Source organism: Pristiophorus japonicus, unplaced genomic scaffold, assembly GCF_044704955.1.
Source record: "Pristiophorus japonicus isolate sPriJap1 unplaced genomic scaffold, sPriJap1.hap1 HAP1_SCAFFOLD_30, whole genome shotgun sequence".
Lineage (NCBI taxonomy): Eukaryota > Metazoa > Chordata > Chondrichthyes > Pristiophoridae > Pristiophorus > Pristiophorus japonicus.
The window spans coordinates 8,461,431-8,605,609 of NW_027252779.1; positions in this window are offsets into that span (position 1 = coordinate 8,461,431).

Here is a 144,179-nt window from a genome sequence, read left to right on the forward strand (position 1 = left end):
TACGCATCATTCCACATCTCATTCCACACATCATTCCACACATCATTCCACACCTCATTCCACACATCATTCCGCACGTCATTCCATACATCATACCACACATCATTCCACACAGCATTCCACACATCATTCCACACAGCATTCCACACATCATTGCACACAACATGCCACACATGATTCCACACCTCATTCCACATATCATTCCACATCTCTTCCCACATATCATTCCACACATCTTTCCACACATCATTCAACACATCATTCCACTCATCATACAACACATCATTCCACACCTCATTCCACACTTCATTCTACACATCATTCCACACCTCATTCCACAAATCATTCCACACATCATTCCACACATCATTCCACACATCATTGACACATCATTCCACATCTCATTCCACACATCATTCCATAACTTTCCACACATCAGTGCACACATCATTACACACATCAATCCACACATCATAGAAACATAGAAACATAGAAGATAGGTGCAGGAGTAGGTCATTCGGCCGTTCTAGCCTGCACCGCCTTTCAATGAGTTCATGGCTGAACATTCCACACATCATTCCACACATCATTCCACACATCATTCCAGTTTTCATTCGACACATCATTCCACACATCATGCAATACATCATTCCACACATCATTCCACACATCATTCCACACATCATTCCACACATCAATCGACACATCATGCCACACATCAATCCACACATCATTCCAAACATCATTCCACACCTCATTCTACACCTCGTTCCTTACTTCATTCCACACATCATTCAATACATCATTCCACACATCATTCCACACATCCATCCACGCATCATTCCACATCTCATTCCACACATCATTCCACACATCATTCCACACCTAATTCCACACCTCGTTCCACACATCATTCCACACATCTTTCCACACAACATTCCATACACCATTCCACATTTCAATCCGCTCGTCATTCCATACATCATTCCACACATCATTCCACACATCATTCCACACATCATTCCACACATCATTCCACACATCATTCCACACATCTTTCCACACATCATTCCACACACCATTCCACACTTCATTAAACACATCATTCCTCATCATTCCACACATCATCCCACACTTCATTCCACTCCTCATTCCACATCTCATTCCACACATCATTCCAAACATCATTCCTCACATCATTCCACAGAGCATTCAGCACATCATTCCACACCTCATTCCACTCCTCATTCCACATCTCATTCCACACATCATTCCAAACATCATTCCACACCTCATTCCACAGAACATTCCACGCATCATGCCACACATCATTCCACACATCATTCCACACATCATTCCACACATCATACCACACATCATACAAACTTCATTCCAAACATCATTCCACACATCATTCCACACAGCATTCCACACATCATTCCACACAGCATTCCACACATCATTGCACACAACATTCCACACATCATTTCACACACCATTCCACACATCATTCCATACATCATTACACACATCAATCCACACATCATTGCACACATCATTCCACTCATCATTCCAGATTTCATTCCACACATCATCCAATACATCCTTTCCACAAATCATTCCACACATCATTCCACACATCATTCCACACTTCAATCCACACATCATGCCACACATCAATCCACACATCATTCCAAACATCATTCCACACCTCATTCTACACCTCGTTCCATACTTCATTCCACACATCATTCAATACATCATTCCACACATCAATCCACACGTCATTCCACGCATCATTCCAAATCTCATTCCACACATCATTCCACACATCATTCCAGACCTAATTCCACACCTCGTTCCACACATCATTCCACACATCTTTCCACACAACATTCCACACATCATTTCACACACCATTCCACACATCATTCCACACATCATTACACACATCAATCCACACATCATTGCACACATCATTCCACTCATCATTCCAGATTTCATTCGAAACATCATTCCACACATCATCCAATACATCATTCCACACATCATTCCACACATCATTCCACACATCATTCCACACATCAATCCAAACATCATGCCACACATCAATCCACACATCATTCCAAACATCATTCCACACCTCATTCTACACCTCGTTCCATACTTCATTCCACACATCATTCAATGCATCATTCCACACATCAATCCACACATCATTCCACGCATCATTCCACATCTCATTCCACACATCATTCCACACATCATTCCAGACCTAATTCCACACCTCGTTCCACACATCATTCCACACATCTTTCCACACAACATTCCACACATCATTCCACACATCATTCCACACATCTTTCCAAACTTCATTCCACACATCATTCCACACAGCATTCCATACACCATTCCACATTTCAATCCGCTCGTCATTCCATACATCATTCCACACATCATTTCACACATCATTCCACACATCATTCCACACATCATTCCACACATCATTCCACACATCATTCCACACATCTTTCCACACATCATTCCACACTTCATTAAACACACCATTCCTCATCATTCCACACATCATCCCACACTTCATTCCACTCCTCATTCACATCTCATTCCACACATCATTCCAAACATCATTCCACACATCATTCCACAGAGCATTCAGCACATCATTCCACACCGCATTCCAAAAATCAAACAACAACATTCCACACATCATTCCACATATCATTCCACATATCATTTCACACATCATTCCACACATCATTCCAAACATCATTCCACACCTCATTCCACAGAACATTCCACGCATCATTCCACACATCATTCCACACATCATTCCACACATCATTCCACACATCATACCACACATCATTCCAAACATCATTCCACACATCATTCCACACATCATTCCATACAGCATTCCACACATCATTGCACACAACATTCCACACATCATTTCACACCTCATTCCACATATCATTCCACACATTTTTTCAAAAATCAAACCACAACATTTCACACATCATTCCACACGTCATTCCAAACATCATTCCACACCTCATTCCACACATCTTTCCACACATCATTCAACACATCACTCCACTCATCATACAACACATCATTCCACATCACATTCCACACATCATTCCACACATCATCCAATACATCATTCCACACATCATTCCACACATCATTCCACACATCATTCCACACATCAATCCACACATCATGCCACACATCAATCCACACATCATTCCAAACATCATTCCACACCTCATTCTACACCTCGTTCCATACTTCATTCCACACATCATTCAATACATCATTCCACACATCATTCCACACATCATTCCACACGGCATTCCACACATCATTCCACACATCATTCCACACCGCATTCCACACATCATTTCACACATCATTGCACACATCATTCCAAACAGCATTCCAAATATCATTCCACACCTCATTCCACATATCATTCCACGCATCATTCCACATCTCATTCCACACATCATTCCACACATTATTCCACACATCATTCCACACCTCATTCCACACATCATTCCGCACGTCATTCCACACATCATTCCACACAGCATTCCACACATCTTTCCACACAGCATTCCACACAACATTGCACACAACATTCGACACATCATTCCACACCTCATTCCACATATCATTCCACATCTCTTCCCACATATCATTCCACACATCTTTCCACACATCATCCGACACATCATTCCGCTCATCATACAACACATCATTCCACACCTCATTCCACACTTCATTCTACACATCATTCTACACCTCATTCCACATATCATTCCACATCTCTTCCCACATATCATTCCACACATCTTTCCACACATCATCCAACACATCATTCCGCTCATCATACAACACATCATTCCACACCTCATTCCACAAATCATTCCACACATCATTCCACACATCATTCCACACATCATTGACACATCATTCCACACCTCATTCCACACATCATTCCATAACATTCCACACATCAGTGCACACATCATTGCACACATCACTCCACACATCATAGAAACATAGAAACATAGAAAATAGATGCAGGAGTAGGCCATTCGGCCGTTCTAGCCTGCACCGCCGTTCAATGAGTTCATGGCTGAACATTCCACACATCATTCCACACATCATTCCACGCATCATTCCACATCTCATTCCACACATCATTCCACACATCATTCCACACCTAATTCCACACCTCGTTCCACACATCATTCCACACATCTTTCCACACAACATTCCACACATCATTCCACACATCATTCCACACATCTTTCCAAACTTCATTCCACACATCATTCCACACAGCATTCCATAATCCATTCCACATTTCAATCCGCTCGTCATTCCATACATCATTCCACACATCTTTCCAAACTTCATTCCATACACCATTCCACACATCATTCCACTCATCATTCCACACATCATTCCACACATCATTCCACACAACTTTCCACACATCATTCCACACATCATTCCACACTTCATTAAACACATCATTCCTCATCATTCCACACATCATCCCACACATCATTCCACAGAACATTCCACGCATCATTCCACACACCATTCCACACAGCATTCCACACATCATTCCACACATCATACCACACATCATTCCACACATCATTCCACACATCATTCCACACCGCATTCCACACATCATTCCACACATCATTGCACACATCATTCCAAACAGCATTCCAAATATCATTCCAAACCTCATTCCACATATCATTCCACACATCATTCCACACATCATTCCACACCTCATTCCACACATCATTCCGCACGTCATTCCATACATCATTCCACACATCATTCCACACAGCATTCCACACATCATTCCACACAGCATTCCACACATCATTGCACACAACATTCCACACATCATTCCACACCTCATTCCACATATCATTCCACATCTCTTCCCACATATCATTCCACACATCTTTCCACACATCATTCAACACATCATTCCACTCATCATACAACACATCATTCCACACCTCATTCCACACTTCATTCTACACATCATTCCACACCTCATTCCACAAATCATTCCACACATCATTCCACACATCATTCCACACATCATTGACACATCATTCCACACCTCATTCCACACATCATTCCATAACATTCCACACATTAGTGCACACATCATTACGCACATCAATACACACATCATAGAAACATAGAAACATAGAAAATAGGTGCAGGAGTAGGAAATTCGGCCGTTCTAGCCTGCACCGCCTTTCAATGAATTCATGAATGAACATTCCACACATCATTCCACACATCATTCCACACATCATTCCACACATCATTCCACACATTATTCCACACATCATTCCACAAATCATTCCACACATCATTACACATATCAATCCACACATCATTCCACACATCATTCCACTCATCATTCCAGATTTCATTCGACACATCATTCCACACATTATCCAATACATCATTCCACACATCATTCCACACATCATTCCACACATCATTCCACACATCAATCCACACGTCATGCCACACATCAATCCACACATCATTCCAAACATCATTCCACACCTCATTCTAAACCTCGTTCCATACTTCATTCCACACATCATTCAATACATCATTCCACACATCATTCCACACATCATTCCACGCATCATTCCACATCTCATTCCACACATCATTCCACACATCATTCCACACCTAATTCCACACCTCGTTCCACACATCATTCCACACATCTTTCCACACAACATTCCATACACCATTCCACATTTCAATCCGCTCGTCATTCCATACATCATTCCACACATCATTCCACACATCATTCCACACATCATTCCACACATCATGCCACACATCTTTCCACACATCATTCCACACATCATTCCACACTTCATTAAACACATCATTCCTCATCATTCCACACATCATCCCACACTTCATTCCACTCCTCATTCCACATCTCATTCCACACATCATTCCAAACATCATTCCACACATCATTCCACAGAGCATTCAGCACATCATTCCACACCTCATTCCAAAAATCAAACCACAACATTCCACACATCATTCCAAACATCATTCCAAACATCATTCCACACCTCATTCCACAGAACATTCCACGCATCATTCCACATATCATTCCACACATCATTCTACACATCATTCAACACATCATACCACACATCATTCCAAACATCATTCCACACATCATTCCACACAGCATTCCACACATCATTCCACACAGCATTCCACACATCATTGCACACAACATTCCACACATCATTTCACACCTCATTCCACACATCATTCCACATCTCTTTCCACATATCATTCCACACATCTTTCCAAAAATCAAACCACCACATTTCACACATCATTCCACACATCATTCCAAACATCATTCCACACCTCATTCCACACATCATTCCACATCTCTTTCCACATATCATTCCACACATCTTTCCACACATCATCCAACACATCACTCCACTCATCATACAACACATCATTCCACATCACATTCCACACATCATTCCACACATCATCCAATACATCATTCCACACATCATTCCACACATCATTCCACACATCATTCCACACATCAATGCACACATCATGCCAAACATCAATCCACACATCATTCCAAACATCATTCCACACCTCATTCTACACCTCGTTCCATACTTCATTCCACACATCATTCAATACATCATTCCACACATCATTCCATACATCATTCCACGCATCATTCCACATCTCATTCCACACACCATTCCACACATCATTCCACACGGCATTCCACACATCATTACACACATCATTCCACACCGCATTCCACACATCATTCCACACATCATTGCACACATCATTCCAAACAGCAATCCAAATATCATTCCACACCTCATTCCACATATCATTCCACGCAACATTTCAATTCTCATTCCACACATCATTCCACACATCATTCCACACCTCATTCCACACATCATTCCGCACGTCATTCCATACATCATTCCACACATCATTCCACACAGCATTCCACACATCATTCCACACAGCATTCCACTCATCATTGCACACAACATTCCACACATCATTCCACACCTCATTCCACATATCATTCCACATCTCTTCCCACATATCATTCCACACATCTTTCCACACATCATTCAACACAACATTCCACTCATCATACAACACATCATTCCACACCTCATTCCACACTTCATTCTACATATCATTCCACACCTCATTCCACAAATCATTCCACACATCATTCCACACATCATTCCACACATCATTGACACATCATTCCACACCTCATTCCACACATCATTCCATAATATTCCACACATCAGTGCACACATCATTACGCACATCAATCCACACATCATAAAAACATAGAAACACAGAAAATAGGTGCAGGATTAGGCCATTCGGCCGTTCTAGCCTGCACCGCCATTCAATGAGTTCATGGCTGAACATTCCACACATCATTCCACACATCATTCCAAACATCATTTTACACATCATTCCACACATTATTCCACACATCATTCCACACATTATTCCACACATCATTCCACAAATCATTCCACACATCATTACACATATCAATCCAAACATCATTCCACACATCATTCTACTCATCATTCCAGATTTCATTCGACACATCATTCCACACATCATCCAATACATCATTCCACACATCATTCCACACATCATTCCACACATCATTCCACACATCAATCCACACATCATGCCACACATCAATCCACACATCATTCCAAACATCATTCCACACCTCATTCTATACCTCGTTCCATACTTCATTCCACACATCATTCAATACATCATTCCACACATCATTCCATACATCATTCCACACATCATTCCACACATCATTCCACGCATCATTCCACATCTCATGTCACACATCATTCCACACATCATTCCACACCTAATTCCACACCTCGTTCCACACATCATTCCACACATCTTTCCACACAACATTCCACACATCATTCCACACATCATTCCACACATCTTACCAAACTTCATTCCACACATCATTCCACACAGCATTCCATACACCATTCCACATTTCAATCCGCTCGTCATTCCATCCATCATTCCACACATCATTCCACACATCATTCCACACATCATTCCACACATCATTCCACACATTATTCCACACATCATTCCACACATCTTTCCACACATCATTCCACACATCATTCCACACTTCATTAAACACATAATTCCTCATGATTCCACATATCATCCCACACTTCATTCCACTCCTCATTCCACATCTCATTCCACACATCATTCCACACATCATTTCACACATCATTCCACAGAGCATTCAGCACATCATTCCATACCTCATTCCAAAAATCAAACCACATCAGTCCACACATCATTCCACAAATCATTCCACACATCATTTCACACATCATTCCACAGATCATTCCAAACATCATTCCACACCTCATTCCACAGAACATTCCACGCATCATTCCACACATCATTCCACACATCATTCCACACATCATACCACACATTATTCCAAACATCATTCCACACATCATTCCACACAGCATTCCACACATCATTGCACACAACATTCCACACATCATTTTACACCTCATTCCACACATCATTCCACAAATCATTCCACGCATCATTCCACATCTCATTCCACACATCATTCCACACATCATTCCACACCTAATTCCACACCTCGTTCCACACATCATTCCACACATCTTTCCACACAACATTCCATACACCATTCCACATTTCAATCCGCTCGTCATTCCATACATCATTCCACACATCATTCCACACATCATTCCACACATCATTCCACACATCATGCCACACATCTTTCCACACATCATTCCACACATCATTCCACACTTCATTAAACACATCATTCCTCATCATTCCACACATCATCCCACACTTCATTCCACTCCTCATTCCACATCTCATTCCACACATCATTCCAAACATCATTCCACACATCATTCCACAGAGCATTCAGCACATCATTCCACACCTCATTCCAAAAATCAAACCACAACATTCTACACATCATTCCAAACATCATTCCAAACATCATTCCACACCTCATTCCACAGAACATTCCACGCATCATTCCACATATCATTCCACACATCATTCTACACATCATTCAACACATCATACCACACATCATTCCAAACATCATTCCACACATCATTCCACACAGCATTCCACACATCATTCCACACAGCATTCCACACATCATTGCACACAACATTCCACACATCATTTCACACCTCATTCCACACATCATTCCACATCTCTTTCCACATATCATTCCACACATCTTTCCAAAAATCAAACCACCACATTTCACACATCATTCCACACATCATTCCAAACATCATTCCACACCTCATTCCACACATCATTCCACATCTCTTTCCACATATCATTCCACACATCTTTCCACACATCATCCAACACATCACTCCACTCATCATACAACACATCATTCCACATCACATTCCACACATCATTCCACACATCATCCAATACATCATTCCACACATCATTCCACACATCATTCCACACATCATTCCACACATCAATGCACACATCATGCCAAACATCAATCCACACATCATTCCAAACATCATTCCACACCTCATTCTACACCTCGTTCCATACTTCATTCCACACATCATTCAATACATCATTCCACACATCATTCCATACATCATTCCACGCATCATTCCACATCTCATTCCACACACCATTCCACACATCATTCCACACGGCATTCCACACATCATTACACACATCATTCCACACCGCATTCCACACATCATTCCACACATCATTGCACACATCATTCCAAACAGCAATCCAAATATCATTCCACACCTCATTCCACATATCATTCCACGCAACATTTCAATTCTCATTCCACACATCATTCCACACATCATTCCACACCTCATTCCACACATCATTCCGCACGTCATTTCATACATCATTCCACACATCATTCCACACAGCATTCCACACATCATTCCACACAGCATTCCACTCATCATTGCACACAACATTCCACACATCATTCCACACCTCATTCCACATATCATTCCACATCTCTTCCCACATATCATTCCACACATCTTTCCACACATCATTCAACACAACATTCCACTCATCATACAACACATCATTCCACACCTCATTCCACACTTCATTCTACACATCATTCCACACCTCATTCCACAAATCATTCCACACATCATTCCACACATCATTCCACACATCATTGACACATCATTCCACACCTCATTCCACACATCATTCCATAATATTCCACACATCAGTGCACACATCATTACGCACATCAATCCACACATCATAAAAACATAGAAACACAGAAAATAGGTGCAGGATTAGGCCATTCGGCCGTTCTAGCCTGCACCGCCATTCAATGAGTTCATGGCTGAACATTCCACACATCATTCCACACATCATTCCAAACATCATTTTACACATCATTCCACACATTATTCCACACATCATTCCACACATTATTCCACACATCATTCCACAAATCATTCCACACATCATTACACATATCAATCCACACATCATTCCACACATCATTCTACTCATCATTCCAGATTTCATTCGACACATCATTCCACACATCATCCAATACATCATTCCACACATCATTCCACACATCATTCCACACATCATTCCACACATCAATCCACACATCATGCCACACATCAATCCACACATCATTCCAAACATCATTCCACACCTCATTCTATACCTCGTTCCATACTTCATTCCACACATCATTCAATACATCATTCCACACATCATTCCACACATCATTCCACGCATCATTCCACATCTCATGTCACACATCATTCCACACATCATTCCACACCTAATTCCACACCTCGTTCCACACATCATTCCACACATCTTTCCACACAACATTCCACACATCATTCCACACATCATTCCACACATCTTACCAAACTTCATTCCACACATCATTCCACACAGCATTCCATACACCATTCCACATTTCAATCCGATCGTCATTCCATCCATCATTCCACACATCATTCCACACATCATTCCACACATCATTCCACACATTATTCCACACATCATTCCACACATCTTTCCACACATCATTCCACACATCATTCCACACTTCATTAAACACATAATTCCTCATGATTCCACATATCATCCCACACTTCATTCCACTCCTCATTCCACATCTCATTCCACACATCATTCCACACATCATTTCACACATCATTCCACAGAGCATTCAGCACATCATTCCACACCTCATTCCAAAAATCAAACCACATCAGTCCACACATCATTCCACAAATCATTCCACACATCATTTCACACATCATTCCACACATCATTCCAAACATCATTCCACACCTCATTCCACAGAACATTCCACGCATCATTCCACACATCATTCCACACATCATACCACACATTATTCCAAACATCATTCCACACATCATTCCACACAGCATTCCACACATCATTGCACACAACATTCCACACATCATTTTACACCTCATTCCACACATCATTCCGCATATCTTTCCACATATCATTCCACACATCTTTCCAAAATCAAACCACAACATTTCACACATCATTCCACACATCATTCCAAACATCATTCCACACCTCATTCCACACATCATTCCACATCTCTTTCCACGTATCATTCCACACATCTTTCCACACATCATTCAACACATCACTCCACTCATCATACAACACATCATTCCACATCACATTCCACACATCATTCCACACATCATCCAATACATCATTCCACACATCATTCCACACATCATTCCACACATCATTCCACACATCAATCCACACATCATGCCACACATCAATCCACACATCATTCCAAACATCATTCCACACCTCATTCTACACCTCGTTCCATACTTCATTCCACACATCATTCGATACATCATTGCACACATCATCCCATACATCATTCCACGCATCATTCCACATCTCATTCCACACATCATTCCACACATCTTTCCACACATCTTTCCACACATCATTCCACACATCATTCCACACATCATTCCACACATCATTCCACACATCATTCCACACATCTTTCCACACAACATTCCATACACCATTCCATATTTCAATCCGCTCGTCATTCCATACATCATTCCACACATCATTCCACACATCATTCCACACTTCATTAAACACATCATTCCTCATCATTCCACACATCATCCCACACTTCATTCCACTCCTCATTCCACATCTCATTCCACACATCATTCCAAACATCATTCCACACATCATTCCACAGATCATTCAGCACATCATACCAAACATCATTCCAAACATCTTTCCACACATCATTCCACACAGCATTCCACACATCATTCCACACAGCATTCCACACATCATTGCACACAACATACCACACATCATTTCACACCTCATTCCAGACTACATTCCACATCTCTTTCCACATATCATTCCACACATCATTCCAAACATCATTCCACACCTCATTCCACACATCATTCCACCTCTCTTTCCACATATCATTCCACACATCTTTCCACACATCATCCAACACATCACTCCACTCATCATACAACACATCATTCCACATCACATTCCACACATCATTCCACACATCATCCAATACATCATTCCACACATCATTCCACACATCATTCCACACATTATTCCACACATCAATGCACACATCATGCCACACATCAATCCACACATCATTCCAGACATCATTCCACACATCATTCCACACATCATTCAATACATCATTCCACACATCATTCCACACATCATTCCACACATCATTCCACACATCATTCCACACATCAATGCACACATCATGCCAAACATCAATCCACACCTCATTCTACACCTCGTACCATACTTCATTCCACACATCATTGAATACATCATTCCACACATCGTTCCATACATCATTCCACGCATCATTCCACATCTCATTCCACACATCATTCCACACATCATTCCACACGGCATTCCACACATCATTCCACACATCATTCCACACCGCATTCCACACATCATTCCACACATTATTGCACACATCATTCCAAACAGCAATCCAAATATCATTCCACACCTCATTCCACATATCATTCCACGCATCATTTCAATTCTCATTCCACACATCATTCCACACCTCATTCCACACATCATTCCGCACGTCATTCCATACATCATTCCACACATCATTCCACACAGCATTCCACACTTCATTCCACACAGCATTCCACACATCATTGCACACAACATTCCACACATCATTCCACACCTCATTCCACATATCATTCCACATCTCTTCCCACATATCATTCCACACATCTTTCCACACATCATTCAACACATCATTCCACTCATCATACAACACATCATTCCACACCTCATTCCACACTTCATTCTACACATCATTCCACACCACATTCCAAAATCATTCCACACATCATTCCACACATCATTCCACACATCATTGACACATCATTCCACGCCTCTTCCACACATCATTCCATAACATTCCACACATCACTGCACACATCATTACACACATCAATCCACACATCATAGAAATATAGAAACACAGAAAATAGGTGCAGGAGTAGGCCCTTCGGCCGTTCTAGCCTGCACCGCCATCAATGAGTTCATGGCTGAACATTCCACACATCAGTCCACACATCATTCCACACATCATTATACACATCATTCCACACTTCATTCCACACATCATTCCACACATTATTCCACACATCATTCCACAAATCATTCCACACATCATTACACACATCAATCCACACATCATTCCACACATCAATCCACACATCATTCCACACATCATTCCACTCATCATTCCAGATTTCATTCGACACATCTTTCCACACATCATCCAATACATCATTCCACAAAATTCCACACATCATTCCACACAGCATTCCACACATCAATCCACACATCATGCCACACATCAATCCACACATCATTCCAAACATCATTCCACACCTCATTCTACACCTCGTTCCATACTTCATTCCACACATCATTCCACAACTCATTCTACACCTCGTTCCATACTTCATTCCACACATCATTCAATACATCATTCCACACATCATTCCACACATCATTCCACACATCATTCCACGCATCATTCCACATCTCATTCCACACATCATTCCAAATATCATTCCACACCTAATTCCACACCTCGTTCCACACATCTTTCCATACAACATTCCACACATCATTCCACACATCATTCCACACATCTTTCCAAACTTCATTCCACACCTCATTCCATACAGCATTCCATAGACCATTCCACATTTCAATCCGCTCGTCATTCCATACATCATTCCACACATCATTCCACACATCATTCCACACATCATTCCACACATTATTCCACACATCATTCCACACATCTTTCCACACATCATTCCACACATCATTCCACACTTCATTAAACACATCATTCCTCATCATTCCACACATCATCCCACACTTCATTCCACTCCTCATTCCACATCTCATTCCACACATCATTCCACACATCATTCCACACATCATTCCACAGAGCATTCAGCACATCATTCCACAACTCATTACAAAAATCAAACCACATCATTCCACACATCATTCCACAAATCATTCCACACATCATTTCACACATCATTCCACACATTATTCCAAACATCATTCCACACCTCATTCCACAGAACATTCCACGCATCATTCCACACATCATTCCACACATCATTCCACACATCATTCCACACATCATACCACACATCATTCCACACATCATTCCACACAGCATTCCACACATCATTCCACACAGCATTCCACACATCATTGCACACAACATTCCACACATCATTTCACACCTCATTCCACACATCATTCCACATCTCTTTCCACATATCATTCCACACATCTTTCCAAAAATCAAACCACAACATTTCACACATCATTCCACACATCATTCCAAACATCATTCCACACCTCATTCCACACATCATTCCACATCTCTTTCCACGTATCATTCCACACATCTTTCCACACAAATGATTCAACACATCACTCCACTCATCATACAACACATCATTCCACATCACATTCCACACATCATTCCACACATCATCCAATACATCATTCCAAACATCATTCCACACATCATTCCACACATCATTCCAAACATCATTCCAAACCTCATTCTACACCTCGTTCCATACTTCATTCCACACATCATTCAATACATCATTCCACACATCATTCCATACATCATTCCACGCATCATTCCACAACTCATTCCACACATCATTCCACACCTAATTCCACACCTCGTTCCACACATCATTCCACACATCTTTCCACACAACATTCCACACATCATTCCACACATCATTCCACACATCTTTCCAAACTTCATTCTACACATCATTCCACACAGCATTCCATACACCATTCCACATTTCAATCCACTCTTCATTCCATACATCATTCCACACATCATTCCACACATCATTCCACACATCATTCCACACATCATTCCACACATCATTCCACACATCTTTCCACACATCATTCCACACATCATTCCACACTTCATTAAACACATCATTCCTCATCATTCCACACATCACCCCACACCTCATTCCACTCCTCATTCCACATCTCATTCCACACAGCATTCCACACATCATTCCACACATCATTCCACACAGCATTCTGCACATCATTCCACACCTCATTCCAAATATCATACCACAACATTCCACACATCATTCCACACATCATTCCACACATTATTTCACACCTCATTCCACAGAACATTCCAAGCATCATTCCACACATCATTCCACACATCATTCCACACATCATTCCACACATCATACCACACATCATTCCAAACATCATTCCACACATCATTCCACACAGCATTCCACACATCATTCCACACAGCATTCCACACAACATTGCACACATCATTCCACACATCATTTCACACCTCATTCCACACATCATTCGACATCTCTTTCCACAATTCATTCCACACATCTTTCCACACTTCATTCAACACATCATTTGACTCATCATACAACACATCATTCCACACCACATTCCACACATCATTCCACACATCATTCCACACCGCATTCCACACATCATTCCACACATCATTGCACACATTATTCCAAACAGCATTCCAAATATCATTCCACACCTCATTCCACATATCATTCCACGCATCATTCCACATCTTATTCCACACATCATTCCACACATCATTCCACACCTCATTTCAAACATCATTCCGCACGTCATTCCACACATCATTCCACACATCATTCCACACGTTATTCCACACATCATTCCACAAATCATTCCACACATCATTACGCACATCAATGCACACATCATTCCACACATCATTCCATTCATCATTCCAGATTTCATTCGACACATCATTCCACACATCATCCAATACATCATTCCACACATCATTCCACACATCATTCCACACCACATTCCACACATCATTCCACACATCATTCCACACCTCATTCCACAAATCATTCCAAACATCATTCCACGCATCAATCCACACATCATTCGACACATCATTCCACACATCATTCCACAGATCATTACACAACTCATTACACAGATCTTTCCACACTTCATTAAACACATCATTCCACATCATTCCACACAACATTCCACACATCATTCCAAACATCATTCCACACATCTTTCCACACAGCATTCCACACATCATTCCACACAGCATTCCACACATCATTGCACACAACATTCCACACGTCATTCCACACATCATTCCACAAATCATTCCACATATTATTCCACACATCATTCCATGAATCATTCCACACAACATTACACACATCAATCCACACATCATTCCACTCATCATTCCAGATTTCATTCGACACATCATTCCACACATCTTCCAAGACATCATTCCACACATCATTCCACACATAATTCCACACATCATTCCACACATCAATCCACACATCATGCCACACATCAATCCACACATCATTCCAAACTTCATTCCAAACCTCATTCTACACCTCGTTCCATACATCAATCCCCACATCATTCCAAACATCATCCCACATCTCATTCCACACCTCATTCCACACCTCATTCCACACCTCATTCCACACCTCATTCCACCCATCAGTCCACAAATCATTCCACACATCATTCCACAACATTCCAAAACATTCCACATATCATTCCACACATCGGTCCATACCTCATTCCTCACCTCATTCCACACATCTTTCCACACATCATTCCACACATCATTCCACATCACATTCCACATCATTCCACACCATATTCCACTCATCATTCCACACATCATTCCAAACATTATTACATCCATCATTCCTCACCTCATTCCACACCTTATTCAACACCTCAATCCACACATCATTCCACACGGCATTCCACACATCATTCCACACATCATTCCACACCGCATTCCACACATCATTCCACACATCATTGCACACATTATTCCAAACAGCATTCCAAATATCGTTCCACACCTCATTCCACATATCATTCCACGCTTCATTCCACATCTTATTCCACACATCATTCCACACATCATTCCACACCTCATTCCACACATCATTCCGCACGTCATTCCACACATCATTCCACACATCATTCCACACGTTATTCCACACATCATTCCACAAATCATTCCACACATCATTACGCACATCAATGCACACATCATTCCACACATCATTCCACTCATCATTCCAGATTTCATTCGACACATCATTCCACACATCAACCAATACATCATTCCACACATCATTCCACACATCATTCCACACATCATTCCACACATCAATCCACACATCATGCCACACATCAATCCACACATCATTCCATACATCATTCCACACCTCATGCTACACCTCGTTCCATATATCATTCCACACATCATTCAATACATCATTCCACACACATTCCACACACCATTCCACACATCATTACACACATCAATCCACACATCATTCCACTCATCATTCCAGATTTCATTCGACACATCATTCCACATATCATCCAATACATCATTCCACACATCATTCCACACATCATTCCACACGTCATTCCACACATCAATACACACATCATGCCACACATCAATCCACACATCATTCCAAACATCATTCCAAACCTCATTCTACACCTCGTTCCATACATCAATCCACACATGATTTCAGACATAATCCCACACCTCATTCCACACCTCATTCCACACCTCATTCCACACCTCATTCCACCCATCATTCCACACATCATTCCACACATCATTCCACAACATTCCACAACATTCCACACATCATTCCACACATCAGTCCATACCTCATTCCTCACCTCATTCCACACATCTTTCCACACATCATTCCACACATCGTTCCACATCACATTCCACATCATTCCACACCATATTCCACTCATCATTCCACCCATCATTCCACACATCATTCCACACATCATTCCACAACATTCCACAACATTCCACACATCATTCCACACATCAGTCCATACCTCATTCCTTACCTCATTCCACACATCTTTCCACACATCATTCCACACATAATTCCACATCACATTCCACATCATTCCACACCATATTCCACTCATCATTCCACCCATCATTCCACACATCATTCCACACATCATTCCACAACATTCCACAATATTCCACACATCATTCCGCACGTCATTCCATACATCATTCCACACATCATTCCACACAGCATTCCACACATCATTCCACACAGCATTCCACACATGATTGCACAAAACATTCCACACATCAATACACATCACATTCCACATCATTCCACACCATATTCCACGCAGCATTCCACACATCATTCCAAACATCATTACATCCATCATTCCAAACCTCATTCCGTTTGTAGGGGTTGTGTTGGTGTAGTGGGTTTGTGGTGGGAATGGTGGGGTTTGTTGGGTTGGTTTGGTGGTGGGGGGTTTTGGGGAGAATATTGCACACATCATTCCAAACAGCATTCCAAATATCATTCCACATCGCATTCCACATATAATTCCACGCATCATTCCACATCTCATTCCACACATCATTCCACACATCATTCTACACCTCATTCCATACTTCATTCCACACATCATTCAATACATCATTCCACACATCATTCCACACATCATTCCACGCATCATTCCACATCTCATTCCACACATCATTCCACACATCATTCCACACCTAATTCCACACCTCGTTCCACACATCATTCCACACATCTTTCCACACAACATTCCACACATCATTCCACATATCATTCCACACATCTTTCCAAACTTCATTCCACATCATTCCACACAACATTCCACACATCATTCCACACATCATTCCACACATCATTCCACACATCATTCCACGCAACTTTCCACGCATCAATCCACACATCATTCCACACTTCATTAAACACATAATTCCTCGTCATTCCACACATCATCCCACACCTCATTCCACTCCTCATTCCACATCTAATTCCACACATCATTCCACACATCATTCCACACATCATTCCACACATCATTCCACAGATCATTACACAACTCATTACACAGATCATTCCACACATCATTAAACACATCATTCCACATCATTCCACACATCATTCCACACATCATTCCAAACTTCATTCCACACATCATTGCACACAACATTCCACACATCATTCCACACATCATTCCACACATCATTCCACATATTATTCCACACATCATTCCACAAATCATTCCACACATCATTCCACACATCTTTCCAAACTTCATTCCACATCATTCCACACAACACATAATTCCTCGTCATTCCACACATCATCCCACACCTCATTACACTCCTTTCCACATCTCATTCCACACATCATTCCACACATCATTCCACACATCATTCCATACAGCATTCTGCACATCATTCCACACCTCATTCCAAAAATCAAACCAAAACATTCCACAAATCATTCCACACATCATTCCACACATCATTTCACACATCATTCCACACATCATTCCAAACATCATTCCACACCTCATTCCACACATCATTCCACATCTCTTTCCACATATCATTCCACACATCTTTCCACACATCATTCAACACATCATTCCACTCATCATACAACACATCATTCCACACCACATTCCACACATCATTCCACACATCATTCCACACCTCTATCCACACATCTTTTCACACATCATTCCACACATCATTCCACATCACATTCCACATCATTCCACACCATATTCCACTCATCATTCCACACATCATTCCAAACATCATTACATCCATCATTCCACAGCTCATTCCACACCTTATTCCACACCTCAATCCACATATCATTCCATACATCATTCCACACATCATTCCACACGGCATTCCACACATCATTCCACACATCATTCGACACCACATTCCACACATCATTCCACACATCATTGCACACATCATTCCAAACAGCATTCCAAATATCATTCCACACCTCATTCCACATATCATTGCACACAACATTCCACACATCATTCCACACATCATTCCACACGTCATTACACACATCAATCCACACATCATTCCACTCATCATTCCACACACCATTCCAAACATCATTACATCCATCATTCCACACCTCATTCCACACCTTATTCCACACCTCAATCCACATATTATTCCACACGGCATTCCACACATCATTCCACACATCATTCCACACCGCATTCCACACATCATTCCACACATCATTGCACACATCATTTCAAACAGCATTCCAAATATCATTCCACACCTCATTCCACACATCATTCCAAATCTCTTTCCTCATATCATTCCACACATCTTTCCACACATCATTCCACACATCATTGACACATCATTGACACATCATTCCACACCTCATTCCACATATCATTCCATAACATTCCACACATCAGTGCACACATCATTACCCACATCAATCCACACGTCATTCCACACATCATTCCACACATCATTCCACACGTCATTCCACACATAATTCCACACAACATTCCACACATTATTCCACACATCATTCCACAAATCATTCCACACATCATTACACACATCAATCCACACATTATTCCACACATCATTCCACTCATCATTCCAGATTTCATTCGACACATCATTCCACACATCATCCAATACATCATTCCACACATCTTTCCACACATCATTCCACACATCAATCCAAACATCATGCCACACATCAATCCACACATCATTCCACACATCTTTCCAAACTTCATTCCACATCATTCCACACAACACATAATTCCTCGTCATTCCACACATCATCCCACACCTCATTACACTCCTTTCCACATCTCATTCCACACATCATTCCACACATCATTCCACACATCATTCCATACAGCATTCTGCACATCATTCCACACCTCATTCCAAAAATCAAACCAAAACATTCCACAAATCATTCCACACATCATTCCACACATCATTTCACACATCATTCCACACATCATTCCAAACATCATTCCACACCTCATTCCACACATCATTCCACATCTCTTTCCACATATCATTCCACACATCTTTCCACACATCATTCAACACATCATTCCACTCATCATACAACACATCATTCCACACCACATTCCACACATCATTCCACACATCATTCCACACCTCTATCCACACATCTTTTCACACATCATTCCACACATCATTCCACATCACATTCCACATCATTCCACACCATATTCCACTCATCATTCCACACATCATTCCAAACATCATTACATCCATCATTCCACAGCTCATTCCACACCTTATTCCACACCTCAATCCACATATCATTCCATACATCATTCCACACATCATTCCACACGGCATTCCACACATCATTCCACACATCATTCGACACCACATTCCACACATCATTCCACACATCATTGCTCACATCATTCCAAACAGCATTCCAAATATCATTCCACACCTCATTCCACATATCATTGCACACAACATTCCACACATCATTCCACACATCATTCCACACGTCATTCCACACATTATTCCACACATCATTCCACAAATCCTTCCACACGTCATTACACACATCAATCCACACATCATTCCACTCATCATTCCACACACCATTCCAAACATCATTACATCCATCATTCCACACCTCATTCCACACCTTATTCCACACCTCAATCCACATATTATTCCACACGGCATTCCACACATCATTCCACACATCATTCCACACCGCATTCCACACATCATTCCACACATCATTGCACACATCATTTCAAACAGCATTCCAAATATCATTCCACACCTCATTCCACACATCATTCCAAATCTCTTACCTCATATCATTCCACACATCTTTCCACACATCATTCCACACATCATTGACACATCATTGACACATCATTCCACACCTCATTCCACATATCATTCCATAACATTCCACACATCAGTGCACACATCATTACCCACATCAATCCACACGTCATTCCACACATCATTCCACACATCATTCCACACATCATTCCACACATAATTCCACACAACATTCCACACATTATTCCACACATCATTCCACAAATCATTCCACACATCATTACACACATCAATCCACACATTATTCCACACATCATTCCACTCATCATTCCAGATTTCATTCGACACATCATTCCACACATCATCCAATACATCATTCCACACATCTTTCCACACATCATTCCACACATCATTCCACACATCAATCCACACATCATGCCACACATCAATCCACACATCATTCCAAACATCATTCCGCACATCATTCCACACATCATTCCAAACATCAATCCATACATCATTCCACACAGCATTCCACACATCATTCCACACATCATTGCACACAACATTCCACACATCATTTCACACCTCATTGCACACATCATTCCACATCTCTTTCCACATATCATTCCACACATCTTTCCACGCATCATTCAACACATCATTCCACTCATCATACAACACATCATTCCACACCCTTTCCACACATCATTCCACACATCATTACAAACCTCATTCCACAAATCATTCCATACATCATTCCACACATCATTCCACACATCATTCCACACATCATTCCACACATCATTCTACAGATCATTACACAACTCATTACACAGATCATTCCACACATCATTAAACACATCATTCTACATCATTCCACACATCATTCCATACATCATTCCAAACATCATTCCACACATCATTCCACACAGCATTCCACACATCATTCCACACAGCATTCCACACATCATTGCATACAACATACCACACATCATTCCACACGTCATTCCACACATCATTCCACACATTATTCCACACATCATTCCACAAATCATTCCACACATCATTACACACATCAATCCACACATCATTCCACTCATCATTCCAGATTTCATTCGACAGATCATTCCACACATCATCCAATACATCATTCCACACATCATTCCACACATCATTCCTCACATCATTCCACACATCAATCCACACATCATGCCACACATCAATCCACACATCATTCCAAACATCATTCCAAACCTCATTTTACACCTCGTTCCATACATCAATCCACACATCATTCCAAATATCATCCCACACCTCATTCCACACCTCATTCCACACCTCATTCCACACCTCATTCCATACCACATTCCACCCATCATTCCACACATCATTCCACACATCATTCCACAACATTCCACAACATTCCACACATCATTCCGCACATCTGTCCATACCTCATTCCTCACCTCATTCCACACATCATTCCACACATCATTCCAAACATCATTACATCCATCATTCCACACCTCATTCCACACCTTATTCCACACCTCAATCCACATATCATTCCACACATCATTCCACACATCATTCCACACGGCATTCCACACATCATTCTCATATCATTCCACTCCGCATTCCACACATCATTCCACACATCATTGCACACATCATTCCAAACAGCATTCCAAATATCATTCCACACCACATTCCACATATCATTCCTCGCATCATTCCACATCTCGTTCCACACATCATTCCGCACGTCATTCCATACATCATTCCACACATCATTCCACACAGCATTCCACACATCATTCCACACAGCATTCCACACATCATTGCACACAACATTCCACGCATCATTCCACACCTCATTCCACACATTATTCAACACATCATTCCACTCATCATACAACACATCATTCCACATCTCCTAACCTGAGGAAGGACATTCTTGCTATTGAGGGAGTGCAGCGAAGGTTCACCAGACTGATTCCCGGGATGGCGGGACGGACCTCTCAAGAAAGACTGGATCAACTGGGCTTGTATTCACTGGAGTTCAGAAGAATGAGAGGGGACCTCATAGAAACGTTTAAAATTCCGACGGGGTTAGACAGGTTAGATGCAGGAAGAATGTTCCCAATGTTGGGGAAGTCCAGAACCAGAGGTCACAGTCTAAGGATAAGGGGTAAGCCATTTATGACCGAGATGCGGAGGAACTTCTTCACCCAGAGAGTGGTGAACCTGTGGAATTCTCTACCACAGAAAGCTGTTGAGGCCAATTCACTAAATATATTCAAAAAGGAGTTAGATGAGGTCCTTACTACAAAGGGGATCATGGGGTATGGCGAGAAAGCAGGAATGGGGTACTGAAGTTGAATATTCAGCCATTGAATGGCGGTGCAGGCTAGAAGGGCCGAATGGCCTACTCCTGCACCTATTTTCTATGTTTCTATGTTTCTATTCCGCACATCATTCCATACCTCATTCCACAAATCATTCCACACATCATTCCACACATCATTGACACATCATTGACACATCATTCCACACCTAATTCCACACATCATTCCATAACATTCCACACATCAGTGCACACATCTTTACACACATCAATCCACACGTCATTCCACACATCATTCCACACATCATTCCACACATCATTCCACAAATTTATCCACACATCATTCCACAAATCATTCCACACATCATTGCACACATCAATCCACACATCATTCCACACATCATTCCACTCATCATTCCAGATTTCATTCGACACATCATTCCACACATCATCCAATACATCATTCCGCAACTCATTCCACACACGATTCCAAACATCATTCCACACATCAATCCACACATCATGCCACACATCAATCCACACATCATTCCAAACATCATTCCACACCTCATTCTACACCTCGTTCCATACATCATTCCACACATCATTCAATACATCATTCCACACACATTCCTCACATCATTCCACGCATCATTCCGCATCTCATTCCACACATCATTCCACACATCATTCCACACCTAATTCCACACCTCGTTCCACACATCATTCCACACATCTTTCCACACAACATTCCACACAACATTCCACACATCATTCCACACATCATTCCACACATCATTTCACACATCATTCCACACATCATTCCAAACATCATTCCACACCTCATTCCACATAACATTCCACGCATCATTCCACACATCATTCCACACATCATTCCACACATCATTCCACACATCATTCCAAACATCATTCCACACATCATTCCACACAGAATTCCACACTTCATTCCACACAGCATTCCACACATCATTGCACACAACATTCGACACATCATTTCACACCTCATTCCACACATAATTCCACATCTCTTTCCACATATCATTCCACACATCTTTCCACACATCATTCAACACATCATTCCACTCATCATACAACACATCTTTCCACACCACATTCCAAACATCATTCCACACATCATTCCACACCTCATCCCAGAAATCATTCCACACATCATTCCACACATCAATCCACACATCATTCCACACATCATTCCACACATCATTCCACAGATCATTACACAACTCATTACACAAATCATTCCACACATCATTAAACACATCATTCCACATCATTCCACACATCATTCCACACATCATTCCAAACATCATTCAACACATCATTCCACATAGCATTCCACACATCATTCCACACAGCATTCCACATATCATTGCACACAACATTCCACACATCATTCCACACATCATTCCACACATTATTCCACACATCATTCCACAAATCATTCCACACATCATTACACACATCAATCCACACATCATGCCACTCATCATTTCAGATTTCATTCGACACATCATTCCACACATCTTCCAATACATCATTCCACACATCATTCCACACGTCATTACACACATCATTCCACACATCATTCCAAACATCATTCCAAACCTCATTCTACACCTCGTTCCATACATCAATCCGCACATTATTCCAAACACCATCCCACACCTCATTCCACACCTCATTCCACACCTCATTCCACACCTCATTCCACCCATCATTCCACACATCATTCCACACATCATTCCACAACATTCCAAAACATTCCACACATCATTCCACACATCAGTCCATACCTCATTCCTTACCTCATACCACACATCATTCCACACATCATTCCACACATCATTCCACAGCACATTCCACATCATTCCACACCATACACCACTCATCATTCCACACATCATTCCAAACATCATTACATCCATCATTCCACACCTCATTCCACACCTTATTCCACACCTCAATCCACATATCATTCCACACATCATTCCACACATCATTCCACACGGCATTCCACACATCATTCCACCCATCATTCCACACCGCATTCCACACATCATTCCACACATCATTGCACACCTCATTCCAAACAGCATTCCAAATATCATTCCACACCTCATTCCACATATCATTCCATGCATCATTCCACATCTCATTCCACACATCATTGCACACATCATTCCACACCTCATTCCACACATCATTCCGCACGTCATTCCATACATTCCACACATCATTCCACACAGCATTCCACACAACATTCCACACAGCATTCCACACATCATTCCACACATCATTCCACACAGCATTCCACACATCATTGCACACAACATTCCACACATCATTTCACACCTCATTCCACACATCATTCCACATCTCTTTCCACATATCATTCCACACATCTTTCCACACATCATTCAACACACCATTCCACTCATCATACAAAACATCATTCCACACCACATTCCACACATCATTCCACACATCATTCCACACCTCATTCCACAAATCATTCCACACATCATTCCACACATCAATCCACACATCATTCCACACATCATTCCACACATCATTCCACAGATCATTACACAACTCATTACACAGATCATTCCACACATCATTAAACACATCATTCCACATCATTCCACACATCATTCCACACATCATTCCAAATATCATTCCACACATCATTCCACACAGCATTCCACACATCATTCCACACAGCATTCCACACATCATTGCACACAACATTCCACACATCATTCCACACATCATTCCACACATCATTCCACTCATCATTCCACACATCATTCCAAACATCATTACATCCATCATTCCACACCTCATTCCACACCTTATTCCACACCTCAATCCACGTAATATTCCACACGGCATTCCACACATCATTCCACACATCATTCCACATCGCATTCCACACATCATTCCACACATCATTCCACACATCATTCCACACATCATTCCACACATCATTCCACACATCATTCCACTCATCATTCCAGATTTCATTCGACACATCATTCCACACATCATCCAATACATCATTCCACACATCATTCCACACATCATTCCACACATCAATCCACACATCATGCCACACATCAATCCACACATCATTCCAAACATCATTCCGCACATCATTCCACACATCATTCCAAACATCAATCCACACATCATTCCACACAGCATTCCACACATCATTCCACACATCATTGCACACAACATTCCACACATCATTTCACACCTCATTACACACATCATTCCACATCTCTTTCCACATATCATTCCACACATCTTTCCACACATCATTCAACACATCATTCCACTCATCATACAACACATCATTCCACACCCTTTCCACACAGCATTCCACACATCATTCCAAACCTCATTCCACAAATCATTCCACACATCATTCCACACATTAATCAACACATCATTCCACACATCATTCCACACATCATTCCACAGATCATTACACAACTCATTACACAGATCATTCCACGCATCATTAAACACATCATTCCACATCATTCCACACATCATTCTATACATCATTCCAAACATCATTCCACACATCATTCCACACAGCATTCCACACATCATTCCACACAGCATTCCACACATCATTGCATACAACATACCACACATCATTCCACACGTCATTCCACACATCATTCCACACATTATTCCACACATCATTCCACAAATCATTCCACACATCATTACACACATCAATCCACACATCATTCCACTCATCATTCCAGATTTCATTCGACACATCATTCCACACATCATCCAATACATCATTCCACACATCATTCCACACATCATTCCTCACATCATTCCACACATCAATCCACACATCATGCCACACATCAATCCACACATCATTCCAAACATCATTCCAAACCTCATTCTACACCTCGTTCCATACATCAATCCACACATCATTCCAAACATCATCCCACACCTCATTCCACACCTCATTCCACACCTCATTCCACACCTCAGTCCATACCACATTCCACCCATCATTCCACACATCATTCCACACATCATTCCACAACATTCCACAACATTCCACACCATTCCACACATCAGTCCATACCTCAATCCTCACCTCATTCCACACATCATTCCACACATCATTCCAAACATCATTACATCCATCATTCCACACCTCATTTCACACCTTATTCCACACCTCAATCCACATATCATTCCACAAATCATTCCACACATCATTCCACACGGCAATCCACACATCATTCACATATCATTCCACTCCGCATTCAACACATCATTCCACACATCATTGCACACATCATTCCAAACAGCATTCCAAATATCATTCCACACCTCATTCCACATATCATTCCTCGCATCATTCCACATCTCATTCCACACATCATTCCACGCATCATTCCACACCTCGTTCCACACATCATTCCGCACGTCATTCCATACATCATTCCACACATCATTCCACACAGCATTCCACACATCATTCCACACAGCATTCCACACATCATTGCACACAACATTCCACGCATCATTCCACACCTTATTCCACACATTATTCCACATCTCTTTCCTCATATCATTCCACACATCTTTCCACACATCATTCAACACATCATTCCACTCATCATACAACTCATCATTCCACATCTCCTAACCTGAGGAAGGACATTCTTGCTATTGAGGGAATGCAGCGAAGGTTCACCAGACTGATTCCCGGGATGGCGGGATGGACCTCTCAAGAAAGACTGGATCAACTGGGCTTGTATTCACTGGAGTTCAGAAGAATGAGAAGGGACCTCATGGAAACGTTTAAAATTCCGACGGGGTTAGACAGGTTAGATGCAGGAGGAATGTTCCCAATGTTGGGGAAGTCCAGAACCAGAGGTCACAGTCCAAGGATAAGGGGTAAGCCATTTAGGACCGAGATGCGGAGGAACTTCTTCACCCAGAGAGTGGTGAAACTGTGGAATTCTCTACCACAGAAAGTTGTTGAGGCCAATTCACTAAATATATTCAAAAAGGAGTTAGATGAGGTCCTTACTGCTAAGGGGATCATGGGGTATGGCGAGAAAGCAGGAATGGGGTACTGAAGTTGAATATTCAGCCATTGAATGGCGGTGCAGGCTTGAAGGGCCGAATGGCCTACTCCTGCACCTATTTTCTATGTTTCTATGTTTCTATTCCGCACATCATTCCATACCTCATTCCACAAATCATTCCACACATCATTCCACACATCATTCCACACATCATTGACACATCATTCCACACCTAATTCCACACATCATTCCAAAACATTCCACACATCAGTGCACACATCTTTACACACATCAATCCACACGTCATTCCACACATCATTCCACACATCATTCCACACATCATTCCACACATTTATCCACACATCATTTCACAAATCATTCCACACATCATTACTCACATCAATCCACACATCATTCCACACATCATTCCACTCATCATTCCAGATTTCATTCGACACATCATTCCACACATCATCCAATACATCATTCCACACCTCATTCCACACATCATTCCAAACATCATTCCACACATCAATCCACACATTATGCCACACATCAATCCACACATCATTCCAAACATCATTCCACAACTCATTCTACACCTCGTTCCATACATCATTCCACACATCATTCAATATATCATTACACACACATTCCTCACATCATTCCACGCATCATTCCGCATCTCATTCCACACATCATTCACCACATCATTCAACACCTAATTCCACACCTCGTTCCACACATCATTCCACACATCTTTCCACACAACATTCCACACAACATTCCACACATCATTCCACACATCATTCCACACATCATTTCACACATCATTCCACACATCATTCCAAACATCATTCCACACCTCATTCCACATAACATTCCACGCATCATTCCACACAACATTCCACACATCATTCCACACATCATTCCACACATCATTTCAAACATCATTCCACACATCATTCCACACAGAATTCCACACTTCATTCCACACAGCATTCCACACATCATTGCACACAACATTCCACACATCATTTCACACCTCATTCCACACATCATTCCACATCTCTTTCCACATATCATTCCACACATCTTTCCACACATCATTCAACACATCATTCCACTCATCATACAACACATCTTTCCACACCACATTCCACACATCATTCCACACATCATTCCACACCTCATCCCAGAAATAATTCCACACATCATTCCACACATCAATCCACACATCATTCCACACATCATTCCACACATCATTCCACAGATCATTACACAACTCATTACACAAATCATTCCACACATCATTAAACACATCATTCCACATCATTCCACACATCATTCCACACATCATTCCAAACATCATTGAACACATCATTCCACATAGCATTCCACACATCATTCCACACAGCATTCCACACATCATTGCACACAACATTCCACACATCATTCCACACATCATTCCACACATTATTCCACACATCATTGCACAAATCATTCCACACATCATTGCACACATCAATCCACACATCATTCCACTCATCATTCCAGATTTCATTCGACACATCATTACACACATCTTCCAATACATCATTCCACACATCATTCCACACGTCATTACACACATCATTCCACACATCAATCCACACATCATGCCACACATCAATCCACACATCATTCCAAACATCATTCCAAACCTCATTCTACACCTCGTTCCATACATCAATCCACACATTATTCCAAACATCATCCCACACCTCATTCCACACCTCATTCCACACCTCATTCCACACCTCATTCCACCCATCATTCCACACATCATTCCACACATCATTCCACAACATTCCAAAACATTCCACACATCATTCCACACATCAGTCCATACCTCATTCCTCACCTCATTCCACACATCTTTCCACACATCATTCCACACATCATTCCACAGCACATTCCACATCATTCCACACCATACACCACTCATCATTCCACACATCATTCCAAACATCATTACATCCATTATTCCAAACCTCATTCCACACATTGTTCCACACCTCAATCCACATATCATTCCACACATCATTCCACACATCATTCCACACGGCATTCCACACATCATTCCACACATCATTCCACACCGCATTCCACACATCATTCCACACATCATTGCACACATCATTCCAAACAGCATTCCAAATATCATTCCACACCTCATTCCACATATCATTCCACGCATCATTCCACATCTCATTCCACACATCATTGCACACATCATTCCACACCTCATTCCACACATCATTCCGCACGTCATTCCATACATCATTCCACACAACATTCCACACAGCATTCCACACATCATTCCACACAGCATTCCACACATCATTGCACACAGCATTCCACGCATCATTCCACACCTCATTCCACACATCATTCCACATCTCTTTCCACATATCAATCCACACATCTTTCCACACATCATTCAACACATCATTCCACTCTTCATACAACACATCATTCCACACCTCATTCCACACTTCATTCCACACATCATTCCACACCTCATTCCACAAATCATTCCACACATCATTCCACACATCATTCCACACATCATTGACACATCATTCCACACCTCATTCCACACATCATTCCATAACATTCCACACATCAGTGCACACATCATTATACACATCAATCCACACGTCATTCCACACATCATTCCACACATCATTCCACACATCATTCCACACATCATGCCACACATCATTACACAGATTATTCCACACATCATTCCACAAATCATTCCACACATCATTACATACATCAGTCCACACATCATTCCACACATCATTCCACTCATCATTCCAGATTTCATTCGACACATCATTCCACACATCATCCATTACATCATTCCACACATCATTCCACACATCATTCCACACATCATTGACACATCATTCCACACCTCATTCCACACATCATTCCACACATCATTCCACACATCAGTGACACATCATTCCACACCTCATTCCACACATCATTCCATAACATTCCACACATCAGTGCACACATCATTACACACATCAATCCACACGTCATTCCACACATCATTCCACACATCATTCCACATCTCTTTCCACATATCAATCCACACATCTTTCCACACATCATTCAACACATCATTCCACTCATCATACAACACATCATTCCACACCTCATTCCAAACTTCATTCCACACATCATTCCACACCTCATTCCACAAATCATTCCACACATCATTCCACACATCATTCCACACATCATTGACACATCATTCCACACCTCATTCCACTCATCATTCCATAACATTCCACACATCAGTGCCCACATCATGACACACATCAATCCACACTTCATTCCACACATCATTCCACACATCATTCCACACAACATTCCACACATCATGCCACACATCATTCCACACATTATTCCACACATCATTCCGCAAATCACTTCACACATCATTACACACATCAGTCCACACATCATTCCACACATCATTCCTCTCATCATTCCAGATTTCATTCGACACATCATTCCACACATCATCCAATACATCATTCCACACATCATTCCACACATCATTCCACACATCATTCCACACATCAATCCACACATCATGCCACACATCAATCCACACATCATTCCAAACATCATTCCACACCTCATTCTACACCTCGTTCCATACATCATTCCACACACCATTCCACACGTCATTCCACGCATCATTCCGCATCTCATTCCACACATCATTCCACACATCATTCCACACCTAATTGCACACCTCGTTCCAAACATCATTTCAAACATCTTTCCAAACTTAATTCCACACATCATTCCACACATCATTCCATACACCATTCCACATTTCAATCCACTCGTCATTCCATACATCATTCCACACATCATTCCACACATCATTTCACACATCATTCCACACATCATTATACAGCTCATTCCACACATCATTCCACACATCATTGCACACATCATTCCACATCATTCCACACATCATTCGATACCTCAATCCTCTCCTCATTCCACAACTCATTCCACGCATCATTCCACACATCATTCCACACATCATTCCACACAGCATTCTGCACATCATTCCACACCTCATTCCCAAAATCAAAACACAACATTCGACACATCATTCCACACATCATTCCACATATCATTGCACACAACATTCCAAGAATCATTCCACACCACATTCCACACATCATTCCACACATCATTCTACACCTCATTCGCAAATCATTCCACACATCATTCCACACACCAATCCACACATCATTCCACACATCATTCCGCACCTAATTCCACACCTCGTTCCACACATCATTCCACACATCTTTCCACACAACATCCCACACATCATTCCACACATCATTCCACACATCTTTCCAAACTTCATTCCACACATTATTCCACACACCATTCCATACAGCATTCCACATTTCAATCCACTCGTCATCCATACAACATTCCACACATCATTCCACACATCATTCCACACATCATTACACACAGCATTCCACACATCATTCCACACATCATTACACAACTCATTCCACATATCATTCCACACATCATTCCACACATCAATCCACACAGCATTCTGCACATCATTACACACCTCATTCCACACATCATTCCACACATCATTCCACACCACATTCCACACATCATTCCACACATCATTCTACACCTCATTCGCAAATCATTCCACACATCATTCCACACACCAATCCACACATCGTTCCACACATCATTCCACACATCATTCCACACATCATCACACAACTCATTCCACAGATCATTCCACACATCGTTAAACACATCATTCCACATCATTCCACACATCATTCCACACATCATTCCAAATACGATTCCACACATCATTCCACACAGCATTCCACACATCATTCCACACAGCATTCCACACATCATTGCACACAACATTCCACACATCATTCTACACACCATTCCACACATCATTCCACACATTATTCCAAACATCATTCTACAAATCATTTCACACATCATTACACACATCAATCTACACATCATTCCACTCATCATTCCAGATTTCATTCGACACATCATTCCACACATCATCCAATACATCATTCCACACATCAATCCACACATCATGCCACACATCAATCCACACATCATTCCAAACATCATTCCACGCCTCATTCTAAACCTCGTTCCATACATCATTCCACAAATCATTCAATACATCATTCCACACAACATTACACAACTCATTCCACATATCATTCCACACATCATTCCACACATCATTCCACACAGCATTCTGCACATCATTACACAACTCATTCCACATATCATTCCACACATCATTACACACCTCATTCCACACATCATTCCACACATCATTACACAACTCATTCCACATATCATTCCACAACTCATTACAAAAATCAAACCTCAACATTCCACACATCAATCCACACATCATTCCACACATCATTTCACACATTATTTCACACATCATTCCAAACATCATTCCACACATTCCAAATAACATTCCACGCATCATTCCACACCTCATTCCACACATCATTCCACACATTATTCCACACATCATTCCAAACAGCATTCCAAATATCATTCCACACTTCATTCCACATAACATTTCAAGCATCATTCCACATCTCGTTCCACACATCTTTCCACACATGATTCCATACCTCATTCCACACATCATTCCGCACGTCATTCCATACATCATTCCATACATCATTCCACACAGCATTCCACATATCATTCCACACAGCATTCCACACATCATTGCACACAACATTCCACACATCATTACACACCTCATTCCACACATCATTCCACATCTCGTTACACATATCATTCGACACATCTTTCCACACATCATTAAACACATCATTCCACTCATCATACAACACATCATTCCACACCTCATTCCACTCATCATTCCACACCTCATTCCACAAATCATTCCATACATCATTCCACACATCATTCCACACATCATTGACACATCATTCCACACCTCATTCCACACATCATTCCATAACATTCCACACATCATTACACACATCATTACACACATCAATCCACACATCATTCCATACATCATTCCACACATCATTCCACACACCATTCCACACATCATTCCACACATTATTCCACACATCATTCCACAAATCATTCCACACATCATTACACACATCAATCCTCAAATCATTCCACACATCATTACACACATCAATCCACACATCATTCCACACATCATTCCACTCATCATTTCAGATTTCATTCGACACATCAATCCACACATCATTCCACACATCATTCCACACAGCAATGCACACATAATGCCACCCATCAATCCACACATCATTCCAAACATCATTCCACACCTCATTCTACACTTCGTTCCTTACATCATTCCACAAATCATTCAATACATCATTCCACACATCATTCCACACATCATTCCACGCATCATTCCACATCTCATTCCACACATCATTCCGCACATCATTCGACACCTAATTTCACACCTCGTTCCACACATCATTCCACACATCTTTCCACACAACATTCCACACTTCATTCCACACATCATTCCACACATCTTTCCAAACTTCATTCCACACATCATTCCACACATCAATCCAAACATCATTCCACACATCATTCCACACAGCATTCCACTCATCATTCCACACAGCATTCCACACATCATTGCACACAACATTCCACACATCATTCCACACATCAATCCAAACATCATTCCACACATCATTCCACACAGCATTCCACTCATCATTCCACACAACATTCCACACATCATTCCACAGATCATTACACAACTCATTACACAAATCATTCCACACATCATTAAACACATCATTCCACATCATTCCACACATCATTCCACACATCATTCCAAACATCATTCAACACATCATTCCACATAGCATTCCACACATCATTCCACACAGCATTCCACACATCATTGCACACAACATTCCACACAACATTCCACACATAATTCCACACATTATTCCAAACATCATTCCACAAATCATTCCACACATCATTACACACATCAATCCACACATCATTCCACTTATCATTCCAGATTTCATTCGACACATCATTCCACACATCTTCCAATACATCATTCCACACATCATGCCACACATCAATCCACACATCATTCCAAACATCATGCCAAACCTCATTCTACAACTCGTTCCATACATCAATCCACACATCATTCCAAACCACATCCCACACCTCATTCCACATCTCATTCCACACCTCATTCCACACCTCATTCCACCCATCATTCCACACATCATTCCACACATCATTCCACAACATTCCACAACATTCCACACATCATTCCACACATCAGTCCATACCTCATTCCTCTCCTCATTCCACACATCTTTCCATACATCATTCCACACATCATTCCACATCATATTCCACATCATTCCACACCATACACCACTCATCATTCCACACATCATTCCAAACATCACTACATCCATCATTCCACACCTCATTCCACATCTTATTTCACACCTCAATCCACATATCATTCCACACATCATTCCACACATCATTCCACACGGCATTCCACACATCATTCCACACATCATTCCACACCGCATTCCACACATCATTCCACACATCATTGCACACATCATTCCAAAAAGCATTCCAAATATCATTCCACACCTCATTCCACATATCATTCCACACATCATTCCACACATCATTCCACACATCATTCCAAATACGATTCCACACATCATTCCACACAGCATTCCACACATCATTCCACACAGCATTCCACACATCATTGCACACAACATTCCACACATCATTCTACACACCATTCCACACATCATTCCACACATTATTCCAAACATCATTCTACAAATCATTTCACACATCATTACACACATCAATCTACACATCATTCCACTCATCATTCCAGATTTCATTCGACACATCATTCCACACATCATCCAATACATCATTCCACACATCAATCCACACATCATGCCACACATCAATCCACACATCATTCCAAACATCATTCCACACCACATTCTAAACCTCGTTCCATGCATCATTCCACAAATCATTCAATACATCATTCCACACAACATTACACAACTCATTCCACATATCATTCCACACATCATTCCACACATCATTCCACACAGCATTCTGCACATCATTACACAACTCATTCCACATATCATTCCACACATCATTACACACCTCATTCCACACATCATTCCACACATCATTACACAACTCATTCCACATATCATTCCACAACTCATTACAAAAATCAAACCTCAACATTCCACACATCAATCCACACATCATTCCACACATCATTTCACACATTATTTCACACATCATTCCAAACATCATTCCACACATTCCAAATAACATTCCACGCATCATTCCACACCTCATTCCACACATCATTCCACACATTATTCCACACATCATTCCAAACAGCATTCCAAATATCATTCCACACTTCATTCCACATAACATTTCAAGCATCATTCCACATCTCGTTCCACACATCTTTCCACACATGATTCCATACCTCATTCCACACATCATTCCGCACGTCATTCCATACATCATTCCATACATCATTCCACACAGCATTCCACATATCATTCCACACAGCATTCCACACATCATTGCACACAACATTCCACACATCATTACACACCTCATTCCACACATCATTCCACATCTCGTTACACATATCATTCGACACATCTTTCCACACATCATTAAACACATCATTCCACTCATCATACAACACATCATTCCACACCTCATTCCACTCATCATTCCACACCTCATTCCACAAATCATTCCATACATCATTCCACACATCATTCCACACATCATTGACACATCATTCCACACCTCATTCCACACATCATTCCATAACATTCCACACATCATTACACACATCATTACACACATCAATCCACACATCATTCCATACATCATTCCACACATCATTCCACACACCATTCCACACATCATTCCACACATTATTCCACACATCATTCCACAAATCATTCCACACATCATTACACACATCAATCCTCAAATCATTCCACACATCATTACACACATCAATCCACACATCATTCCACACATCATTCCACTCATCATTTCAGATTTCATTCGACACATCAATCCACACATCATTCCACACATCATTCCACACAGCAATGCACACATAATGCCACCCATCAATCCACACATCATTCCAAACATCATTCCACACCTCATTCTACACTTCGTTCCTTACATCATTCCACAAATCATTCAATACATCATTCCACACATCATTCCACACATCATTCCACGCATCATTCCACATCTCATTCCACACATCATTCCGCACATCATTCGACACCTAATTTCACACCTCGTTCCACACATCATTCCACACATCTTTCCACACAACATTCCACACTTCATTCCACACATCATTCCACACATCTTTCCAAACTTCATTCCACACATCATTCCACACATCAATCCAAACATCATTCCACACATCATTCCACACAGCATTCCACTCATCATTCCACACAGCATTCCACACATCATTGCACACAACATTCCACACATCATTCCACACATCAATCCAAACATCATTCCACACATCATTCCACACAGCATTCCACTCATCATTCCTCACAACATTCCACACATCATTCCACAGATCATTACACAACTCATTACACAAATCATTCCACACATCATTAAACACATCATTCCACATCATTCCACACATCATTCCACACATCATTCCAAACATCATTCAACACATCATTCCACATAGCATTCCACACATCATTCCACACAGCATTCCACACATCATTGCACACAACATTCCACACAACATTCCACACATAATTCCACACATTATTCCAAACATCATTCCACAAATCATTCCACACATCATTACACACATCAATCCACACATCATTCCACTCATCATTCCAGATTTCATTCGACACATCATTCCACACATCTTCCAATACATCATTCCACACATCATGCCACACATCAATCCACACATCATTCCAAACATCATGCCAAACCTCATTCTACAACTCGTTCCATACATCAATCCACACATCATTCCAAACCACATCCCACACCTCATTCCACATCTCATTCCACACCTCATTCCACACCTCATTCCACCCATCATTCCACACGGCATTCCACACATCATTCCACACATCATTCCACACCGCATTCCACACATCATTCCACACATCATTGCACACATCATTCCAAAAAGCATTCCAAATATCATTCCACACCTCATTCCACATATCATTCCACACATCATTCCACACATCATTCCACACATCTTTCCAAACTTCATTCCACATCATTCCACACAACATTCCACACATCATTCCGCACATTATTCCACACATCATTCCACACATCATTCCACACAACTTTCCACACATCATTCCACACATCATTCCACACTTCATTAAACACATAATTCCTCGTCATTCCACACATCATCCCACACCTCATTCCACTCCTCATTCCACATCTCATTCCACACATCATTCCACACATCATTCCACACATCATTCCATACAGTATTCTGCACATCATTCCACACCTCATTCCAAAAACCAAACCAAAACATTCCACAAATCATTCCACACATCATTCCACACATCATTTCACAAATCATTCCACACATCATTCCAAACATCATTCCACACCTCATTCCACACATCATTCCACATCTCTTTCCACATATCATTCCACACATCTTTCCACACATCATTCAACACATCATTCCACTCATCATACAACACATCATTCCACACCACATTCCACACATCATTCCACACATCATTCGACACCTCATTCCACAAATCAATCCACACATCATGCCACACATCATTCCACACATCATTCCATACATCATTCCACACATCATTCCACAGATCATTACACAACTCATTACACAGATCATTCCACACATCATTTCACACATCATTACACAACTCATTCCACATATCATTCCACGACTCATAACAAAAATCAAACCTCAACATTCCACACAACATTCCACACTTCATTCCACACATCATTCCACACATCTTTCCAAACTTCATTCCACACATCATTCCACACATCAATCCAAACATCATTCCACACATCATTCCACACAGCATTCCACTCATCATTCCACACAGCATTCCACACATCATTGCACACAACATTCCACACATCATTCCACACATCAATCCAAACATCATTCCACACATCATTCCACACAGCATTCCACTCATCATTCCACACAACATTCCACACATCATTCCACAGATCATTACACAACTCATTACACAAATCATTCCACACATCATTAAACACATCATTCCACATCATTCCACACATCATTCCACACATCATTCCAAACATCATTCAACACATCATTCCACATAGCATTCCACACATCATTCCACACAGCATTCCACACATCATTGCACACAACATTCCACACAACATTCCACACATAATTCCACACATTATTCCAAACATCATTCCACAAATCATTCCACACATCATTACACACATCAATCCACACATCATTCCACTCATCATTCCAGATTTCATTCGACACATCATTCCACACATCTTCCAATACATCATTCCACACATCATGCCACACATCAATCCACACATCATTCCAAACATCATGCCAAACCTCATTCTACAACTCGTTCCATACATCAATCCACACATCATTCCAAACCACATCCCACACCTCATTCCACATCTCATTCCACACCTCATTCCACACCTCATTCCACCCATCATTCCACACATCATTCCACACATCATTCCACAACATTCCACAACATTCCACACATCATTCCACACATCAGTCCATACCTCATTCCTCACCTCATTCCACACATCTTTCCATACATCATTCCACACATCATTCCACATCATATTCCACATCATTCCACACCATACACCACTCATCATTCCACACATCATTCCAAACATCACTACATCCATCATTCCACACCTCATTCCACATCTTATTCCACACCTCAATCCACATATCATTCCACACATCATTCCACACATCATTCCACACGGCATTCCACACATCATTCCACACATCATTCCACACCGCATTCCACACATCATTCCACACATCATTGCACACATCATTCCAAAAAGCATTCCAAATATCATTCCACACCTCATTCCACATATCATTCCACACATCATTCCACACATCATTCCACACATCTTCCAAACTTCATTCCACATCATTCCACACAACATTCCACACATCATTCCGCACATTATTCCACACATCATTCCACACATCATTCCACACAACTTTCCACACATCATTCCACACATCATTCCACACTTCATTAAACACATAATTCCTCGTCATTCCACACATCATCCCACACCTCATTCCACTCCTCATTCCACATCTCATTCCACACATCATTCCACACATCAATCCACACATCATTCCATACAGTATTCTGCACATCATTCCACACCTCATTCCAAAAACCAAACCAAAACATTCCACAAATCATTCCACACATCATTCCACACATCATTTCACAAATCATTCCACACATCATTCCAAACATCATTCCACACCTCATTCCACACATCATTCCACATCTCTTTCCACATATCATTCCACACATCTTTCCACACATCATTCAACACATCATTCCACTCATCATACAACACATCATTCCACACCACATTCCACACATCATTCCACACATCATTCGACACCTCATTCCACAAATCAGTCCACACATCATGCCACACATCATTCCACACATCATTCCACACATCATTCCACACATCATTCCACAGATCATTACACAACTCATTACACAGATCATTCCACACATCATTTCACACATCATTACACAACTCATTCCACATATCATTCCACGACTCATAACAAAAATCAAACCTCAACATTCCACACATCATTCCACACATCATTCCACACATCATTTCACACCTCATTCCAAATAACATTCCACGCATCATTCCACACATCATTCCACACATCATTCCACACATTATTCCACACATCATTCCAAACAGCATTCCAAATATCATTCCACACCTCATTCCACATAACATTTCAACCATCATTCCACATCTCGTTCCACACATCTTTCCACACATGATTCCATACCTCATTCCACACATCATTCCGCACGTCATTCCATACATCATTCCACACATCATTCCACACAGCATTCCACATATCATTCCACACAGCATTCCGCACATCATTGCACACAACATTCCACACATCATTACACACCTCATTCCACACATCATTCCACATCTCTTTACACATATCATTCCACACATCTTTCCACACATCATTAAACACATCATTCCACTCATCATACAACACATCATTCCACACCTCATTCCACTCATCATTCCACACCTCATTCCACAAATCATTCCACACATCATTCCACACATCATTCCACACATCATTGACACATCATTCCACACCTCATTCCACACATCATTGACACATCATTCCACACCTCATTCCACACATCATTCCATAACATTCCACACATCATTGCACACATCATTACACACATCAATCCTCAAATCATTACACACATCATTACACACATCAATCCACACATCATTCCACACATCATTCCACTCATCATTCCAGATTTCATTCGACACATCATTCCACACATCATTCCACACATCATTCCACACATCAATCCACACATAATGCCACACATCAATCCACACATCATTCCAAACATCATTCCACACCTCATTCTACACTTCGTTCCTTACATCATTCCACAAATCATTCAATACATCATTCCACACATCATTCCACACATCATTCCACGCATCATTCCACATCTCATTCCACACATCATTCCGCACATCATTCCACACCTAATTCCACACCTCGTTCCACACATCATTCCACACATCTTTCCACACAACATTCCACACTTCATTCCACACATCATTCCACACATAATTCCAAACTTCATTCCACACATCATTCCACACATCTTTCCAAACTTTATTCCACACCTCATTCCACTCATCATTCCACACCTCATTCCACAAATTATTACACACATCATTCCACACATCAATCCACACATCATTCCACACATCATTCCACACATCAATCCACACATCATTCCACACATCATTCCACACATCATTCCACAGATCATTACACAACTCATTACACAAATCATTCCACACATCATTAAACACATCATTCCACATCATTCCACACATCATTCCACACATCATTCCAAACATCATTCAACACATCATTCCACATAGCATTCCACACATCATTCGACACAGCATTCCACAAATCATTGCACACAACATTCCACACATCATTCCACACATCATTCCACACATTATTCCAAACATCATTCCACAAATCATTCCACAAATCATTACACACATCAATCCACACATCATTCCACTCATCATTCCAGATTTCATTCGACACATCATTCCACACATCTTCCAATACATCATTCCACACATCATGCCACACATCAATTCACACATCATTCCAAACAAGATTCCAAACCTCATTCTACACCTCGTTTCATACATCAATCCATACATCATTCCAAACATCATCCCACACCTCAGTCCACACCTCATTCCACACCTCATTCCACACCTCATTCCACACATCATTCCACACATCATTCCACACATCATTCCACAACATTCCAAAACATTCCACACATCATTCCACACATCAGTCCATACCTCATTCCTCACCTCATTCCACACATCTTTCCATACATCATTCCACACATCATTCCACACATCATTCCACACAGCATTCCACACATCATTGCACACAACATTCCACACATCATTTCACACCTCATTCCAGACATCATTCCACATCTCTTTCCACATATCATTCCACACATCTTTCCACACATCATTCAACACACCATTCCACTCATCATACAACACATCATTCCACACCACATTCCACACATCATTCCACACATCATTCCACACCTCATTCCACAAATCATTCCACACATCATTCCACACATCAATCCACACATCATTCCACACATCATTCCACACATCATTCCACACATCATTCCACACATCAATCCACACATCATGCCACACATCAATCCACACATCATTCCAAACATCATTCCGCACATCATTCCACACATCATTGCACACAACATTCCACACATCATTTCACACCTCATTACACACATCATTCCACATCTCTTTCCACATATCATTCCACACATCTTTCCACACATCATTCAACACATCATTCCACTCATCATACAACACATCATTCCACACCCTTTCCACACATCATTCCACACATCATTCCACACCTCATTCCACAAATCATTCCACACATCATTCCACTCATCAATCCACACATCATTCCACACATCATTCCACACATCATTCCACAGATCATTACACAACTCATTGCACAGATCATTCCACACATCATTAAACACATCATTCCACATCATTCCACACATCATTCCATACATCATTCCAAACATCATTCCACACATCATTCCACACAGCATTCCACACATCATTCCACACAGCATTCCACACATCATTGCATACAACATACCACACATCATTCCACACGTCATTCCTCACATCATTCCACACATTATTCCACACATCATTCCACAAATCATTCCACACATCATTACACACATCAATCCACACATCATTCCACTCATCATTCCAGATTTCATTCGACACTTCATTCCACACATCATCCAATACATCATTCCACACATCATTCCACACATCATTCCTCACATCATTCCACACATCAATCCACACATCATGCCACACATCAATCCACACATCATTCCAAACATCTTTCCAAACCTCATTCTACACCTCGTTCCATACATCAATCCACACATCATTCCAACATCATCCCACACCTCATTCCTCACCTCATTCCACACCTCATTCCACACCTCATTCCATACCACATTCCACCCATCATTCCACACATCATTCCACACATCATTCCACAACATTCCACAACATTCCACACATCATTCCACACATCAGTCCAAACAGCATTCCAAATATCATTCCACACCTCATTCCACATATCATTCCTCGCATCATTCCACATCTCATTCCACACATCATTCCACGCATCATTCCACACCTCGTTCCACACATCATTCCGCACGTCATTCCATACATCATTCCACACATCATTCCACACAGCATTCCACACATCATTCCACACAGCATTCCACACATCATTCCACACATCATTGCACGCATCATTCCACACCTCATTCCACACATTATTCCACATCTCTTTCCTCATATCATTCCACACAACTTTCCACACATCATTCAACACATCATTCCACTCATCATACAACACATCATTCCACATCTCCTAACCTGAGGAAGGACATTCTTGCTATTGAGGGAGTGCAGCGAAGGTTCACCAGACTGATTCCCGGGATGGCGGGACGGACCTCTCAAGAAAGACTGGATCAACTGGGCTTGTATTCACTGGAGTTCAGAAGAATGAGAGGGGACCTCATAGAAACGTTTAAAATTCCGACGGGGTTAGACAGGTTAGATGCAGGAAGAATATTCCCAATGTTGGAGAAGTCCAGAACCAGAGGTCACAGTCTAAGGATAAGGGGTAAGCCATTTAGGACCGAGATGCGGAGGAACTTCTTCACCCAGAGAGTGGTGAACCTGTGGAATTCTCTACCACAGAAAGTTGTTGAGGCCAATTCACTAAATATATTCAAAAAGGAGTTAGATGAGGTCCTTACTACTAAGGGGATCATGGGGTATGGCGAGAAAGCAGGAATGGGGTACTGAAGTTGAATATTCAGCCATTGAATGGCGGTGCAGGCTAGAATGGCCGAATGGGCTACTCCTGCACCTATTTTCTATGTTTCTATGTTTCTATTCCGCACATCATTCCATACCACATTCCACAAATCATTCCACACATCATTCCACACATCATTGACACATCATTCCACACCTAATTCCACACATCATTCCATAACATTCCACACATCAGTGCACACATCTTTACATACATCAATCCACACGTCATTCCACACATCATTCCACACATCATTCCACACATCATTCCACACATTTATCCACACATCATTCCACAAATCATTCCACACATCATTACACACATCAATCCACACATCATTCCACACATCATTCCACTCATCATTCCAGATTTCATTCGACACATCATTCCACACATCATCCAATACATCATTCCACACCTCATTCCACACATCATTCCAAACATCATTCCACACATCAATCCACACATCAATCCACAAATCAATCCACACATCATTCCAAACATCATTCCACACCTAATTCCACACCTCGTTCCACACATCATTCCACACATCTTTCCACACAACATTCCACACAATATTCCACACATCATTCCACACATCATTCCAAACATCATTCCACACCTCATTCCACATAACATTCCACGCATCATTCCACACATCATTCCACACATCATTCCAAACATCATTCCACACATCATTCCAAACATCATTCCACACATCATTCCACACAGAATTCCACACTTCATTCCACACAGCATTCCACACATCATTGCACACAACTTTCCACACATCATTTCACACCTCATTCCACACATCATTCCAAATCTCTTTCCACATATCATTCCACACATCTTTCCACACATCATTCAACACATCATTCCACTCATCATACAAAACATCATTCCACACCACATTCCACACATCATTCCACACATCCTTCCACACCTCATCCCAGAAATGATTCCACACATCATTCCACACATCAATCCACACATCATTCCACACATCATTCCACACATCTTCCAATACATCATTCCACACATCATGCCACACATCAATCCACACATCATTCCAAACCTCATTCTACACCTCGTTCCATACATCAATCCACACATCATTCCAAACATCATCCCACACCTCATTCCACACCTCATTCCACACCTCATTCCACACATCATTCCACACATCATTCCACACATCATTCCACAACATTCCAAAACATTCCACACATCATTCCGCACATCAGTCCATACCTCATTCCTCACCTCATTCCACACATCTTTCCATACATCATTCCACACATCATTCCACATCACATTCCACATCATTCCACACCATACACCACTCATCATTCCACACATCATTCCAAACATCATTACATCCATCATTCCACACCTCATTCCACACCTTATTCCACACCTCAATCCACATATCATTCCACACATCATTCTACACATCATTCCACACGCATTCCACACATCATTCCACACATCATTCCACACCGCATTCCACACAAGATTCCACACATCATTGCACACATCATTCCAAAAAGCATTCCAAATATCATTCCACACCTCATTCCACATATCATTCCACACATCATTCCACACATCATTCCACACATCTTTCCAAACTTCATTCCACATCATTCCACACAACATTCCACACATCATTCCACACATCATTCCACACATCATTCCACACATCATTCCACACAACTTTCCACACATCATTCCACACATCATTCCACACTTCATTAAACACATAATTCCTCGTCATTCCACACATCATCCCACACCTCATTCCACTCCTCATTCCACATCTCATTCCACACATCATTCCACACATCATTCCACACATCATTCCATACAGCATTCTGCACATCATTCCACACCTCATTCCAAAAATCAAACCAAAACATTCCACAAATCATTCCACACATCACTCCACACATCATTTCACATATCATTCCACACATCATTCCAAACATCATTCCACACCTCATTCCACACATCATTCCACAACTCTTTCCACATACCATTCCACACATCTTTCCACACATCATTCAACACATCATTCCACTCATCAGACAACACATCATTCCACACCACATTACACACATCATTCCACGCATCATTCCACACCTCATTCCACAAATCATTCCACACATCATGCCACACATCATTCCACACATCATTCCACACATCATTCCACACATCATTCCACAGATCATTACACAACTCATTACACAGATCATTCCACACATCATTAAACACATCATTCCACATCATTCCACACATCATTCCACACATCATTCCAAACTTCATTCCACACATCATTCCACACAGCATTCAACACATCATTCCACACAGCATTCCACACATCATTGCACACAACATTCCACACATCACTCCACACATCATTCCACACATCATTCCACATATTATTCCACACATCATTCCACAAATCATTCCACACATCTTAAAACACATCAATCCACACATCATTCCACTCATCATTCCAGATTTCATTCGACACATCATTCCACACATCATCCAATACATCATTCCACACATCATTTCACACATCATTCCACACATCATTTTACACATCAATCCACACATCATGCCACACATCAATCCAAACATCATTCCAAACATCATTCCAAACCTCATTCTACACCTCGTTCCATACATCAATCCACACATAATTCCAAACATCATCCCACACCTTATTCCACACCTCATTCCACACCTCATTCCACACCTCATTCCACCCATCATTCCACACATCATTCCACACAACATTCCACAACATTCCACAATATTCCACACATCATTCCACACATCAGTCCATAACTCATCCTCACCTCATTCCACACATCTTTTCACACATCATTCCACACATCATTCCACATCACATTCCACATCATTCCACACCATATTCCACTCATCATTCCACACATCATTCCAAACATCATTACATCCATCATTCCACACCTTATTCCACACCTTATTCCACACCTCAATCCACATATCATTCCATACATCATTCCACACATCAATCCACACATCATTCCAAACATCATTCCACACATCATTCCACACCGCATTCCACACATCATTCCACACATCATTGCACACATCATTCCAAACAGCATTCCAAATAACATTCCACACCTCATTCCACATATCATTCCACGCATCATTCCACATCTCATTCCACACATCATTCCACACATCATTTCACACCTCATTCCACACATCATTCCACACATCATTCCACATATCATTCCACACATCATTTCAAAAATCATTCCACACATCATTCCACACATCATTCCACACAGCATTCCACACATCATTGCACACAACATTCCACACATCATTTCACACCTCATTCCAGACATCATTCCACATCTCACTCCACATATCATTCCACACATCTTTCCACACATCATTCAACACATCATTCCACACCACATTCCAAACATCATTCCACACATCATTCCACACCTCATTCCACAAATCATTCCACACATCATTCCACACATCAATCCACACATCATTCCACACATCATTCCACACATCATTCCACAGATCATTACACAACTCATTGCACTGATCATTCCACACATCATTAAACACATCATTCCACATCATTCCACACATCATTCCACACATCATTCCAAACATCATTCCACACATCATTCCACACAGCATTCCACACATCCTTCCACACATCATTCCACACATCATTCCACACATCAATCCACACATCATGCCACACATCAATCCACGCATCATTCCAAACATCATTCCAAACCTCATTCTTCACCTCGTTCCATACATCAATCCACACATCATTCCAAACATCATCCCACACCACATTCCACACCTCATTCCACACCTCATTCCACACCTCATTCCACCGATCATTCCACACATTATTCCACACATCATTCCACAACATTCCACAACATTCCACACATCTTTCCACACATCACTCCACACATCATTCCACATCACATTCCACATCATTCCACACCATATTCCACTCATCATTCCACATATCATTCCAAACATCATTACATCCATCATTCCACACCTCATTCCACACCTTATTCGACACCTCAATCCACATATTATTTCACACGGTATTCCACACATCATTCCACACATCATTCCACACCGCATTCCACACATCATTCCACACATCATTGCACACATCATTCCAAACAGCATTCCAAACATCATTCCACACCTCATTCCACACATCATTCCACATCTCTTTCCTCATATCATTCCACACATCTTTCCACACATCATTCAACACATCATTACATTCATCATACAACACATCATTCCACACCTCATCCCACACTTCATTCCACACATCATTCCACACCTCATTCCACAAATCATTCCACACATCATTCCACACATCATTCCACACATCATTGACACATCATTCCACACCTCATTCCACACATCATTCCATAACATTCCACACATCAGTGCACACATCATTACCCACATGAATCCACACGTCATTCCACACATCTTTCCACACATCATTCCACACATCATTCCACACATCATTCCACACATCATTCCACACATCATTCCACACATTATTCCACACATCATTCCACAAATCATTCCACACATCATTACACACATCAATCCACACATCATTCCGCACATCATTCCACTCATCATTCCAGATTTCATTCGACACATCATTCCACACATCATCCAATACATCATTCCACACATATTTCCACACATCATTCCACACATCATTCCACACATCAATCCACACATCATGCCACACATCAATCCACACATCTTTCCACACATCATTCAACACATCATTCCACTCATCATACAAAACATCATTCCACACCACATTCCACACATCATTCCACACATCATTCCACACCTCATCCCAGAAATGATTCCACACATCATTCCACACATCAATCCACACATCATTCCACACATCATTCCACACATCTTCCAATACATCATTCCACACATCATGCCACACATCAATCCACACATCATTCCAAACCTCATTCTACACCTCGTTCCATACATCAATCCACACATCATTCCAAACATCATCCCACACCTCATTCCACACCTCATTCCACACCTCATTCCACACATCATTCCACACATCATTCCACACATCATTCCACAACATTCCAAAACATTCCACACATCATTCCGCACATCAGTCCATACCTCATTCCTCACCTCATTCCACACATCTTTCCATACATCATTCCACACATCATTCCACATCATATTCCACATCATTCCACACCATACACCACTCATCATTCCACACATCATTCCAAACATCACTACATCCATCATTCCACACCTCATTCCACATCTTATTCCACACCTCAATCCACATATCATTCCACACATCATTCCACACATCATTCCACACGGCATTCCACACATCATTCCACACATCATTCCACACCGCATTCCACACATCATTCCACACATCATTGCACACATCATTCCAAAAAGCATTCCAAATATCATTCCACACCTCATTCCACATATCATTCCACACATCATTCCACACATCATTCCACACATCTTTCCAAACTTCATTCCACATCATTCCACACAACATTCCACACATCATTCCGCACATTATTCCACACATCATTCCACACATCATTCCACACAACTTTCCACACATCATTCCACACATCATTCCACACTTCATTAAACACATAATTCCTCGTCATTCCACACATCATCCCACACCTCATTCCACTCCTCATTCCACATCTCATTCCACACATCATTCCACACATCATTCCACACATCATTCCATACAGTATTCTGCACATCATTCCACACCTCATTCCAAAAACCAAACCAAAACATTCCACAAATCATTCCACACATCATTCCACACATCATTTCACACATCATTCCACACATCATTCCAAACATCATTCCACACCTCATTCCACACATCATTCCACATCTCTTTCCACATATCATTCCACACATCTTTCCACACATCATTCAACACATCATTCCACTCATCATACAACACATCATTCCACACCACATTCCACACATCATTCCACACATCATTCGACACCTCATTCCACAAATCAATCCACACATCATGCCACACATCATTCCACACATCATTCCACACATCATTCCACACATCATTCCACAGATCATTACACAACTCATTACACAGATCATTCCACACATCATTTCACACATCATTACACAACTCATTCCACATATCATTCCACGACTCATAACAAAAATCAAACCTCAACATTCCACACATCATTCCACACATCATTCCACACATCATTTCACACCTCATTCCAAATAACATTCCACGCATCATTCCACACATCATTCCACACATCATTCCACACATTATTCCACACATCATTCCAAACAGCATTCCAAATATCATTCCACACCTCATTCCACATAACATTTCAACCATCATTCCACATCTCGTTCCACACATCTTTCCACACATGATTCCATACCTCATTCCACACATCATTCCGCACGTCATTCCATACATCATTCCACACATCATTCCACACATCATTCCACATATCATTCCACACAGCATTCCGCACATCATTGCACACAACATTCCACACATCATTACACACCTCATTCCACACATCATTCCACATCTCTTTACACATATCATTCCACACATCTTTCCACACATCATTAAACACATCATTCCACTCATCTTACAACACATCATTCCACACCTCATTCCACTCATCATTCCACACCTCATTCCACAAATCATTCCACACATCATTCCACACATCATTCCACACATCATTGACACATCATTCCACACCTCATTCCACACATCATTGACACATCATTCCACACCTCATTCCACACATCATTCCATAACATTCCACACATCATTGCACACATCATTACACACATCAATCCTCAAATCATTACACACATCATTACACACATCAATCCACACATCATTCCACACATCATTCCACTCATCATTCCAGATTTCATTCGACACATCATTCCACACATCATTCCACACATCATTCCACACATCAATCCACACATAATGCCACACATCAATCCACACATCATTCCAAACATCATTCCACACCTCATTCTACACTTCGTTCCTTACATCATTCCACAAATCATTCAATACATCATTCCACACATCATTCCACACATCATTCCACGCATCATTCCACATCTCATTCCACACATCATTCCGCACATCATTCCACACCTAATTCCACACCTCGTTCCACACATCATTCCACACATCTTTCCACACAACATTCCACACTTCATTCCACACATCATTCCACACATAATTCCAAACTTCATTCCACACATCATTCCACACATCTTTCCAAACTTTATTCCACACCTCATTCCACTCATCATTCCACACCTCATTCCACAAATTATTACACACATCATTCCACACATCAATCCACACATCATTCCACACATCATTCCACACATCAATCCACACATCATTCCACACATCATTCCACACATCATTCCACAGATTATTACACAACTCATTACACAAATCATTCCACACATCATTAAACACATCATTCCACATCATTCCACACATCATTCCACACATCATTCCAAACATCATTCAACACATCATTCCACATAGCATTCCACACATCATTCGACACAGCATTCCACAAATCATTGCACACAACATTCCACACATCATTCCACACATCATTCCACACATTATTCCAAACATCATTCCACAAATCATTCCACAAATCATTACACACATCAATCCACACATCATTCCACTCATCATTCCAGATTTCATTCGACACATCATTCCACACATCTTCCAATACATCATTCCACACATCATGCCACACATCAATTCACACATCATTCCAAACAAGATTCCAAACCTCATTCTACACCTCGTTCCATACATCAATCCATACATCATTCCAAACATCATCCCACACCTCATTCCACACCTCATTCCACACCTCATTCCACACCTCATTCCACACATCATTCCACACATCATTCCACACATCATTCCACAACATTCCAAAACATTCCACACATCATTCCACACATCAGTCCATACCTCATTCCTCACCTCATTCCACACATCTTTCCATACATCATTCCACACATCATTCCACACATCATTCCACACAGCATTCCACACATCATTGCACACAACATTCCACACATCATTTCACACCTCATTCCAGACATCATTCCACACATCAATCCACACATCATTCCACACATCATTCCACACATCATTCCACACATCATTCCACACATCAATCCACACATCATGCCACACATCAATCCACACATCATTCCAAACATCATTCCGCACATCATTCCACACATCATTGCACACAACATTCCACACATCATTTCACACCTCATTACACACATCATTCCACATCTCTTTCCACATATCATTCCACACATCTTTCCACACATCATTCAACACATCATTCCACTCATCATACAACACATCATTCCACACCCTTTCCACACATCATTCCACACATCATTCCACACCTCATTCCACAAATCATTCCACACATCATTCCACTCATCAATCCACACATCATTCCACACATCATTCCACACATCATTCCACAGATCATTACACAACTCATTGCACAGATCATTCCACACATCATTAAACACATCATTCCACATCATTCCACACATCATTCCATACATCATTCCAAACATCATTCCACACATCATTCCACACAGCATTCCACACATCATTCCACACAGCATTCCACACATCATTGCATACAACATACCACACATCATTCCACACGTCATTCCTCACATCATTCCACACATCATTCCACAAATCATTCCACACATCATTACACACATCAATCCACACATCATTCCACTCATCATTCCAGATTTCATTCGACACTTCATTCCACACATCATCCAATACATCATTCCACACATCATTCCACACATCATTCCTCACATCATTCCACACATCAATCCACACATCATGCCACACATCAATCCACACATCATTCCAAACATCTTTCCAAACCTCATTCTACACCTCGTTCCATACATCAATCCACACATCATTCCAACATCATCCCACACCTCATTCCTCACCTCATTCCACACCTCATTCCACACCTCATTCCATACCACATTCCACCCATCATTCCACACATCATTCCACACATCATTCCACAACATTCCACAACATTCCACACATCATTCCACACATCAGTCCAAACAGCATTCCAAATATCATTCCACACCTCATTCCACATATCATTCCTCGCATCATTCCACATCTCATTCCACACATCATTCCACGCATCATTCCACACCTCGTTCCACACATCATTCCGCACGTCATTCCATACATCATTCCACACATCATTCCACACAGCATTCCACACATCATTCCACACAGCATTCCACACATCATTCCACACATCATTGCACGCATCATTCCACACCTCATTCCACACATTATTCCACATCTCTTTCCTCATATCATTCCACACAACTTTCCACACATCATTCAACACATCATTCCACTCATCATACAACACATCATTCCACATCTCCTAACCTGAGGAAGGACATTCTTGCTATTGAGGGAGTGCAGCGAAGGTTCACCAGACTGATTCCCGGGATGGCGGGACGGACCTCTCAAGAAAGACTGGATCAACTGGGCTTGTATTCACTGGAGTTCAGAAGAATGAGAGGGGACCTCATAGAAACGTTTAAAATTCCGACGGGGTTAGACAGGTTAGATGCAGGAAGAATATTCCCAATGTTGGAGAAGTCCAGAACCAGAGGTCACAGTCTAAGGATAAGGGGTAAGCCATTTAGGACCGAGATGCGGAGGAACTTCTTCACCCAGAGAGTGGTGAACCTGTGGAATTCTCTACCACAGAAAGTTGTTGAGGCCAATTCACTAAATATATTCAAAAAGGAGTTAGATGAGGTCCTTACTACTAAGGGGATCATGGGGTATGGCGAGAAAGCAGGAATGGGGTACTGAAGTTGAATATTCAGCCATTGAATGGCGGTGCAGGCTAGAATGGCCGAATGGGCTACTCCTGCACCTATTTTCTATGTTTCTATGTTTCTATTCCGCACATCATTCCATACCACATTCCACAAATCATTCCACACATCATTCCACACATCATTCCACACATCATTGACACATCATTCCACACCTAATTCCACACATCATTCCATAACATTCCACACATCAGTGCACACATCTTTACATACATCAATCCACACGTCATTCCACACATCATTCCACACATCATTCCACACATCATTCCACACATTTATCCACACATCATTCCACAAATCATTCCACACATCATTACACACATCAATCCACACATCATTCCACACATCATTCCACTCATCATTCCAGATTTCATTCGACACATCATTCCACACATCATCCAATACATCATTCCACACCTCATTCCACACATCATTCCAAACATCATTCCACACATCAATCCACACATCAATCCACAAATCAATCCACACATCATTCCAAACATCATTCCACACCTAATTCCACACCTCGTTCCACACATCATTCCACACATCTTTCCACACAACATTCCACACAATATTCCACACATCATTCCACACATCATTCCAAACATCATTCCACACCTCATTCCACATAACATTCCACGCATCATTCCACACATCATTCCACACATCATTCCAAACATCATTCCACACATCATTCCAAACATCATTCCACACATCATTCCACACAGAATTCCACACTTCATTCCACACAGCATTCCACACATCATTGCACACAACTTTCCACACATCATTTCACACCTCATTCCACACATCATTCCACATCTCTTTCCACATATCATTCCACACATCTTTCCACACATCATTCAACAGATCATTCCACTCATCATACAAAACATCATTCCACACCACATTCCACACATCATTCCACACATCATTCCACACCTCATCCCAGAAATGATTCCACACATCATTCCACACAACAATCCACACATCATTCCACACATCATTCCACACATCTTCCAATACATCATTCCACACATCATGCCACACATCAATCCACACATCATTCCAAACATCATCCCACACCTCATTCCACACCTCATTCCACACCTCATTCCACACATCATTCCACACATCATTCCACACATCATTCCACAACATTCCAAAACATTCCACACATCATTCCGCACATCAGTCCATACCTCATTCCTCACCTCATTCCACACATCTTTCCGTACATCATTCCACACATCATTCCACATCACATTCCACATCATTCCACACCATACACCACTCATCATTCCACACATCATTCCAAACATCATTACATCCATCATTCCACACCTCATTCCACACCTTATTCCACACCTCAATCCACATATCATTCCACACATCATTCTACACATCATTCCACACGCATTCCACACATCATTCCACACATCATTCCACACCGCATTCCACACAAGATTCCACACATCATTGCACACATCATTCCAAAAAGCATTCCAAATATCATTCCACACCTCATTCCACATATCATTCCACACATCATTCCACACATCATTCCACACATCTTTCCAAACTTCATTCCACATCATTCCACACAACATTCCACACATCATTCCACACATCATTCCACACATCATTCCACACATCATTCCACACAACTTTCCACACATCATTCCACACATCATTCCACACTTCATTAAACACATAATTCCTCGTCATTCCACACATCATCCCACACCTCATTCCACTCCTCATTCCACATCTCATTCCACACATCATTCCACACATCATTCCACACATCATTCCATACAGCATTCTGCACATCATTCCACACCTCATTCCAAAAATCAAACCAAAACATTCCACAAATCATTCCACACATCATTCCACACATCATTTCACATATCATTCCACACATCATTCCAAACATCATTCCACACCTCATTCCACACATCATTCCACAACTCTTTCCACATACCATTCCACACATCTTTCCACACATCATTCAACACATCATTCCACTCATCAGACAACACATCATTCCACACCACATTCCACACATCATTCCACGCATCATTCCACACCTCATTCCACAAATCATTCCACACATCATGCCACACATCATTCCACACATCATTCCACACATCATTCCACACATCATTCCACAGATCATTACACAACTCATTACACAGATCATTCCACACATCATTAAACACATCATTCCACATCATTCCACACATCATTCCACACATCATTCCAAACTTCATTCCACACATCATTCCACACAGCATTCAACACATCATTCCACACAGCATTCCACACATCATTGCACACAACATTCCACACATCACTCCACACATCATTCCACACATCATTCCACATATTATTCCACACATCATTCCACAAATCATTCCACACATCTTAAAACACATCAATCCACACATCATTCCACTCATCATTCCAGATTTCATTCGACACATCATTCCACACATCATCCAATACATCATTCCACACATCATTTCACACATCATTCCACACATCATTTTACACATCAATCCACACATCATGCCACACATCAATCCAAACATCATTCCAAACATCATTCCAAACCTCATTCTACACCTCGTTCCATACATCAATCCACACATAATTCCAAACATCATCCCACACCTTATTCCACACCTCATTCCACACCTCATTCCACACCTCATTCCACCCATCATTCCACACATCATTCCACACAACATTCCACAACATTCCACAATATTCCACACATCATTCCACACATCAGTCCATAACTCATCCTCACCTCATTCCACACATCTTTTCACACATCATTCCACACATCATTCCACATCACATTCCACATCATTCCACACCATATTCCACTCATCATTCCACACATCATTCCAAACATCATTACATCCATCATTCCACACCTTATTCCACACCTTATTCCACACCTCAATCCACATATCATTCCATACATCATTCCACACATCAATCCACACATCATTCCAAACATCATTCCACACATCATTCCACACCGCATTCCACACATCATTCCACACATCATTGCACACATCATTCCAAACAGCATTCCAAATAACATTCCACACCTCATTCCACATATCATTCCACGCATCATTCCACATCTCATTCCACACATCATTCCACACATCATTTCACACCTCATTCCACACATCATTCCACACATCATTCCACATATCATTCCACACATCATTTCAAAAATCATTCCACACATCATTCCACACATCATTCCACACAGCATTCCACACATCATTGCACACAACATTCCACACATCATTTCACACCTCATTCCAGACATCATTCCACATCTCACTCCACATATCATTCCACACATCTTTCCACACATCATTCAACACATCATTCCACACCACATTCCAAACATCATTCCACACATCATTCCACACCTCATTCCACAAATCATTCCACACATCATTCCACACATCAATCCACACATCATTCCACACATCATTCCACACATCATTCCACAGATCATTACACAACTCATTGCACTGATCATTCCACACATCATTAAACACATCATTCCACATCATTCCACACATCATTCCACACATCATTCCAAACATCATTCCACACATCATTCCACACAGCATTCCACACATCCTTCCACACATCATTCCACACATCATTCCACACAACAATCCACACATCATGCCACACATCAATCCACGCATCATTCCAAACATCATTCCAAACCTCATTCTTCACCTCGTTCCATACATCAATCCACACATCATTCCAAACATCATCCCACACCACATTCCACACCTCATTCCACACCTCATTCCACACCTCATTCCACCCATCATTCCACACATTATTCCACACATCATTCCACAACATTCCACAACATTCCACACATCTTTCCACACATCATTCCACACATCATTCCACATCACATTCCACATCATTCCACACCATATTCCACTCATCATTCCACATATCATTCCAAACATCATTACATCCATCATTCCACACCTCATTCCACACCTTATTCGACACCTCAATCCACATATTATTTCACACGGTATTCCACACATCATTCCACACATCATTCCACACCGCATTCCACACATCATTCCACACATCATTGCACACATCATTCCAAACAGCATTCCAAACATCATTCCACACCTCATTCCACACATCATTCCACATCTCTTTCCTCATATCATTCCACACATCTTTCCACACATCATTCAACACATCATTACATTCATCATACAACACATCATTCCACACCTCATCCCACACTTCATTCCACACATCATTCCACACCTCATTCCACAAATCATTCCACACATCATTCCACACATCATTCCACACATCATTGACACATCATTCCACACCTCATTCCACACATCATTCCATAACATTCCACACATCAGTGCACACATCATTACCCACATGAATCCACACGTCATTCCACACATCTTTCCACACATCATTCCACACATCATTCCACACATCATTCCACACATCATTCCACACATCATTCCACACATTATTCCACACATCATTCCACAAATCATTCCACACATCATTACACACATCAATCCACACATCATTCCGCACATCATTCCACTCATCATTCCAGATTTCATTCGACACATCATTCCACACATCATCCAATACATCATTCCACACATATTTCCACACATCATTCCACACATCATTCCACACATCAATCCACACATCATGCCACACATCAATCCACACATCATTCCAAACATCATTCCGCACATCATTCCACACATCATTCCAAACATCATTCCACTCATCATTACACACAGCATTCCACACATCATTCCACACATCATTGCACACAACATTCCACACATCATTTCACACCTCATTACACACATCATTCCACATCTCTTTCCACATATCATTCCACACATCTTTGCACACATCATTCAACACATCGTTCCACTCATCATACAACACATCATTCCACACCCTTTCCACACATCATTCCACACATCATTCCACACCTCATTCCACAAATCATTCCACACATCATTCCACTCATCAATCCACACATCATTCCACACATCATTTCACACATCATTCCACAGATCATTACACAACTCATTGCACAGATCATTCCACACATCATTAAACACATCATTCCACATCATTCCACACATCATTCCATACATCATTCCAAACATTATTCCACACATCATTCCACACAGCATTCCACACATCATTCCACGCAGCATTCCACACATCATTGCATACAACATACCACACATCATTCCACACGTTATTCCACACATCATTCCACACATTATTCCACACATCATTCCACAAATCATTCCACACATCATTACACACATCAATCCACACATCATTCCACTCATCATTCCAGATTTCATTCGACACTTCATTCCACACATCATCCAATACATCATTCCACACATCATTCCACACATCATTCCTCATATCATTCCACACATCAATCCACACATCATGCCACACATCAATCCACACATCATTCCAAACATCTTTCCAAACCTCATTCTACACCTCGTTCCATACATCAATCCACACATCATTCCAACATCATCCCACACCTCATTCCTCACCTCATTCCACACCTCATTCCACACCTCATTCCATACCACATTCCACCCATCATTCCACACATCATTCCACACATCATTCCACAACATTCCACAACATTCCACACATCATTCCACACATCAGTCCATACTTCATTCCTCACCTCATTCCACACATCATTCCACACATCATTCCAAACATCATTACATCCATCATTCCACACCTCATTCCACACCTTATTCCACACCTCAATCCACATATCATTCCACACATCATTCCACACATCATTCCACACGGCATTCCACACATCATTCTCATATCATTCCACTCCGCATTCCACACATCATTCCACACATCATTGCATATATCATTCCAAACAGCATTCCAAATATCATCCCACACCTCATTCCACATATCATTCCTCGCATCATTCCACTTCTCATTCCACACATCATTCCACGCATCATTCCACACCTCGTTCCACACATCATTCCGCACGTCATTCCATACATCATTCCACACATCATTCCACACAGCATTCCACACATCATTCCACACAGCATTCCACACATCATTGCACACAACATTCCACGCATCATTCCACACCTCATTCCACACATTATTCCACATCTCTTTCCTCATATCATTCCACACATCTTTCCACACATCATTCAACACATCATTCCACTCATCATACAACACATCATTCCACATCTCCTAACCTGAGGAAGGACATTCTTGCTATTGAGGGAGTGCAGCGAAGGTTCACCAGACTGATTCCCGGGATGGCGGGACGGACCTCTCAAGAAAGACTGGATCAACTGGGCTTGTATTCACTGGAGTTCAGTAGAATGAGAGGGGACCTCATAGAAACGTTTAAAATTCCGACGGGGTTAGACAGGTTAGATGCAGGAAGAATATTCCCAATGTTGGAGAAGTCCAGAACCAGAGGTCACAGTCTAAGGATAAGGGGTAAGCCATTTAGGACCGAGATGCGGAGGAACTTCTTCACCCAGAGAGTGGTGAACCTGTGGAATTCTCTACCACAGAAAGTTGTTGAGGCCAATTCACTAAATATATTCAAAAAGGAGTTAGATGAGGTCCTTACTACTAAGGGGATCATGGGGTATGGCGAGAAAGCAGGAATGGGGTACTGAAGTTGAATATTCATCCATTGAATGGCGGTGCAGGCTAGAAGGGCCGAATGGGCTACTCCTGCACCTATTTTCTATGTTTCTATGTTTCTATTCCGCACATCATTTCATACCACATTCCACAAATCATTCCACACATCATTCCACACATCATTCCACACATCATTGACACATCATTCCACACCTAATTCCACACACCATTCCATAACATTCCACACATCAGTGCACACATCTTTACACACATCAATCCACACGTCATTCCACACATCATTCCATACATCATTCCACACATCATTCCACACATTTATCCACACATCATTCCACAAATCATTCCACACATCATTACACACATCAATCCACACATCATTCCACACATCATTCCACTCATCATTCCAGATTTCATTCGACACATCATTCCACACATCATCCAAAACATCATTCCACACCTCATTCCACACATCATTCCAAACATCATTCCACACATCAATCCACACATCAATCCACACATCAATCCACACATCATTCCAAACATCATTCCACACCTAATTCCACACCTCGTTCCACACATCATTCCACACATCTTTCCACACAACATTCCACACAATATTCCACACATCATTCCACACATCATTCCAAACATCATTCCACACCTCATTCCACATAACATTCCACGCATCATTCCACACATCATTCCACACATCATTCCAAACATCATTCCACACATCATTCCAAACATCATTCCACACATCATTCCACACATCATTCCACACAGAATTCCACACTTCATTCCACACAGCATTCCACACATCATTGCACACAACATTCCACACATCATTTCACACCTCATTCCACACATCATTCCACATCTCTTTCCACATATCATTCCACACATCTTTCCACACATCATTCAACACATCATTCCACTCATCATACAACACATCATTCCACACCACATTCCACACATCATTCCACACATCATTCCACACCTCATCCCAGAAATGATTCCACACATCATTCCATACATCAATCCACACATCATTCCACACATCATTCCACACATCATTCCACAGATCATTACACAACTCATTACACAAATCATTCCACACATCATTAAACACATCATTCCACATCATTCCACACATCATTCCACACATCATTCCAAACATCATTCAACACATCAATCCACATAGCATTCCACACATCATTCCACACAGCATTCCACACATCATTGCACACAACATTCCACACATCATTCCACACATCATTCCACACATTATTCCACACATCATTCCAAAAATCATTCCACACATCATTACACACATCAATCCACACATCATTCCACTCATCATTCCAGATTTCATTCGACACATCATTCCACACATCTTCCAATACATCATTCCACACATCATTCCACACATCATTACACACATCATTCCACACATCAATCCACACATCATGCCACACATCAATCCACACATCATTCCAAACATCATTTCACACATCATTCCACACATCATTACACAACTCATTCCACACATCATTCCACACATCATTGCACACATCATTCCACATCATTCCACACATCATTCCATACCTCATTCCTCTCCTCATTCCACATCTCATTCCACGCATCATTCCACACTTCATTCCACACATCATTCCACACAGCATTCTGCACATCATTCCACACCTCATTCCAAAAATCAAACCACAACATTCGACACATCATTCCACACATCATTCCACACATCATTGCACACAACATTCCACACATCATTCCACACCACATTCCACACATCATTCCACACATCATTCCACACCTCATTCCGCAACTCATTCCACACATCATTCCACACATCAATCCACACATCGTTCCACACATCATTCCACACATCATTCCACACATCATTACACAACTCATTCCACAGATCATTCCACACATCATTAAACACATCATTCCACATCATTCCACACATCATTCCACACAGCATTCCACACATCATTCCACACAGCATTCCACACATCATTGCACACAACATTCCACACATCATGCTACACACCATTCCACACATCATTCCACACATTATTCCACACATCATTCCACAAATCATTTCACACATCATTACACACATCAATCTACACATCATTCCGCTCATCATTCCAGATTTCATTCGACACATCATTCCACACATCATCCAATACATCATACCACACATCAATCCAAACATCATGCCACACATCAATCCACACCTCATTCCAAACATCATTCCACACCTCATTCTACACCTCGTTCCATACATCATTCCACACATCATTCAATACATCATTCCACACACCATTCCACACATCATTCCACGCATCATTCCACATCTCATTCCACACTTCATTCCACACATCATTCCGCACCTAATTCCACACCTCGTTCCACACATCATTGCACACATCTTTCCACACAACATCCCACACATCATTCCACACATCATTCCACACATCTTTCCAAACTTCATTCCAAACATCATTCCACACACCATTCCATACAGCATTCCACATTTCAATCCACTCGTCATTCCATACAACATTCCACACATCATTCCACACATCATTCCACACATCATTACACACAGCATTCCACACATCATTCCACACATCATTACACAACTCATTCCACATATCATTCCACACATCATTCCACACATCATTCCACACAGCATTCTGCACATCATTACACAACTCATTCCACATATCATTCCACACATCATTACACACCTCATTCCACACATCATTCCACACATCATTACACAACTCATTCCACATATCATTCCACACCTCATTACAAAAATCAAACCTCAACATTCCACACATCATTCCACACATCATTCCACACATCATTTCACACATCATTCCACACATCATTCCAAACATCATTCCACACCTCATTCCAAATAACATTCCACGCATCATTCCACACATCATTCCACACATCATTCCACACCTCATTCCACACATCATTCCATAACATTCCACACATCATTACACACATCATTACACACATCAATCCACATATAAATCCACACATCATTCCACACATCATTCCACACACCATTCCACACATCATTCCACACATCATTACACACATCAATCCTCAAATCATTCCACACATGATTACACACATCAATCCACACATCATTCCACACATCATTCCACTCATCATTCCAGATTTCATTCGAAGCTTAATTCCACACATCATTCCACACATCAATCCACACATAATGCCACACATTAATCCACACATCATTCCAAACATCTTTCCACACCTCATTCTACACTTCGTTCCTTACATCATTCCACAAATCATTCAATACATCATTCCACACATCATTCCACACATCATTCCACGCATCATTCCACATCTCATTCCACACATCATTCCGCACATCATTCCACACCTAATTCCACACCTCGTCCCACACATCATTCCACACATCTTTCCACACAACATTCCACACTTCATTCCACACATCATTCCACACATCTTTCCAAACTTCATTCCACACATCATTCCACACAGCATTCCACACATCATTCCACACAGCATTCCACACATCATTGCACACAACATTCCACACATCATTCCACACATTATTCCACACATCATTCCACAAATCATTCCACACATCATTACACACATCAGTCCACACATCATTCCACACATCATTCAGTCATCATTCCAGATTTCATTCGACACATCATTCCACACATCATCCAATACATCATTCCACACATCATTCCACAAATCATTAAACACATCATTCCACACATCATTCCACACATCATTGACACATCATTCCACACCTCATTCCACACATCATTCCACATCTCTTTCCACATATCATTCCACACATCTTTCCACACATCATTCAACACATCATTCCACTCATCATACAACACATCATTCCAAACCACATTCCACACATCATTCCACACATCATTCCACACCTCATTCCACTCATCATACAACACATCATTCCACACCTCATTCCAAACTTCATTCCACACATCATTCCACACATCATTCCACACATCATTCCACACATCATTGACACATCATTCCACACCTCATTCCACACATCATTCCATAACATTCCACACATCAGTGCACACATCATTACACACATCAATCCACACGTCATTCCACACATCATTCGACACATCATTCCACACATCATTCCACACATCATGCCACACATCATTCCACACATTATTCCACACATCATTCCACAAATCATTCCACAAATCATTACACACATCAGTCCACACATCATTCCACACATCATTCCAATCATCATTCCAGATTTCATTCGACACATCATTCCACACATCATCCAATACATCATTCCACACATCATTCCACACATCATTCCAAACATCAATCCACACATCATGCCACACATCAATTCACACATCATTCCAAACAACATTCCACACCTCATTCTACACCTCGTTCCATACATCATTCCACACATCATTCAATATATCATTCCACACACATTCCACACATCATTCCACGCATCATTCCGCATCTCATTCCACACATCATTCCACGCATCATTCCACACCTAATTGCACACCTCGTTCCACACATCATTCCATACATCTTTCCACACAACATTCCACACATCATTCCAAACATCATTTCACACATCTTTCCAAACTTCATTCCACACATCATTCCACACATCATTCCATACACCATTCCACATTTCAATCCACTCGTCATTCCATACATCATTCCACACATCAGTCCACACATCATTTCACACATCATTCTGCACATCATTCCACACCTCATTCCAAAAATCAAACCACAACATTCGACACATCATCCCACACATCATTCCACACATCATTTCGCACATCATTCCACACATCATTCCAATCATCATTCCACACCGCATTCCACATAACATTCCACGCATCATTCCACACATCATTCCACACATCATTCCACACATCATTCCACACATCAATCCAAACATCATTCCACACATCATTCCACACAGCATTCCACACATCATTCCACACAGCATTCCACACATCATTGCACACAACATTCCACACATCATTCCACACCACATTCCACACATCATTCCACACATCATTCCAACCTCATTCCACAAATCATTCCACACATCATTCCACACATCAATCCACACATCGTTCCACACATCATTCCACACATCATTCCACACATCATTACACAACTCATTCCACAGACCATTCCACACATCATTAAACACATCATTCCACATCATTCCACACATCATTCCACACATCATTCCAAACACCATTCCACACATCATTCCACACAGCATTCCACACATCATTCCACACAGCATTCCACACATCATTGCACACAACATGCCACACATCATTCCACACATCATTCCACACATCATTCCACACATTATTCCACACATCATTCCACAAATCATTTCACACATCATTACACACATCAATCTACACATCATTCCACTCATCATTCCAGATTTCATTCGACACATCATTCCACAATTCATCCAATACATCAATCCACACATCAATCCACACATCATGCCACTCATCAATCCACACATCATTCCAAACATCATTCCACACCTCATTCTACACCTCGTCCCATACATCATTCCACACATCATTCAATACATCATTCCACACACCATTCCACACATCATTCCACGCATCATTCCACATCTCATTCCACACTTCATTCCACATATCATTCCGCACCTAATTCCACACCTCGTTCCACACATCATTCCACACATCTTTCCACACAACATTCCACACATCATTCCACACATCATTCCACACATCTTTCCAAAATTCATTCCACACATCATTCCACACAGCATTCCATACACCATTCCACATTTCAATCCACTCGTCATTCCATACAACATTCCACACATCATTCCACACATCATTACACACATCATTACACACATCATTCCACACATCATTCCACACATCATTCCACACATCATTCCACATCTCATTCCAAAAATCAAACCTCAACATTCCATACATCATTCCACACATCATTCCACACATCATTTCACACATCATTCCACACATCATTCCAAACATCATTCCACACCTCATTCCAAATAACATTCCACGCATCATTACACACATCATTCCATACATCATTCCACACATCATTCCACACATCATTCAAAACAGCATTCCAAATATCATTCCACACCTCATTCCACATATCATTTCAAGCATCATTCCACATCTCATTCCACATATCTTTCCACACATCATTCCATACCTCATTCCACACATCATTCCGCACGTCATTCCATACATCATTCCACACATCATTCCACACAGCATTCCACATATCATTCCGCACAGCATTCCACACATCATTGCACACAACATTCCACACATCATTACACACCTCATTCCACACATCATTCCACATCTCTTTACACATATCATTCCACACATCTTTCCACACATCATTCAACATATCATTCCACTCATCATACAACACATCATTCCACACCTCATTCCACTCATTATTCCACACCTCATTCCACAAATCATTCCACACATCATTCGACACATCATTCCACACATCATTGACACATCATTCCACACCTCATTCCACACATCATTCCATAACATTCCACACATCATTCTACACATCATTCCACACACCATTCCACACATCATTCCACACATTATTCCACACATCATTCCACAAATCATTCCACACATCATTACACACATCAATCCTCAAATCATTCCACACATAATTACACACATCAATCCACACATCATTCCACACATCATTCCACTCATCATTCCAGATTTCATTCGGCACATCATTCCACACATCATTCCACACATCATTCCACACATCAATCCACACATAATGCCACACATCAATCCAGACATCATTCCAAACATCATTCCACACCTCATTCTACACTTCGTTCCTTACATCATTCCACAAATCATTCAATACATCATTCCACACATCATTCCACACATCATTCCACGCATCATTCCACATCTCATTCCGCACATCATTCCGCACATCATTCCACACCTAATTCCACACCTCGTTCCACACATCATTCCACACATCTTTCCACACAACATTCCACACTTCATTCCACACATCATTCCACACATCTTTCCAAACTTCATTCCACACATCATTCCACACATCAATCCAAACATCATTCCACACATCATTCCACACAGCATTCCACACATCATTCCACGCATCATTCAACATCTCATTCCACACTTCATTCCACACATCATTCCACACCTAATTCCACACGTCGTTCCACACATCATTCCACACATCATTCCACACAACATTCCACACATCATTCCACACATCATTCCACACATCTTTCCAAACTTCATTCCACACATCATTCCACACAGCATTCCATTCACCATTCCACATTTCAATCCACTCGTCATTCCATACAACATTCCACACATCATTCCACACATCATTCCACACATCATTGCACACATCATTCCACACATCATTACACACATCATTACACAACTCATTCCACACATCATTCCACACATCATTCCACACATCATTCCACACAGCATTCTGCACATCATTCAACACCTCATTCCAACAATCAAACCACAACATTCCACACATCATTCCACACATTATTCCACACATCATTTCACACATCATTCCACACATCATTCCAAACATCATTCCACACCTCATTCCACATAACATTCCACGCATCATTCCACACGTCATTCCACACATCATTCCACACATCAATCCACACATCATTCCAAACAGCATTCCAAATATCATTCCACACCTCATTCCACATATCATTCCAAGCATCATTCCACATCTCAATCCGCACATCTTTCCACACATCATTCCACACCTCATTCCACACATCATTCCGCACGTCATTCCATACATCATTCCACACATCATTCCACACAGCATTCCACATATCATTCCACACAGCATTCCACACATCATTGCACACAACATTCCACACATCATTCCACACCTCATTCCATACATCATTTCACATCTCTTTACACATATCATTCCACACATCTTTCCACACATCATTCAACACATCATTCCACTCATCATACAACACATCATTCCACACCTCATTCCACTCATCATTCCACACCTCATTCCACAAATCATTCCACACATCATTCCACACATCATTCCACACAACATTGACACATCATTCCACACCTCATTCCACACATCATTCCATAACATTCCACACATCATTACACACATCATTACACACATCAATCCACATATCATTCCACACATCATTCCACACATCATTCCACACATCATTCCACACAACATTGACACATCATTCCACACCTCATTCCACACATCATTCCATAACATTCCACACATCATTACACACATCATTACACACATCAATCCACATATCATTCCACACATCATTCCACACATCATTCCATACAGCATTCCACACGTCATTCCACACATTATTCCAAACATCATTCCACAAATCATTCCACACATCATTACACACATCAACCACAAATCATTCCACACATCATTACACACATCAATCCACACATTATTTCAAACATCATTCCACTCATCATTCCAGATTTCATTCGACACATCATTCCACACATCATTCCACACATCATTCCACACATCAATCCACACATAATGCCACACAGCAATCCAGACATCATTCCAAACATCATTCCACACCTCATTCTACACTTCGTTCCTTACATCATTCCACACGTCATTCAATACATCATTCCACACATCATTCCACACATCATTCCACGCATCATTCCACATCTCATTCCACACATCATTCCGCACATCATTCCGTACTTAATTCCACACCTCGTTCCACACATCATTCCACAAATCTTTCCACACAAAATTCCACACTTCATTCCACACATCATTCCACACATCTTTCCAAATTTCATTCCACACATCATTCCACACAGCATTCCATACACCATTCCACATTTCAATCCACACATCATTTCAATCATCATTCCGCACATCATTCCACATATCATTCCACACATCATTTCACACATCATTACACAACTCATTCCACACATCATTCCACAAATTATTAAACACATCATTCCACATCATTCCACACATCATCCCACACCTCATTCCACTCCGCATTCCACATAGCATTCTGCACATCATTCCACACCTCATTCCAAAAATCAAACCACAACATTCCACACATCATTCCACACATAATTTCACACATCATTCCACACATCATTCCAAACATCATTCCACACCTCATTCCACGTAACATTCCACACATCATTCCACTCATCATTCCACACATCATTCCATACATCATTCCACACATCATTCCACACATCATTGCAAACATCATTCCACACGTCATTCCACACAGCATTCCACACATCATTCCACACAGCATTCCACACATCATTGCACACAACATTCAACACATCATTCCACTCATCATACACCACATCATTCCAAACCTCATTCCACCCATCATTCCACACATCATTCCACACCTCATTCCAGAAATCATTCCACAAATCATTCCACACATCATTCCACACATCATTGACACATCATTCCACACCTCATTCCAAACATCATTCCATAACATTCCACACATCATTATATACATCATTACATACATCAATCCACACATCATTCCACACATCATTCCACACATCATTCCACACATCATTTCACACATAATTCCACACATCATTCCACACATCATTCCACACATTATTCCACACATCATTCCACAAATCATTCACACATCATTACACACATCAATCCACACATCATTCCACAAATCATTCCACTCATCATTCCAGATTTCATTCGACACATCATTCCACTCATCATCCAATACATCATTCCACACATCATTCCATACATCATTCTACACATCATTCCACACATCAATCCAAACATCATGCCACACATCAATCCACACATCATTCCAAACACCATTCCACACCTCATTCTACACCTATTTCCATACATCATTCCATACATCATTCAATACATCATTCCACACAACATTCCACCAATCATTCTACGCATCATTCCACATCTCATTCCACACATCATTCCACACATCATTCCACACCTAATTCCACACCTCGTTCCACACATCATTCCACACATCTTTCCACACAACATTCCGCACGTCATTCCACACATCATTCCACACATCATTGCAAACTTCATTCCACACATCATTCCACACAGCATTCCATACACCATTCCACATTTCAATCCACTCGACATTCCATACATCATTCCACACATCATTCCACACATCACTCCACACATCATTCCACACATCATTCCACATATTATTACACAACTCATTCCACACATCATTCCACACATCATTAAACACATCATTCCACATCACTCCACACATCACCCCACACCTCATTCCACTCCTCATTCCACATCTCATTCCACACATCATTCCAGACATCATTCCACACATCATTCCACACAGCATTCTGCACATCATTCCACACCTCATTCCAAAAATCAAACAACAACATTCCACACATCATTCCACATATCATTCCACACACCATTTCTCACATCATTCCGCACATTATTCCAAACATCATTCCATACCTCATTCCACATAACATTCCACGCATCATTCCACACATCATTACACACATCATTCCACACATCATCCCATACATCATTCCAAACAGCATTCCAAATATCATTCCACACCTCATTCCACATATCATTCCACGCATCATTGTAAATCTCATTCCACACATCATTCCACACATCATTCCACACATCATTCCACACCTCATTCCACACATCATTCCGCACGTCATTCCATACATCATTCCACACGTCATTCCACACAGCATTCCACACATCATTCCACACAGCATTCCACACATCATTGCACGCAGCATTCCACACATCGTTCCACACCTCATTCCACACATCATTCCACTCATCATACAACACATCATTCCACAGCTCATTCCACACATCATTCCACACATCATTCCACACCTCATTCCACAATCATTCCACACATCACTCAACACATCATTCCATACATCATTGACACATCATTCCACACCTCATTCCACACATCATTCCATAACATTCCACACATCATTACACACATCATTACACACATCATTCCACACATCATTCCACACATCATTCCACACATCATTCCACACATCATTCCAAACATCATTACACACATCATGCCACACATCATTCCACACATCATTCCACACATCATTCCACACATCATTCCACACATCATTACACACATCAATGCACACATCATTCCCCACATCATTCCACTCATCATTCCAGATTTCATTCGACACATCAGTCCACACATCATCCAATACATCATTCCACACATCATTCCACACATCATTCCACACATCAATCCACACATCATGCCACACATCAATCCACACTTCATTCCAAACATCATTCCACACATCTTTCCAAACTTCAATCCACACTTTATTCCACACACCATTTCTCACATAATTCCGCACATCATTCCAAACATCATTCCATACCTCATTCCACATAACATTTCACGCATCATTCCACACATCATTCCACACATCATTCCACACATCATTCCACACATCATTCCATACATCATTCCAAACAGCATTCCAAATATCATTCCACACCTCATTCCACATATCATTCCACGCATCATTATAAATCTCATTCCACACATCATTCCACACATCATTCCACACCTCATTCCACACATCATTCCGCAAGTCATTCCATACATCATTCCGCACATCATTCCACACAGCATTCCACACATCATTCCACACAGCATTACACACATCATTGCACACAGCATTCCACACATCATTCCACACCTCATTCCACACATCATTCCACATCTCTTTCCAAATATCATTCCACACATCTTTACTCATCATTCAACACATCATTCCACTCATCATACAACACATCATTCCACACCTCATTCCACACATCATTCCACACATCATTCCACACCTTATTCTACAAATCATTCCACACATCACTTAACACATCATTCCACACATCATTGACACATCATTCCACACCTCATTCCACACATCATTCCATAACATTCCACACATCATTACACACATCATTACACACATCATTCCACACATCATTCCACACATCATTCCACACATCATTCCACACATCATTCCACACATCATTACACACATCAATCCACACATCATTCCAAACATCATTCCACACCTCATTCTACACTTCGTTCCTTACATCATTCCACACGTCATTCAATACATCATTCCACACATCATTCCACACATCATTCCACGCATCATTCCACATCTCATTCCACACATCATTCCGCACATCATTCCGTACTTAATTCCACACCTCGTTCCACACATCATTCCACAAATCTTTCCACACAAAATTCCACACTTCATTCCACACATCATTCCACACATCTTTCCAAATTTCATTCCACACATCATTCCACACAGCATTCCATACACCATTCCACATTTCAATCCACACATCATTTCAATCATCATTCCGCACATCATTCCACATATCATTCCACACATCATTTCACACATCATTACACAACTCATTCCACACATCATTCCACAAATTATTAAACACATCATTCCACATCATTCCACACATCATCCCACACCTCATTCCACTCCGCATTCCACATAGCATTCTGCACATCATTCCACACCTCATTCCAAAAATCAAACCACAACATTCCACACATCATTCCACACATAATTTCACACATCATTCCACACATCATTCCAAACATCATTCCACACCTCATTCCACGTAACATTCCACACATCATTCCACTCATCATTCCACACATCATTCCATACATCATTCCACACATCATTCCACACATCATTGCAAACATCATTCCACACGTCATTCCACACAGCATTCCACACATCATTCCACACAGCATTCCACACATCATTGCACACAACATTCAACACATCATTCCACTCATCATACACCACATCATTCCAAACCTCATTCCACCCATCATTCCACACATCATTCCACACCTCATTCCAGAAATCATTCCACAAATCATTCCACACATCATTCCACACATCATTGACACATCATTCCACACCTCATTCCAAACATCATTCCATAACATTCCACACATCATTATATACATCATTACATACATCAATCCACACATCATTCCACACATCATTCCACACATCATTCCACACATCATTTCACACATAATTCCACACATCATTCCACACATCATTCCACACATTATTCCACACATCATTCCACAAATCATTCACACATCATTACACACATCAATCCACACATCATTCCACAAATCATTCCACTCATCATTCCAGATTTCATTCGACACATCATTCCACTCATCATCCAATACATCATTCCACACATCATTCCATACATCATTCTACACATCATTCCACACATCAATCCAAACATCATGCCACACATCAATCCACACATCATTCCAAACACCATTCCACACCTCATTCTACACCTATTTCCATACATCATTCCATACATCATTCAATACATCATTCCACACAACATTCCACCAATCATTCTACGCATCATTCCACATCTCATTCCACACATCATTCCACACATCATTCCACACCTAATTCCACACCTCGTTCCACACATCATTCCACACATCTTTCCACACAACATTCCGCACGTCATTCCACACATCATTCCACACATCATTGCAAACTTCATTCCACACATCATTCCACACAGCATTCCATACACCATTCCACATTTCAATCCACTCGACATTCCATACATCATTCCACACATCATTCCACACATCACTCCACACATCATTCCACACATCATTCCACATATTATTACACAACTCATTCCACACATCATTCCACACATCATTAAACACATCATTCCACATCACTCCACACATCACCCCACACCTCATTCCACTCCTCATTCCACATCTCATTCCACACATCATTCCAGACATCATTCCACACATCATTCCACACAGCATTCTGCACATCATTCCACACCTCATTCCAAAAATCAAACAACAACATTCCACACATCATTCCACATATCATTCCACACACCATTTCTCACATCATTCCGCACATTATTCCAAACATCATTCCATACCTCATTCCACATAACATTCCACGCATCATTCCACACATCATTACACACATCATTCCACACATCATCCCATACATCATTCCAAACAGCATTCCAAATATCATTCCACACCTCATTCCACATATCATTCCACGCATCATTGTAAATCTCATTCCACACATCATTCCACACATCATTCCACACATCATTCCACACCTCATTCCACACATCATTCCGCACGTCATTCCATACATCATTCCACACGTCATTCCACACAGCATTCCACACATCATTCCACACAGCATTCCACACATCATTGCACGCAGCATTCCACACATCGTTCCACACCTCATTCCACACATCATTCCACTCATCATACAACACATCATTCCACAGCTCATTCCACACATCATTCCACACATCATTCCACACCTCATTCCACAATCATTCCACACATCACTCAACACATCATTCCATACATCATTGACACATCATTCCACACCTCATTCCACACATCATTCCATAACATTCCACACATCATTACACACATCATTACACACATCATTCCACACATCATTCCACACATCATTCCACACATCATTCCACACATCATTCCAAACATCATTACACACATCATGCCACACATCATTCCACACATCATTCCACACATCATTCCACACATCATTCCACACATCATTACACACATCAATGCACACATCATTCCCCACATCATTCCACTCATCATTCCAGATTTCATTCGACACATCAGTCCACACATCATCCAATACATCATTCCACACATCATTCCACACATCATTCCACACATCAATCCACACATCATGCCACACATCAATCCACACTTCATTCCAAACATCATTCCACACATCTTTCCAAACTTCAATCCACACTTTATTCCACACACCATTTCTCACATAATTCCGCACATCATTCCAAACATCATTCCATACCTCATTCCACATAACATTTCACGCATCATTCCACACATCATTCCACACATCATTCCACACATCATTCCACACATCATTCCATACATCATTCCAAACAGCATTCCAAATATCATTCCACACCTCATTCCACATATCATTCCACGCATCATTATAAATCTCATTCCACACATCATTCCACACATCATTCCACACCTCATTCCACACATCATTCCGCAAGTCATTCCATACATCATTCCGCACATCATTCCACACAGCATTCCACACATCATTCCACACAGCATTACACACATCATTGCACACAGCATTCCACACATCATTCCACACCTCATTCCACACATCATTCCACATCTCTTTCCAAATATCATTCCACACATCTTTACTCATCATTCAACACATCATTCCACTCATCATACAACACATCATTCCACACCTCATTCCACACATCATTCCACACATCATTCCACACCTTATTCTACAAATCATTCCACACATCACTTAACACATCATTCCACACATCATTGACACATCATTCCACACCTCATTCCACACATCATTCCATAACATTCCACACATCATTACACACATCATTACACACATCATTCCACACATCATTCCACACATCATTCCACACATCATTCCACACATCATTCCACACATCATTACACACATCAATCCACACATCATTCCACACCTCATTCTACAAATCATTCCACACATCACTCAACACATCATTCCACTCATCATTGACACATCATTCCACACCTCATTCCACACATCATTCCATAACATTCCACACATCATTACACCCATCATTACACACATCATTCCACACATCATTCCACACATCATTCCACACATCATTCCACACATCATTCCACACATCATTACACACATCAATCCACACATAATTCCACACATCATTCCAGTCATCATTCCAGATTTCATTCGACACATCATTCCACACATCATCCAATACATCATTCCACACATCATTCCACACATCATTCCACACATCAATCCACACATCATGCCACACATCAATCCACACATCATTCCAAACATCATTCCACACATCTTTCCAAACTTCATTCCACACATCATTCCACACAGCATTCCATAAACCATTCCACATTTCAATCCACTCGACATTCCATACATCATTCCACACATTATTCCACACATCATTCCACACATCATTCCACACATCATTACCCAACTCTTCCCACACATCATTCCACTCATCATTAAACACATCATTCCACACATCATTCCACACATCATTCCACACGGCATTCTGCACATCGTTCCACACCTCATTCCAAAAATCAAACCACAACATTCCACACATCATTCCACACATCATTCCACAACTCATTCCACACATCATTCCACACATCATTAAACACATCATTCCACAACATTCCACACATCATTCCACACCTCATTCCACTCCTCATTCCACATCTCATTCCACACATCATTCCACACATCATTCCACACATCATTCCACACAGCATTCTGCACATCATTCCACACCTCATTCCAAAAATCAAACCACAACATTCAACACATCATTCCACACATCATTCCACACGTCATTACACAACTCATTCCACATATCATTCCACACATCATTAAACACATCATTCCACATCATTCCACACATCATTCCACACCTCATTGCACTCCTCATTCCACATCTCATTCCACACATAATTCCACACATCATTCCACACATCATTCCACACGGCATTCTGCACATCATTCCACACCTCATTCCAAAAATCAAACCACAACATTCCACACATCATTCCACACATCATTCCACACGTCATTTCACACATCATTCCACACATCATTCCAAATATCATTCCACACCTCATTCCACATAACATTCCACGCATCATTCCACACATCAATCCACACATCATTCCACACATCATTCCACACATCATTCCACACATCATTCCACACATCATTAATCACCTTATTCGACATCATTCCACACATCATCCCACACCTCATTACACTCCTCATTCCACATCTCATTCCACACATCATTCCACACATCATTCCACACATCATTCCACACAGCAGTATGCACATCATTCCACACCTCAATCCAAAAATCAAACCACAACATTCCACACATCATTCCACACATCATTCCACACATCATTTCACATATCATTCCACACATCATTCCAAACATCATTCCATACCGCATTCCACATAACATTCCACGCATCATTCCACACATCATTCCACACATCATTCCACACATCATTCCATACATCATTCCAAACAGCATTCCAAATATCATTCCACACCTCATTCCACATATCAATCCACGCATCATTCCAAATCTCATTCCACACATCATTCCACACATCATTCCACACCTCATTCCACACATCATTCCGCACGTCATTCCATACATCATTCCACACATCATTCAACACAGCATTCCACACATCATACCACACAGCATTCCACACATCATTGCAAACAGCATTCCACACATCATTCCACACCCCATTCCACACATCATTCCACCTCTCTTTCCACATATCATTCCACACATCTTTCCACACATCATTCAACACATCATTCCACTCATCATACAACACATCATTCCACACCTCATTGCACACATCATTCCACACATCATTCCACACCTCATTCCACAAATCATTCCACACATCATTCCACACATCATTCCACACATCATTGACACATCATTCCACACCTCATTCCACACATCATTCCATAACATTTCACACATCATTACACACATCATTACACACATCAATCCACACATCATTCCACACATCATTCCACACATCATTCCACACATCATTCCACACATCATTCCACACATCATTCCACACTTCATTCCACAAATCATTCCACACATCATTACACACATCAATCCACACATCATTCCACACATCATTCCACTCATCATTCCAGATTTCATTCGACACATCATTCCACACATCATTCCACACATCATTCCACACATCAATCCACATATAATGCCACACATCAATCCACACATCATTCCAAACATCATTCCACACCTCATTCTACACTTCGTTCCTTACATCATTCCACACATCATTCAATACATCATTCCACACATCATTCCACACATCATTCCACGCATCATTCTACGCATCATTCCACATCTCATTCCACACATCATTCTGCACATCATTCCATACTTAATTCCACACCTCGTTCCACACATCATTCCACACATCTTTCCAAACAAAATTCCACACTTCATTCCACACATCATTCCACACATCTTTCCAAATTTCATTCCACACATCATTCCACACAGCATTCCATACACCATTCCACATTACAATCCACTCGTCATTCCATACATCATTCCACACATCATTCCACACATCATTCCACACATCATTTCAATCATCATTCCGCACATCATTCCACATATCCTTCCACACATCATTTCACACATCATTACACAACTCATTCCACACATCATTCCACAAATTATTAAACACATCATTCCACATCATTCCACACATCATCCCACACCTCATTCCACTCCGCATTCCACATAGCATTCTGCACGTCATTCCACACCTCATTCCAAAAATCAAACCACAACATTCCACACATCATTCCACACATAATTTCACACATCATTCCACACATCATTCCAAACATCATTCCACACCTCATTCCACGTAACATTCCACGCATCATTCCACTCATCATTCCACACATCATTCCATACATCATTCCACACATCATTCCACACGTCATTGCAAACATCATTCCACACATCATTCCACACAGCATTCCGCACATCATTCCACACAGCATTCCACACATCATTGCACACAACATTCAACACATCATTCCACTCATCATACAACACATCATTCCACACCTCATTCCACCCATCATTCCACACATCATTCCACAAATCATTCCACAAATCATTCCACACATCATTCCACACATCATTGACACATCATTCCACACCTCATTCCAAACATCATTCCATAACATTCCACACATCATTATATACATCATTACACACATCAATCCACACATCATTCCACACATCATTCCACACATCATTCCACACATCATTTCACACATAATTCCACACATCATTCCACACATCTTTCCACACATTATTCCACACATCATTCCACAAATCATTCCACACATCATTACACACATCAATCCACACATCATTCCACAAATCATTCCACTCATCATTCCAGATTTCATTCGACACATCATTCCACTCATCATCCAATACATCATTCCACACATCATTCCACACATCATTCCACACATCATTCCACACATCAATCCAAACATCATGCCACACATCAATCCACACATCATTCAAAACACCATTCCACACCTCATTCTACACCTATTTCCGTATATCATTCCATACAACATTCAATACATCATTCCACACAACATTCCACCAATCATTCTACGCGTCATTCCACATCTCATTCCACACATCATTCCACACATCATTCCACACCTAATTCCACACCTCGTTCCACACATCATTCCACACATCTTTCCACACAACATTCCATACATCATTCCACACATCATTCCGCACATCACTCCACACATCATTAAACACATCATTCCACATCACTCCACACATCACCCCACACCTCCTTCCACTCCTCATTCCACATCTCATTCCACACATCATTCCACACATCATTCCACACATCATTCCACACAGCATTCTGCACATCATTCCACACCTCATTCCAAAAATCAAACCACAACATTCCACACATCATTCCACATATCATTCCACACACCATTTCTCACATCATTCCGCACATCATTCCAAACATCATTCCATACCTCATTCCACATAACATTCCACGCATCATTCCACACATCATTCCACACATCATTCCACACATCATTCCATACATCATTCCAAACAGCATTCCAAATATCATTCCACACCTCATTCCACATATAATTCCACGCATCATTATAAATCTCATTCCACACATCATTCCACACATCATTCCACACCTCATTCCACACATCATTCCGCACGTCATTCCATACATCATTCCACACATCATTCCACACAGCATTCCACACATCATTCCACACAGCATTCCACACATCATTGCACACAGCATTCCACACATCATTCCACACCTCATTCCACACATCATTCCACATCTCTTTCCACATATCATTCCTCACAGCTTTACACATCATTCAACACATCATTCCACTCATCATACAACACATCATTCCACACCTCATACCACAATCATTCCACACATCACTCAACACATCATTCCACACATCATTGACACATCATTCCACACCTCATTCTACACATCATTCCATAACATTCCACACATCATTACACACATCATTCCACACATCATTCCCACATCATTCCACACATCATTCCACACATCATTCCACAAATCATTACACACATCAATCCACACATCATTCCACACATCATTCCACTCATCATTCCAGATTACATTCGACACATCAGTCCACACATCATCCAATACATCATTCCACGCATCATTCCACACATCATTCCAAACTTCATTCCACACATCATTCCACACAACATTTCTCACATCATTCCAAACATCATTCCAAACATCATTCCATACCTCATTCCACATAACATTCCACGCATCATTCCACACATCATTCCACACACACATCATTCCACCCATCATTCCACACATCATTCCACAAATCATTCCACAAATCATTCCACACATCATTCCACACATCATTGACACATCATTCCACACCTCATTCCAAACATCATTCCATAACATTCCACACATCATTATATACATCATTACACACATCAATCCACACATCATTCCACACATCATTCCACACATCATTCCACACATCATTTCACACATAATTCCACACATCATTCCACACATCTTTCCACACATTATTCCACACATCATTCCACAAATCATTCCACACATCATTACACACATCAATCCACACATCATTCCACAAATCATTCCACTCATCATTCCAGATTTCATTCGACACATCATTCCACTCATCATCCAATACATCATTCCACACATCATTCCACACATCATTCCACACATCATTCCACACATCAATCCAAACATCATGCCACACATCAATCCACACATCATTCCAAACACCATTCCACACCTCATTCTACACCTATTTCCGTACATCATTCCATACATCATTCAATACATCATTCCACACAACATTCCACCAATCATTCTACGCGTCATTCCACATCTCATTCCACACATCATTCCACACATCATTCCACACCTAATTCCACACCTCGTTCCACACATCATTCCACACATCTTTCCACACAACATTCCATACATCATTCCACACATCATTCCGCACATCACTCCACACATCATTAAACACATCATTCCACATCACTCCACACATCACCCCACACCTCATTCCACTCCTCATTCCACATCTCATTCCACACATCATTCCACACATCATTCCACACATCATTCCACACAGCATTCTGCACATCATTCCACACCTCATTCCAAAAATCAAACCACAACATTCCACACATCATTCCACATATCATTCCACACACCATTTCTCACATCATTCCGCACATCATTCCAAACATCATTCCATACCTCATTCCACATAACATTCCACGCATCATTCCACACATCATTCCACACATCATTCCACACATCATTCCATACATCATTCCAAACAGCATTCCAAATATCATTCCACACCTCATTCCACATATAATTCCACGCATCATTATAAATCTCATTCCACACATCATTCCACACATCATTCCACACCTCATTCCACACATCATTCCGCACGTCATTCCATACATCATTCCACACATCATTCCACACAGCATTCCACACATCATTCCACACAGCATTCCACACATCATTGCACACAGCATTCCACACATCATTCCACACCTCATTCCACACATCATTCCACATCTCTTTCCACATATCATTCCTCACATCTTTACACATCATTCAACACATCATTCCACTCATCATACAACACATCATTCCACACCTCATACCACAATCATTCCACACATCACTCAACACATCATTCCACACATCATTGACACATCATTCCACACCTCATTCTACACATCATTCCATAACATTCCACACATCATTACACACATCATTACACACATCATTCCACACATCATTCCCACATCATTCCACACATCATTCCACACATCATTCCACAAATCATTACACACATCAATCCACACATCATTCCACACATCATTCCACTCATCATTCCAGATTTCATTCGACACATCAGTCCACACATCATCCAATACATCATTCCACACATCATTCCACACATCATTCCAAACTTCATTCCACACATCATTCCACACAACATTTCTCACATCATTCCAAACATCATTCCAAACATCATTCCATACCTCATTCCACATAACATTCCACGCATCATTCCACACATCATTCCACACACACATCATTCCACACATCATTCCACACATCATTCCATACATCATTCCAAACAGCATTCCAAATATCATTCCACACATCATTCCACACATCATTCCACACCTCATTCCACACATCATTCCGCACGTCATTCCATACATCATTCCACACATCATTCCACACAGCATTCCACACATCATTCCACACAGCATTCCACACATCATTGCACACAGCATTCCACACATCATTCCACACCTCATTCCACACATCATTCCACATCTCTTTCCACATATCATTCCACACATCTTTACTCATCATTCAACACATCATTCCACTCATCATACAACACATCATTCCACACCTCATTCCACACATCATTCCACACATCATTCCACACCTCATTCCACAAATCATTCCACGCATCACTCAACACATCATTCCACACATCATTGACACATCATTCCACACCTCATTCCACACATCATTACACACATCATTCCACACATCATTCCACACATCATTCCACACATCATTCCACACATCATTACACACATCATTACACACATCAATCCACACATCATTCCACACATCATTCCAGTCATCATTCCAGATTTCATTCGACACATCATTCCACACATCATCCAAATATCATTCCACACCTCATTCCACATCTCATTCCACGCATCATTATAAATCTCATTCCACACATCATTCCACACATCATTCCACACCTCATTCCACACATCATTCCACACATAATTCCACACATCATTCCACACCTCATTCCACACCTCATTCAACATCTCAATCCACATATCATTCCACGCATCATTCCACACATCATTCCACACATCATTCAACACATCATTCCACACATCATTCCACACGTCAGTCCACACCTCATTCCACACATCATTCCACACATCATTCCAAACATCATTCCACACATCATTCCACACATCATTCCACACATTATTCCACACATCAGTCCACACATCATTCCACACACCATTTCACACATCATTCCACACATCATTCCACACGTCATTCCACACATCTGTCCACACCTCATTCCACACACCATTCCATTAATGTTTCCAAACTTCATTCCACAAATCATTGCACACATCATTCCACACCTCATTCCACACAACATTCAACACATCATTCCACACAACATTCCAAATATCATCCACTCCTCATTCCACATATCATTCCACGCATCATTCCACATCTCATTCCACACAGCATTTCACACCTCATTCCACATATCATTCCACACCTCATGCCACACAACATTCCACACCTCATTCCACACCACATTCCACACATCATTCCACACCTCATTCCACTCATCATTGCACACATCATTCCACACATCATTCCACAACATTCCGCACAACATTCCAGACATCATTCCACACATCAGTCCATACCTCATTCCTCACCACATTCCACACATCATTCCAAACATCATTCCAAACATCATTCCACATCACATTCCACATCATTCCACACCATATTCCACGCAATATTCCACACATCATTCCAAACATCATTACATCCATCATTCCACACATCATTCCACACAATTATTTCACACCTCATTCCACACCTCAATCCACATATCATTCCTCGCATCATTCCACATCTCATTCCACACAGCATTTCACACCTCATTCCACACATCATTCCACACATCATTGAACACATCATTCCACACATCATTCCACACATCATTCCACACGTTATTCCAAACATCATTCCACACCTCATTCCACATATCATTCCACGCATCATTCCACACATCATTCCACACATCATTCCACATATCATTCCACATATCATTCCACACATCAGTCCACACCTCATTCCACACCTCATTCCATACTTCATTCCACACATCATTGCTTACACCATTGCACATATCATTCCACACATCACTCCACACACCATTCCACACCTCATTCCACGTATCATTCCACAACATTCAACACATCATTCCTCACATCAATCGACACATCATTCCATCCCTCATTCCACACGTCATTGAACAACTCAGTCCACACATCATTCCACACATCATGCCACACATCATTCCACACATCATTCCACACATCATTCCAGACATCATTCCACACATCATACCTCACATCATTCCACACATCATTCCAGACATTATTCCAATCATCATTCTACATAACATTCCACATAACATTCCAAACATCATTCCACACTTCATTTCACACATAATTCCTCACCTCATTCCACACTTCATTCAACACATCATTCCACAAAACATTCCAAATATCATCCACTCCTCATTCCACATATCATTCCACGCATCATTCCACATCTCATTCCATACAGCATTTCACACCTCATTCCACATATCATTCAACACCACATTCCACACAACATTCCACACCTCATTCCACACCTCATTTCACACCTCATTCCACACCTCATTCCACTCATCATTCCACACATCATTCCACACATCATTCCATAACATTCCACAACATTCCACACATCATTCCACACATCAGTCCATACCTCATTCCTCACCTCATTCCACACATCATTCCACACATCATTCCAAATCACATTCCACATCATTCCACACCATGTTCCACGCATCATTCCACACATCATTCCAAACATGATTACATCCATCATTCCACGCATCATTCCACACATCATTCCACACCTCATTCCACACCTCATTCCACACCTCAATCCACATATCATTCCACGCATCATTCCACACATCATTCCACACATCATTCCACACATCAGTCCACACAGCATTCCACACAACATTGCACAAAACATTCCACACATCATTCCACACCTCATTCCAGACATCATTCCACACCTCATTCCACAAATCATTCCACAAATCATTCCAAACATCATTCCACAAATCAATGCACACATCATTCCACACCTCATTCCACACATCATTCAACACATCATTCTACACAACATTCCAAATATCATCCACTCCTCATTCCACATATCATTTCACGCATCATTCCACATATCATTCCACACAGCATTTCACACCTCATTCCACATATCATTCCACAACTCATTCCACACAACATTCCACATCTCATTCCACACCTCATTCCTCAACTCATTCCACAAATCATTCCACACATCATTCCAAACATCATTCCACATCACATTGAACATCATTCCACACCATATTCCACGCATCATTCCACACATCATTCCAAACATCATTACATCCATCATTCCACACATCATTCCACACATCATTCCACACCTCATTCCACACCTCATTCCACATCTCAATCCACATATCATTCCACGCATCATTCCACACATCATTCCACACATCATTCAACACATCATTCCACACATCATTCCACACATCAGTCCACACCTCATTCCACACATCATTCCACACATCATTCCAAACATCATTCCACACATCATTCCACACATCATTCCACACATTATTCCACACATCAGTCCACACATCATTCCACACACCATTCCACACATCATTCCACACATCATTCCACACGTCATTCCACCCATCAGTCCACACGTCATTCCACACACCATTCCACAAATCATTCCAAACTTCATTCCACAAATCATTGCACACATCATTCCAAACAACATTCCACACTTCATTCCAAACATCATTCCACATCACATTCCACATCATTCCACACATCATTCCACACATAATTACCACACATCATTCCAAACATCATTACATCCATCATTCCACACATCATTCCACACATCATTTCACACATCATTCCACACATCATTCCACAACTCATTTCACACCTCAATCCACATATCATTCCACGCATCATTCCACACATCATTCCACACATCATTCCAAACATCATTCCACAACTCATTCCAAACATCATTCCACACCTCATTCCACACCTCATTCCACCCATCATTCCACACATCATTCCAAACATCATTCCAAACATCATTCCACACCTCATTCCAAACAACATTCCACACTTCATTCCACACATCATTCCACACATCATTCCAAACATCATTCCACACCTCATTCCACACCTCATTCCACCCATCATTCCACACATCATGCCACACATTATTCCATTCCTCATTCCACACCTCATTCCACACCTCATTCCACACAAAAATGAATACATCATTGCACACACCATTCCACACATCATTCCACACACCATTCCACACCTCATTCCACGTATCATTCCACAACATTCAACACATCATTCCACACATTAATCCACACATCATTCTATCCCTCATACCACACCTCATTGAACACTTCATTCCACACATCATTCCACACATCATTCCACACCCCATTCCACAGCTCATTCCACATATCATTGCACAACATTCAACAAATCATTCCACACATCAATCCACACATCATTCCATTCCTCATTCCACACATCATTGAACAACTCTTTCCAAACATCATGCCACAAATCATTCCACAAGCCATTCCCCACCTCATTCCACACCTCATTCCACACATCATTCCACACAAAAATGAATACATCATTGCACACATTATTCCAAACATCATTCCAAACATAATTCCATACAGCATTCCATTCATAATTCCAGATGTCATTCGACACATCATTCCACTCATCTTTCCACACTTCATTCCAAACATCATTCCACATCACATTCCACGCATCATTTCACACCTCATTCCACACATCATGCCACACATCATTCCACAAGCCATTCCCCACCTCATTCCTCACATCATTCCACACATCATTCAATACATAATTCCACACATCATTCCACAAGCATTGCACACATCATTCCACACATCATTTCACACCGCATTGCACACATCATTCCACACTTCATTGCACACATCATTCCACATAGCATTCCACAACTCATTCCACACATCATTCCACACCTCATTCCACACATCATTCTACATCTCGTTCCACACATCATTCCACACATCTTTCCACACATCTTTCCACACATCTTTCCATACTTCATTCAACACATCATTCCACACATCATTCCACACATCATACTACACATCATTCCACACATCATTCCACACGTCATTCAACACCTCATTCCACACATCATTCCACACAACATTCCAATTAACATCCATTCCTCATTCCTCATATAATTCCACGCATCATTCCACAACTCATTCCACACATCATTCCACACCTCATTCCACACATCATTCTACATCTCGTTCCACACATCATTTCACACATCTTTCCACACATCTTTCCACACATCTGTCCACACATCATTCCACACATCATTCCACACCTGATTCCACACATAATGCCACACGTGATTCCACAAATCATTCAACACAGCATTCCAAATATCATTCCACACCTCATTCCACACCTCATTCCACACATCATTCCACACATCATACTACATATCATTCCGCACATCATTCCACACAACATTCCACACCTCATTCCACACATCATTCCACACAACATTCCAAATATCATCCAATCCTCATTCCTCATATCATTCCACGCATCATTCCACATCTCATTCCACACATCATTCCACACATCCTTCCACACCTCATTCCACACGTAATTCCACGCAACATTCCACACAGCATTCCAAATATCATTCGAAACATCATTCCACACCTCATTCCACACATCATTCCACACATCATTCAATACATCATTCCACATCTCATTCCACACATCATTCCACACAGCATTCCACACACCATTCCACACAATATTCCAAATATCATCCAATCCTCCTTCCTCATATCAATCCACATCTCATTCCACACATCATTCCACACCTCATTCCACAAATCATTCAGCACATCAATGCACACATCATTCCACACGTCATTTAAACACCTCATTCCACACATCCTTCCACGCATCATTCCAAACCTCATTCCACAACTCATTCAACACATCATTCCACACATCATTCCAATCATTATTCCAAACATCATTCCACACCTCATTCCACATATCATTCTACGCATCATTCCACACGTCATTGAACAACTCATTCCATACATCATGCCACACATCATTCCAAACACCATCCACACCTCATTCCACACATCATTCCACACATCAGTCCATACCTCATTGCACACCTCATTCCACACCTCATTCCACACCTCATTCCACACCTCATTCAACAAATCATTCCACACATTATTCCACTCATCATTCCACACATCATTCCAAACATCATTCCACGTCACATTCCATGCATCATTCCACGCATCATTCCACACATCATTCCACACATTATTCCAAACATCATTATACACATCATTCAACACCTCATTCCACATACCATTCCACAACTCATTCCACACATCATTCCAAACATCATTCCACACATCAGTCCATACCTCATTCCACACCTTATTCCACACTTCATTCCACACATCATTCCACACGTCATTCCACACATCAGTCCAGACATTATTCCAAACATCATTCCACATCACATTCCACATAACATTCCACGCATCATTCCACACATCATTCCAAACATCATTCCACACATCATTCCATACATCATTTCAGATGTCATTCGACACATCATTACAAATTTCTTTCCACACTTCATTCCACACATCATTCCAAACCTCATTCCACAACTCATTCAACACATCATTCCACACATCATTCCACACATCATTCCACACATTATTCCAAACATCATTCCACACCTCATTCCACACTTCATTCCACACAACATTGCCTACATCATTGCATGCATCATTGCACATATCATTCCACACATCATTCCACACCTCATTCCACACCTCATTCCACAAATCATTCCACACATTATTCCAAACATTATTCCACACCTCATTCCACTCATCATTCCACGCATCATTCCGCACCTCATTCCACAACTCATTCAACACAACATTCCACACATCATTCCACACATCATTTCACACATCATTCCACACATTATTCCAAACATAATTCCACACCTCATTCCACATATCATTCCACGCATCATTCCACACTTCAGTCCACACCTCATTCCACACATCATTCCACACATCATTCCACACTTCATTTCACACATCTTTCCTCACCTCATTCCACACATCATTCCACACATCATTCCAAACTTCATTCCACACCTCATTCCACACCTCATTCCACCCATCGTTCCACACATCATTCCACACATCATTCCACACATCATTCCACAAATTATTCCAAACATCATTCCACACCTCATTCCACATATCATTCCACGCATCATTCCACACATCATTTTACACCTCATTGCACATATCATTCCACATATCATTCCACACATCAGTCCATCCCTCATTCCACACCTCATTCCACACCTCATTCCATACCTCATTCCACACATCATTGCATACACCATTGCACATATCATTCCACACATCACTCCACACACCATTCCACACATCATTCGACGTATCATTCCACAACATTCAACACATAATTCCACACATCAATCCACACTTCATTCCATTCCTCATTACACACCTCATTGAAATCCTCATTCCACACATCATTCCACACATCATTCCACACCCCATTCCACACCTCATTCCACAACTCATTCCACAACATTCTACACATCATTCCACACATCAATCCACACATCATTCCAACCCTCATTCCACACGTCATTGAAGAACTCATTCCACACATCATTCCACACATCATGCCACACATCATTCCACACATCATTCCACACATCATTCCACACATCATTCCAGACATCATTCCAATCATCATTCTACGTAACATTCCACATAACTTTCCAAACATCATTCCACCCTTCATTTCACACATAATTCCTCACCTCCTTCCACACATCATTCAACACATCATTCCACACAACATTCCAAATATCATCAGCTCATCATTCCACATATCATTCCACGCATCATTCCACACCTCATTCCACACAACATTCCACACCTCATTCCACATCTCATTCCACACCTCATTCCACAGCTCATTCCACTCATCATTCCACACATCATTCCACACATGATTCCACAACATTCCAACACATTCCACACATCATTCCACACATCAGTCCATACCTCATTCCTCACCTCATTCCACACATCATTCCACACATCATTCCAAACAGCATTCCACATCACATTGCACATCATTCCACACCATATTCCACGCATCATTCCACACATCATTCCGAACATCATTACATCCATCATTCCACACATCATTCCACACATCATTCCACACATCATTCCAGACATCATTCCACTCATCATTCTACGTAACATTCCACAAAACTTTCCAAACATCATTCCACCCTTCATTTCACACATAATTCCTCACCTCCTTCCACACATCATTCAACACATCATTCCACACAACATTCCAAATATCATCCGCTCCTCATTCCACATATCATTCCACGCATCATTCCACACCTCATTCCACACAAAATTCCACACCTCATTCCATATCTCATTCCACACCTCATTCCACAGCTCATTCCACTCATCATTCCACACATCATTCCACACATGATTCCACAACATTCCACAACATTCCACACATCATTCCACACATCAGTCCATACCTCATTCCTCACCTCATTCCACACATCATTCCACACATCATTCCAAACACCATTCCACATCACATTGCACATCATTCCACACCATATACCACGCATCATTCCACACATCATTCCAAACATCATTACATCCATCATTCCACACATTATTCCACACATCATTCCACACCTCATTCCACACCTCATTCCACACCTCAATCCACATATCATTCCACGCATCATTCCACACATCATTCCACACATCATTCCAAACTTCATTCCACACCTCATTCCACACCTCATTCCACCCATCATTCCACACATCATTCCACACATCATTCCACACATCATTCCACACATCATTCCACACATCATTCCACACATCATTCCACACATCATTCCACACATCAGTTCACACCTCATTCCACACATCATTCCACACCTCATTCCACACCTCATTCCACACCTCAATCCACATATCATTCCACGCATCATTCCACACATCATTCGACACATCATTCCAAACTTCATTCCACACCTCATTCCACACCTCATTCCACCCATCATTCCACACATCATTCCACACATCATTCCACACATCATTCCACACATCATTCCACACATCATTCCACACATCATTCCACACATCATTCCACACATCAGTTCACACCTCATTCCACACATCATTCCACACATCATTCCACACATCATGCCACACATCAGTCCATACCTCATTCCACACCTTATTCCACACTTCATTCCACACATCATTCCACAAGTCATTCCACACATCAGTCCAGACATTATTCCAAACATCATTCCACATCACATTCCACATAACATTCCACGCATCATTCCACACATCATTCCAAACATCATTCCACACATCATTCCATACATCATTTCAGATGTCATTCCACACATCATTCCAAACACCATTCCACATCACATTGCACATCTTTCCACACCATATACCACGCATCATTCCACACATCATTCCAAACATCATTACATCCATCATTCCACACATCATTCCACACATCATTCCACACCTCATTCCACACCTCATTCCACACCTCAATCCACATATCATTCCACGCATCATTCCACACATCATTCCACACATCATTCCACACATCATTCCAAACTTCATTCCACACCTCATTCCACCCATCATTCCACACATCATTCCACACATCATTCCACACATCATTCCACACATCATTCCACACATCATTCCACACATCATTCCACACATAATTCCACACATCAGTCCACACCTCATTCCACACATCATTCCACACATCATTCCACACATCATGCCACACATCATTCCACACATCATTCCACACATCATTCCACATTTCATTTCACACATCATTCCTCACCTCATTCCACACATCATTCCACACATCATTCAGTACATCATTCCACAAATCATTCCACACATCATTCCACACATCATTCCACACATCATTCCACACATCATTCCACAAGCATTCCACACAGCATTGCACACATCATTCCGCACATCATTGCACAGATTTTTCCACACAGCATTCCAAATATCACTCCACACCTCATTCCACATATCATTCCACATCTCATTCCACACAGCATTCCACACATCATTCCACACAGCATTCCACACATCATTGCACAAAACATTCCACACATCATTCCACACCTCATTCCAGAGATCATTCCACACCTCATTCCACAATTCATTCCACAAATCATTCCAAACATCATTCCACAAATCATTGCACACATCATTCCACACCTCATTCCACACAGCTTTCAACACATCATTCTACACAACATTCCAAATATCATCCACTCCTCATTCCACATATCATTCCACGCATCATTCCACATATCATTCCACACAGCATTTCACACTCATTCCACATATCATTCCACACCTCATTCCACACCTCATTCCACACCTCATTCCACACCTCATTCCGCAAATCATTCCACACTTCATTCCACACATCATTCCACAAATCATTCCACACATCAGTCCAGACATTATTCCAAACATCATTCCACATCACATTCCACATAACATTCCACGCATCATTCCACACATCATTCCAAACATCATTCCACTCCTCATTCCACACCTCGTTCCATACATCATCCCACACATCATTCAATACATCATTCCACACATCATTCCACACATCATTCAACGCATCATTCCACATCTCATTCCACACATCATTCCACACATCATTCCAACCTCATTCCACACCTCGTTCCACACATCATTCCACACATCTTTCCACACAACATTCCACACATCATTCCACACATCATTCCACACATCCTTCCAAACTTCATTCCGCACATCATTCCACACTGCATTACATACACCATTCCACGTTTCAATCCACTCGTCATTCCATACATCATTCCACACATCATTCCACACATCATTACACACATCATTCCACACATAATTCTACACATCATTCCACACATCATTCCACACATCATTACACAACTCATTCCAAACATCATTCCACACATCATTCAACACATCATTCCACATCATTCCACACATCATCCCTCACATCATTCCACTCCTCATTCCACATCTCATTCGACACAACATTCCACACATCATTCCACACATCATTCCATACAGCATTCCACACATCATTCCACACCTCATTCCAAAAATCAAACCACAACATTCCACACATCATTTCACACATCATTCCACACATCAGTCCATACCTCATTCCACACCTCATTCCACACATCATTCCACACATCATTTCACACATCATTCCACACATTATTCCAAACATCATTCCACACCTCAATCCACATAACGTTCCACGCATCATTCCACAAATCATTCCACACTTCATTTGAAATATAATTCCACACATTATTCCACACATCATTCCAGATATCATTCGACACATCATTGCACACATCATTCCACACTTCATTCCACACATAATTCCTCACATCATTCGACATATCAGTCCACACATCATTCCACACATCATTCCACGCATCATTCCAAACATCATTCCACACATCATTCCACACATCATTGACACATCATACCAAACCTTATTCGACACATCATTCCATAACATTCCACTCATCATTCCACACATCATTCCACACATCATTCCTCACATCATTCCACACATTAGTCCACACATCATTCCAAACCTCATTCCACATATTATTCCATACATCATTCCAAACATCAGTCCACACATCATTCCGCACATCATTCCAAATATTATTCGACACATCATTGCACACATCATTACATACTTTATTCCACACATCATTCCTCACCTCATACCACTCATCATTCATAACATCATTCAATACATCATTCCAAATATCATTCCACACATCATTTCACACATCATTCCACACATAATTCCACACAGCATTACACACATCATTCCATACATCATTCCAAACATCATTCCAAACATCATTCAATACATCATTCCAGATGTCATTCGACACATCATTCCACACATCTTTCCATATTTTATTCCACACATCATTCCTCACCTCATTCCACACATCATTCCACACATCATTCCACACATCATTCCAAACATCATTCCACACATAATTCCACACCATATTCCACGCATCATTCCACACATCATTCCAAACATCATTACATACATCATTCCACACATCATTCCACACAGCATTTCACACATCATTGCACACATCATTCCACACCACATTCCACACCTCATTCCACACCTCATTCCACACCTCATTCCAAATATCATTCCACGCATCATTCCACACATCATTCCACACATCATTCCACACATCATTCCAAACATCATTCCAAACATCATTACATCCATCATTCCACACCTCATTCCACCCATCATTCCACACACCTTTCCACACATCATTCCTAACATCATTCCACACCTCATAACAGATAACATTCCACATAACATTCCACACATCATTCCACAAGCATTCCACACATCATTGCACACATCATTCCACACATCATTCCACACATCATTCCACACATTATTCCACAACATTCCTCAACATTCCACACATCATTCCACGCATCATTCCACACATCATTCCAAACATCATTCCAAACATCATTCCATGCATCATTCCAGATGTCATTCGACACATCATTCAACACATCTTTCCATATTTTATTCCACACATCATTCCTCACCTCATTCCACACATCATTCCACACATCATTCCACACATCATTCCACACATCATTCCAAACATCATTCCATACATAATTCCATACCATATTCCACGCATCATTCCTCACCTCATTCCACACATCATTCCACACATCATTCCACACATCATTCCAAACATCATTACATACATCATTCCACACATCATTCCACACAGCATTTCACACATCATTGCACATATCATTCCACACCACATTCCACACCTCATTTCACACCTCATTCGACACCTCATTCCAAATATCATTCCACGCGTCATTCCACACATCATTCCACACATCATTCCACACATCATTCCAAACATCATTCCAAACATCATTACATCCATCATTCCACACCTCATTCCACACCTCATTCCACACATCATTCCACACATCATTCCACACATCATTCCTCAACATTCCTCAACATTCCACACATCATTCCACACATCATTCCACACATCAGTCCATACCTCATTCCACACCCCATTCCAAACATCATTACAAACATCATTCCACACCTCAGTCCACACATCATTGACACATCATTCCACACCTTATTCCACACATCATTCCATATCATTCCACACATCATTCCACACATCATTCCACACATCATTCCACACATCATTCCACACATTAGTCCACACATCATTCCACACATCATTCCACATATCATTCCACACATCATTCCAAACATCAGTCCACACTTCATTCCGCACATCATTCCAGATATTATTCGACACATCATTCCACACCTCATTCCACTCATCATTCATAACATCATTCAATACATCATTCCAAATATCATTCCACACATCATTTCACACATCATTCCACACATAATGCCACACAGCATTACACACATCATTGCACACATCATTCCTTACCTCATTCCACACATCATTCCACACATCATTCCACACAGCATTCCACACATCATTCCACCCGACATTCCAAATATCATCCAATCCTCATTCCTCATATCATTCCACGCAATATTCCACATCTCATTCCACAACTCATTCAACACATCATTCCACACATCATTCCACACAGCATTTCACACATCATTGCACACATCATTCCACACCTCATTCCACAACTCATTCCACACCTCATTCCACACCTCATTCCAAATATCATTCTACGCGTTATTCCACACATCATTCCACACATCATTCCACACATCATTCCAAACATCATTCCAAACATCATTACATCCATCATTCCACAGCTCATTCCACACCTCATTCCACCCATCATTCCACACATCATTCCACACATCATTCCACAACATTCCTCAACATTCCACACATCATTCCACACACCGTTCCACACATCATTCCTAACATCATTCCACACCTCATAACAGATAGCATTCCACATAACATTCCACACATCATTCCACAAGCATTCCACACATCATTGCACACTTCATTCCACACATCATTCCACACATCATTCCTCACCTCATTCCACTCATCATTCATAACATCATTCAATACATAATTCCAAATATCATTCCACACATCATTCCACACATCATTCCACACATAATTCCACACAGCATTACACACATCATTGCACACATCATTCCTTACCTCATTCCACACCTCATTCCACACAACATTCCAAATATCATCCAATCCTCATTCCTCATATCATTCCACGCAACATTCCATATCTCATTCCACAACTCATTCAACACATCATTCCACACATCATTCCACACATTATTCCAAACATCATTACATACATCATTCAACACATCATTGCACACAGCATTTCACACATCATTGACACATCATTCCATACCTCATTCCACAACTCATTCCACACCTCATTCCAAACCTCATTCCAAATATCATTCTACGCGTTATTCCACACATCATTCCACACATCATTCCACACATCATACCACACATCATTCCACAACATTCCTCAACATTTCACACATCATTCCACACCTCGTTCCACACATCAGTCCATACATCATGCCACACATCATTCCAAACATCATTCCACACCTCATTCCACATAACATTCCACATAACCTTCCACACATCATTCCACAAACATTCCACACATCATTGCACACATCATTCCACACATCATTCCACACCGCATTCCACACGTGATTCCACACATCATTCTACACATCATTCCACACAGCATTCCAAATATCATTCCGCACCTCATTCCACACTTCATTCCACACATCATTCCACACCTCATTCCACACGTCATTCCACACATCATTCCACACATCATTCCACAGAGCATTCCAAATACCATTCCACACCTCATTCCACACCTCATTCCACACCACATTCCACACGTAATTAAACGCGTCATTCCACACAGCAATACACACTTCATTCTTCACATCAATTCACACATCATTACACACCTCATTCCACACCTCATTCCACACTTATTTCCACACCTCCTTCCACACGTGATTCCACACATCATTCTACACATCATTCCAAACAGCATTCCAAATATCATTCCACACGTCATTCCACAACTCATTCGACACCTCGTCCCACACCTCATTCAATACATCATTCCAAATATCATTCCACAAATCATTCCACACGTCATTTAAACACCTCATTCCACTCATCATTCCACGCATCATTCCACGCATCATTCCACGCATCATTCCATGCATCATTCCACATCTCATTCCACAACTCATTCCACACCTCATTCCACACATCATTCCACACATCATTCCACACATCATTCCACACATCTTTCCACACATTATTCCAAACATCATTCCACACCTCATTCCACATATCATTCCACGCATCATTCCACACATCATTCCAGACGTCATTCCACATATCATTCCAAACATCATTCGACACATCATTCAATCCCTCATTCCACACCTCATTCCACACCTCATTCCACACAACATTGCATACATCATTGCACTAATCATTCCACGCATCATTCCACACATCATTCCACGCCTCATTCCACATATAATTCCACAACATTCAACACATCATGCCACACATCATGCAACACATCATTCCACACCTCATTCCACACATCATTCCATACATCAGTCCATACCTCATTCCACACCTCATTCCAAACCTCATTCCACACATCATTCCACACATCATTCCACACATCATTCCAATCATCATTTCACATATAATTCCACACCATAATCCATGCATCATTCCACACAACATTCCAAACATCATAACATCCATCATTCCACACACATCATTCGACACAGCATTTCACACATCATTACACACATCATTCCAAACACCTCATTCCACAACTCATTCCACACCTCATTCCACCCATCTTTCCACACATCATTCCACACATCATTCCACACATCATTCCACACCTCATTCCACATATCATTCCACACATCATTGCACACATCATTCCACACAGCATTCCAAATATCATTCCGCACCTCATTCCACATATCATTCCACGCATCATTCCACATCTCATTCCACACGTCATTCCATACATCATTCCACACATCATTCCACACAGCTTTCCACACATCATTCCACACAGCATTCCACACATCATTGCACACGACATTCCACACATCATTCCACACCTCATTCCACACATCATTCCACATCTCTTTCCACTCATCATCCCACACATCTTTCCTTACGTCATTCCACACATCTTTCCACACATCAATCAACACATCATTCCACACCTCATTCCACGCCTCATTCCACACATCATTGCACACAAAATTCCAAATATCATCCAATCCTCATTCCTCATATCATTCCACGCATCATTCCGCATCTCATTCCATACATCGCTCCACACATCATTCCACACCTCATTCCACACTTCATTCCACAACGCATTCAATACATCATTCCACATATCATTGCACACATCATTCCACACCACATTCCACATGTAATGAAGCGCGGCATTCCACACAGCATTACACACATCATTCTTCACATCAATTCACACCTCATTACACATCTCATTCCACACCTCATTCCACACTTCATTCCACACATCATTGCACACTTAATTCCAAACATCATTCCACATATCATTCCACAAATCATTCCACACTTCATTTAAACACCTCATTCCAGTCATCATTCCACGCATCATTCCACGCATCATTCCATGCTTCATTCCACATCTCATTATACAACACATTCCACACCTCATTCCACACATCATTCCACACATCATTCCACACATCATTCCACACATCATTCCACACATTATTCCAAACATCTTTCCACTCCTCATTCCACATATCATTCCACGCATCATTCCACACATCATTCCACACATCATTGCACACATCAATCCACATATCATTCCACACATCATTCGACACATCATTCCATCCCTTATTCCACACCTCATTCCACACCTCATTCCACACAACATTGCATACATCATTGCACAAATCATTCCACACATCATTCCACACACCATTCCACACCTCATTGCATGTATCATTCCACAACATTCAACACATCATTCCATACATTAATCCACACATCATTCCATCCCTCATTCCACAACTCATTGAACACCCCCTTCCACACATCAATCCACACATCATTCCACACATCATTCCACACCCCATTCCACACCACATTCCACATATCATTCCACAACATTCAACACATCATTCCACACATCATGCCAAACATCATTCCACACCTCATTCCACACCTCATTCCACACCTCATTCCACCCATCTTTCCACACATCATTCCACACATCATTCCACAACATTCCACAACATTCCACACATCATTCCACACATCATTCCACACATCATTCCACACCTCATTCCACAAATCATTCCACACATCATTCCACACATCATTCCAAACATCATTCCACATCACAATCCACATCATTCCACACATCATTCCACACATCATTCCAAACACCATTCCAAACATCATTCCACACCTCATAACACACCTCATTCCACCCATCATTCCACAGATCATTCCACACATCATTCCACAACATTCCACACATCATTCCACGCATCATTCCACACATCAGTCCATACCTCATTCCTCACCTCAGTCCACACATCATTCCACACATCATGCCACACATCATTCCAAACATCATTCCACACCTCATTCCACATAACATTCCACACATCATTCCACACTTCATTTCACACATAATTCCTCACCTCATTCCACACATCATTCCACACATCATTCAATACATTATTCCACACATCATTGCACACATCATTCCAGAGAGCATTCCAAATATCATTCCACACCTCATTCCACATATCATTCCACGCATCATTCCACGCATCATTCCACATCTCATTCCACACTTCATTCCACACCTCATTCCACAAATCATTCCACGCATCATTCCACATCTCTTTCCACACAACATCCCACACATCTTTCCACACATCATTCCACACATCTTTCCACACATCTTTCCACACATCATTCAACACATCATTCCACACATCATTCCACACATCATACTACACATCATTCCACACATCATTCCACACATCATTCCACACATCATTCCACACATCATTCCACACAGCATTCCAAATAGCATCCAATCCTCATTCCTCATATCATTTCACTCATCATTCCACATCTCATTCCACACATTATTCCACACATCATTCCACACCTCATTCCACACATCATTCCACACGTGATTCCACACATCATTCCACACAGCATTCCAAATGTCATTCCACACCTCATTCCACACATCATTCCACACATCATTCCACACAGCATTCCAAATTTCATTCCTCATCTCATTCCACACATAATTCCACACAGCATTCCACACATCATTGCACACATCATTCCACACCTCATTCCACACCTCATTCCACACATCATTCCACACTGTATTCCACACATCATTCCACACAACATTCCAAATATCATCCAATCCTCATTCCTCATAACATTCCACATCTCATTCCACACATCATTCCACACCTCATTCCACAAATCATTCAACAAATCAGTGCATACGTCATTCCACACATCATTTAAACACCTCATTCCACTCATCATTCCACGCATCAGTCCACAGCTCATTCCACAGCTCATTCAACACATCATTCCAAACATCATTCCACACATCATTCCACACATCATTCCACACATTATTCCAAACATCATTCCACACCTCATTTCACATATCATTCCATGCATCATTCCACACATCATTGAATACATCATTCCACACATCATTCCACATATTATTCCACACATCATTCGACACATCATTCCATCCCTCATTCCACTCCTCATTCCACACCTCATTCCACACAACATTGCATACATCATTGCACATACAATTCCACACATCATTCCACACACCATTCCACACCTCATTCCACGTATCATTCACAACATTCAACACATCATTCCGCACATTAATCCACACATCATTCTATCCCTCATTCCACAACTCATTGAACACCTCATTCCACAAATCATTCCACACGTCATTCCACACCCCATTCCACACCTCATTCCACATATCATTCCACAACATTCAACACATCATTCCACACATCAATCCGAACATCATTTCATCCCTCATTCCACACTTCATTGAACAACTCATTCCACACATCATGCCACACATCATTCCACACAGCATTCCACACCTCATTCCACACCTCATTCCACACATCATTCCACACATCATTCCACACATCATTCCAAACATCATTACACATCACATTCCACGCATCATTCCACACATCATTCCACACATCATTCCACACATCATTCCAAACATCATTCCACACATCATTACATACATCATTCCAGATGTCATTCGACACATCATTTCACACATCTTTCCACATTTCATTCCAAACATCATTCCACATCACATTCCACGGATCTTTCCACGCATCATTCCACACCTCATTCCACACATCAATCCACATATCATTCCACGCATCATTCCACACATCATTCCACACAACATTCCACAACATTCCTCAATATTCCACACATCATTCTACACATCATTCCACACATCAGTCCATACCTCATTCCACACCTCATTCCACACATCTTTCCACACATCATGCCACACATCATTCCAAACATCATTCCACACCTCATTCCACATAACATTCCACACATCATTCCACACATCATTCCACACTTCATTCCACACTTCATTTCACACATAATTCCTCACCTCATGCCACACATCATTCCACACGTCATTCAATACATCATTCCACATATCATTCTCACATCTTTCCACACATCATTCAACACATCATGCCACAAGCACTGCACACATCATTCCACACATCCTTGCACACATCATTCCATACAGCATTCCAAATATCATTCCACACCTCATTCCAATTATCATTCCACGCATCATTCCACGCGTCATTCCACATCTCATTCCACACCTCATTCCACAGCTCATTCCACACATCATTCCACATCTCTTTCCACACATCATTCCACTCATCTTTCCACACATCATTCCACTTATCTTTCCACACATCTTTCCACACATCATTCCACACATCATACTACAGATCATTCCACACATCCTTCCACACCTCATTCCACACCTCATTCCACACGTGATTCCACACATCATTCCACACAGCATCCCAACTATCATTCCACACCTCATTCCACACCGCATTCCACACATCATTCCACACATCATTCAATACATCATTCCACATCTCATTCCACACATCATTCCACACCTCATTCCACACCTCATTCCACAAATCATTCAACACATCATTGCACACGTAATTCGACACATCATTTAAAAACCTCATTCCACACATCATTCCACAAATCATTCCACACGTCATTTAAACACCTCATTCCACTCATCATTCCACGCATCATTCCACACCTCATTCCACATCTCATTCAACACATCATTCCACACATCATTCCACATATCATTCCATGCATCATTCCACACATTATTCCAAACATCATTCCACACCTAATTCCACATATCATTCCATGCATTATTCCACACATCATTCCACACATCATTCCAAACATCATTCCACATATTATTCCACACATCATTCGACACATCATTCGAACCCTCATTCCACACCTCATGCCACACCTAATTGCACACAACATTGCATACATCATTGCACATATCTTTCCACACATCATTCCACACACCATTCCACACCTCATTCCACGTATCATTCCACAACATTCAACACATCATTCCACACATTAATCCACCCATCATTCTATACCTCATTCCGCACCTCATTGAACACCTTATTGCACACATGATTCCACACATCATTCCACACCCCATTCCACACCTCATTCCACATATCATTCCACAACATTCAACACATCATTCCACACATCGATCCACACGTCATTCCATCCCTCATTCCACACGTTATTGAACAACTCATTCCACACATCATGCTACACATCATTCAAAACACCATTCCACTCCTCATTCCACACCTCATTCCACACAACATTCCACACATCATTCCAAACATCATTCCACATCACATTCCACACATCATTCCACACATCATTCCAAACATCATTCCACACATCATTACAGAAATCATTCCAGATGTCATTCGACACATCATTCCACACATCTTTCCACACTTCATTCCAAACATCATTCCGCATCACATTCCACGCTTCATTTCACGCATCATTCCACACCTCATTCCACACCTCAATCCACATATCATTCCGCGCATCATTCCACACATCATTCCACACATCATTCCAAACATCATTCCACACCTCATTCCACACCTCATTCCACCCATCATTCCACACATCATTCCACACATCATTCCACAACATTCCTCAACATTCCACACATCATTCCACACATCATTGCACACATCAGTCCTTACCTGATTCCACACCTCATTCCACACATCTTTCCACACATCATGCCACACATCATTCCAAACATCATTCCACACCTCATTCCACATAACATTCCACACATCATTCCACACATAATTCCTCACCTCATTCCATACATCATCCCACACATCATTCAATACATCATGCCACATATCATTCCACACATAATCCCACACATCATTCCACACATCATTCCGCAAGCATTGCACACATCATTCCACACATCATTCCACAGCGCATTCCACACATTATACCACACATCATTGCACACATAATTCCACACAGCATTCCAAATATCATTCCACACCTCATTCCACAAATTATTCCACGCATCATTCCACGCATCATTCCACATCTCATTCCACACATCATTCCACACCTCATTCCACACATCATTCCACATCTCTTTCCACACATCATTCCACACATCTTTCCACACATCATTCCACAAATATTTCCACACATCTTTGCATACATCATTCAAACACATCATTTCACACATCATTCCACACATCATACTACATATCATTCCGCACATCATTCCACACAACATTCCACACCTCATTGCACACATCATTCCACACAACATTCCAAATATCATCCAATCCTCATTCCTCATATCATTCCACGCATCATTCCACATCTCATTCCACACATCATTCCACACATCCATCCACACCTCATTCCACACGTAATTCCACGCAACATTCCACACAGCATTCCAAATATCATTCGAAACATCATTCCACACCTCATTCCACACATCATTCCACACATCATTCAATACATCATTCCACATATTATTCCACACATCATTCGACACATCATTCGATCCCTCATTCCACACCTCATGCCACACCTAATTGCACACAACATTGCATACATCATTGCACATATCTTTCCACACATCATTCCACACACCATTCCACACCTCATTCCACGTATCATTCCACAACATTCAACACATCATTCCACACATTAATCCACCCATCATTCTATACCTCATTCCGCACCTCATTGAACACCTTATTGCACACATGATTCCACACATCATTCCACACCCCATTCCACACCTCATTCCACATATCATTCCACAACATTCAACACATCATTCCACACATCGATCCACACGTCATTCCATCCCTCATTCCACACGTTATTGAACAACTCATTCCACACATCATGCTACACATCATTCAAAACACCATTCCACTCCTCATTCCACACCTCATTCCACACAACATTCCACACATCATTCCAAACATCATTCCACATCACATTCCACACATCATTCCACACATCATTCCAAACATCATTCCACACAACATTACAGAAATCATTCCAGATGTCATTCGACACATCATTCCACACATCGTTCCACACTTCATTCCAAACATCATTCCGCATCACATTCCACGCCTCATTCCACGCATCATTTCACACCTCATTCCACACCTCAATCCACGTATCATTCCGCGCATCATTCCACACATCATTCCACACCTCATTCCACCCATCATTCCACACATCATTCCACACATCATTGCACAACATTCCTCAACATTCCACACATCATTCCACACATCATTGCACACATCAGTCCTTACCTGATTCCACACCTCATTCCACACATCTTTCCACACATCATGCCACACATCATTCCAAATATCATTCCACACCTCATTCCACATAACATTCCACACATCATTCCACACATAATTCCTCACCTCATTCCATACATCATCCCACACATCATTCAATACATCATGCCACATATCATTCCACAAATAATCCCACACATCATTCCACACATCATTCCGCAAGCATTGCACACATCATTCCACACATCATTCCACAGCGCATTCCACACATTATACCACACATCATTGCACACATAATTCCACACAGCATTCCAAATATCATTCCACACCTCATTCCACAAATTATTCCACGCATCATTCCACGCATCATTCCAGATCTCATTCCACACATCATTCCACACCTCATTCCACACATCATTCCACATCTCTTTCCACACATCATTCCACACATCTTTCCACACATCATTCCACACATCTTTCCACACATCTTTGCATACATCATTCAAACACATCATTCCACACATCATTCCACACATCATACTACATATCATTCCGCACATCATTCCACACAACATTCCACACCTCATTCCACACATCATTCCACACAACATTCCAAATATCATCCAATCCTCATTCCTCATAACATTCCACGCATCATTCCACATCTCATTCCACACATCATTCCACACATCCTTCCACACCTCATTCCACACGTAATTCCACGCAACATTCCACACAGCATTCCAAATATCATTCGAAACATCATTCCACACCTCATTCCACACATCATTCCATACATCATTCAATACATCATTCCACATCACATTACACACATCATTCCACACATCATTCCACACATAATTCCATACATTAATCCACACATCATTCTATCCCTCATTCCACACTTCATTGCACACCTCATTCCACACATCATTCCACACATCATTCCACACCCCATTCCACACCTCATTCCACATATCATTCCACAACATTCAACACATCATTCCACACATCAATCCACAAATCATTCCATCCCTCATTCCACACGTCATTCATCAACTCATTCCACACATCATGCCACACATCATTCCACACACCATTCCACACCTCATTCCAGACATCATTCCACATCTCTTTCCACACATCATTCCACACATCTTTCCACACATCATTCCACACATATTTCCACACATCTTTGCATACATCATTCAAACACATCATTCCACACATCATTCCACACATCATACTACATATCATTCCGCACATCATTCCACACAACATTCCACACCTCATTGCACACATCATTCCACACAACATTCCAAATATCATCCAATCCTCATTCCTCATATCATTCCACGCATCATTCCACATCTCATTCCACACATCATTCCACACATCCTTCCACACCTCATTCCACACGTAATTCCACGCAACATTCCACACAGCATTCCAAATATCATTCGAAACATCATTCCACACCTCATTCCACACATCATTCCACACATCATTCAATACATCATTCCACATATTATTCCACACATCATTCGACACATCATTCGATCCCTCATTCCACACCTCATGCCACACCTAATTGCACACAACATTGCATACATCATTGCACATATCTTTCCACACATCATTCCACACACCATTCCGCACCTCATTCCACGTATCATTCCACAACATTCAACACATCATTCCACACATTAATCCACCCATCATTCTATACCTCATTCCGCACCTCATTGAACACCTTATTGCACACATGATTCCACACATCATTCCACACCCCATTCCACACATCATTCCACATATCATTCCACAACTTTCAACACATCATTCCACACATCGATCCACACGTCATTCCATCCCTCATTCCACACGTTATTGAACAACTCATTCCACACATCATGCTACACATCATTCAAAACACCATTCCACTCCTCATTCCACACCTCATTCCACACAACATTCCACACATCATTCCAAACATCATTCCACATCACATTCCACACATCATTCCACACATCATTCCAAACATCATTCCACACATCATTACAGAAATCATTCCAGATGTCATTCGACACATCATTCCACACATCTTTCCACACTTCATTCCAAACATCATTCCGCATCACATTCCACGCCTCATTCCACGCATCATTCCACACCTCATTCCACACCTCAATCCACGTATCATTCCGCGCATCATTCCACACATCATTCCACACATCATTCCAAACATCATTCCACACCTCATTCCACATCTCATTCCACCCATCATTCCACACATCATTCCACACATCATTCCACAACATTCCTCAACATTCCACACATCATTCCACACATCATTGCACACATCAGTCCTTACCTGATTCCACACCTCATTCCACACATCTTTCCACACATCATGCCACACATCATTCCAAACATCATTCCACACCTCTTTCCACATAACATTCCACACATCATTCCACACATAATTCCTCACCTCATTCCATACATCATCCCACACATCATTCAATACATCATGCCACATATCATTCCACACATAATCCCACACATCATTCCACACATCATTCCGCCAGCATTGCACACATCATTCCACACATCATTCCAAACATCATTCCACACCTCATTCCACATATCATTCCATGCATCATTCCACACATCATTGAATACATCATTCCACACATCATTCCACATATTATTCCACACATCATTCGACACATCATTCCATCCCTCATTCCACTCCTCATTCCACACCTCATTCCACACAACATTGCATACATCATTGCACATACAATTCCACACATCATTCCACACACCATTCCACACCTCATTCCACGTATCATTCACAACATTCAACACATCATTCCGCACATTAATCCACACATCATTCTATCCCTCATTCCACAACTCATTGAACACCTCATTCCACAAATCATTCCACACGTCATTCCACACCCCATTCCACACCTCATTCCACATATCATTCCACAACATTCAACACATCATTCCACACATCAATCCGAACATCATTTCATCCCTCATTCCACACTTCATTGAACAACTCATTCCACACATCATGCCACACATCATTCCACACAGCATTCCACACCTCATTCCACACCTCATTCCACACATCATTCCAAACATCATTCCACACATCATTCCAAACATCATTACACATCACATTCCACGCATCATTCCACACATCATTCCACACATCATTCCACACATCATTCCAAACATCATTCCACACATCATTACATACATCATTCCAGATGTCATTCGACACATCATTTCACACATCTTTCCACACTTCATTCCAAACATCATTCCACATCACATTCCACGGATCTTTCCACGCATCATTCCACACCTCATTCCACACATCAATCCACATATCATTCCACGCATCATTCCACACATCATTCCACACATCATTCCACAACATTCCTCAATATTCCACACATCATTCTACACATCATTCCACACATCAGTCCATACCTCATTCCACACCTCATTCCACACATCTTTCCACACATCATGCCACACATCATTCCAAACATCATTCCACACCTCATTCCACATAACATTCCACACATCATTCCACACATCATTCCACACTTCATTCCACACTTCATTTCACACATAATTCCTCACCTCATGCCACACATCATTCCACACGTCATTCAATACATCATTCCACATATCATTCTCACATCTTTCCACACATCATTCAACACATCATGCCACAAGCACTGCACACATCATTCCACACATCCTTGCACACATCATTCCACACAGCATTCCAAATATCATTCCACACCTCATTCCAATTATCATTCCACGCATCATTCCACGCGTCATTCCACATCTCATTCCACACCTCATTCCACAGCTCATTCCACACATCATTCCACATCTCTTTCCACACATCATTCCACTCATCTTTCCACACATCATTCCACTTATCTTTCCACACATCTTTCCACACATCATTCCACACATCATACTACAGATCATTCCACACATCCTTCCACACCTCATTCCACACCTCATTCCACACGTGATTCCACACATCATTCCACACAGCATCCCAACTATCATTCCACACCTCATTCCACACCGCATTCCACACATCATTCCACACATCATTCAATACATCATTCCACATCTCATTCCACACATCATTCCACACCTCATTCCACACCTCATTCCACAAATCATTCAACACATCATTGCACACGTAATTCCACACATCATTTAAAAACCTCATTCCACACATCATTCCACAAATCATTCCACACGTCATTTAAACACCTCATTCCACTCATCATTCCACGCATCATTCCACACCTCATTCCACATCTCATTCAACACATCATTCCACACATCATTCCACATATCATTCCATGCATCATTCCACACATTATTCCAAACATCATTCCACACCTTATTCCACATATAATTCTATGCATTATTCCACACATCATTCCACACATCATTCCAAACATCATTCCACATATTATTCCACACATCATTCGACACATCATTCGAACCCTCATTCCACACCTCATGCCACACCTAATTGCACACAACATTGCATACATCATTGCACATATCTTTCCACACATCATTCCACACACCATTCCACACCTCATTCCACGTATCATTCCACAACATTCAACACATCATTCCACACATTAATCCACCCATCATTCTATACCTCATTCCGCACCTCATTGAACACCTTATTGCACACATGATTCCACACATCATTCCACACCCCATTCCACACCTCATTCCACATATCATTCCACAACATTCAACACATCATTCCACACATCGATCCACACGTCATTCCATCCCTCATTCCACACGTTATTGAACAACTCATTCACACATCATGCTACACATCATTCAAAACACCATTCCACTCCTCATTCCACACCTCATTCCACACAACATTCCACACATCATTCCAAACATCATTCCACATCACATTCCACACATCATTCCACACATCATTCCAAACATCATTCCACACATCATTACAGAAATCATTCCAGATGTCATTCGACACATCATTCCACACATCTTTCCACACTTCATTCCAAACATCAATACGCATCACATTCCACGCTTCATTCCACGCATCATTCCACACCTCATTCCACACCTCAATCCACGTATCATTCCGCGCATCATTCCACACATCATTCCACACATCATTCCAAACATCATTCCACACCTCATTCCACACCTCATTCCACCCATCATTCCACACATCATTCCACACATCATTCCACAACATTCCTCAACATTCCACACATCATTCCACATATCATTGCACACATCAGTCCTTACCTGATTCCACACCTCATTCCACACATCTTTCCACACATCATGCCACACATCATTCCAAACATCATTCCACACCTCATTCCACATAACATTCCACACATCATTCCACACATAATTCCTCACCTCATTCCATACATCATCCCACACATCATTCAATACATCATGCCACATATCATTCCACACATAATCCCACACATCATTCCACACATCATTCCGCAAGCATTGCACACATCATTCCACACATCATTCCACAGCGCATTCCACACATTATACCACACATCATTGCACACATAATTCCACACAGCATTCCAAATATCATTCCACACCTCATTCCACAAATTATTCCACGCATCATTCCACGCATCATTCCACATCTCATTCCACACATCATTCCACACCTCATTCCACACATCATTCCACATCTCTTTCCACACATCATTCCACACATCTTTCCACACATCATTCCACAAATATTTCCACACATCTTTGCATACATCATTCAAACACATCATTCCACACATCATTCCACACATCATACTACATATCATTCCGCACATCATTCCACACGTCATTCCACACCTCATTGCACACATCATTCCACACAACATTCCAAATATCATCCAATCCTCATTCCTCATATCATTCCACGCATCATTCCACATCTCATTCCACACATCATTCCACACATCCTTCCACACCTCATTCCACACGTAATTCCACGCAACATTCCACACAGCATTCCAAATATCATTCGAAACATCATTCAACACCTCATTCCACACATCATTCCACACATCATTCAATACATCATTCCACATATTATTCCACACATCATTCGACACATCATTCGATCCCTCATTCCACACCTCATGCCACACCTAATTGCACACAACATTGCATACATCATTGCACATATCTTTCCACACATCATTCCACACACCATTCCACACCTCATTCCACGTATCATTCCACAACATTCAACACATCATTCCACACATTAATCCACCCATCATTCTATACCTCATTCCGCACCTCATTGAACACCTTATTGCACACATGATTCCACACATCATTCCACACCCCATTCCACACCTCATTCCACATATCATTCCACAACATTCAACACATCATTCCACACATCGATCCACACGTCATTCCATCCCTCATTCCACACGTTATTGAACAACTCATTCCACACATCATGCTACACATCATTCAAAACACCATTCCACTCCTCATTCCACACCTCATTCCACACAACATTCCACACATCATTCCAAACATCATTCCACATCACATTCCACACATCATTCCACACATCATTCCAAACATCATTCCACACATCATTACAGAAATCATTCCAGATGTCATTCGACACATCATTCCACACATCTTTCCACACTTCATTCCAAACATCATTCCGCATCACATTCCACGCCTCATTCCACGCATCATTCCACACCTCATTCCACACCTCAATCCACGTATCATTCCGCGCATCATTCCACACATCATTCCACACATCATTCCAAACATCATTCCACACCTCATTCCACACCTCATTCCACCCATCATTCCACACATCATTCCACACATCATTCCACAACATTCCTCAACATTCCACACATCATTCCACACATCATTGCACACATCAGTCCTTACCTGATTCCACACCTCATTCCACACATCTTTCCACACATCATGCCACACATCATTCCAAATATCATTCCACACCTCATTCCACATAACATTCCACACATCATTCCACACATAATTCCTCACCTCATTCCATACATCATCCCACACATCATTCAATACATCATGCCACATATCATTCCACACATAATCCCACACATCATTCCACACATCATTCCGCAAGCATTGCACACATCATTCCACACATCATTCCACAGCGCATTCCACACATTATACCACACATCATTGCACACATAATTCCACACAGCATTCCAAATATCATTCCACACCTCATTCCACAAATTATTCCACGCATCATTCCACGCATCATTCCACATCTCATTCCACACATCATTCCACACCTCATTCCACACATCATTCCACATCTCTTTCCACACATCATTCCACACATCTTTCCACACATCATTCCACACATCTTTCCACACATCTTTGCATACATCATTCAAACACATCATTCCACACATCATTCCACACATCATACTACATATCATTCCGCACATCATTCCACACAACATTCCACACCTCATTCCACACATCATTCCACACAACATTCCAAATATCATCCAATCCTCATTCCTCATATCATTCCACGCATCATTCCACATCTCATTCCACACATCATTCCACACATCCTTCCACACCTCATTCCACACGTAATTCCACGCAACATTCCACACAGCATTCCAAATATCATTCGAAACATCATTCCACACCTCATTCCACACATCATTCCACACATCATTCAATACATCATTCCACATCACATTCCACACATCATTCCACACATCATTCCACACATAATTCCATACATTAATCCACACATCATTCTATCCCTCATTCCACACTTCATTGCACACCTCATTCCACACATCATTCCACACATCATTCCAAACCCCATTCCACACCTCATTCCACATATCATTCCACAACATTCAACACATCATTCCACACATCAATCCACACATCATTCCATCCCTCATTCCACACGTCATTCATCAACTCATTCCACACATCATGCCACACATCATTCCACACACCATTCCACACCTCATTCCAGACATCATTCCACATCTCTTTCCACACATCATTCACACATCTTTCCACACATCATTCCACACATATTTCCACACATCTTTGCATACATCATTCAAACACATCATTCCACACATCATTCCACACATCATACTACATATCATTCCGCACATAATTCCACACAACATTCCACACCTCATTGCACACATCATTCCACACAACATTCCAAATATCATCCAATCCTCATTCCTCATATCATTCCACGCATCATTCCACATCTCATTCCACACATCATTCCACACATCCTTCCACACCTCATTCCACACGTAATTCCACGCAACATTCCACACAGCATTCCAAATATCATTCGAAACATCATTCCACACCTCATTCCACACATCATTCCACACATCATTCAATACATCATTCCACATATTATTCCACACATCATTCGACACATCATTCGATCCCTCATTCCACACCTCATGCCACACCTAATTGCACACAACATTGCATACATCATTGCACATATCTTTCCACACATCATTCCACACACCATTCCACACCTCATTCCACGTATCATTCCACAACATTCAACACATCTTTCCACACATTAATCCACCCATCATTCTATACCTCATTCCGCACCTCATTGAACACCTTATTGCACACATGATTCCACACATCATTCCACACCCCATTCCACACCTCATTCCACATATCATTCCACAACATTCAACACATCATTCCACACATCGATCCACACGTCATTCCATCCCTCATTCCACACGTTATTGAACAACTCATTCCACACATCATGCTACACATCATTCAAAACACCATTCCACTCCTCATTCCACACCTCATTCCACACAACATTCCACACATCATTCCAAACATCATTCCACATCACATTCCACACATCATTCTACACATCATTCCAAACATCATTCCACACATCATTACAGAAATCATTCCAGATGTCATTCGACACATCATTCCACACATCTTTCCACACTTCATTCCAAACATCATTCCGCATCACATTCCACGCCTCATTCCACGCATCATTCCACACCTCATTCCACACCTCAATCCACGTATCATTCCGCGCATCATTCCACACATCATTCCACACATCATTCCAAACATCATTCCACACCTCATTCCACACCTCATTCCACCCATCATTCCACACATCATTCCACACATCATTCCACAACATTCCTCAACATTCCACACATCATTCCACACATCATTGCACACATCAGTCCTTACCTGATTCCACACCTCATTCCACACATCTTTCCACACATCTTGCCACACATCATTCCAAACATCATTCCACACCTCATTCCACATAACATTCCACACATCATTCCACACATAATTCCTCACCTCATTCCATACATCATCCCACACATCATTCAATACATCATGCCACATATCATTCCACACATAATCCCACACATCATTCCACACATCATTCCGCAAGCATTGCACACATCATTCCACACATCATTCCAAACATCATTCCACACCTCATTCCACATATCATTCCATGCATCATTCCACACATCATTGAATACATCATTCCACACATCATTCCACATATTATTCCACACATCATTCGACACATCATTCCATCCCTCATTCCACTCCTCATTCCACACCTCATTCCACACAACATTGCATACATCATTGCACATACAATTCCACACATCATTCCACACACCATTCCACACCTCATTCCACGTATCATTCACAACATTCAACACATCATTCCGCACATTAATCCACACATCATTCTATCCCTCATTCCACAACTCATTGAACACCTCATTCCACAAATCATTCCACACGTCATTCCACACCCCATTCCACACCTCATTCCACATATCATTCCACAACATTCAACACATCATTCCACACATCAATCCGAACATTATTTCATCCCTCATTCCACACTTCATTGAACAACTCATTCCACACATCATGCCACACATCATTCCACACAGCATTCCACACCTCATTCCACACCTCATTCCACACATCATTCCACACATCATTCCACACATCATTCCAAACATCATTACACATCACATTCCACGCATCATTCCACACATCATTCCACACATCATTCCACACATCATTCCAAACATCATTCCACACATCATTACATACATCATTCCAGATGTCATTCGACACATCATTTCACACATCTTTCCACACTTCATTCCAAAGATCATTCCACATCACATTCCACGGATCTTTCCACGCATCATTCCACACCTCATTCCACACATCAATCCACATATCATTCCACGCATCATTCCACACATCATTCCACACATCATTCCACAACATTCCTCAATATTCCACACATCATTCTACACATCATTCCACACATCAGTCCATACCTCATTCCACACCTCATTCCACACATCTTTCCACATCATGCCACACATCATTCCAAACATCATTCCACACCTCATTCCACATAACATTCCACACATCATTCCACACATCATTCCACACTTCATTCCACACTTCATTTCACACATAATTCCTCACCTCATGCCACACATCATTCCACACGTCATTCAATACATCATTCCACATATCATTCTCACATCTTTCCACACATCATTCAACACATCATGCCACAAGCACTGCACACATCATTCCACACATCCTTGCACACATCATTCCACACAGCATTCCAAATATCATTCCACACCTCATTCCAATTATCATTCCACGCATCATTCCACGCGTCATTCCACATCTCATTCCACACCTCATTCCACAGCTCATTCCACACATCATTCCACATCTCTTTCCACACATCATTCCACTCATCTTTCCACACATCATTCCACTTATCTTTCCACACATCTTTCCACACATCATTCCACACATCATACTACAGATCATTCCACACATCCTTCCACACCTCATTCCACACCTCATTCCACACGTGATTCCACACATCATTCCACACAGCATCCCAACTATCATTCCACACCTCATTCCACACCGCATTCCACACATCATTCCACACATCATTCAATACATCATTCCACATCTCATTCCACACATCATTCCACACCTCATTCCACACCTCATTCCACAAATCATTCAACACATCATTGCACACGTAATTCCACACATCATTTAAAAACCTCATTCCACACATCATTCCACAAATCATTCCACACGTCATTTAAACACCTCATTCCACTCATCATTCCACGCATCATTCCACACCTCATTCCACATCTCATTCAACACATCATTCCACACATCATTCCACATATCATTCCATGCATCATTCCACACATTATTCCAAACATCATTCCACACCTAATTCCACATATCATTCCATGCATTATTCCACACATCATTCCACACATCATTCCAAACATAATTCCACATATTATTCCACACATCATTCGACACATCATTCGAACCCTCATTCCACACCTCATGCCACACCTAATTGCACACAACATTGCATACATCATTGCACATATCTTTCCACACATCATTCCACACACCATTCCACACCTCATTCCACGTATCATTCCACAACATTCAACACATCATTCCACACATTAATCCACCCATCATTCTATACCTCATTCCGCACCTCATTGAACACCTTATTGCACACATGATTCCACACATCATTCCACACCCCATTCCACACCTCATTCCACATATCATTCCACAACATTCAACACATCATTCCACACATCGATCCACACGTCATTCCATCCCTCATTCCACACGTTATTGAACAACTCATTCCACACATCATGCTACACATCATTCGAAACACCATTCCACTCCTCATTCCACACCTCATTCCACACAACATTCCACACATCATTCCAAACATCATTCCACATCACATTCCACACATCATTCCACACATCATTCCAAACATCATTCCACACATCATTACAGAAATCATTCCAGATGTCATTCGACACATTATTCCACACATCTTTCCACACTTCATTCCAAACATCATTCCGCATCACATTCCACGCTTCATTCCACGCATCATTCCACACCTCATTCCACACCTCAATCCACGTATCATTCCGCGCATCATTCCACACATCATTCCACACATCATTGCAAACATCATTCCACACCTCATTCCACACCTCATTCCACCCATCATTCCACACATCATTCCACACATCATTCCACAACATTCCTCAACATTCCACACATCATTCCACACATCATTGCACACATCAGTCCTTACCTGATTCCACACCTCATTCCACACATCTTTCCACACATCATGCCACACATCATTCCAAACATCATTCCACACCTCATTCCACATAACATTCCACACATCATTCCACACATAATTCCTCACCTCATTCCATACATCATCCCACACATCATTCAATACATCATGCCACATATCATTCCACACATAATCCCACACATCATTCCACACATCATTCCGCAAGCATTGCACACATCATTCCACACATCATTCCACAGCGCATTCCACACATTATACCACACATCATTGCACACATAATTCCACACAGCATTCCAAATATCATTCCACACCTCATTCCACAAATTATTCCACGCATCATTCCACGCATCATTCCACATCTCATTCCACACATCATTCCACACCTCATTCCACACATCATTCCACATCTCTTTCCACACATCATTCCACACATCTTTCCACACATCATTCCACACATATTTCCACACATCTTTGCATACATCATTCAAACACATCATTCCACACATCATTCCACACATCATACTACATATCATTCCGCACATCATTCCACACAACATTCCACACCTCATTGCACACGTCATTCCACACAACATTCCAAATATCATCCAATCCTCATTCCTCATATCATTCCACGCATCATTCCACATCTCATTCCACACATCATTCCACACATCCTTCCACACCTCATTCCACACGTAATTCCACGCAACATTCCACACAGCATTCCAAATATCATTCGAAACATCATTCCACACCTCATTCCACACATCATTCCACACATCATTCAATACATCATTCCACATATTATTCCACACATCATTCGACACATCATTCGATCCCTCATTCCACACCTCATGCCACACCTAATTGCACACAACCTTGCATACATCATTGCACATATCTTTCCACACATCATTCCACACACCATTCCACACCTCATTCCACGTATCATTCCACAACATTCAACACATCATTCCACACATTAATCCACCCATCATTCTATACCTCATTCCGCACCTCATTGAACACCTTATTGCACACATGATTCCACACATCATTCCACACCCCATTCCACACCTCATTCCACATATCATTCCACAACATTCAACACATCATTCCACACATCGATCCACACGTCATTCCATCCCTCATTCCACACGTTATTGAACAACTCATTCCACACATCATGCTACACATCATTCAAAACACCATTCCACTCCTCATTCCACACCTCATTCCACACAACATTCCACACATCATTCCAAACATCATTCCACATCACATTCCACACATCATTCCACACATCATTCCAAACATCATTCCACACATCATTACAGAAATCATTCCAGATGTCATTCGACACATCATTCCACACATCTTTCCACACTTCATTCCAAACATCATTCCGCATCACATTCCACGCCTCATTCCACGCATCATTCCACACCTCATTCCACACCTCAATCCACGTATCATTCCGCGCATCATTCCACACATCATTCCACACATCATTCCAAACATCATTCCACACCTCATTCCACACCTCATTCCACCCATCATTCCACACATCATTCCACACATCATTCCACAACATTCCTCAACATTCCACACATCATTCCACACATCATTGCACACATCAGTCCTTACCTGATTCCACACCTCATTCCACACATCTTTCCACACATCATGCCACACATCATTCCAAATATCATTCCACACCTCATTCCAAATAACATTCCACACATCATTCCACACATAATTCCTCACCTCATTCCATACATCATCCCACACATCATTCAATACATCATGCCACATATCATTCCACACATAATCCCACACATCATTCCACACATCATTCCGCAAGCATTGCACACATCATTCCACACATCATTCCACAGCGCATTCCACACATTATACCACACATCATTGCACACATAATTCCACACAGCATTCCAAATATCATTCCACACCTCATTCCACAAATTATTCCACGCATCATTCCACGCATCATTCCACATCTCATTCCACACATCATTCCACACCTCATTCCACACATCATTCCACATCTCTTTCCACACATCATTCCACACATCTTTCCACACATCATTCCACACATCTTTCCACACATCTTTGCATACATCATTCAAACACATCATTCCACACATCATTCCACACATCATACTACATATCATTCCGCACATCATTCCACACAACATTCCACACCTCATTCCACACATCATTCCACACAACATTCCAAATATCATCCAATCCTCATTCCTCATATCATTCCACGCATCATTCCACATCTCATTCCACACATCATTCCACACATCCTTCCACACCTCATTCCACAAGTAATTCCACGCAACATTCCACACAGCATTCCAAATATCATTCGAAACATCATTCCACACCTCATTCCACACATCATTCCACACATCATTCAATACATCATTCCACATCACATTCCACACATCATTCCACACATCATTCCACACATAATTCCATACATTAATCCACACATCATTCTATCCCTCATTCCACACTTCATTGCACACCTCATTCCACACATCATTCCACACATCATTCCACACCCCATTCCACACCTCATTCCACATATCATTCCACAACATTCAACACATCATTCCACACATCAATCCACACATCATTCCATCCCTCATTCCACACGTCATTCATCAACTCATTCCACACATCATGCCACACATCATTCCACACACCATTCCACACCTCATTCCAGACATCATTCCACATCTCTTTCCACACATCATTCCACACATCTTTCCACACATCATTCCACACATATTTCCACACATCTTTGCATACATCATTCAAACACATCATTCCACACATCATTCCACACATCATACTACATATCATTCCGCACATCATTCCACACAACATTCCACACCTCATTGCACACATCGTTCCACACAACATTCCAAATATCATCCAATCCTCATTCCTCATATCATTCCACGCATCATTCCACATCTCATTCCACACATCATTCCACACATCCTTCCACACCTCATTCCACACGTAATTCCACGCAACATTCCACACAGCATTCCAAATATCATTCGAAACATCATTCCACACCTCATTCCACACATCATTCCACACATCATTCAATACATCATTCCACATATTATTCCACACATCATTCGACACATCATTCGATCCCTCATTCCACACCTCATGCCACACCTAATTGCACACAACATTGCATACATCATTGCACATATCTTTCCACACATCATTCCACACACCATTCCACACCTCATTCCACGTATCATTCCACAACATTCAACACATCATTCCACACATTAATCCACCCATCATTCTATACCTCATTCCGCACCTCATTGAACACCTTATTGCACACATGATTCCACACATCATTCCACACCCCATTCCACACCTCATTCCACATATCATTCCACAACATTCAACACATCATTCCACACATCGATCCACACGTCATTCCATCCCTCATTCCACACGTTATTGAACAACTCATTCCACACATCATGCTACACATCATTCAAAACACCATTCCACTCCTCATTCCACACCTCATTCCACACAACATTCCACACATCATTCCAAACATCATTCCACGTCACATTCCACACATCATTCCACACATCATTCCAAACATCATTCCACACATCATTACAGAAATCATTCCAGATGTCATTCGACACATCATTCCACACATCTTTCCACACTTCATTCCAAACATCATTCCGCATCACATTCCACGCCTCATTCCACGCATCATTCCACACCTCATTCCACACCTCAATCCACGTATCATTCCGCGCATCATTCCACACATCATTCCACACATCATTCCAAACATCATTCCACACCTCATTCCACAGCATTCCTCAACATTCCACACATCATTCCACACATCATTGCACACATCAGTCCTTACCTGATTCCACACCTCATTCCACACATCTTTCCACACATCATGCCACACATCATTCCAAACATCATTCCACACCTCATTCCACATAACATTCCACACATCATTCCACACATAATTCCTCACCTCATTCCATACATCATCCCACACATCATTCAATACATCATGCCACATATCATTCCACACATAATCCCACACATCATTCCACACATCATTCCGCAAGCATTGCACACATCATTCCACACATCATTCCACAGCGCATTCCACACATTATACCACACATCATTGCACACATAATTCCACACAGCATTCCAAATATCATTCCACACCTCATTCCACAAATTATTCCACGCATCATTCCACGCATCATTCCACATCTCATTCCACACATCATTCCACACCTCATTCCACACATCATTCCACATCTCTTTCCACACATCATTCCACACATCTTTCCACACATCATTCCACACATCTTTCCACACATCTTTGCATACATCATTCAAACACATCATTCCACACATCATTCCACACATCATACTACATATCATTCCGCACATCATTCCACACAACATTCCACACCTCATTCCACACATCATTCCACACAACATTCCAAATATCATCCAATCCTCATTCCTCATATCATTCCACGCATCATTCCACATCTCATTCCACACCATTCCACACATCCTTCCACACCTCATTCCACACGTAATTCCACGCAACATTCCACACAGCATTCCAAATATCATTCGAAACATCATTCCACACCTCATTCCACACATCATTCCACACATCATTCAATACATCATTCCACATCACATTCCAGACATCATTCCACACATCATTCCACACATAATTCCATACATTAATCCACACATCATTCTATCCCTCATTCCACACTTCATTGCACACCTCATTCCACACATCATTCCACACATCATTCCACACCCCATTCCACACCTCATTCCACATATCATTCCACAACATTCAACACATCATTCCACACATCAATCCACACATCATTCCATCCCTCATTCCACACGTCATTCATCAACTCATTCCACACATCATGCCACACATCATTCCACACATCATTCCACACCTCATTCCACACCTCATTCCACACATCATTCCATACATCAGTCCATACCTCATTCCACACCTCATTCTACACCTCATTCCACACATCATTCCACACATCATTCCACAAATCATTCCTATCATCATTTCACATATCATTCCACACCATAATCCATGCTTCATTCCACACATCATTCCAAACATCATTACATCCATCATTCCAAACATCATTCCACACAGCATTTCACACATCATTCCACACATCATTCCACAGCTCATTCCACACCTCATTCCACACCTCATTCGACGCATTATTCCACACATCATTACACACATCATTCCAAAAACTTCATTCCACACCTCATTCCACACCTCATTCCACCCATCTTTCCACACATCATTCCACATCTCATTCCACACATCATTCCACACCTCATTCCACAAATCATTCAACAAATCAGTGCATACGTCATTCCACACATCATTTAAACACCTCATTCCACTCATCATTCCACGCATCAGTCCACAGCTCATTCCACAGCTCATTCAACACATCATTCCAAACATCGTTCCACACATCATTCCACACATCATTCCACACATTATTCCAAACATCATTCCACACCTCATTCCACATATCATTCCATGCATCATTCCACACATCATTGAATACATCATTCCACACATCATTCCACATATTATTCCACACATCATTCGACACATCATTCGATCCCTCATTCCACTCCTCATTCCACACCTCATTCCACACAACATTGCATACATCATTGCACATACAATTCCACACATCATTCCACACACCATTCCACACCTCATTCCACGTATCATTCACAACATTCAACACATCATTCCGCACATTAATCCACACATCATTCTATCCCTCATTCCACAACTCATTGAACACCTCATTCCACACATCATTCCACACGTCATTCCACACCCCATTCCACACCTCATTCCACATATCATTCCACAACATTCAACACATCATTCCACACATCAATCCACACATCATTTCATCCCTCATTCCACACTTCATTGAACAACTCATTCCACACATCATGCCACACATCATTCCACACAGCATTCCGCACCTCATTCCAAACCTCATTCCACACATCATTCCACACATCATTCCAAACATCATTACACATCACATTCCACGCATCATTCCACACATCATTCCACACATCATTCCACACATCATTCCAAACATCATTCCACACATCATTACATACATCATTCCAGATGTCATTCGACACATCATTTCACACATCTTTCCACACTTCATTCCAAACATCATTCCACATCACATTCCACGGATCTTTCCACGCATCATTCCACACCTCATTCCACACATCAATCCACATATCATTCCACGCATCATTCCACACATCATTCCACACATCATTCCACAACATTCCTCAATATTCCACACATCATTCTACACATCATTCCACACATCAGTCCATACCTCATTCCACACCTCATTCCACACATCTTTCCACACATCATGCCACACATCATTCCAAACATCATTCCACACCTCATTCCACATAACATTCCACACATCATTCCACACATCATTCCACACTTCATTCCACACTTCATTTCACACATAATTCCTCACCTCATGCCACACATCATTCCACACGTCATTCAATACATCATTCCACATATCATTCTCACATCTTTCCACACATCATTCATCACATCATGCCACAAGCACTGCACACATCATTCCACACATCCTTGCACACATCATTCCACACAGCATTCCAAATATCATTCCACACCTCATTCCAATTATCATTCCACGCATCATTCCACGCGACATTCCACATCTCATTCCACACCTCATTCCACAGCTCATTCCACACATCATTCCACATCTCTTTCCACACATCATTCCACTCATCTTTCCACACATCATTCCACACATCATACTACAGATCATTCCACACATCCTTCCACACCTCATTCCACACGTGATTCCACACATCATTCCACACAGCATCCCAACTATCATTCCACACCTCATTCCACACCGCATTCCACACATCATTCCACACATCATTCAATACATCATTCCACATCTCATTCCACACATCATTCCACACCTCATTCCACACCTCATTCCACAAATCATTCAACACATCATTGCACACGTAATTCCACACATCATTTAAAAACCTCATTCCACACATCATTCCACAAATCATTCCACACGTCATTTAAACACCTCATTCCACTCATCATTCCACGCATCATTCCACACCTCATTCCACATCTAATTCAACACATCATTCCACACATCATTCCACATATCATTCCATGCATCATTCCACACATTATTCCAAACATCATTCCACACCTAATTCCACATATCATTCCATGCATTATTCCACACATCATTCCACACATCATTCCAAACATCATTCCACATATTATTCCACACATCATTCGACACATCATTCGATCCCTCATTCCACACCTCATGCCACACCTAATTGCACACAACATTGCATACATCATTGCACATATCTTTCCACACATCATTCCACACACCATTCCACACCTCATTCCACGTATCATTCCACAACATTCAACACATCATTCCACACATTAATCCACCCATCATTCTTTACCTCATTCCGCACCTCATTGAACACCTCATTGCACACATGATTCCACACATCATTCCACACCCCATTCCACACCTCATTCCACATATCATTCCACAACATTCAACACATCATTCCACACATCGATCCACACGTCATTCCATCCCTCATTCCACACGTTATTGAACAACTCATTCCACACATCATGCTACACATCATTCAAAACACCATTCCACTCCTCATTCCACACCTCATTCCACACAACATTCCACACATCATTCCAAACATCATTCCACATCACATTCCACACATCATTCCACACATCATTCCAAACATCATTCCGCACATCATTACAGAAATCATTCCAGATGTCATTCGACACATCATTCCACACATGTTTCCACACTTCATTCCAAACATCATTCCGCATCACATTCCACGCCTCATTCCATGCATCATTCCACACCTCATTCCACACCTCAATCCACGTATCATTCCGCGCATCATTCCACACATCATTCCACACATCATTCCAAACATCATTCCACACCTCATTCCACACCTCATTCCACCCATCATTCCACACATCATTCCACACATCATTCCACAACATTCCTCAACATTCCACACATCATTCCACACATCATTGCACACATCAGTCCTTACCTGATTCCACACCTCATTCCACACATCTTTCCACACATCATGCCACACATCATTCCAAACATCATTCCACACCTCATTCCACATAACATTCCACACATCATTCCACACATAATTCCTCACCTCATTCCATACATCATCCCACACATCATTCAATACATCATTCCACATATCATTCCACACATAATCCCACACATCATTCCACACATCATTCCGCAAGCATTGCACACATCATTCCACACATCATTCCACAGCGCATTCCACACATTATACCACACATCATTGCACACATAATTCCACACAGCATTCCAAATATCATTCCACACCTCATTCCACAAATTATTCCACGCATCATTCCACGCATCATTCTACATCTCATTCCACACATCATTCCACACCTCATTCCACACATCATTCCACATCTCTTTCCACACATCATTCCACACATCTTTCCACACATCATTCCACACATCTTTCCACACATCTTTGCATACATCATTCAAACACATCATTCCACACATCATTCCACACATCATACTACATATCATTCCGCACATCATTCCACACAACATTCCACACCTCATTCCACACATCATTCCACACAACATTCCAAATATCATCCAATCCTCATTCCTCATATCATTCCACGCATCATTCCACATCTCATTCCACACATCATTCCACACATCCTTCCACACCTCATTCCACACGTAATTCCACGCAACATTCCACACAGCATTCCAAATATCATTCGAAACATCATTCCACACCTCATTCCACACATCATTCCACACATCATTCAATACATCATTCCACATCACATTCCAGACATCATTCCACACATCATTCCACACATAATTCCATACATTAATCCACACATCATTCTATCCCTCATTCCACACTTCATTGCACACCTCATTCCACACATCATTCCACACATCATTACACACCCCATTCCACACCTCATTCCACATATCATTCCACAACATTCAACACATCATTCCACACATCAATCCACACATCATTCCATCCCTCATTCCACACGTCATTCATCAACTCATTCCACACATCATGCCACACATCATTCCACACACCATTCCACACCTCATTCCAGACATCATTCCACACATCAGTCCATACCTCATTCCACACGTCATTCATCAACTCATTCCACACATCATGCCACACATCATTCCACACACCATTCCACACATCTTTCCACACATCATTCCAAACAAAATTCCACACCTCATTCCACAAATCATTCCAATCATCATTTCACATATCATTCCACACCATAATCCATGCATCATTCCACACATCATTCCAAACATCATTACATCCATCATTCCACACATCATTCCACACAGCATTTCACACCTCATTCCACATATCATTCCACGCATCATTCCACACATCATTGCACACATCAGTCCATACCTCATTCCACACCTCATTCTACACATCAATCCACACATCATTCCATCCCTCATTCCACACGTCATTCATCAACTCATTCCACACATCATGCCACACATCATGCAACACATCATTCCACACCTCATTCCACACATCATTCCACACATCATTCCACAAATCATTCCAATCATCATTTCACATATCATTCCACACGATAATCCATGCATCATTCCACACATCATTCCAAACATCATTACATCCATCATTCCACACATCATTCCACACAGCATTTCACACATCATTCCACACATCATTCCACAGCTCATTCCACACCTCATTCCACACCTCATTCCACGCATTATTCCACACATCATTACACACATCATTCCAAACACCTCATTCCACACCTCATTCCACACCTCATTCCACCCATCTTTCCACACATCATTCCACACATCATTCCACACATCATTCCGCACCTCATTCCACATATCATTCCACGCATCATTCCACATCTCATTCCACACATCATTCCACACATCATTCCACACATCATTCCAAACATCAATCCACACCTCATTCCACACGTCATTCCGCACGTCATTCCATACATCATTCCACACATCATTCCACACAGCTTTCCACACATCATTCCACACAGCATTCCACACATCATTGCACACAACATTCCACACATCATTCCACACCTCATTCCACACATCATTCCACATCTCTTTCCACTCATCATTCCACACATCTTTCCTTACGTCATTCCACACATCTTTCCACACATCATTCAACACATCATTCCACACATCATTCCACGCCTCATTCCACACATCATTGCACACAAAATTCCAAATATCATTCAATCCTCATTCCTCATATCATTCCACGCATCATTCCGCATCTCATTACCTACATCACTCCACACACCATTCCACACCTCATTCCACACATCATTCCACATCTCATTCCACTCATCATTCCACACATCTTTCCTTACGTCATTCCACACATCTTTCCACACATCATTCTGCACATCATTCCACACATCATTCCACGCCTCATTCCACACATCATTGCACACAAAATTCCAAATATCATCCAATCCTCATTCCTCATATCATTCCACGCATCATTCCGCATCTCATTACATACATCACTCCACCCATCTTTCCACACATCATTCCACACATCATTCCACAATATTCCACAACATTCCACACATCATTCCACACATCATTCCACACATCATTCCACACCTCATTCCACAAATCATTCCACACATCATTCCACACAACATTCCAAACATCATTCCACATCACATTCCACATCATTCCACAAATCATTCCACATATCATTCAAAACACCATTCCAAACATCATTCCACACCTCATTCCATACCTCATTCAACCAATCATTCCACAGATCATTCCACACATCATTCCACAACATTCCACACATCATTCCACGAATCATTCCACACATCAGTCCATACCTCATTCCACACCTCAGTCCACACATCATTCCACACATCATGCCACACATCATTCCAAACATCATTCCACACCTCATTCCACATAACATTCCACACATCATTCCACACATCATTCCACACATCATTCCACAAATCATTTCACATATAATTCCTCACCTCATTCCACACATCATTCCACACATCATTCAATACATCATTCCACACATCATTGCACACATCATTCCAGACAGCATTCCAAATATCATTCCACACCTCATTCCACACATCATTCCATACATCAGTCCATACCTCATTCCACACCTCATTCTACACCTCATTCCACACATCATTCCACACATCATTCCACAAATCATTCCAATCATCATTTCACATATCATTCCACACGATAATCCATGCATCATTCCACACATCATTCCAAACATCATTACATCCATCATTCCACACATCATTCCACACAGCATTTCACACATCATTCCACACATCATTCCACAGCTCATTCCACACCTCATTCCACACCTCATTCCACGCATTATTCCACACATCATTACACACATCATTCCAAACACCTCATTCCACACCTCATTCCACACCTCATTCCACCCATCTTTCCACACATCATTCCACACATCATTCCACACATCATTCCGCACCTCATTCCACATATCATTCCACGCATCATTCCACATCTCATTCCACACATCATTCCACACATCATTCCACACATCATTCCAAACATCAATCCACACCTCATTCCACACGTCATTCCGCACGTCATTCCATACATCATTGCACACATCATTCCACACAGCTTTCCACACATCATTCCACACAGCATTCCACACATCATTGCACACAACATTCCACACATCATTCCACACCTCATTCCACACCTCATTCCACATCTCTTTCCACTCATCATTCCACACATCTTTCCTTACGTCATTCCACACATCTTTCCACACATCATTCAACACATCATTCCACACATCATTCCACGCCTCATTCCACACATCATTGCACACAAAATTCCAAATATTATCCAATCCTCATTCCTCATATCATTCCACGCATCATTCCGCATCTCATTACCTACATCACTCCACACACCATTCCACACCTCATTCCACACATCATTCCACATCTCGTTCCACTCATCATTCCACACATCTTTCCTTACGTCATTCCACACATCTTTCCACACATCATTCTGCACATCATTCCACACATCATTCCACGCCTCATTCCACACATCATTGCACACAAAATTCCAAATATCATCCAATCCTCATTCCTCATAGCATTCCACGCATCATTCCGCATCTCATTACATATATCACTCCACCCATCTTTCCACACATCATTCCACACATCATTCCACAATATTCCACAACATTCCACACATCATTCCACACATCATTCCACACATCATTCCACACCTCATTCCACAAATCATTCCACACATCATTCCACACAACATTCCAAACATCATTCCACATCACATTCCACATCATTCCACAAATCATTCCACATATCATTCCAAACACCATTCCAAACATCATTCCACACCGCATTCCACACCTTATTCAACCAATCATTCCACAGATCATTCCACACATCATTCCACAACATTCCACAGATCATTCCACGAATCATTCCACACATCAGTCCATACCTCATTCCACACCTCAGTCCACACATCATTCCACACATCATTCCACACATCATTCCACACAACATTCCAAACATCATTCCACATCACATTCCACATCATTCCACAAATCATTCCACATATCATTCCAAACACCATTCCAAACATCATTCCACACCGCATTCCACACCTCATTCAACCAATCATTCCACAGATCATTCCACACATCATTCCACAACATTCCACAGATCATTCCACGAATCATTCCACACATCAGTCCATACCTCATTCCACACCTCAGTCCACACATCATTGCACACATCATTCCAGACAGCATTCCAAATATCATTCGACACCTCCTTCCACATATCATTCCACGCATCATTCCACGCATCATTCCACATCTCATTCCACACTTCATTCCACAACTCATTCCACAAATCATTCCACACATCATTCCACATCTCTTTCCACACATCATTCCACACATCTTTCCACAAATCATTCCACACATCTTTCCACACATCTGTCCACACATCATTCAACACATCATTCCACACATCATTCCACACATAATTCCACACCTCATTCCACACATCATTCCACACAGCATTCCAAATAGCATCCAATCCTCATTCCTCATATCATTCCACGCATCATTCCACATCTCATTCCACACATCATTCCACACATCATTCCACACCGCATTCCACACCTCATTCCACACGTGATTCCACACATCATTCCACACAGCATTCCAAATGTCATTCCACACCTCATTCCACACCTCATTCCACACATCATTCCACACATCATTCCACACAGCATTCCAAATTTCATTCCACATCTCATTCCACACATAATCCCACACAGCATTCCACACATCATTGCACACATCATTCCACACCTCATTCCACACCTCATTCCACACATCATTCCACACAGTATTCCACACATCATTCCACACAACATTCCAAATATCATCCAATCCTCATTCCTCATAACATTCCACATCTCATTCCACACATCATTCCACACCTCATTCCACAAATCATTCAACACATCAGTGCACACGTCATTCCACACATCATTTAAACACCTCATTCCATTCATCATTCCACGCATCAGTCCACAGCTCATTCCACAGCTCATTCAACACATCATTCCAAACATCATTCCACACATCATTCCACACATCATTCCACACATTATTCCAAACATCATTCCACACCTCATTCCACATATCATGCCACACATCATTCCACATATTATTCCACACATCATTCGACACATCATTCCATCCCTCATTCCACTCCTCATTCCACACCTCTTCCACACAAAATTGCATACATCATTGCACATATCATTCCACACATCATTCCACACACCATTCCACATCTCATTCCACGTATCATTCCACAACATTCAACACATCATTCCGCACATTAATCCACACATCATTCTAACCCTCATTCCACAACTCATTGAACACCTCATTCCACACATCATTCCACACGGCATTCCACACCCCATTCAACACCTCATTCCACATATCATTCCACAACATTCAACACGTCATTCCACACATCAATCCACACATCATTTCATCCCTCATTCCACACTTCATTGAACAACTCATTCCACACATCATGCCACACATCATTCCACACACCATTCCACACCTCATTCCACACCTCATTCCACACATCATTCCACACATCATTCCAAACATCATTCCACATCACATTCCACGCATCATTCCACGCATCATTCCACACATCATTCCACACATCATTCCAAACATCATTCCACACATCATTACATACATCATTCCAGATGTCATTCGACACATCATTTCACACATCTTTCCACACTTCATTCCAAACATCATTCCACATCACATTCCACGGATCTTTCCACGCATCATTCCACACCTCATTCCACACATCAATCCACATATCATTCCACGCATCATTCCACACATCATTCCACACATCATTCCACAACATTCCTCAATAGTCCACACATCATTCTACACATCATTCCACACATCAGTCCATACCTCATTCCACACCTCATTCCACACATCTTTCCACACATCATGCCACACATCATTCCAAACAACATTCCACACCTCATTCCACATAACATTCCACACATCATTCCACACATCATTCCACACTTCATTCCACACTTCATTTCACACATAATTCCTCACCTCATGCCACACATCATTCCACACGTCATTCAATACATCATTCCACATATCATTCTCACATCTTTCCACACATCATTCAACACATCATGCCACAAGCACTGCACACATCATTCCACACATCCTTGCACACATCATTCCACACAGCATTCCAAATATCATTCCACACCTCATTCCAATTATCATTCCACGCATCATTCCACGCGACATTCCACATCTCATTCCACACCTCATTCCACAGCTCATTCCACACATCATTCCACATCTCTTTCCACACATCATTCCACTCATCTTTCCACACATCATTCCACACATCATACTACAGATCATTCCACACATCCTTCCACACCTCATTCCACACCTCATTCCACACGTGATTCCACACATCATTCCACACAGCATCCCAACTATCATTCCACACCTCATTCCACACCGCATTCCACACATCATTCCACACATCATTCAATACATCATTCCACATCTCATTCCACACATCATTCCACACCTCATTCCACACCTCATTCCACAAATCATTCAACACATCATTGCACACGTAATTCCACACATCATTTAAAAACCTCATTCCACACATCATTCCACAAATCATTCCACACGTCATTTAAAGACCTCATTCCACTCATCATTCCACGCATCATTCCACACCTCATTCCACATCTCATTCAACACATCATTCCACACATCATTCCACATATCATTCCATGCATCATTCCACACATTATTCCAAACATCATTCCACACCTAATTCCACATATCATTCCATGCATTATTCCACACATCATTCCACACATCATTCCAAACATCTTTCCACATATTATTTCACACATCATTCGACACATCATTCGATCCCTCATTCCACACCTCATGCCACACCTAATTGCACACAACATTGCATACATCATTGCACATATCTTTCCACACATCATTCCACACACCATTCCACACCTCATTCCACGTATCATTCCACAACATTCAACACATCATTCCACACATTAATCCACCCATCATTCTATACCTCATTCCGCACCTCATTGAACACCTCATTGCACACATGATTCCACACATCATTCCACACCCCATTCCACACCTCATTCCACATATCATTCCACAACATTCAACAAATCATTCCACACATCGATCCACACGTCATTCCATCCCTCATTCTACACGTTATTGAACAACTCATTCCACACATCATGCTACACATCATTCAAAACACCATTCCACTCCTCATGCCACACCTCATTCCACACAACATTCCACACATCATTCCAAACATCTATCCACATCACATTCCACACATCATTCCACACATCATTCCAAACATCATTCCACACATCATTACAGAAATCATTCCAGATGTCATTCGACACATCATTCCACACATCTTTCCACACTTCATTCCAAACATCATTCCGCATAACATTCCACGCCTCATTCCACGCATCATTCCACACCTCATTCCACACCTCAATCCACGTATCATTCCGCGCATCATTCCACACATCATTCCACACATCATTCCAAACATCATTCCACACCTCATTCCACACCTCATTCCACCCATCATTCCACACATCATTCCACATATCATTCCACAACATTCCTCAACATTCCACACATCATTCCACACATCATTGCACACATCAGTCCTTACCTGATTCCACACCTCATTCCACACATCTTTCCACACATCATGCCACACATCATTCCAAACATCATTCCACACCTCATTCCACATAACATTCCACACATCATTCCACACATAATTCCTCACCTCATTCCATACATCATCCCACACATCATTCAATACATCATGCCACATATCATTCCACACATAATCCCACACATCATTCCACACATCATTCCGCAAGCATTGCACACATCATTCCACACATCATTCCACAGCGCATTCCACACATTATACCACACATCATTGCACACATAATTCCACACAGCATTCCAAATATCATTCCACACCTCATTCCACAAATTATTCCACGCATCATTCCACGCATCATTCCACATCTCATTCCACACATCATTCCACACCTCATTCCACACATCATTCCACATCTCTTTCCACACATCATTCCACACATCTTTCCACACATCATTCCACACATCTTTCCACACATCTTTGCATACATCATTCAAACACATCATTTCACACATCATTCCACACATCATACTACATATCATTCCGCACATCATTCCGCACAACATTCCACACCTCATTCCACACATCATTCCACACAACATTCCAAATATCATCCAATCCTCATTCCTCATATCATTCCACGCATCATTCCACACAGCATTCCAAATATCATTCGAAACATCATTCCACACCTCATTCCACACGTAATTCCACGCAACAATCCACACAGCATTCCAAATATCATTCGAAACATCATTCCACACCTCATTCCACACATCATTCCACACATCATTCAATACATCATTCCACATCACATTCCACACATCATTCCACACATCATTCCACACATAATTCCATACATTAATCCACACATCATTCTATCCCTCATTCCACAATTCATTGCACACCTCATTCCACACATCATTCCACACATCATTCCACACCCCATTCCACACCTCATTCCACATATCATTCCACAACATTCAACACATCATTCCACATATCAATCCACACATCATTCCATCCCTCATTCCACACGTCATTCATCAACTCATTCCACACATCATGCCACACATCATTCCACACACAATTCCACACCTCATTCCAGACATCATTCCACACATCAGTCCATACCTCATTCCACACCTCATTCCACACATCTTTCCACACATCATTCCAAACAACATTCCACACCTCATTCCACAAATCATTCCAATCATCATTTCACATATCATTCCACACCATAATCCATGCATCATTCCACACATCATTCCAAACATCATTACATCCATCATTCCACACATCATTCCATACATGCATTTCACACCTCATTCCACATATCATTCCACGCATCATTCCACACATCATTGCACACATCAGTCCATACCTCATTCCACACCTCATTCTACACATCAATCCACACATCATTCCATCCCTCATTCCACACGTCATTCATCAACTCATTCCACACATCATGCCACACATCATGCAACACATCATTCCACACCTCATTCCACACCTCATTCCACACATCATTCCATACATCAGTCCATACCTCATTCCACACCTCATTCTACACCTCATTCCACACATCATTCCACACATCATTCCACAAATCATTCCAATCATCATTTCACTTATCATTCCACACCATAATCCATGCATCATTCCACACATCATTCCAAACATCATTACATCCATCATTCCAGACATCATTCCACACAGCATTTCACACATCATTCCACACATCATTCCACAGCTCATTCCACACCTCATTCCACACCTCATTCCACGCATTATTCCACACATCATTACACACATCATTCCAAACACCTCATTCCACACCTCATTCCACAGCTCATTCCACCCATCTTTCCACACATCATTCCACACATCATTCCACACATCATTCCGCACCTCATTCCACATATCATTCCACGCATCATTCCACATCTCATTCCACACATCATTCCACACATCATTCCACACATCATTCCAAACAACAATCCACACCTCATTCCACACGTCATTCCGCACGTCATTCCATACATCATTCCACACATCATTCCACACAGCTTTCCACACATCATTCCACACAGCATTCCACACATCATTGCACACAACATTCCACACATCATTCCACATCTCTTTCCACTCATCATTCCACACATCTTTCCTTACGTCATTCCACACATCTTTCCACACATCATTCAACACATCATTCCACACATCATTCCACGCCTCATTCCACACATCATTGCACACAAAATTCCAAATATCATCCAATCCTCATTCCTCATATCATTCCACGCATCATTCCGCATCTCATTACCTACATCACTCCACACATCATTCCACACCTCATTCCACACATCATTCCACATCTCGTTCCACTCATCATTCCACACATCTTTCCTTACGTCATTCCACACATCTTTCCACACATCATTCTGCACATCATTCCACACATCATTCCACGCCTCATTCCACACATCATTGCACACAAAATTCCAAATATCATCCAATCCTCATTCCTCATATCATTCCACGCATCATTCCGCATCTCATTACATACATCACTCCACCCATCTTTCCACACATCATTCCACACATCATTCCACAATATTCCACAACATTCCACACTTCATTCCACACATCATTCCACACATCATTCCACACCTCATTCCACAAATCATTCCACACATCATTCCACACAACATTCCAAACATCATTCCACATCACATTCCACATCATTCCACAAATCATTCCACATATCATTCCAAACACCATTCCAGACATCATTCCACACCTCATTCCACACCTCATTCAACCAATCATTCCACAGATCATTCCACACATCATTCCACAACATTCCACACATCATTCCACGAATCATTCCACACATCAGTCCATACCTCATTCCACACCTCAGTCCACACATCATTCCACACATCATGCCACACATCATTCCAAACATCATTCCACACCTCATTCCACATAACATTCCACACATTAATTCCACACATCATTCCACACATCATTCCACAAATCATTTCACACATAATTCCTCACCTCATTCCACACATCATTCCACACATCATTCAATACATCATTCCACACATCATTGCACACATCATTCCAGACAGCATTCCAAATATCATTCGACACCTCATTCCACATATCATTCCACGCATCATTCCACGCATCATTCCACATCTCATTCCACACTTCATTCCACAACTCATTCCACAAATCATTCCACACATCATTCCACATCTCTTTCCACACATCATTCCACACATCTTTCCACAAATCATTCCACACATCTTTCTACACATCTGTCCACACATCATTCAACACATCATTCCACACATCATTCCACACATAATTCCACACCTCATTCCACACATCATTCCACACAGCATTCCAAATAGCATCCAATCCTCATTCCTCATATCATTCCACGCATCATTCCACATCTCATTCCACACATCATTCCACACATCATTCCACACCGCATTCCACACCTCATTCCACACGTGATTCCACACATCATTCCACACAGCATTCCAAATGTCATTCCACACCTCATTCCACACCTCATTCCACACATCATTCCACACATCATTCCACACATCATTCCAAATTTCATTCCACATCTCATTCCACACATAATCCCACACAGCATTCCACACATCATTGCACACATCATTCCACACCTCATTCCACACCTCATTCCACACATCATTCCACACAGTATTCCACACATCATTCCACACAACATTCCAAATATCATCCAATCCTCATTCCTCATAACATTCCACATCTCATTCCACACATCATTCCACACCTCATTCCACAAATCATTCAACACATCAGTGCACACGTCATTCCAAACATCATTTAAACACCTCATTCCATTCATCATTCCACGCATCAGTCCACAGCTCATTCCACAGCTCATTCAACACATCATTCCAAACATCATTCCACACATCATTCCACACATCATTCCACACATTATTCCAAACATCATTCCACACCTCATTCCACATATCATGCCACACAACATTCCACATATTATTCCACACATCATTCGACACATCATTCCATCCCTCATTCCACTCCTCATTCCACACCTCATTCCACACAAAATTGCATACATCATTGCACATATCATTCCACACATCATTCCACACACCATTCCACATCTCATTCCACGTATCATTCCACAACATTCAACACATCATTCCGCACATTAATCCACACATCATTCTAACCCTCATTCCACAACTCATTGAACACCTCATTCCACACATCATTCCACACGGCATTCCACACCCCATTCCACACCTCATTCCACATATCATTCCACAACATTCAACACATCATTCCACACATCAATCCACACATCATTTCATCCCTCATTCCACACTTCATTGAACAACTCATTCCACAAATCATGCCACACATCATTCCACACACCATTCCACACATCATTCCACAACATTCCTCAATATTCCAC